This window comes from Oryza sativa, chromosome 6 (genome assembly GCF_034140825.1).
Source record: "Oryza sativa Japonica Group chromosome 6, ASM3414082v1".
NCBI lineage: Eukaryota > Viridiplantae > Streptophyta > Magnoliopsida > Poales > Poaceae > Oryza > Oryza sativa.
The window spans coordinates 6,315,183-6,453,491 of record NC_089040.1 but is presented as its reverse complement, the minus strand read 5'-3'; the positions used below and the strand labels follow the sequence as shown (position 1 = coordinate 6,453,491).

Sequence of the window (138,309 nt, the reverse complement as noted above, 5' to 3'; positions counted from 1 at the left end):
AAAACCTAAAATCCCTTATATTATAGGACAGAGGGAGTACATTGTTTTAGATAAGTTATATTCTATCTTAGATTGCCTTGTTTTGGGACGGAAGGGTATGAACTAATGCTTCATTAATTATGTCTTGTAGGACAAGGTGTCCTAGTGATTAATGAAGGCGTTGGATGCATGTGTATATCATAGTCCTACGAATTTAGATGTGTTTTCTATAGGATTAGGATTTTTAAGGATGCGGAAGTAGATCAATTCTTGTAGGGCACTATAATAATTAAACTGCTTCATGCATGCCTACATGCCTGCATGTTCATGCAAACCATATGGCCGGCCGATGCTAATTATGGGTGCAAATTATCAGCATTTCGTAATCGCGGTTTGCACGTAGATGATGGGAGCCATGAGGTAATTAATGCCTGCATATAGTAGTTTGCATATGACACGGCGCATATACTGCTTGCATGCTTTTCCTGATTCCTCCCTCTCACGGGGAGAAATGGAATATACTCCTACTCTTAAGCATATGTACTTCTTTTTTTGTTTGTAGTTCAGTCAAGACTGCTCGCTCCAGTAGACTGCTGTTGCTGCTGGTGGTAGTACAGCGTCAGTCAGAGATTCTTGTGTGCTTAAGACAAAATCTGCAGCACGAAATAAGGATACCAGTGGTTAGCACCAAATGGGAAATGTTCAGATGGGAGGGTGAATATTTTTTTAGAAAAAAAAACAAAGAGAGGGTGAATTAAATAACCTGGATAAGAGTTTCATTGCATTATGCTTCTAAATGACGGAAAAGTTCAGCTAAAGACCTGCAATTGATACACAACACAAAGATATTACACTTGGACTATATTTGAGAGAAATGGATCAAGAAGATTAATAAGAAGATATGTAAAACGAGATGAACCATTAGCGTATGATTTATTGAGCCTTAAATATTTTAAACTTGAAAATAAATTAATATGATTTTTTAAAACTAGTTTCCTATAAAAAAGTTTTTCCAAAGAAACATCATTTAGCAGTTCAGAATACGTGCGCATAGAAAATGAGTGATTTTCCCTCCTTGTAAACTTCAAACGAACTTTGCCTTAGGTTACTGTGATCGCGGCACTTTACTTTCTCATCTTCTACTCTCTGGTTTTTCGTGCGCACATTTTCTGAATTGCTAAACGGTGTATTATAAAAAAATACAATAAAGTTACTTTGAAAACTATATTAATATATTTTTTAAGTTGAGTTAATTGTACTTTGGGCTATGAATGGTAACCAAAGTTTCAGTTTGGTCAACGGGTGAAGTTATCTTTGACTTTGGACTAAAAGTTCCATATTAGACCATTCTTCTTCTCCATCTCTCATCTTCCCTCTTTTTCTTTGTTAAGCAGCTGTCGTGGAACTGATGAAGCAAAACACTGAGATCCCTTCTCTCTCTGCTATGTTCCCGAGCTGAACCAGCAAAATCAAGCCTCTTGGTAGCTGGCTGTTGTAGCTGTCGGTTGTCGCCTGCATGCTCATGAATCACAGTCGATCGAATTGTTCTAAGCTAACATGATTTTTAAAGGGAAAAAGTAGAAGTTACGCAGTTAAATCAAGGAGTAATAAAATCAGTCAGATGAAATATTGATTGGTGTATTGTGTTGCTGGTAAGCTGAAGCTCACTAATGAAATCAAAAAGTGGTAAACAACAACATTGAGTTAACACAGCCTTAACTTTGGTCGGTTTATATGCGCCCGAATTGTCGAACTTACTAGTTCGCTCCTTTATTGAATCTACTAATCAGTCAAACCTAGTTTCTTCTGAGAATTAATCCTGAGCCTGGTTTACAAATCCGTTGCATGTTTCGAAGCTGCCCCATGTTTTGGTCTAGATGATTGGGATTTTATATGCGATAGCTGCAGCTGGTAGCTAGCTAGCTAGCTAGACAACAGATCACCGAATGGCTAAAAGTAAGAGATTTACAGAACAGAGCACTGGATTCCTTAAGTGTGTGAGAGAGATGATCAGGTACTGAACTTGTTCATAATTTACAGTGGACATGCATGGATTATTGCGACCACTCTAGGCTACAAAAAATGACTACTTGACGTATACATAATGAGCAAATGGAACTACATAATTGTGTACCTTCTATTACGTACAGAACATAACATTGGTTTAACACCCAACATGATCAGTTTTATGCATGTACACCTGAACAGTAATAACATAGCTGCAATAATCTATGAACCCAACATTGTTTAGACGATGGAATAAACAAAGAACACAACATATATGACAAGGAGGCATATTGAAATATATATATGTCTACTACTACTTGACATAGATTAGATTAAGGGCAAAAACTATTTTGATGAAGAAATACAATATTCCCTTCTTCCTATAATATAAAATGCACACATATGTTAAGATTTTACTTTTAAAATATTTAACCAATAATTAGTATAATATAAATTAAATTTTATTTGCTGAAAATAATATCACTGGATTAACATTTGAATTTACTTTCATACGACTATAACATTGTTGGTACAAATTAACATTATAAGCCAGATATTAGTGTTGAAAATTGTGTTAAGTTTGATTTATCATACCTTATGTTATAAGATACATTATATTGTACAGATACACCAACAAATTAACTAAACAGAGACAATATAGTTGGCTGAATATATTGTTACTGAAAAGGATCCACACATTAATTCAGGCAACCATCCACACACTTATGCTGTGTCAAAACATGCCCTGCACATGCTCAACCCTCCCATATGCATGGAGAAACTCTGGATCCTTCCAGCACGCATGCGCGTAGTAATGGTTCAACATCACCACGCATGTGTATGGTGTATGATACTTCCTCCGTTTCACAATGTAAGTCATTCTAACATTACCCACATTTATATAGATGTTAATGAATCTAGTTACACATATATGTCTAGATTCATTAACATCAATATGAATGGAGGAAATGCTAGAATGACTTACATTGTGAAATGGAGGGAGTAAGAGTGATTTAAATTGTGGCTGCGTCCAAATTATACTCTTCAAAAAACAACTCTAACCATCTCTTCAAAAGACAACTCTAACTAGGGGCGGAGACAGGAGTAGAGCAGCTAGGTCTGCAGCCATACTCCTGATCCTAAATATGCATTGAAATTCTATTTTAAAACTTCAAAAACTAGAAGATAAAGATAAAATTATATAAATTCAAGTAATTGAGCCCTATGCTTAAAAAAATTCTGGCTGCACCACTCCCTCTAACCATCGTCATAACATAGAAAAATCCGGCTTGTATAGGACATTTACTAGCATGATAATTTAAAGCCATAAACAAATTTGTGCCCCGTGTTTTTCTCAGCCTAAACTTTCCAGGAATCAGACACGTTGGTCGGAGCACACAATCTAGAAAAGCACGTATCAGAACGGTCTTAATCTCACAGTCAGCAACTAGCTAGCCTCCAAATTAATGACGGCTGTCAGGGCAGGCAGATCCCAGCTTAATTTGCTCCAATAATGTCAAATTATTAATTGTACCAAGTGTAATTAACCAGTAGTTACCGAGTAACTACCAATCCCATTTTATATGCTTACAAGCAACTATAGACACGCCTAAATCAAAACGGTTGACGGACTTGACCATGATCTTGCCTCCTGCTGCTGAACCGACCGACCAGGCAAGAGGAGAAAATAATACTAGTAATAAAAACAAAAACAAATACAACCCCTGATGTAGACGTGAGAATTTCTTTGGGCCAGTCCAACGATTTAATTTGGTCTACCTACAACTAACCCCCTTTAAACATAACTAACCCCCTTTAAACATATTGCATTATATAGGTGTTTTACCCCCCCTCTATTTAATTTTCTTCCCTTAAAATGATATTACAGTACCATGGTTATATACGATGTGTCAAAAAATTATATATGACGACAACGTGCCAAACCTTTATACAACCAAATCAAATAATATCTTAGGTTTTACGAGATGTACTCGGAACATGGTTATACTATATCTACAAATCATAATATCATGGTATTAAAATAGTTTCCCATATAAGTACCTACGGATTATATAATATTTATATCCTAACAATCTACAAGTATGACCGAACTAGCATGAACGAATTAGTTCTAGGCCTCTATTCCCTTTATCCCATAAAAAGTAACCTAGAAAAGATGAAATGTTTTCAGATTTTTGTTTAGATTTTTAATTTTACTACGGAATATTCTATCTTATTTTAGATTAATTTTTTATGGTACAGACAAAGGACTCCTCTAGCTAGCTAGTATGACATGCATGATTGGTTGCCACTATCGATCGATCAGTCTCCGTTACAAATGGCAACAAACAACCGCCCGCGGGATACCGGTGGCATCGGTCACCTTCGCCTCCTATAAGTACCCACGCTTCGCCTCTCCACCTCGCCGCGCACCGAAACAAAACCGCCACGCCCACGCGCGCTCCGGCCACCACCACCGCTAGTGGCGCGCGCGGCTCGAGTGGTAGTAGCTAGCTTAGTCCAGCCAGGCGGCGGCGGCGGCGGCGCGGCGCGTGCCATGACGAACCAGGACGTGGTGATGCCGGACATCGCGGCGGCCGCGGCCATGCCGGGGTCATCCGGCCGCGCGCCGCTCTTCGCGTGCCGTGGCGCCGCGGCCGTGTCGGCGTCCTCCATGCTCGGCGGCGGCGGCGCGGCGTACCAGGCCGCGGTGGTGGCGCACGTGGCGCCGGTGCCAGCTATCAGGCCGTGCGCCAGCTGGGTCGTCGAGGCCATGCGCGCGTCGTCGCCGACACGGCCCGCCGCCGCCGCGGTCGACGCCGAGTACGACGCGTGGACGGTGAGTCGTCGCTCGCGCTCCTCTGGTTGTGTGTGCCTAGCTAGCGTTGTGATCGAGCTCGAGCCGCGTCGTCGTTTGTACGCAGCAGAGGAAGCACCCGTCGGCGCTGGGCAGCTTCGAGCAGGTGGCCGCGGCGGCGAGCGGGAAGCGCGTCGTCGTGTTCCTCGACTACGACGGCACCCTCTCCCCCATCGTCGCCGACCCCGACATGGCCTTCATGTCCGACGAGGTCAATACTAACAATCCACTGCACCACGATCACCAACCGATCGAACACCATGCGCGACGGACGCTGACATCTCCTTTCTCTTCAGATGAGGGCGGCCGTGCGCGACGTGGCGGAGCACTTCCCGGCGGCGATCGTGACCGGGCGCTGCGTCGACAAGGTGCAGAGCTTCGTCGGCCTCCCGGAGCTCTACTACGCCGGCAGCCATGGCATGGACATCAAGGGCCCCAGCTCCAACGTACGTCAGCAGCTGTCGCACTCTTATCGCTTCATCCACACAACAACTTACCCAAATCGCCATCACCACCACATTCGCAATCATTGCTTCTTCTGCTTGCTTCACACTCCATTGTTATTCTTGTACTTACTAGCTGCTACTCCTCCCATTCTCCAGGAGGAAGAAGACACCAAGATCCTCTTGCAGCCAGCTCGCGAGTTCCTCCCGGTGATCAACAAGGTGATTAACTAACTAATCAACTAATTAGACATGCTAATCAACTAACTAATCAACATGTCTTAGCTGTAATAATTCTTAGTTAGTTGAGCCATGAGGAACTTACCAGCTACGAATTTTTTTTCACTTATTTTTGTAACAAAAAAAAATGACAGGCTTACAAGGCTTTGATGGAGAAGACGAAGAGCACGCCTGGGGCCAGAGTGGAGAACAACAAGTTCTGCCTCTCCGTGCACTTCAGATGCGTCGATGAGAAGGTAATTAGTAATTGATTAATTAATCAATCCAGTTCTTGCATTACAATATAATTAATCGATCTTGGTTAGTTTCGAGATCAAACTATAATTAATCAGCCAGTGTTCTTGCAGAGATGGAATCCGTTGGCAGAGCAAGTGAAGGCCGTGCTCCGGGACTACCCCGAGCTCAAACTCACCCAAGGAAGAAAGGTGATTAATTGATGCATATCAACCAAATTAATCAACGGCGAGCTCGATACTCTGACGACGACGATGGCTAACGACGATGAACTTGATCACGCAGGTCCTGGAGATCCGGCCGTCGATCATGTGGGACAAGGGCAAGGCGGTGGAGTTCTTGCTGAAATCTCTCGGTAAGATCAATCAATTTCTTTCTCCGTCGTCTTCCTCCTCTCGCCGCCAGTGAAAAAACATCTTCTCCTTCTGATCGCTCACGGGTTGTCCGCTTGCTGTTCGTTCCATCTCTCGTAGGATTCGACGACGACCGCCGCGACGTCCTGCCGGTGTACATCGGAGACGACCGGACCGACGAAGATGCTTTCAAGGTGAAAAATATATACATGTTTAATTTCACGTACATGCAGCTGGTGATTTCGACTGTTTTTGTTCGTTTCAAAAGTATAAATTTGGGTTTTTTTTTGGGTTAATTAATTATTAGGTGTTGAGAAAGAGAGGTCAAGGGTTGGGAATTCTTGTCTCCAAGTGTGCCAAGGAGACTGACGCCTCGTACTCTCTCCAGGACCCAGCAGAGGTACACATGGTCTTTGATATATAACTATATGAGTTCTACTCCGGTGCTTTCTACTTATAGTAGAAAATAATCTGAACCACTAATCTCATTTGATCAAAGGGTTTAGATCAATTTCTACTACCACCTTATTTAATGGTAGTAGAATCGTGGATGGCTATTATTGTCCAAGAACAAATATTAGTGGAGGGGTATAATCATCATTTACAATCACTGGCCCTAGCCGTACTCAACTCAATCTTTCCTCACGTCGGCCAAAGAGAATCGCATAACTCCCCCAAATTGCATCCGGAGACGACGCCGAGTATCTCCTCCCTGCCGCCGCCTCCGCCACTCGATAGAAGTACACCAACGCCGGGGCGCACGTGTTCGTGACGATGCTCCTGACCGTGGTGTTCACGGCAGCTGTGGCGTTGGCTCTTGTCAACGCCGTCAACTCGCATGACTTCGCAGCACACCTCGCCGGCGTGGACTGCCGCATGGGGCTAGCTGGTCCAGTACGATGCCCAGCCTCGGGCTTCGTGGAGCTCCTCGTGCTGGCGCTACATGTGGTTAGATGCGTGCTCGCCATCTTAGATCGCCTGCATGCCTGCCTAATGTCGCCCTCGCTACAGCTTTCGATTGCATCTCCATGTACGTGCGCCGGTGGCAGCGCGGCGAAGTGACCAATGTACATGAAGTATACGTGCTAAGTAGGATCGAATTTGTTCCTTATATGGTGAACACTAACAGAAAACCTTTCTCCTTGTTCGTTCAGCAAAGTTGCAGATAAAAATGTCAAACAGAATTATTTTCTTATTGCTTCAAGTCACATTAAGGCTTGTTTTAGTTCCTAACTTTTTCTTCATACTTCCAACTTTTTCATCACATCAAAACTTTCCCCCACACACAAACTTCCAACTTTTCCGTCACATCGTTTCAATTTTAATCAAACTTCCAATTTTAGCGTGAACTAAACACACCCTAAGCATACTATTGCTACTGCTACTGCTACTGCTCAAGTTCAGACTTCAGACTTCAAAAAGGCCCCACCAATTCATGAGCTCATAGAGGCTCTGTTTAGTTCACACCAAAATTAGAAGTTTGGTTGAAATTGGAACTATGTGACGGAAAAGTTGAAAGTTTGTGTGTATAGAAAAGTTTTAATGTAATAGAAAAGTTGGAAGTTTCAAGTAAAAGTTAGGAACTAAACACGGCGAAAATCTGATTTGGACCAGCATGTTGATTTAACAACCAGAAAAAAAAATTGGACATGGGCACACCTGTTGCCTCGAACAATATTTTTGCAGCATTAGAACTAGTACATATAAGTTATTTTTGCAGCATTAGAACTAGTATATATAAGTTATACAGTCCAGGATGCACTTAATGAATACAGATAGAAAAGGATTACAGGCAAGACTCTGACTAGAAGCTGCAAAAACATCTAAACAGGCAAGCACCGGTGAACAAAGAAGTACTGGCGAGACGGCCGTCGGCGCCGCCGCCGCCGGAATGTATCGGATGGTGCCCTTGCACGCGGCAAAATGGGGAGACAAATGGAGAATGAGTGGGGAAAGAATGGCCGCCGGAGTAGACTGCCGGCGGCGCGAGGATTTGCCGAGCAGTGGAGATGGCTACCGTCAGGAGGAGATCGACGGTGGTGGGAGGATTTGCCGCAGCGAATGGAAGCGTCGTCCAGTCGCCGAGTGCCTAGCGAGATGAATAGATAAAATCCCAAATACCACCATTACCCCTAATCACTAAGTAGTAATGTACTAATATGCCCTTGTGAACCGACGATTCAGATCAATTCTACTTGTAGTATAATACTACAAGTAGAAAGCACCGGAGCGTCGCTCTAACTATATATATATGTAAACATCCAGCATGACATGTTCAAATTAGTTTTTTTTTACATTAGTTAAGTAAACAATAACATTCATGTTCAAATCAGTCATGGCGTCATTTTGGCGATGGCGATGTGCGCGAGAAAATGCTAACAAATTGAGCTGTAAATTTCTCTAAAATTTCCAGGTCATGGAGTTCCTTGTTCGATTGGTGCAGTGGAAGCTTCGGCGATCATCGTCAGCGATGCGCCCGAGGGTTTAATTAGTACACTGACGACGGATCATATATACTATATGACAGTCTTCCCTGCTAAGCTAGCTCTGACTTCTGAAGAAGTTTGAGCATGTTTAATGAGTCAATCAGTTAGTTAATTAGTAACTAATTAACTAATCAACTAGTCATTGTACCATCAATAACCCTCTATCATGTCGACCCCTAGGAATATGTACTATTTGTAATTAAGCTGTGCAAATTAAGCTGCAGCGTAACCACTCTTTAGTCCTTTACTCAAGAATGTGTATAAATCCCCTGTATGACTAGCAGGGCCTGTCACTCCTGTAAAATGTAAGATAATTAAGAATCTTAATATAGCTAGTGATCAATTCGTTAACTCAATATTAAATGGGTGCCAGTTTCTTCCTGTAACTTGTATGCATATATGTGTGCATTCTGTTTAGATATATTACATGCATATATGTAAGGTACGGATGCAAATCATCTATAATACTCTTAATGCAATAGCAGTGGTTGATATATGAGTCCGAACCTGCACTCGAGTATCTGCTACTAGACTAACAACATTAATAAGGTACACCTCCTAAACAGGAGGCACAATGTGGATGTACTTGCCACATTCTGCCCCAGCAAGATTCGTTGGTAGGTATACCTGATGAGACCATAGCAAAAGCTGGCGATTTCTTTGGATAACTCATGTGATCTTGGATTCCTGCGTCGAAGCCCTAATTTACTGGTAACTAGGAAGAAAGCCCGCGCGTGCGCAATTTATTTACTGTTTATAAAAAGAATACTAAAAGAAGCCCTATCTCACCATATTCATTATAAGACCAACTTTTGGGTTTGAATATGGACACCCATTTCTGGGTTTGAATATAGAAGAAGTGGGTTTGTTTTTGGGACAGATGGAGTAGACCATAGATGTTAACAGCCGACATACTAAATGATAGTCTTAAAATATGGATGTCATTTTAATAGATAGAATTATGTCATTAATAAAAAAAGTTCATCTCTACTTCATACCCATGTCTTACATGTATCCAAATCTATATATAAATATTTAAAAATACTGCTTCTACCAATTAATAAGAAAAAATCATATATGAATGCCCCTTCTAAAAGCTGGGTGAAGCCGATTGTAGCCGCTAAGGCTTTTTCCTTCGATGCCTTGACTCATGGTCCCGCATTGATTTAGTCGTGCTCCTCAAGAAAAGTGTGGAGTATAATTTCGTAAAGGATTGTATTCGTAAATAGGTCAGATGAGCTCTATTGTCAACAATAACCTTTTACTCGGACCACCTCAACTCAACAATGCGTACTCCTGCCATAGTTATTTCAACGTAGCCAGTTGAGATCCATGTTTGTTGCCCTTTTGGGTATGAGTGAAAGAAAATGGAGGTGATGAAAATAGTTTTTCTAATGTCTTGAGTCGATTTATTGTATAGAGTAGATATAATATAATTTGTTTATGGTGTTAATCGATAGTACAAATATAATTTTCTCTTTTAAAAGTTAGCAGAGTTGATAATTAGACTCTACTTAAAAAAAACTAATAGATTCTGTGGCGAGGACCACGTAAAAAATATTAACATAATTGTGATCCTTTGCTAACATACGAGTTAATATGGGTTTTGATTTTTTTTTTCTTGTTTATACATTTATTCACCTATGCTTTGTTCACGGTGATTAATATTCGATGGAATTTATCAAAACTATTTGTGCTAATTGTTAACATAATTTGGATGAGAACGACGTTCAGAAAGGGGATATAATGTAGTTAAGTGTATGTTTTTTTTTTGAATAGTAGTCTCTCGTAGAGATTTTGTTTTTTCTTTTTCTTTTAATGAATATTTGTCTATCATAGTGACAGGGTGTACGTATGTGTATTCATAGTATGTGTACTCATGCATTTATATGAGCTTATGAAATTGCCTTTTACATCGGTGAGCAACGGGTCGCGTGAGGCGGTGCCATGGCGTGGCTTCTTTTACTTCCTCGCTAGGAGTGGTTGCTATGCATATTGTCACGCCCCGAACTAGTCCCGAGCGGAACTAGCCCGTGACGCTTCAAATTAACCTGTTAATCGATACCAGTCCCAGGAAACAGTGCTAGTATCACAGGAAGACAGAATATCACAGCAACAGAGGTCTCTTTATTATAGAGTAGGAGTACAATCATGTTGGGCTGCGGACAGATCCCGAGCTCACAACTGCATTACAAAAGAGAAGCGGAAGCCAAGACTTGGACCAAACATCACAGGCGCGACTTGGGAACTAGGCCGAAACCCTAAAACTCATCGTAGCCGGCTTGCTCCTGGAAGAACTCCTCGTCAGCGGGATCCGCTTCATCTTCTTCAGCAACTAGGGGGGGATTATTTATATAGAGCAAGGGTGAGTACGGGAGTACTCAGCAAGCCATGGGAAATAAGTGTTTAATGCAGGCTTCAAAGAAAGGCTGTTGTTTTTGCAATTGATTTTAGTTGAACTCTTTTCTGAAACAACTAAGTGAGTGCTTCTCAAACGACATGGATGAGACAGTGCGTCTCGTCCGGTCGGAGTATGTGCAATGTATCAGTCTTTTGAATTGATCAAGATTGGCACCCGGCCAACAGCTTTCAAACGGCCACCCGGGCCTGGCTTATCCCATCAGCCGCAGATTTTCCAAACATCAAACCCATTCCACAACAGCAAATTTCACAAGGCAGTAGTCAAACAAAACTACGCTAGGAATCACCTCACATCCGCCCATGACCGTGGGCACGGCTGTTCGAACAATTTTAATAACCTCTGCAGAGGGGGTACACTTTACCCACACGACATTACTAACCCGGATCATCCAGCCCGTGCAGAACGGCCACGACTAGAGACCTTAAGGCTTTCATGACAAGGCATTTCGAAAGCCGACACAGGTTCACCATATGCCAACGAGAGGGGTCCCAGACCAACACCAGATTAGATCCCAGACCATACTGTGCCAGGAAGCCCAGGGGTCCTCCCCGACACCACCCAGGCGAATCCACATGTCTCTTAGCATCATGGCTCCCCCGATAAGCTAGTTACTCAGCCAGGGGTGTCCCATTCCACCCATGTGGTCGTACTTGTCATGTGTTCGGATGAAATTCCAAGGAAACGGTCCTTAAGTGCAAGAGCGGGAAACCGTACACCCGGTACGTTCCCCGGTCCGCGATTTTGGAAATTCATTTAGTTCGCAAGCACCGACCCAGGTGTCGGGTTTTCCAAGTCTTTTGTAAAACCCAAGTTTTACCCAAGATGTTTCTCAGATTTTAAGTTTGAAGGCGACCGTCGATACCCGTGCAGAGTGCACGATTACCGAGGCGCAACTAGGTGGGTACAAGGGAACATGGTATAACAATAACAATGGAAGGGTCAAATGCAACAAATTAGGTAGGTCCGCCAATCTGCCTTGCAGACGGGACAAACAGATTAAGTGCGATCCTATCAATGCATAATATTTTTCAAGCAACATAATTAAGTTCAAATATAGGCTCAAGATGTTCAAAGGTGGCTTGCCTCGCTCGAGATCTTGAGCTTGATCCTCGAAATCCTCGCACTGCGGGTCTTCGGGCTCCGAAACTACACGCGAAACGGGACAACTCAGCAAACGGCGAAAATAAAGCCCTATTATTGACCTCTAAGCATGCCATTAGATAGATCTCGAGATTTGAGGAATTTTGGAAGTTGAACGGAGTCAAACGGACTTACGGTTGGGAAGATATTGAATTTCTAAGATTATTGGATTTTTGTCTAAAGGAAAAGGATTTATTTAAATCCTTTTTGAAAAAGAAAAGAAAAGAAAAGAAGGAGGGAGGGAAATTAGACTTCCCTCGGGCGGCTAGGGCGCGGCCCGAGAGAAAGGGGCGGCTCGGCCGAGCTTAATGGGCCGGCCGGCCCAAGAAGGCGGCCCAAGGCGCGCGCGCGGGCGGGGAGGGGAGAGAGAGAGCCGGTGGGCCGGGTCCATCCCGCGTGGTCCCGGGTGGGACCCGCTTGTCGGCGACTCGGCTCACCGTGAGCGAGGTGCACGCGGGGCGTGCTAGGGTTTGGGGAGGGAGGCGCGGCGCATGCGCGCGGTTCGCGGAGGACGCGGTGCGGCGGGCCCACGCGCAGCCTCACGGCTCGCGGTGGACCGCGCGCGCGAGGGGGCGGAGGGAAGCGGCGGACCGGGGTCTGCTTGACCCGGTCGCGGCCGAGGTGGCGCCGACGTGGCGCCTACGTGGCTGCCACGCGGGCCGGCGGGAGGTAGACGACGACGCCGGCCGGAACGGACGACGGATGACGGCGGCGAGCGGCGGAGCGAACCATGGCGATACAGGCGAAGGCGAGCACACCGGGATGTTGCACAGGACAAGGGGAGACGAGCCAATGGCTCGGATTCGCCGGGGGATGCTCGACGGCGGCGGATTGCGGCGGCGGCAACCGGCGGCGGGAGAAGGGGGAAACGGCGATGAGGTCACGAGGGGCCGATTCCCGGCGGCGAAAGCATCTACGCGGCTACGGGAACCCACCCCTTGCGTCGGATTAGGAGGAATCGCATCGAGGGAGGCCGGCGACGAGAGGCGCTTCCGAGCTCGGGCGGCGACGACGGCGAGCACACGGCGAGCGACGGCAGCAGTCGGGGCGGCGCCGGCTAGCTACGGGGAGGCTACACATGCTACTACCGAAAACTAAGGGGAAGAGATGGATTGAGGAGGGAGAACGGGGAGATGCACTACCATGCGGACGGGACGCAGTGACGATGGGCCGACGGCACGGGAGCGATCTCTCCGGCCTCGGGCCGGGGAAGAGGAAGGAGAGGGTGCGTCCGGAGTCCCCTTCCGCGTCCTAACGCGCACCGACTCCTTCGGCACACGTGACGGCGACGGTCGGCGATCGGCGAGACAGAGGGGACGGCAATGGCGCGGGCGAAAAACGGGGAAGATTGGGAGGGGAAAAGGAAGGGAGGGCGCCTGGGTTTATAGGGCGGCGATGTCGGTTTGGAAACTGACCTTGGGCGGTCAAGGGAGGGAGCTTGCGCTCGGCGGTCGCGGCCAAAGCGGCGACAGGGGGGGAAGGATGACGCCGGCGGGAGGGAAAAGGGAAAAAGGGGGAGAGAAAGGGGGCTTGCCTCCTTGCCACTTTGGGGAAAAGGAGGAGGGAGAGGGGCGATGCGGCAGAGGGGGGGGCGGGGCTTAGCCTCCGTCCTTTGGAAGCCAGCGCGCGGCGGTGGCGGGGCCGGGTCGATGACGACGGCGATGACGGCGGACCGGTTTGGAGTGGAGCGGCGACACGGGCGGCAGACGCGGGGCAGGCGCGGCAGGCGCTGACGGCGGCGGCGACTGGCCGGTCGGCCACCACGGCGCGCGCGCGCGCGCGGGCGGCGCGGTGATTTGGGCGGCATCGGCGGGAATGGCAGCGAGAGCGGGAGGGAGGGCTCGGCGCGGCTCACGGCAGAGCGGAGAGAGAGAGAGAGAGAGAGAGAGAGAGCCGGGGAGGGAGGGGGAGATGGGCCGAGAGGGATTCGGCCCATCGAACCCGAGGGAGGCAAAATAGACTTTTGCGGAGGGATTTGATTTGGGAAGGATTTGGATTCGGGATTGAACTCGACGATAGATCGGGGATTTCAGATCTGAGATGGCACGGATACTAGACAACAAGCAAAGAAACAGATTTCGCAACTAGGGTTTTTAAGAGATAATTTTCCTGCTAGGCGCCACGACGGAACGGGTGCTACACATATGCTCAATTTGGGAAAAACCTTATAGCTAGAAAGAAAAAGAAAAGTACCAAATGGGACAAATCATATACACACTCTGTTTTTTTTCTTTTTATATACGCTGCATACGTATGTACATAGGAGTTGTGTACGTATGTATGGACGGATTAGACGGCCTTTAGGATAGAGGAACTACTGTCATGTATCTAATTTAATGGTTGAAAATAATGGATTGTCATGTATCTAATTTAATGGTTGAAAATAATGGATCGCCGATTTTGAGTGCAAATCGACTTATAGATGTTTTGCTTTTTTATATTTGTTTTTCTTAGATTCTCTCTAATTAGAGGGTCACGTGACATCTTATAAGCATTTATAGGAGTGTAGTGATATCTTATAAGTGTTTATAGGAGTGTAGGAATGCTATTACTCATAGCCGCAATCAACTTATTGTCAACTATTGTTTGCGGTGGATTGGTTACATACTCTACTTAACTATCATTTGTTGACTGTTATGCACTTAGTATTGCACTCTATCTTTGTGCTTGATGACACACGTGCTCATTAGACAGATTCCTCATAACTAATATGAAATATGACTTGGCAATTAGTGGATAGTGGTTTGTATATAAAACTTACAAACATGGGGATCAGGGAGGACATACAATTGATATTTTAGGCTATTATTGACCAAGTATATTGTAAACTACATAATATGTGTTTTATTACCTAAGTAATAAATTTAAGAGTGTGTTCTAAAGTGTTTATAGGATTATATACTCCCTAACTCGTATGAGCACATTTCTCAACGGCTAAATGGTGTATGTTATTCAAATACTTTATATATATAAGTTTTTTAAAAAAACAATTTCATTTTTTAATATTTAATACTCAATTAATCTTGTGGTAATAATCTATATCATCTCGTGTGCATGGATAAGCTCACTTAATGAGCTAGATCGAACGAAGCCTAAGTAGGACATTAAAAACGTGGACATGATATCAAAATAATATAGTTGACCTTTAATTTCTAATAATATATAAATAAATATAACTTATACTATATGAAATTACGTTCATGATAAATTTTGTAATATTATTTTGATGTAACAGTATTTTTTTTATAGTAGGGAGTGAGTAATTTTAGGAATTAATGTTACTCATAACTGGAGTTTTTTTTTTGAAAATACAAATCTAATTCAACAAAACATGTTATTAAGTGATATACTATTATATAATTATATAATGTATATTATTCATTTATTTAGATTATGGATATTTCGATGACATGAGTATAGTACAATACAACTGAAAAAAATTATATTTGTACAACTATGAGCTGGAACTATTAATTGGTTTTTATCTCATGCGAGTGAAAAAGGAAAAAAGAAAAAAGAGGATGGACGTGGGGCACTGTGTGAGAAGTACATACTCCTATGCACTCCTAAGAACTATATGGGCTGGAAATTATGAATTTTGTTTTTTATGTTAATTAGTGAGAAAGAAAAAAAAGAAAAGGAGGGGCATGGGGCCCACGTACAAAATATGTACGTACATGCACGTACGTGTATCGATGTACGGGAGCTGCTATGGCTTTTTGAAGATATATATATAGTTGGTTTTTTTAGCTACATTTCACGGTTAAAAATAATGGGTCCACCATATTAAATGAAAACCAACAGTTGGATATTTTGCTTTTTTTTCTTATAATTTCTCTAATTTATAAGAGCACCACATGACGGCGTATGAGCGTTTGTAGGGTGCCACATGGTGGTTTGGGAGCGTTTATAGGAAGTTTAATGGACTTTTAGTATATAATAGATAGATAATAGATGTCTCGATTGGACGTGTGATCTACCCATCATGATAATAATCCATTGTGCAACTAAGGAGTTTTAGATCAGGGTGTAAAGTTTTAACGGGTAACATCGGATATTATATAGGATCTCGTATGAGGTCTTCGGGTACTATTAAAAAAGTAATTATAGGATAAATTTATTAAGTCTAATTAACACACGCACACGCCACATGCATGGACATGCATGGTTGTTTTCTTTCAGACAGAGAAAAACACCTAATCTCTGCTTTGACCCGATTCTAGTCAATGTGTAGTGACACATCAGTCACATCACTGTACATGATACTTAAGCCTTGTTGAATTATATTAGTACTCAATTAGGGGTTTAGGTAGAAAGCATCTGGCTTGTTTTCAGCTACTGTTTGTACTCTGGGAAACAGTTCACTAAGATGACAAGATGTATCAACCGGATCTATCTGTAATCTGTGTGCACATATTTTCTAAGTTTCCAACCAGACCGCCTAATTGATTCCATTGGATGATATGCGTTATTGCAACTCACCTTGATCAAATTGATCACCTGTGCCTTTTCTTTTTATCTTTGCATGCTCCAAGTCATGTGTGTGCTCCTTTATCTGTTGTTGTGCATGACAATTAATGTAGTTAATTAGTTCTTAGTTTTGTAATCCGGCTTTTGGGTTAAAGTCCTGATTTGATTTAATGGATTTGCTAAGCAAAGCTGCAAAGAAAAAAAAAACTTGCATACATGCATGAACGCATATGTACGGTGATGGTGGGGTAGCTTGAAAAACATCACAGCAGTTGAGATTTATATTCTGCACTACGTATATACGTGCATGATAGCATTTTCTAGATACGTACCCATCAGTGAAATGGTAATCAAACCGGTGCACGCGATTATTACATCGTGTAAACAATGTTGTTGCCTTCGCATATGCTTTGCTTTTAAGTACATCCCAAACTTCTTTACTTAGGTTTAATCCCCATATGATGCTTCCTTGCATGCATGCGTTGGCCGATATGATATCATGATCATGATCATGAAACAGATGTATATAAAGAAAAGCTCAAATAATTAAGCATGTTGATAATTGAATACGGAGTCTTAGGGTTAAATTAAACCACCATCCCTTACACTGTTCTATCAAGTACATCTCTAAAACAGATATGTAGCACCAGTGTACTATGTGAGTAATTTTAGTTGTCCCTATATGATGAATGAGAACTAGTTAGCGGAGTTTTTCGATAACTTTGCATGGAAGCTTTTTTTTTTAAAGAACATATAAGATTGGATTTGATATACAACTCTTGTTTTGATTTTGTTTCTATAAATATAAATTTATCTTGTATATAATCTATATTGTTAAAATATGGACCCATCGTATTGGTCCTTATATCTTAACCTTTTTACACAAAAAGTGGTAATTTTTAGGCTTTGAGAGCGAACATTTTGTTCCTATTTAGCCCTCGGTTAATAATATGATAAACTAGAGTGGTTGGTCTATTAGCGAATTGAAACTCAATACGTGTAACATAAGACAAACTAGCCAATGGTAACAGCTATGCAGCTTTTCTACAAGAAAAGTCAAGGGCTCAAGGCCTTTCCATGATGGTGTATATATATATTGGAATAGTTTTTCTCCCTCCTATCAATCAGCTGGCTAGCAGAAAGTTTTGGCACAAGGGAACAGCTTAACAGTATATAACTATATTTGCCAACCTGATGAGACTAAGTTAATTAAGGTGTGCCTCCCCTGGGAAATGATTCTTCTACTCACTCAGTCATATATCCAAGTCACTCTCATGTGAGTGTGTCTGTCCATTCCTGGAACACTCCCCTATATTCATGTTTAGCACTGAGAGAAACAGCTTAAAATGTTAGTTTGATATTGTCTTTAATATAACAAATCATGTGCCAATAGTTTGATTCTTTGGGGACCATGTCTAGTAAAAGGAATCTCATCAGCTATATTAAAGGAATCATCATACAGTTTCATGCCCAAATAAAAAGATTCCTGCGTGGATGAAAGAGGTAGCTGATACTGTGAGAGGTATCAGTACCAATCAGACACAAAGATACAGCATCTGGTCCATTTCTATGCAGTTCATGATTGGAGGAGTAGTGCAACATTGTTCATGATTGGGGAGACAGAGCCATTGTTGCAGTTCCTACTTGCATTGATCCAATAATTCTAAATTGAATACAAATTAATTAAGCATACTTGCATCAACACACACAGTAGACTGGTTCTCTGCCAGTCTGCCTACCAACTGAAGAAAATTCAACGATGGATCCATCATCCCTGGTCTAAAACTTCATATATGGTTGAATATTAATTGCTTGTATTTATCTTTTGGCCTGAAACGTAGAAGGAACATTGCCAACAACCTCATTGGATTATAAAGTGACCGATCACTTGTTACCACTAGTGTAGAGATGAGCTAGCATGCATACTTATGAATCCTGTACAAGAAGAACAGGGGAAAGATGTTAGCTTTTGCTGTGATGCCAATTAATAAGCAGCTGTGATCTTTTGGTGTTGCATGCATGCATATGCCTGCCAATCCTTCTTGCAATTTGCATGCCTGATCTGCATTTCGATTGGAGCAAGAGAAAGACTCTAGCTGGTTCAGGTGATTCAGCTGCAAAAGACATGCATGTGCCAAAAGATTCAGTCCCCTTTGAACAGCTAGCCTGTTTCCTATTTACACACACAAGTGTCCAACTACCAAGAACCATACTAGCTATATATCATTGGCCCAAACTTGTTGATTGTCATGCATCAGATGATGTAGATGGAGAGTAGGCTCACACGCTGTCGAAATCACAGTGGTGGATGTGCATGTATTATAAGTGCATGCCCTGTGCCGTTGTGTCGTATACCACCTACAGTAATATCAGAAAACATATTACCGGATACAGGGTTCAGGTACAATAATATATGCCTTAGTTTAGAATCAAGTAGTCAAGACCTATCCTATGGTTAATTTGTTCCATGCATGCGCATGGCTGGGTGCAGGAATTATTGCCGGTTTATTTGCTACTGCTTCACTATATGAGACCCAATTATAGGATCCATTGCATAGTTGTGGCTAGAACTCATCATTCTGTTATCATCAGCATGTGTTGTGTGTCTGTGTGTGAGGGAGAGAGGGAATCTGATAGTTTTTTAAATTTTCTAAAAAAAAGGTATTTGGAATCAGTGAATTGAAATACTCCTACCTGTCTACAATGAGGACCTGGGTCAGGTCAAAGAATCAGAAATTCAGAATGCTTGCATGCATGATTGCACCAGGAAAAGGAGTTCATCAGGTTCAGGCATTTGCGTCGCTTCCCCTCGCATCTGATGCGCACTTGCCTCTCTGTCGTTCTACTTCTAATCCCTACACTATCAACGTTTAATTAGTTTGAATATAATGTATCCTATATATACAGAGACCGGTTGGAAGTGATTTTAGAGTGATTCTATATCTTGGTGTAATTGTCCAAAATGAATGAATAAAGCTTTATCTTTTTTTTCCTCATTTTGAAACAACTTAATTATCGGTGGTGGTATATATCTTGAGTCGAAACTGTAGAATTAAAAAATAGCTAGCGAGAATTTGGATAAGTTAGTGTTATCCAGCTTCTCTCTATTGCTCCCCCGTTTGAAAATAGGAAAAGTATAAGCATCTTGTTTTCCACAAAGTCAGCATTTAAAATGTTTAAGTAATAATTAAACTTAAAACATATATATGTGTTCAGTGCCATGTATGTACTATCACTACTTTCATATTTGAAAATATTTCATATGATGTCAGTTTTGTACTTGTTGATAATATATTAGGAAAGAAACTAATGTTCATACTTCATAGTATAGTGTTAGCTAGAGACCGTGTGTAGAAATCTAATATCTCTTATATTTCAAAAAGAGGGAGTGGTATATATTTTGGATTCCATAACTATATATTGGGTATTTGAATTTAGAAGAAAATTAATATGTCAAAGGAGTAGGAGATTTTTTTTACTGTAGCTAGCTACTAGCTATAGTACTCGGGTTGTGTTCCTTCGAAGGGTTAGGAATTTTTCCTCCCGACACGTAAAACGGAGCAGCAAATTAGCATATAATTAATTATATATTAGCTAAAAAATTTAAAAATTGATTATATGTTTTTTAAAGGAACTTTCTTATAGAAAAATATATTCGTAAGCGTGAAAAACGAGAGAGTGGAAGTTGAGAAGGAAAGAAAAAGACACACACCCAGTTAGATTAGATAAACCAATCGATATGGGTTGTGTGCATCATTTGCATGCATTCGTGTACATCCTCCTTTTCACCTGGTCATGCATCCATCAGAGCACGCAAAGGAGAGCGCTTCACTTTTGCATGTTCGCGCGTGCAAGGCCGATGCATAGGACCGGTGATGCATAGGCTTAGTTAGCTCGCAAGAGCTAGCCAAGAATCAGATACTCCCTCCGTTATTAAACATAAGTATTTATAGGTTATTTGATAAAAGATTGAGGTTTAATAATAAAGAAAAGCTATAGTGTACCTTATTCAAGGTGCTTATCTATTCAAGAATAAAATTGTGGGAAGAAATCTGAATAAGAGATGATTGATCCTGATCTGGCGAAAATCATGCTCCCTCCCTTGTTTTTGTTTGATGTAGGTTAGCTCAAAACATAGAAAACTCAAATCATATATCCCTTAAGGGGATATCTCCTCATTTTTACATGTCACTTAAAAAGTCATCAAAAAATTTAAAAAAATTTAGTAGGATAGATCAATATGTGATATGTCAGTTCACAAACATGCAAATTCAAATTCAACCTATATAAGTACAAACAAAAATAACAAATTTGACTATGAATAGAACATGTAATTCACGGTCAAATTTGTTATTTTTGTTTCGAAATGTATAAGTCGAATTTTAACTAGTATGTTTACGAAAAGATATATCATATATTGATCTATCTTGATATTTTTTTAAAATTTGTTTATAACTTTTTGAACGATATGCACAAAACGAGGGTTATGTCCCCTCGAGGAACAAAAATCCACTTCCAGGAGGAGGTAGCTATATAGTCCATCCGTCCCAAAACATAATACTACCTCTGTTTCAAATTATAAAACTTTCTAGCATTGCCCATATTCACATAGATGTTAATGAATCTTGATACATATATGTGAACGTTGGCAATGCTGGAAAGTCTTATAATATGAAACGGAGAAAGTAATTTTTTAATAGATGAGATACATCGTGTCCATATTTGTATCGCTAGGATGTGTCTATTTTGGGGGGATGTGGTATTGTGTACCGAATTTGAGTCATATAAATTCGATCTCGGATCCACGTAGCAATCAGCTAGCGGCTAGTACGTACTAGCTAGCTAGCTAGGTCCCAGCCGGTGAGCTGAAGCTACCGCTACGCAAATTCGACGTACTCCGTCCCATAAAAAACCAACTTAGTACTGGATGTGATACATCTAGTATTACGAATCTAAATATATGTCTATCCAGATTTATTGTATTAGAATATATTATATTTAATTTTAGATTTGTCTCTTTTGGCACGGATGGATGCGAGCGAGCTCGATCGTGGCCATGTATGTCTATGTCCTGCCCTCCATACGCCGGTGTGTCTACGTTCGTGCTCCATTAGCCGGCCGGCCTACATGTGGTGGCCAAGTTGCCAAGGAGGCATCGTATCGATCAAGCATGTGGCAGCCGCGCGATCGCGCGCTCGCGCCGCTCGAGGAGGGAGAGGACGGAGAATATCCCGGCTACTATATATACCTCTCGATCGCGCGCGCCCGCTGGAAAACGCTGGTTTCCGCCGCGGTTTGGCCACGCGACGCGCCGATCGATCGAGCAATACGCAACCGGCCACGGCCGCGGGGACGGGGGCGCGCGTCTCGTCTCGTGTTCGTGGTTTTCTCGCGTTTCTCCCGGCGACACACATGCGTGCGCGCGGGGGCGGGCGGGCGGCTTTCACGTGCATGCACGCCATAGTATTGTACTACTAGTATATGTGAAGAAGACTCTTCTTCTCGTGCACAGTCATTCAGTCAGGAGGAGACGACCGAACGACTGTATATACTCACTGATGATAATAATGTTGAAACTATATAATGTCGAAGTGACGGATTCAGAAAAAAAATAGCAGTGGGGTCTAAGCAAACTAGATAGAGTTAGGACCTGTTTGGCACAGCTCCAGCTCCAACTCCACCCCTCCTGGAGCTAGAGCTCAGCCAAACAGTTTTAGCTCCACCAAAACTGGGAGTGGAGTTGGATGGAGCTCTCTCATAAAATGTACTAGAGTTGTGGAGCTGGGTTTAGGCAGCTCCACAACTCCACTCCAGACTCAACTCCTGGAGTTATATTTAGGGGTTGGAGCTGTACCAAACAGGCCCTTACAGTCCCCCCTCCCATCTACATATAGTAAAAAATTTTAGTGGGGTCTTTGTGGGGCTCTCATAGTCTTCGCGTCAGTAGTGGGGGCTCGACACCCCGCCGCCCCCATGCTGGATCCGCCGTGTCGAGCTCCTGAACCAATTAGTTATCCTATATTGAGACACTCAGACACAGTACGAGAAATACACGTCACCACCGACGAACTGTGATAAAATCAACTTGAAAGACCACAAAGTAACATGTATAGAGTGGACGGTAGGATTTGGTTACAAAGCGCGGTTTTGTTCTGATCCGTCAACATGAACTATGAGATGATCATCTGAAAGACTGAGAAGACAAAAAAAAAATTGCAAGATCTTTGCTTAGCTAATCGTGCAAAACAGAATATGGACATTTGATAGACTAGCAACCCGTGGCTGGCTAAACAATACCTACTACTTGTTGTGCCCACATACTAGCTCCAGAAATGTCCTTTCATCTCCTAACAGAGTACAGATAAAAAAAAACATACTATCGAGATGAAGCTCGCTCGAGCATATCAAATTATCAATGTGAGCACAACTATGACAGTATATGAGTGGTGGACAACACTAGTCTCCAGTAAGGGCTATCGTAAAAAGATTCATTCCCCTCATACTACTAACGGCATGAAAAATTTAAAAAGAGAGAAATCAGAGTGTGTTCCAACACAAGGAACCTTCAGCAATAACCCTAGTAATGAAAATTAAGGACGATGCCAAAACCTGAGCCCTAGCAAAAGAAAACGACTCTTATAACTTATCTTTAGTTTTTTTTTCTTTGTACATTTATTCACACCTCCTTTTACTCATATTATAATTGGTGAAATTAGCACACTGTTAGAAAAAAAAAGAATGTTGAAACTATAAGTAAATAATTTTGCATTGGCAGCTATGGCTTGGGTGACGGGATGGAGACATGCATCATGGACGGGCACATGGCAGGTGAGTACTTTGCTCTATATAAATACCAGCTAGGGGTGGACAGAAAGCTCGTGGCTCGTTAGCTCGCTCGGCTCGTAACAGGCTCGGCTCGGCTCGGCTCGGCTCGTTTGAATTTTCTAACGAGCCGAGCTGGCATTTTAGCTCGTTAGAGATAACGAGCCAGCTCGAGCTGGCTCGCGAGCTGCTCGCGAGCCTTAACGAGCTAGACTCCATCACAGCCCAAAAGCCCAATACAACAAAAAAGCCCAAGCCCAAGACACTGCAAACCCTAGCTAGTCCTCACTCAATTCCCCACTCTCCCCCAGCCGCCGCCGCCGCTTCGCCTCTCCTCCAGCCCGTCGCCGCTCAGCCTCTCCCCAAGCCGCCGCCGTCGCTGCTCCGCCTCTCCCCCAGCCGCCGCCGCCGCCGGGAGATCGAGCACCCGTCGCCGCCAGTCTCCGCCTCTCCCCCACCAGCGCCCGCCGCCACCGGTCTCCTCCTCTCCCCCGCCAGCGCCCGCCGCCGACGGGAGATCGAGCGCCCGCCGCCGCTGGTCTCCGCCTATCCCCCACGCCAGCCGCCGCCGGGAGATCGAGCGCCAACGGCCCACCGCCGCCGATCTCCGCCTCTCCCCCAGCGATCCAGCGCCCGCTGCCGCCGGTGCCCGCCCTAGCGCCCGACGCTACCGGCGAGCTCGAGCTCATCTCCTCCAAGTGCCGGCAGAGCTGCATTGAGTTCATCCCCTCCACCGTCGATGCCGGCGAGCTCGAGCTCGTCTCCTTCAAGTGCCGGCAGAGCTGCATCGAGTTCATCCCCTCCACCGTCGAGCTCCTCCCTGTGTCTGTGGTCGCCGGCGAGCTCGAGCTCGTTTCGTCCGCCGTCAAGCTCCTCCCCTCCTCCCAGCGTCTCTTGCCCCTAGCTCGCGAGCTTAACGAGCTGGCTTGAGCTTGTTGACGAGCCGAGCCGAGCTAGGTTTCTAGCTCGTTAGGATAACGAGCCGAGCCGAGCTAGCTCGTTATCCTAGCGAGCCAGACCGAGCCGAGCCGAGCCACAGGGGCGGAGCTACAGTGATGCCTATGTATTCCCAGGAATACCCAACTTTTTTTATCAAAAAACAACTATACTTCAATATATACACATAACACATATACACATATTAGTTGTCCCCACTCCTCCAGAGTCCCTCGCTCGGCTCACGCCTCACCCTCACGCGCAAATGCGCTGCTCGCCCGCTCCCCAATTCCCCATTTGATTCCAAACCCTAGGTGGCGGCGTTCGGCGGCGGCGCGGCGGCGCGGCGACCGGCGGAAGCGGCAAGGCGTCCGGCGACCGGCGACGGGAGCAGGGAGCTAGACCAGCGGTGGCGCGGCGAGGCATTCGGCAGCGGCGCGACGCCGTGGCGAGGCATTCGGCGGCGGCGCGGCGAGGCCGCGAGACGGCAACCGACGGGCGACCGGTGACGGCGGGAGCGAGGCCATGAGGCCGAGGGGCAGGGGCGCGGCGGCGGCCGGCCAACAGCTGCAGCTCAGCGGGACAGCGCCCAGCGGCACTGCGGCAGGCGCAATTTCAGGTGACAAATCAAGAGTTCAAGATTCAATCAGTCCTAAATCCACTCACTATGTGTCCATGTCTGATGTTTTTTTACCTTAGTCTCTGAGTAGTTTCTTTTTCCTGTACTTTTGTAGTTCTGTAGATTGAAGAACTCTCAAAATGAAGAAGAAATCGATTGATTTGAAGACTTTGTGGGATAGACATTCAAAGTCTAGGAAGGTAGGGTTAGGTTCTGGTTCTGGATCAACAACACAGCCAGTTAGAATTGACAGTGAAGTTGTTGTTCCTTCTGTTCAGCCGATTACAGATGCAAATGAGAGTCCAGTTCAGATTCAGATTACTGCAGTTGAGGTTGTGCCTGAGGTAGCAGCCAGTGATGCAGCAAGAGATGTGACAGAACCTGAAACAGAGGTAGCTAGCAATGATCCAGACATAGCAACAGCAGTGACACAGCAGGAGCAACCTTCCACTTGGTCTCCTATCAGAGATTGGTCTCCCATCAGAGATGGTGATGATGAAGAGACAGAGTATGACTCAAGTGATGAAGCTATTTATGACATTGATTTACTTTGTCATGATCCTGGAAGGCGAATTGCAATCAAAAATTATGATGTCAATGAACGGAATTCTGTGATAAGGGGATATATTGCATTAGGGCCATGCCAACCACGCAGCCACAATTTTCCTATAAGGAAAATTGGAGGTAAGCCTCGGCGCTTCCTTCCTAGTTGGTATGACGAATTTAAATGGCTTGAATATAGTGTGGAACAAGATGCTGCATTCTGTTTTATTTGTTACTTATTCAAGCATAAAATTAATAATTCTGGTGGAGATGCATTTGTAAATAGGGGATTTAGGAATTGGCACATGAGAAAAAGGATTGCAAAACATGTTGGTGGTATGACTAGCTTTCACAATGTGGCACAAGATAAATACAATCACTTCCTTGCACCTAAAACAAATATTGTTGAGAGCTTTGCTGCCACCAATGAACAAGACAAGGCTAGATATATGGCTCGTTTAACCTATTCAATGAAGTGCTTGAAGTTTCTTTTAAGGCAAGGTTTGGCTGCCCGTGGACATTATGAAAGTGAAAAGTCACTTAATAAAGGAAATTTCCTTGAGATGTTGAGTATGCTAGCAGAAAACTTTGAAGAAGTTGGTAAGGTGGTTTTGAATAATGCTCCAAAGAATTGTAAGTTGACTGCTCCCGAAATACAAAAACAGATAGCTAATTGTTGTGCCAAAGAAACTACTAAGCTTATCATGGAAGACCTTGGTGATGAATATTTTGCAATACTTGCCGATGAATCTAGTGATGTGTACCAAAAAGAACAGTTGGCTCTTTGTTTGAGATATGTTGATAAAAAAGGAAGGGTAGTTGAGAGGTTCCTTGGTGTTGTTCATGTTGAAAATACTACTTCCTTGACACTTAAAGCTGCAATTGAATCATTGCTTATGGAGCATTCCTTGAGCTTGTCTAAGGTCCGTGGGCAAGGCTATGACGGTGCTAGTAACATGAAGGGTCATGCTAATGGACTAAAGAAATTGATTATGGATGAGTGCCCTTCTGCCTATTATGTCCATTGCTTTGCACATCAACTCCAATTAACACTTGTGGCTGTTGCTAAGGAAAACCCAGATTGTGTGTGGTTCTTTGAGCAACTTAGATTTTTGTTAAATCTTCTTGGGAATTCTTGTAAGAAGACAGAAATGCTTAGAGTTGCACAAGCTCAAAGAATTGTAGAAGAACTAGATTTGGGTGACATTGAAACTGGAAAGGGTTTGAATCAAGAAATGGGTTTGGGCAGGCCAGCAGATACTCGTTGGGGATCTCACTATAAAACTGTTATGCATGTCCTATCTTTGTATCCTTCAATTCAAAAAGTTCTTATAATGGTTGGCAAGGATCGCTCTTTTGGTGCAGAATGTGCAAATGCACAAACAGTGTTGACAATATTCCAATCATTTGAGTTTGTTTTTATGGCACACTTGATGCAAACAGTACTTGGGTTCACATCTGACTTGAATCATGCTTTGCAGAAGAGGGATCAAGACATTGTTAATGCAGTAGGACTGATTTTATTGACAAAGTTTCAATTGCAGCAATTACGCGAGGATCCTGGATGGGATGATTTTCTTCAAGAAGTGCAATCTTTTTGTGTGAAGCATAAGATCAAGATCCCTGATATGGACTCTTTCTATCGGCCGGTTGGAAGAGATAGGAGGTTCTTTATTAAAATCAAGAATATGCATCGCTTCCATGTTGACATGTTTCTAAGTGTCATTGATAGACAACTACAAGAGCTTAATGAACGGTTTGATGAGGTAAACACAGATTTGCTCCTTTGTATGGCTGCATTTAGTCCTATAGATAACTTTGCTAGTTGGGACAAAGATAAGTTGATTAAGCTTGCACGGTTTTATCCTAATGATTTCTCAAGCACAGAGATGAACCATCTTCCATCAGCATTGAAACTCTTCCTCACTGAGATGCGTATAGATGAAAGGTTTAGAAAAGTAAAAAATCTTGCTAATCTTTCCATTATGATTGTTGAAACAAAATTGCACAATAGACATGAGATTGTTTACAAGCTTCTCAAATTGGTTCTGGTACTTCCAGTAGCAACAGCTAGTGTTGAAAGAATATTTTCTGCCATGAATTATGTGAAGAATAAATTGAGAAACAGGATGGGGGATCAATACTTGAATGATTGCTTGGTCACATTTATTGAGCGTGAGATGTTTTTGAAAGTCAAGGAGTGTGATATTATAAACCGCTTTCAAGCCATGAAGGAACGCAGAATTAAAGCTACTCTTCCAAGCCACGAAGGAACCGAAATAGAAAATTAGAGGTACCATGTAATAATTTGTAATTTTATTTCTTAGATTATCGGTATTGACATACTGTGAACCATTGATTTTTTTTACTATGAATTTTTTTGTTAGACGGGAATACCCAACTTTCAAATCCTGGCTCCGCCACTGCCGAGCCAGCTCGACATCCACCCCTAATACCAGCCCGGCCGGCGTATGGTTTACTATGACCTAGTGGGGCACCGTGCACGAGCGGCGTAGGATCGGCTAGGTTACCTGCATGCAGGCATGCAGCAGCATGCATGTCTGTTTGATTAATGGTACAACCTACGGGAATATGAGATACTACCCTATATAAGTACCAACAGGATGCTAATAATTAATTAAGTAATTAACCATGCATTGAATATAGTCATGTACACTATACTGATCAGTAACTATATAAGTTCAAGCCAAGTGTTTGTTTGATTATTGAAAGGCTTCATGAAGGAATAGATTCGTTATCTCCATGTCAACAGAACAATCTCAGGAGAGGCCGGTAGTGTCCATATTACACCTTCATTATAGTATCACCACATGCTTACTGAGTTATATATTCACATTAGTGAAATGACATATATGTCCGATTAGCTAGGGAGACGTCGAATGGACAATAGTGGACGTCTTGACTTCGACCTCCTGGATCCAGAAGTCAGAGCAAAGAGGCGCTGAGACTGCCTCCTCCTCGGCCATCGTCTTGGATCTAGAAGTCGGAGGAGGAGTGGAGATATGGACAGCAGGTACTGGCAAGGGGTGGCGGGAGGCCATCTCGACAGAGGAGGTGGTGGCGGCTAAGGCTTCCGTGGGCGTCATAGCTCCATAGCCGGTGGGAAGCCCACGGCGGTGGCGGTGGCGGTGTTTCCCTCCCACTGTTGGGACTAGCATAGGTGGCATTGGTCTCGTGGGGTGGAGAGGCTGAGGAGCTCAGTGTATCTCCAGCGATGAGGCGGTAACAGAGCTTCGAGGGGATGGAAGCCTCCTGCTGGCGATGCTCTCATCGGTGGAGTCCAGGAAGCCGATGCATCAAGGGTCCATGACCGGTGTCATCCTTGATAGTGGCTGGACAAATGGTGATGCAACGCGGGCTCCTTTGCTCGTAAATAAAGAAAGAAAGGCGGCAGTAGTTGTCATGGAGTGGTCGATGTCCTGACTAGTGGCTGTCTGCCTTGGGCCACGCCATTGCTCTACCTAAAGGCCACCGTCGTCACTCCGCCTAGAGGCCACGCTACCGCCTCGCCGTCTTCCCCGCTTGAACTTAGAGGATAAAGATATGGGGGCGCTGACATGTTGGTCCCACATGACGACTCAGCTGGTTAAACCATGTCAATGAGCAAAGCCACTTTAATTTGAAACCGTCTAGGGAGTCATTTTGCATTGGCTTTAATAATTTAGGGTTTTGCGGTTGATGGATACGAATTATATTGGACTTATACTTGAGGGAGGCGAATTGTACTTTTTCAGTATCTAGCGCATGATCGAATTTGATTCGTTCAAGGGCACAATCAGATTGGCCCGAAGTCTGTTTAGCCCGGCCCAGATCAATTAAACGAGGAAAAAGTACACCGAAGGTCCCTCAACTTGTCATCGAGTTACAAAATCATCCTCCAACCACAAAACCAGATACAGGACATCCCTCAATTTGCAAAAACCATTCACTTTATGTACTTTGGTGGTTTTTACCCCTGTTTTGTCCTGCGTGACAGCTGAGTCAACATGGGACCCACGTGAGCCCCACATGTCAGCGTTGCCACGTCATCACCCTGTCTTCCCCCTCCTCTCTCTCTCTCACACTTCTCTCCTCTCTCCCCGCCGCGCCGCGCCGCGCCTCCCTCCCGGTGCTCGCGCTCCTCCTCCTCCTCCACTTCCGCATCCTCGCTGCCACCACGGGTCCCACTTCTCCCCCGGCGGTCTCCCACCTCACGGGCCGCCTCCGCCTCTCCCCGTCCATGGCCGCCGTCATGCTCCGCGCACTCGGCAACGGCGCGCCCGATGTCACGGGTGAACGACGCGGAAGGGACGGCGAACGGCGCGACGATGAGCGTGATGGCCCCGACGACGAACGCGGAGACTTTCTTTGTGGTAAGTGCGTCATGCCGAGGATGCCCTTGAGCTGCTGCTGCATGATCACGACCACCATGCCGCCCATGAACCCGGTGATCGCCGGCCGTGACATGAAATCCATCAGGATCCCCGGCCTTGCAGCAAACACAGATCGATATATATATCAGTAAGGAAATCTCAGGAACACACACAAAGATCGAAGAGATCCATCATATCGATCTCGCGTTACCTGAGGAATCCAAGAGTGGCCAGCAGGACACCGGTGAAGAAGGCCGACGTGAAGACGAGCTACGTGTACAGCCGTGGGTCGTCGGAAGCCCTCACCTTGCCGCCGATGATGGACGCCACCAGCAGCGACGACGTGGCCACCGGCCCCACCCCGAGGTTCCTCGAGCTCCCCATCACCGCGTACACCAACGGCAGCAGGAAGCACGAATCTGTGTACGTCGGCGAGGAGGTCATACCAGAAGCTCGCCGCGGAGTACCCCGCGTCCCAGTCCAGCGCCGGCACGAAGTAACTCGCCACCCGCCATGCGCGCTGCGCGTGCGGCATCCCGCCGAGCCCGCGGAACGGGTCGTCGGGAAAGAGTGTGTCCTTCAGCCCCGCCCGCATCGCCGCGCCGCCGCCGGCTGCAGGTTCAACCTAGCCCTGCAGTGGCGCCACGACGAACGCGGAGACGAACGGGTTGAGAGGAGTTCGGTGGAGCGACGAGAGAGAGGAGAAGGTCCGGCGGCTGGCTCGCGGCCGCTTGCTCGCCCGCCGCTCCACCGGCCGCGCGCTTGCTTGCCGTCGTCGGCGCTCCGCTCTGCCGGTCGCCCGCTCGATGCAGTGCTCCCCCGCTGCGCGTGCGCGCCCGCTGCTGCTTCGCTCCACTCCGTCGGCCGCCGCGCGCTCACCCACCTTCTCGGGCCATCCTACGCCCCGTCCCGGCGCAAGCGGAGGCGGCGCCGCTGCGGCCGGCCGAGGACGATGTCGACCTTGACATCCTCGTGCGAGAGCTCGCCCGCCGCTCCGCTCGGCCGGCTCCTCTCTCTGCCGCTCCGTCTTCCTGCTCCAGCCGCTCGCCATAGCCCACTGCCGCGCTCGCCCGCCGTTGCTCCCCTCTGCAACCGGCGACCCCCAGGCGCTCACCCGCCACATCCGCTCCGCCTGCCTGCTCCGCCGCGCTCCTCCCCTGCTAGCCGCCGGCCACGCTAGCCCTCCTCGCCGCGTTGAAGATGCTGCCGCCATCCACGCCCAGGGGAACATGAGAGAGAGGAAGGGAGAGGAGGGGAAAGAGAGAGAGAGAGAGTGGTGACATGGTCACCTGACATGTGGGGTCTATATGGATCCCACGCATCAGATCAAATCAGGGTCAAAACCACGGAAGGATCTAAATTAAATGGTTTTGTAAGTTGAGGGATATCATATATCTGGTTTTGGATTGAGGGACGATTTTGTAATTCGATGACAAGTTGAGGGACCTTCGGTGTACTTTTTCCATTAAACGACGGCCGGCGCGCTTCTGCCGTCCGGCACAGAGGCCTTTTTCCGTGGGACTCCGGCCCATCATGCAAAGTCTACGGGAGTACGGACACAAAACACCACCTCACTCACGCTGCCGGGATGGGCTGCCATTTGCGGATTTGCTCCATGAACGCGTGGAACGCACTCACCTTTGGCTCACCTCATACAGCCATGTACTGCCAGGGGAAGACTAGCAATCTCCACGGCACACTGCAAGCAGCAAGCGTGTCACTACGTTTACATGACATGCACCAACGGCACGTCATACTTTTGTCCATAGCACCGTTAACACAGCGCGATCACATCGCTATCCAACGCATACATATGCACATATGAAAGCCTCATCGATCGATCGCCAAGCTGATCAAACTCCTCCAGAGCTCTTGCCATGGCCCCCAAAATCCCCATCTTCTTCTTCCTCCTCGCCCTGGCTGCCGGCGTGCAGGGTGAGACCGGCGGTGTCGGCGGCGGCGGAGGCAACGTGGAGTACAACTGCGTGTACACCGTGTTCGTGAGGACGGGGTCCGCGTGGAAGGGCGGCACGGACTCGACGATCGGCGTGGAGTTCGCCGGCGCGGACGGGCGCGGCGTGCGGATCGCCGACCTGGAGCGGTGGGGCGGCCTGATGGGCGCCGGCCACGACTACTACGAGCGGGGCAACCTGGACGTGTTCAGCGGCCGCGGCCCGTGCCTCCCGGCGGCGCCGTGCTGGATGAACCTCACCTCCGACGGCGCCGGCGCCCACCACGGGTGGTACTGCAACTACGTCGAGGTGACGGCCACCGGCCCGCACCGCGGGTGCGCGCAGCGGCGGTTCGACGTCGAGCAGTGGCTCGCCACCGACGCCTCGCCGTACCGGCTCACCGCCGTGCGCGACCAGTGCCGGGGCCACGCCGCGGCGTGACGCCACCGCGGTGGCGCGAGCGCACCGCTCGCCGGCGGTGGCTTGGCAATAGTAATAACGTAAATAAAACGGAGAGCTGTTCACGTGTGTAGGCTTACGAATGGACGCGTGCTCACAGGCGTCGATCTGTTTGAGTTGGCTCTTGTCTCCGAACTCTGTTCTGCTTGCACTTCCTTTGCTTGGCCTGTGCCCACTGGATAACCAACAGCATGATCAGAAAAATTACGGCAATAAACACAAACAAGGATTGAAATAAGACCTGTCAAAAAGTTGCAAAATAAGTGAGGTCCCATGAGCCAACGCATTCCACTATGATTTATTTCATCGTCACTGTTATGCAAGCTGCAGCAAACAGTACCGTACACTGGAAAAACAACATCATAATCACCACGGCTGTGTCCCCTGCATAACAGGTTTATTCTCTGATATGACATGATCACATGAAGTGTGTGACTGGGCAAGATAGGCATGGCTCACTGCTCCTGACCCAGAAGAGCAAGAAGCATCCTCTCGTAGTCCCCGGAGGTGTCCCCTGCGACCGCACGCTCCAGCGGGACACTGTTCCTCTTCTGGTACGCCTCCGTGATCAGCTTCAGATCCACCTCGGCACGAGTGGTAATGATCCTAGTGAGGGAGTTCTCGTCTGTTCCCATGCCTGCGATGGCCAACCTGATGACTTTCTCGAAGTACCTGTCAGGGCAACAGAAGCAGCGGATGATTGCACGCAGCGTGGAAAGGAACTCGTCCTTGGGATCAGCCTTGAGATCCTGTAAATGGAGTAGAGCAGCATGTTAGAATGCAAGCCTTCGATGGACACAAAATCCGGGGGAAATAAAATGGTTACACTGCCTGTGATAAGAATAACCACCTCTGCAGAACTTGTAGAACATTAAGCTTTAAGAACAAAATGGAAGCAAATCGTATCACAGCAAGCACTTCTTCAAGTTGTTCAAATCATACCCATGGTATTAAAGAGTAAAAGGTTAGACCAGTAACATAGGTTTATGACGGGTCTAAACATTCCAACAATTGCGAAGAAAGTGCCAAAAATTAACACTGTTAAAAATAAACTTCAACTATATCGCTGGACTGACAAAGAGTGCCGGCCAACTTCGTTAAGAGATTTTAAAAACTTCATTTGAGTAATGAGTAATGCCTAATATTTGTACCAAAGGATATTAAAAAAAACAACTCAGGGTCAACAATCAGCACAGAAGTACAACATTACAGAAGGATTTAGTGGGCCTTAACAGAAAATGAAACAAAACGAGTGACAACAGGCTATAGGTTCATATTAACTGAATGGATACATTCATCCAATTGATGTATCAGGCCTTATGAATACATATGGATTTTTTCGCGAACGCACAAAAGGAAATACATATGGATTTAGAGGACAGATACTTGGAGGGCTGCTTAATCAGTTGATTCCCTTCAAATTTGAAGGTAAATAGGTAATGTTAACATCATGTGAACCGAGAAACAACATACTACAATGTATCTTATCAGACAATAGAAATTAACTCTATAGAACAATGCTATGCAGAACGCAAGTCAGCATGATAGATATAACAGAGCATAAGTAGGCTACTACTTAACATGCTTTGAAATACAAAAGAATAGCAGCACAGGTCATAAGATTAGTACGCACCTTGTTGATTGGGTGACCATATTCATCATTGTAACGATTGAATGTCGCAATCAACTGAGCCTTGCTCCTAGTAGTGAGAATTCTGATGATCTCATCATCACCATATGCCTTATGCTGGATCTTCTCATGCAGAATTTTGGCTTCTGAATGTGCCAACTTTGTGTTGACTTCCGGCCCCTCATAGCGGTAAGCACTTATAAGTGGCACCAAGAGCTGATATGAATAAATAATGTTAGATCGCAAAAAGAATCACCAATATTCTGCACTTCTACACTACCCTTCTCCAACACTCATTCAGAAAAATAATGGCGAAAACAACCATGACATTCATCTCTGAAGTAAAGCATATCTGAAGTTCATGCATACAAAGCTTGTTTTGAAGTACCACCTCCAAATTTAGAAATGTTCTGGGGGAAGAAACTATAACTGAAATCACATATTTTCGGGATACACAAAAGACATTGCATAAATCACATTTATATTTCATCTGAGTGTTCCATAGGGATACATGATTGCAACACTAGAGATCAATTTCATATGATTTAGGTAAAAAGGAATTTTGTATGTGCAATAGGATCCAACAACTTATAACTTTATCAATGTATATTCGAGAACGAACAACAACAACCTAGTCGGATTTTCTTTCTCTGTTTATAGGAGTAAAAAGGCATTGCACAAGATGAAGGCCAAATTCTCAGTTCAGTGTTTTATCACCAGTCGACAATACTATTCCAACGATGCACCAGTTTAGCAGATCATCAGACCGAGCGATGATCCGAGACAGATGGAAAACAAGTGGATGAACGGATCACCTTGCGGAAGTCACCAGTGGCGTGCGCCGCGACGTCCTCCTCGAGCGAGCGCTTGAAGCGCTCGTGGTAGGCCTGCCTGACCGCGAACAGCTGCGCGGGGCCGCGCGCGCACGCGATCTCGACCAGCACGCGGCTCCCGCTCCCTGGGTACCACTTCCTCGCGACCTCGTTGGCGAGCACCGCGTCGCGCTCCGCCGGGTCCAGCGTCCACAGGATCACGGCCCTCTGATCACATCACAAAAGCAGAGCAAGCGGCGCCCCCCGCGATCTCAGAGATCTGGGAACGAACGAACGGACGGATACGGACCCGAGAAGCTCAGGCGGGGGATTGATTACCTCGAAGTCGCCGGAGATCTCGTCGGTGATGCTGCGGAGGAGCTCCTCGCCGTAGGTGTCGGCGTAGGCGCGGCGGATGGCGCGCCGCTGCGCCGCGTCGCGGTGGGCCAGGATGGAGATGATGAGCGCCTCGTTCGTGCCCCACCCTTCACCGGGAGAACCCAACAACCAAACCAGATCACTCACACGATCGCGTCACACACGCACACAGGCAGCGCGGCGCGGAGAGAAATGCGGGGGCGGACGAGAGAGCGAGCGAGCGAAACGAACCTTGGAAGGCCTTGCGGAGCTGGTCGCAGTCGTCGGCGACGGGCGGGACGGCGGAGGGGACGGTGAGCGTCGCCATGCGGGGGATCTCGAGATGGGCGACGCGGAGGCGGAGGCGGAGGCGGAGGCGGGGGGGATCGAGTGCGCGTCGGCGGGGGAGGAGAGGAGACCCGGACGAACGGGGAGTGGGTGAGGAGGAGGAGGTAAGGCGATCGCCCGGGGGTTTATGGCAAGTGGTGTGGTGGGGTGCCACTGTCTGCAAATTGGGCAATATTTGATTGTTTTTGATAAATAAAAGGCTCAAATCAATGCAGATTTGAAAAAAGTTTTGGTTGTGTGATCTGGAAATGATGTCAAAGCTGGAAAGATGTAACTAGTGGAGTTATGAAATGTAATATGGGCTCCTTCTGAGATAGTTGAAATTGATGAATAATCCGAAGTTTGTCATAGTTATATGAAGGTATCCCGTCAGACAAAGTGTTACAAGAAAACTTTATATACTCCCTCCGTTTCACAATGTAAGTCATTCTAGCATTTCTCACATTCATATAGATGGTAATGAATCTAGACATATATATCTATCTTAATTCATTAACATCAATATGAATGTGAGAAATGCTAGAATGACTTACATTGTGAAACGGAGGAAATATAAAATATGTGGTGGCAGCTACAGGTTGGACATCCGATTTGGTGAAAATCGTAGGACGGTGTTGCACCATGTTATTGAGGAATGTTTCACATGTTCCACCCCTCGGTAAAAAATGTTTCAATGAAAATGTTCCAAACGTTTCACTACCAGAGAAAAATATTTCAACGCTTGAGCAAAATTGTTTCCAAATGTTCCAAATATTTATGACGAGAAATTGAGCAATATTTAGCGATATTGATTGCAACACCAAAAAATCAATTCATGCAACATCAAGGCGAAATGGAATGAAACAACTTAATACAATAAAGTGCAACAAAAATACCAATAAGCTGCAACATCACTAAAAATTCCCAACAAAAACCTATCTCTGTCTTATTCTATTCCGGTCCCCGGAAACAAGTGATCGACACGGGAGAGACAAATGAGGTGATGGCATTAGACGAGGATGAGGGCAAATATAACATTCAAACACATATATACCAATGGCAACACGAAGAATCAATACATGCAACATCGAATCAAAGTAGAATGAAACACTATGATACAATAAAGTACAACAGGAAAAACAATAGGGTGGAACATCGCTAAAAACTCCGACAAAACAAACCCACCTCCATCTTCTTCTTCTACTCTGGCCACCACAACCGCCAATGCGGCGGATGGAGGTGACAACGCCGCGAAGATGCAATGCGAGGTGGGCTGCCTCTGGCTAGTGCTAGGGCCATTCGCGTTAGTGCCCTGATCTTGCGTCGCTGTGCCTAGCAACCACCGTCGTCGGCTATATCCACGCTTCCATTCTATCCCACATCACCCTATGCCCCTGCCACGCTACCTCTATCACCTGCCACCGCCGTGTGCCCGCTAGCGATGTTTAGCGTCTCCTCTCTACCACATGCTGCCTTGCCCCGTTGCCGCCGTTTGGCGGCCGGCAAGGTCGAGCACCTCCTCCCTATCACATGTCGCCTTTCCCGGCCACTGATGCCTCCGTGTGGCCACGACAAGGATGCCTCGTCATCTTTCACGATTCACTTTGAGAAGAGAGAGCAAGAGAGGAGAAATTGTGGTGGAGGGAGGTGGCTGGGAGTTGTGGATAAGGAGGAGGCATCCGATATTTTGCGCTCGCCCGGACATCTCAAACAAAGCATTTTTGAAAATATTTGCAAAAAAAATACTATTTAGAAATTATGGAACATGTAGAAGAAAATTCAAAATTCTTAATCGGAACAGAAATTAGGGACAAAGTATGCTTCTCACGAAATTTTAATTTTACATCCTTTCCTAAATATTTCTCACTATTAACGGGCATTATTTTAAGCAAAGGAGAATTACCACTCACTCATTTCCCGATGGCTAGAAAACCTATAATTTTCATTATACACATGTACTCCCTCCGTCCCAAAATAACTCTTGATGGGTCACATCCCATCATAGGTTGAGTTATTTTGGAACGGATGGAATAACTATGTAAATTAATATTTATTATATGAATACATACACCATAGGAGACTCCCCTAAAGCACTTTAAAAGAATAACTAAAATATAAATATTTTTACGATAGAGTAATATTTAACCGTATGTTTGAGGGGAGAAAAATAGAAAAACACGTAAAACTGAGGTGGATCATTAGCTCATAATTATAAGGTATGAATTATTTTAAATTTTAAAAAATAAATTGATATAATTTTTTAAGTTATATATACCTTTAGAAACTTTTTGCATCGTTTAACCGTTATTAATCACATTTGATAAGCCAGCGAGTGGAGAACGATGGTCGTGCTCCATTGCGCTGCAGCTCTACCGTCACGTGGACTGCTGCGTGGCGAGTGGAGGCCGTCACCCAACAGACACGGGCGTTGTTTAAAAAAAAGGGAAAAAGGACTGACACGAAACAGACGGACACATGCACCTCACCCTCCGGCGAGGCGAGGCGAGACCAGTTTACGATTCTGACAGGCCCTTCCGTTTTGGGCACTCGCGGAATTCGGAATTTCGTAAAATTCGGTGGAAAACCGGTAAATTTCAAACAAATTTTATAAACCAAAATTTAAATACAAATTCCTGAATTTGCCGATAAGTTCTCGAAACCGGTCGGTTTTGACGAAATTTCAATCGAAATCATCGAAATTTCGATCAATATTTGGGCCTAATACATGCAATCCGGACCATATAAGTGTTTTCCTTTTTTAATTCTTTATTCTTTTCTTTCCTGATGTAAGTTTTAGTAAATACACACAATACATCATTTTTTCGAAAATTTATATCCTACTAGGTTGTATGAATATCATAGTATTTATAAGATTTTATTTGATTTTTATCAATTCAAATTTAAATTTTGATGAAACTCTTCGAAATCTCGAATGGTTTCTACTTTTAAAATCTCGAAATTTAAATTTAAATTTTTACTTTTGCATTGTCGAAACGTCAAAATTTCCCGAAATCCGATCCGATCGTGAACCCTCGCGAGACCGCTGCCGCAGGCCGCAGCCACGCCAAAAGGACCACGAAAACGTCTCGTCTCGTCCCTTCTGACCCTCCTGACCTCCCCGAGCCCCAACACGACGACACGGAGCACAAACCTCCCGCGCCTCACCACTTCCCCTCGCCTCCGCCGCCCCCACTTGGCCACATCTCCTCCGGTCTCGGTCCCCGCGGCGGCGGCGGCGGAGGAGCTCGCCCATGTTGTTCCGCGGACTTCTCGCTTGGGCTGTCGGGTAGGGAACCCTGAGAAAACGCATACCGGCGGTCGCGGAGAGCAGAGCAAAGGCGGGGGATGGGGTACCTGCCGTCGCTGGGCGGGAAGGCGGCGCACCTGGTGTCCGACCTCGCCACCGTCATCCTCAACCCCGTCTCCGAGCGGGAGAGCCAGCGCCACCCCTCCCACCTCCCCGTGAGCGCCTAACCCTCCCCCCTCCCTCCCTTCCTTCTCGGTAGATTTGCTCGTCCCCAAATTCTAGCTCAGTTTCTGCGGGTCTGCCCTTGCTGCTCTTAGTCCGTGCGATAGGCCGATTGGCGAGCAGAGCTGGGTACTCCGGTTAGAGATGAGATCATGGTGCAGAGGGGCCTGCATCTTGGTGGAATTGCTGTTTGTCGTCCATGGGTTCTACTAGGGTTTGAGGGGCTTGCAGTCTCCTATTTGTCGTGAACTGTGATGCTAACAAGTAGCCGAGACATTGGGTATGATACGGGGTTCTATTGTTGATCTAGTTCGTCAAGGGTAATAAAGTAGTGGATGTTAATTTAAAGTAGAGCAATGGTATGCGCCGTGTTGCACCTGAGTGGAATTAGACCAAGATGGCACTATAGCAGTGTGCCTTTAGACAACACAGTCATGGATTATCGCTAGTTAATAGCTATGTGCCTATGTTCGATCGGGTGCTTGAAAATGGAGGGCACTGACCCTGAGAACAGAAATTGTTTCACCTTAATGTCTTTTTTTCAGTTTTATGTGATGTTTTGGTTTGTGAGTTGTTTGTTTCACACGAGTTGCCCTTCTGAGACGAGCTGCATTGTCATAAGTTTAAAGTGGCAGTCTATTCAAAAGAAAAGAAACTGAAGCTACAAACTGTGATGAATTGGTTTGTTTGTGAGCAATTGACAACTAGAATGCCAGTTTCATTTCGTTGGCCATAGCATGGTTAGAAAGCTTAAAATTGTCTTTATCTCTTGTAGGAGGCCACTGAAGTGCAAGAAAATATCTATGAGGATGACGATGATGATAATTCAGTCAAGAATTCTGAGATTCCTAATGGCCCTGACACATCTTCCTTCAGAGCATTCCTGATGTCATTTATGTCGTCATCAAACTCCAGCAGTGATTCTATAGAAATCATACCTGAGCACAATATGAATATGGAATATCCAACTTTAACACCTGTTGGGAAGGGAAGCAATGGAAGGAAGGGCCTGTTTAGCAGAGGGAAGCATTCCATTGGAAAAATCATTAACAAAGCAGGCAGAATTGGTGGTTTCAGACAAAAACCCAGCTACAGCATTGATGGTGAAACTGTTCAAACAGAATATGATGCACCTGGGTTGGAACTTAAGGGATCAAAGGAATCTGCTTCACATGATAAGTTACCAGCCATGTCTGAACCATCAATGCTTTTGTCTGAAACAATGCGAACTGTTCTTTATACATCTCTTCCTGTACTTGTCCAAGGAAGGAACTGGATGTTGGTATACAGGTTAGAACTTCTGCAACCAAATATGTCCAGATCATTATCATATTGGCTATATACATGATTGTCTACTATCTATTTTGACAATTGTGCAGTACCTGGAGACATGGAATATCTTTATCTACTCTGTATAGAAGGAGCATGCTTTGTGCAGGCTACTCACTTTTGGTGTGTCCATACTTTCTTTTTATATAGTTTTTACTATTTATCCTTGCATGAAGCCCAGTCGCTCTGCTTTTGCTTATTTCGTTGTATTCTGTAAATGATGCATAAGCTTAGAGTCTTTGACAAATATTTCTGCTATATCATGTTATTGTGGCATTCTCAAATAAATAAAACTGCCACCTTGCTGGTGGTCAGAACCTTGCGATCTAATTTTGAATAACCAGATGGCGGATGTCTAGGTGTTTTCCATATTTTATTGTGTTGTATACAGTGGACATCAGTAAGCCTAAATGCTGTTGTCACAATTTTCTTAGCCTGATAACTCATCTACTAACAGATAGTTGAAAATTTTCTGATGTTGGTAGTGGTTCATGCGATTAGCAAGCATTGCTCTATCCAAAGATTTGATTGTATACAACACTTTCTAGCATGTTCAATTCAAAGAATGATCATGCGTTTATGATTGCCTTTTAGTAGTAAAATATAGATGACTCTGTTATACTGTTATTTATTGCTACCATTGAAATGCTATTTTCTATGTATAATCCTATCGAAAGTAGTATTATTATATTGTAAGTCAAGAGCATGGTAATTATGCCTGATGGATGAATTATTAAAAGGAGATGGCAACCTTATGAATTCATGAATACTCTGTGTACCGCTCATGGATTAAAACAAATTATTTTTTATTTGACTGTACATAGAGTTCTTAGTGCTTGTGAGCAACATTTAGGATCTGCTATTGATATTGCTCTGCCTAGATAATCTGGCTTCCACAGTTCCACTGAAGCATCCCATTTATTTACATAGAAAGAAAAATGAGTTGTCAACATCTTTTATTTTCTGAGCAAACATTTTCACTCCAGGGCCTGAATTTGTAGGTACTGCAAATCTGGACCTTTTTTATGTAGAAATTATTGTCTGGAACATATGGTCCTTGTTGAAATTTTGTGGAAAACCTCATATCCACTCAAATAGATGATTTTTTCCTTCCCCAACAAATTCCTATATAATCCCTACCTTCTTTTTTGGGGCTAAGCACTCTTATTATTTCACCTAGGCATAGTGCTCCTCTAGGCTCTATATTTCTGCAGATTTGGTTGCTGATATCCACACTGCTTATGTGATGTGGCAGATAGTTGGGGATCGAAAAGGAGCGGTTTTCGGTGGGTTGGTTGAGGCCCCATTGCAACCATTAATAAAAAAGAAGTATCAGGTTTGCAGCACATAGGCCGGTAACTTTTTTTTCTTCTGATGTCTTATTCAATCTTTGCACTGATTGTAGTCTATATTTAATCTTTCAGGGGACCAACAACTGCTTTGTGTTCACCAATATAGCTGGCCGTCCTGTTATATATCGTCCAACAGGTACTTTATACCTATTTCTTCCACAGGATTTGCATCGATGGAACATCATGTGCTCCTAAATTTGCTTCCTTGGGATTATTCTGAATTTTGAACTGCAGGTGCTAATAACTATTTCACATTTTGCTCCACCGATTATTTGGCAATGGGAGGTGGTGGTCACTTTGCACTTTATCTTGATGGAGACCTGTAATGTCTATCCTTCCCTGCCACCTTTTCACACAAAACTTCCAGTTTTAGCATATATCTTTCATTCCATGTTTGCATGCAGTGCTAACTGCCACCTAAGCCTGTGTGTAACCACACACATTTACCTTTGCAGTCTGAATGGTTCAAGTTCCACTTCAGAGACATTTAACAACCCGTGCTTATCACGTTCCCGGGAGTTTGAAGTCAAAGATGTCGAGGTACGCTATCTACCGCCATGCCATACCCTTCAATTTTCATCATATCTCTTGATGAGATCTGATAGTGATAACTTTTACCAAATTCAGCTATGGGGCTTCGTCAATGCTTCCAAGTATGATGAGATGCTCACTATCTGCCGTACTGAGAAGCAAGGGATCTGGAATCTGTGACTGTCTGTTTACAATTGATCTGAGCTGTTTAGTGCTTGTACCTGATGCCAACCCATCCTGGTGGTTTGTACAGTTTTGTAGTTCTGTCTGTTAAGTATAGTATATATAGGCCTTGTTGGAGTTCTGTCTGTATGTATAGTAAAATGCCCCTTGTAAAACAAGTTCATCAACGGAGTTATGGAGCTTAAAATGAGTAACTCTGAAACATGAATCGAGCAACTGCCAAAGCTGATCCTTGTAAATATTGTACCGTACCATAGCTTCCTGAAGAAAATGCAGTGGAATTCAGGCAGTGGTTTTGTCATGTTTGTTGGAGTAATAACAAGTGAAAAAATTCAATTCTCCAATAAAAATAAAAGGAGAACAGTTTTATAGTGATAGAAAAATACTCCTAAATGGCGTCAATGTCAAGATGTGCTTCATGATTTTGCGATGTTTGGGGTGCTTAAAATTGCTATACCAAAGGGCTCCAAGTTTTTAATGTTTGTGCAAGTGCAAGTGGTGCCCCTTCTCTTCTTCTAGTCGAACTACTGGCCATAATTGGGCTACCTTAGCTCGAATGGAATTTTCGGTCCGTTTCGTTAGTTCATTCTATTGGGCCAACAAGAGCTCGAATGGACCGGCCTCAAATTGGACTAAAATCCCAGCCCACATAAAAATGGGCCTTGTATTGCGGGCCTCCCAACCGAAGGCGCCGCCCTCTCCTCCCCCTCTCTCCCCGCACGGCCACCGGCGGCGGCCGGACGCATTTCGGCGGCGTGGTTTCCGGCGTGGACGTCTGGGAGGAGCGGAGGGAGAAGGAGATGGAACGGACAAGGCGGACGGGGGAGATCAGGCGGAGGAAGCTGTGGTGGACCCGAAATCCCGAATGCCGAGAGCCCCCTCGAGCGCTTCGCCGGCGAGGTGGTCGAGCACCGGTGAGTTGCCGGTAGGTATAACGCCGTCCTCAAGTTTCAATGTGATCCATCCCGAAACTAGGGCAATGTTGCTATTATTTACCGAGGCTAGTTAAATCTTCTTCACCTTCTTCGTTGTTAAGTTCAGAGGAGTGCAATGTAATCCTGAATCCGTGATGCGCTGATTGCAGTAGTGACTATACTTACAAATTGCCATGATTCCACCTGGTGATGATCAGTTGGGCGGCGCGGAAGTCTCAGGTGATGGAATTTGTGATTTTGGTTTTCCTTCTAGCATAGATGAAAAATGCCATGCTGTAGTGGGGGTGTGATGTCTAAATATTTCAGTTGTTGGTGTACTGCTAGCATCTAACTTTTGGAGGCTAATTCCTGCTTCCGTTGCATGTCAAGGAGATGTATGTGGCATTTTTCCTTGCCTGCCATTTGCTATTCAGACAGGTCCTCTACTACCTTAGAATAGTTTGTGCTTCAGGCAAAGTGAATATTAGCAATATCATTGGAATTTATAAAGCATTGAATCAAAAGGAATATGTAAACTCTTTTTTCTGCTTGACAGTTGAAGGTGACATTGTAAACAGAACTTTTAAACAAGATAGAGTTACTCCAAATAATAAATGTAGTAAATAAATGTAGTAAAAAAGTGTTGCAGCTGCCATTTGCCAGAGGCCATAGCCGCAAGAGAAAATGTTTTATGTACTCCAATATAATAGCTGTAGTTTCTAACCATCTTATGTTTTGGCCAATATATAGAAATTGATGGAGGTTGAGTGCATCACTTGCTTCTGCCAATCAACATTGCAGAGAATGCCTTCACGGGTTCACCTCGTAGTTCACGGAAAATCCTCATATTTTAAATCATTATTCTAAGAATAAGTTCGATAGAGATGGATGTCTCTTATCAAGTATTAAGGCTATTGGGTGACTTCAGTCAGCAGCAAAGTTACACTATCTAGGTATCATATGGACTAACTAGTGACCTGCAGTATTTTTTTTTTGTCAGACATCACATTATAATTCTTTGTCCAACATATAGTGATGCCAATTCTCTGGTTCTTCTTTATAAAGATTTTCTGCTATTTGTCATCCTAGTGCTGCTAAATTTTGAAGTTCAGTATTTTAACTATTAGGCCTGTTTTTTGTAGTCAGTTTCGTGCAAGAGATGAATTCTTACCTGCCCATAAGAAAGTGTGGCATTTGAAATAAAATAATCTGTAAATATTTCTATGCTACAGCATGTTTGCTCTAAGACAAAGACATGATGACACTGGCTGAAGAAAAACCTCTAGTAATGCTTGAGAAGTTGGTGACTGATGTATGATGGTTACAATATAATATCATTAGTGACAACACTATGAGTTTTTGGCACTTGAGTCATTCCTATAATTCCTACCTGTTGGTTGACATGACATATTTAGTAAACGTTCGAACTGCTTAATACAACAAACTTCTTCACAGTAACAGCTGATAGCTGTGGTTGTACTTTTATTCTCACATTGCTGGTAACAGCATATATAAGTGTTTTTTCTTATTCTTTATTAGCTTGCATAAATCGAGATCTGTTCTTGTGTTAATTCTGGCGAACAATGCGGTTAGACTGTATGTTTGCAATGATGGGTTCGCTTCACATATGTTGTTTTGCAAGCTATATCACCACAACATTGTATGGAAAAATACTTTTGAGCAATTAAAACAACAAAGAACTCCAGTAACACGGGAGGCATATGTATAAGTAGAAGTAACATCAAATCTATCTTATATTACAAGTATATGTGTGTGCAGGCACCTGCATTGGATTCTACACAAGCCCCAAAAATTGGTGCATGCGAGAAAAAAAAGAAAGCAAACAGAGGATAGTAAATAATTCAAGCAAATTCACCCATGAGTTCTTCATCAAGTAGGATTTCAGACCAACTGGGCAGTGGAATACTATTGCCGCCGTCACAGTTTGGTGTGCTGATAGTATTACAAAAGTTTTGCACTGGCATGTCAATGAGTGGTGGAATGGAGTTTTCAGGGACCAACAAGCTTTTCTGGCTGCTGTTATCTGCCTCCATGCTGCACCACTCATTGCCATTGACAATGTTATTTGAGAACAGGTTGGTTTTGCCAATTTCCTGATCAAATGAAGTGCTAGGCATTTGGCTGTGAGGCACCTGTACAGCTAATTCAGGGACACTTGAAGAAGGCACCTGTGGAGGGCATAGGTGGTTGGTCTGCTCCAGTTCGGTGGTGAAGGTGTTTAAGCTGCTGGTGGTGGTGGTGGTGGTGGGGCTGGTCACAATGGACACTGCAGAATGTAGCAGTGATTGCATGTATTCGAGCTTGGCAGCCTGAACTGCCACAGTCTGCAGGCCCTCAATGTGGCCATCCCACGGTTGTCGCTCGATAATCTGGCGGAGGTTGGCAAGTGCAATGAGCTGCGGGAGGGACTGAAAGAAGTCTGTTCTTGGGCAGTGGGTCATTGGATCAATGCCCATCTTGATCAGTTTCTTCCTGAGGTGGGTGTTCCAGAAGTTCTTGATCTCGTTATCTGTCCGTCCAGGGAGATGCTTTGCAATAGCTGACCACCTGGTTTGCTCACAGATTAGCCAAAACACTTGCTTTGGGGATTATGAAATGTCAGCTAGGTTCAGGTATTACTTGTTGCCAAGGATGGAATGCAGCTGGAGGATAGTTTGCTCTTCCTCACGCGAGAAGTTCCCTCTCTTGATGTCTGGTTTCAGATAGTTGGTCCATCTTAGCCTGCAGCTCTTACCACATCTGTTCAAGCCTGCAAAAACAATATACGGAAGTAAGACTTCTATACAAGAAACTGAATACATGTTCTGTGGAAGACATGCATGAGAGAGGTGTAAGCACCAGCAAGTTCAGGTAAGACTCTCCAGCTTGCATGGCCATGTTTCTGAATGTAGCTCATGAGCTTCTCATCTTCTTCAGGAGTCCAGGGGCCCTTCTTGAGGCCATTCTCATCACAACAAGGAGGCCTCCCCATTGATGGATAAGAAGTAGGACGACAATCCTAGTAGGAGAGGGCAGATGAGTTGCCTCTACTTGGTCCCTGAGCTTTTTCTCAGGTCACTGGTCACCAGAACATGGGTTATATATAGTGGTGTTTTGAACCATATTAAGGAACAGAACCACGATACATTTTTTTTGGATGAGAAAAGACTAATCTGCCCTCGTTTCTGGTGCATGCAATTGCATGTCCTTGGTCCTGGGTAAGGATTCTTGTTGGCTGTGTCCATACTTAAATGTATATGAGCCTTTGATTATGCTGACTTAGGAATGCTGTCTATTGGGGCAAACAGTATGACTATCATGTGATGTGACAGAAACTTCACCTAATCCTTTTTCCCTACCTTTGTCTTGTGCTCGTAGTTGTTTTATATGTGTAATGTTGTGCTTGGTTCTGCCAGATATAGTTTTTTAAGAAGGGTGCTTTGGGTGATAAGAGGGCTATCATAACACTTGTGTCTTCGTATTGATTCCTGGTTAGACACTTTTAACTTAGGCAGAAAGATGGTATGGAAGGTAACCACATGATTGAGCTGTAATTTTGTATTATTTGGCTTGAAAACTTATTTGCTTGGACTAATGTGTTTATTCTGTGTTCCCACACTGAAATCAGGTATGAAATGACAAAGCAGAGGTTAGAAGGAAATGTGAAGTATCCATGATCAAGGCAAGAACTTCAACAAGTAGACGAGTAGTAACCAAGAAACTTATTATATACTACTAGCTAATATAATAACCTGGCATATATGTTGCATACTTGCATGCAGGTTGTTCTGTGGAACTACATCTGCCCTGCTTACTACCAGCCGCCATTTGCAGGACATCCAATTGAACAACAGCGCTGAAGTAGGGAATATTGGATGCTCAACCACACCAAGTTTTGAACCTATGATGTGGACCCGATCACCTTCATCGACCCGATCACCTTCATCAGATATTTCCCACGTGCTAAACCAAGTGTGGGTTCCTTGTTCTTACCTCTGAAAGACATCCATGCACGCAACATGAGAAGAAAACAGCCATCTCATCACCTTGTCTGCCTTCCTCCTACCATTTTCTCGAGGATCATAAACAAATGGAGAAGACACAATTAGAGATATATCCTTGAATCCATATTATTTTTCTTTGACCATGGCTCCACCATATAGGGGCAGTTTGAAAAGGTAGATATTTAATAGCAAATTTTTCTTGAGCTCTGAACAGATCCATGATTGTCTTACTAGATCATTTTTATCAGCCTAGAATAATCTAGGTCTTTCTGGAATTAATTTCTGCAGCTGCTGAAATCAATACAAAGCTTAAGAAGACAGTCATTCCTGCCTGGTGATTGTTCTCTTGATTAGGGTGGGTCTGGCTCTGGTGAGATCCTATGGTTCAGATTCGAAACGAAATTGGATTATTATCTTAATTGAGCTGCATGATTGAATCTTATTATGTTTCCTGCCTTTCCAACTTTAGGAAATTCCATTGTCGCAGATCAACTATGGTGCCCTTGAATATCACATTTCATCTGAGAATCCAATTACTGCCTTCTTTGATTAAGACAACCTGGGAAGATCTTCATATATTGATTTTAAATCATGATGTTACAAAAATAGTATCGCATATCAAATATTTCTTTTTATGTTGTGCTTTTGTTTTTGAAGTTAGGTGTGAACATGATACACAAGTTCATATTTTTATGAATTTTACAAACATCCTTTTCATAGTGCACTCTGGAAGAGCATGAAAAAGCACCATAATGTTTTGGGTGTGGGGGAGGGTGCAAAATTTTCATGCTGTATCATCATTGTCCCACTTTTTTGTTGGGGGCAAACTACATAATCACACTATATTTTTCCAATACTGCTGTCTAAAACAAATTTGTATGCTAATATACATGCAAAGGCAGTAGCATATACCACCTGATTCTTATATTAATTTTCTTGTCTTTCATGGGTTATGGGCTCCCAACGGCTTGAAAGCTCAAGCTCTCAACAACTATTTTTCCTGTAGGTTCCATTTCCAATCCAAATCGCCCAAGATCTTTGCTGATGTCTGCAACCGGACGAATGCAAATCATGTGACGGTTCAAGGTAATATAAAACTGTAAAAAAGAGGGTAAGGGACCAAATTTTGTTTGGACATAGTTTTGCTGTACCCCTATTGAAAACAAAATACGTCGCCTTACCATCTAATGTGTTTCGTCGGATCTCACGGACAAGCCTAGTCCAGGTATGTAGGAACTTGCCCCAAGTAAGAACAGGTGACTCTGACTTCTGAGTGTTGCTCCATACTAAAATGCTAACCTTATGCATCGACAGATCTGCCATGGCTGCATAGGCTGGTGCTGGTACAGAATACCAATGATTGGGATTACACACATTCAATGAGATAGTGTCGGAAAATTGTTAGATCATGGATGCATGGGTATTATTCAGACAATCAAACATCCATAACCTGAAATATTCCACTGTTTGTGTTACATGGCAGATGCATTCATGGCTAGGAACGCACGTGTTCTGTGACCGGAGTCCGGAGAAGATCAGGTGAACCACTTTTTCTTCAAACTTTTTCTTCGAACTTTCAACTTTTCAATCACATCAAAACTTTCCTACACACACAAACTTCCAATTTTTTCATCACATCGTTCCAATTTTAATTAAACTTCCAATTTTGGCGTGAACTAAACACATCCTTAAAAATCGAGACATGATGATGGCACCAATGACAGCAGCATTGACATGTGTGGGCACTTGAGGAGGAGTTGGTGTGCAGCAAGTAGGCAACACTACCTGGAGCTTCAAGTTAGTTTATCTGCTTCCAATAAAGACAGGTCCTCTTCATCGGTGACGAACTTTGCCGCTCTCGACACTCTTTCAAGCAGCTGCCATTGTTTGAAACGACCCAGATGCCTCCGGCCAGCCTGCAGGGCTGCCAGGCGCTCTCTTGGACGCCAAATCCTGGTGAGCCATACACTGAAACGCGTCAAATCCTTGGTTAAGACGCCTCCATCTAGCAATCTCTTCTATGATAAAGCTTTGATTTTTGGAGCGTTTTGTCTACTATCCTCACCTTGTGTCCAAGTGATCCTTGGTCAAATCCTTGTTTAGCTTATTGCAGACATCCAGGGCAGCAGAGGGTGCTTTGGCAACCAACAGGAACCCCAAAGAGCAGAGAGGGCTTGGGGCTCATGGGCTTCCATCTAGAGTATGTAGGGCTCATTCAAAACACAGGAATTAAAAATCGTAGGGATAGAAGAAAATGCAGAAATAAGATAGGAATGCAATTATGCAAATGTAAAATAGCATATTGGAAAAATATAGGAATTTTATGTGCATAGTTTGGACGAAATGAAAAATACAGGAATTTTATATGGATGGAGTAAAGGAAAAACATAGAAATCTTTAGGAGAAAAATGGCTGTGTTACATAATAGTGAAGTAAACAACATTAGTGAACTCAACACTGTGATTTGTGCTTTGATTAGTTGCTTGATAACCTGATGCCTCGTTCCCACGCGAAGGGAGAGAAAAAACAGGTCATCGTGGATAGATTTTTCCTATTGGTCTTCCCCTTGTTTTGGTAGCGTAGAAACTTTTTTTCTGTGACCCGATTCCTATGATCCGTACGTATGAAGCTACTATGACTCAATCCATAGGAACTAGAATCCTTCATTTTCCCATGTTCTTCCTCCATTCCGAATGAGACCGTATTGTTTCTGGCAACCAAAACCATTTTACTTGTTTTTTCCTCATTAATTCCTTCCGTAGTTTTAATCTTACACAATTCTGATGAGGTTTTCTTAGTAAATCTATTGACTATAGTTAAATTTATCATTAATCTGTTCATATATTTGCAAGAAATTGCGACACTTATGTTAGTTTATTTTTTCAAGTGATACAAGTAGTTCTCTCTGTTTAAATGCTGTGGTGGGTAGAATTTAGTCTGTTTAGACCTGTTTGAATGCATATATATACAGGCTCTGAAAAGCAGAACCAACAGCCTGCAAGATTGCCTATATATACTTTTGTCCTTTTTTAATTAAATAATATAAATTTACTTTATTATTCTTAAATTAAAAATATAAATATCAAATTTTAATTTATTTTTAGGTTTTATTGGGCTTCCGGTCGAGCTTTCAAGATGGAAGTTGAGGCCCAAGCCTAGGCCGACTTGACCGGGTTGAGCTGTCGAACGTGTGCTGCTGGGCAAATTAATACTCACTCCGGCCCATAATATAAGGGATTTTGAGTTTTTTTGCTTGCAACGTTTGACCACTCGTCTTATTCAAATTTTTTTTAAATTATTATTTATTTTATTTGTGACTTACTTTATTATCTATAGTAGTTTAAGCACAACTTTTCGTTTTTTATATTTGGGAAAAAAATTGAATAAGACGAATGGTCAAACGTTGCAAGTAAAAACTCAAAATCCCTTGTATCGTGGGACGGAGGGAGTAGATCGATATGACCAGTGATCCACTGGCTTCCGACTCTCTCTCTCTCTCTCTTCCTGTATAGTTGGATCATTTCTGTTTTTATTTTATCGATAGCAATTCATAATGCGATGTGCCAATTAGTCAAAGTTTATTCGATTGATTTATATGTTTATATACTAAACTGCAGCCACATCATCACAAGTTTGTGTACCAGCAATGCAATTTGCTCTTCATGAAACTAAAAACAATTGGTTTTGGGAGTTTGGTTAGATTGTGATTACTCTTAGCATATTTGAATAGCTGCAGATCAAGTTTGAATTTGTAGGCAACACATCTTTGCTTTCACCCTATTTACGAATTTAGCATAAATGTCCGACATGCATATACATTTTTGATTATGCAACAGGATGGAGATTTAGGCCCTGTTTAGATGGGACTAAAACTTTTAAGCCCCTATCACATCGGATGTTTGAACAGTAATTATAAATATTAAACATAGACTATTAATAAAACCCATCCATAATCTTGGACTAATTCGCGAGACGAATCTATTGAGCCTAATTAATTCATGATTAGCCTATGTGATGCTACAGTAAACATTCTCTAATTATGGATTAATTAGGCTTAAAAAATTTGTCTCGCGAATTAGCTTTCATTTGTATAATTAGTTTTTGTAAGTAGTCTATATTTAATACTCTAAATTAGTGTCTAAATATAGGGACTAAAGTTAAGTCCCTAGATCCAAACACCACCTTAGCAATATGATTTCCTTTTGACTATGTTATCTCTCGATCCTTATGTAAGTTGAAGCTTATGGTTATTTTTGTCTTTTTAGTGATCTATTATCAATAGCTTTATGAGATGTGACCTATGTAATAGTTGATGTAGTTTATATTAAAGCAAATGATCCTCCCCCCCTTCTTGATAGTTCACATACCAGTGCCCCTAAATTTCCATCCTGGATTTGCCCTAAGTCAACATTATCAACCTTGTTACTTCACCGGTCACCACCGTCGTAATTCACCTATCTAAAAAGTACACCCTCTGTATATATTAAAAGAAAAAGAGTAAATTTCACAAAACTACATGTTTTATGGTTTAAGTTGGAGAAAACCACACATATTTTGACACTTGACACTTAAGTACATATATTTTGGTAGTTTAGTTTCACAAAACCACACTATCGATAAATGGATTCACCCGTGAGATGACGTGGTTGCTCCATATAGGATGATGACGTGGTATATCCTATTAATTTCGTGAGATGGCTGGTAATAGGATATCATGTCCTCGTCCTATGTGAAAGAGCCACATCATCTCGTGGGTGAATCCATTCATTGATAGTGTGGTTTTGTAAAACTACACTACCAAAATATATGTACTTAAGTACCAAGTGTTAAAGTGTGTGTGGTTTTCTGCAACTTGGACCATAAAACGTGTAGTTTTGTGAAATTTACTCAAAGAAAAAAGACCTTCTGGCTTCGTAAAAGCCTAAAGTTTTTTTTAACGGAGGAGAGTATATTTTTTGTTGATGAACCCATAACCGTAATCGCATAAGTACAAATTTAACTGCAAACTTAATGGTGTATAAGCAGAGAACCAATATAACATGACAAGAATTATATAGTACTATACCAGTTCATCTGATAGTATCAAAGCTGTCAAAGCAAGCTTAATTGCATGCACATAATTAAGCAAAAGCCCAAACAAAGATGATGTGCCATCATTGATGAGGCAAGATCAGGGGCAAGGTTACCAGTGAAGCTATAGAAGGTGGGAGCAACTATCTAATAATCCCACTAGCTTAGTAGCTTAGCTGAAGAAATCTGACAAGAAAGGATCTCATAATCCCAAATCTGTCAAAAGCAAGCTTAATTACATGCAATAGTTTAGCACATAAGCAAGCGAAACAAAAGATGATGTGCGCGCCTGCCATCATTGGGTTGCAACAACAGCCAATAGACAAGGTTACCATCCATCCATCGAACTTGAAGGAGAAGCTTATCTATCTACAGTAGCTCAATTGCTACGAGACCCAGCTCATCACCAAGATAGGCAATAAAATTACCCACACTATATATATATACACATCACTATGCTAATTAAATACTTAATTAACTATCTCATCGCATGGAAGGAGACGGCGGCGGCGTGGTCGACGGCGACGAGCCGGCGCCGCCGTTGGCCGCCATGGCCATGGACGCCACGGCCTTGGCCCACGCCACCAGCTCCCTCTTCATCCGCCGCTCGTCGCCCCAGATCATCGGGTCCACCGGCCGCCGCCGCCCCTCCTCCGTCGCAGTCGCAGCAGCAAGAAACACCGTCGTCGCCGCCTCCCCGTCGCCGCCGGCCGCCGGAAAAGGCCGCTGCAGGACCGTCTCCTCCAACGCCATATCTCAGCTCGATCAGTGTAGTACTGTGCTGCGCCTGCGCGCCTCGTTGAGCGGAGAGCGAGGCGACGGGTGGCGTTATATGTAGAGGTATAGTATAATTGGCGCACGAGGAACTCGCCGAGCTTGGCCGCTAGCGAGGGGTATAGTGGCAGATTAAGTAGCAAGGGTTCCACGGATTTTATACGCGGCGTAGCTGCGAGCGAGCGGGAGGAGTGGTAGATCGAGAGAATATCTGTGGTCGCGGGAGCTGTGTGACGGCGAGCGCGCCGCGTACGTGGTGGGGGGGTTGGTTAGCTGGGGCGTCGCTGTTGCGCGCGCGGGATGCATGTGGATGTGGGGGTGGGGGAGAGGGAGGGAGGGGAGAACGGGGCGTTTATTTCCGCATGTGTGTACACGTCTACACGGCTGCATGCGTGTGATGCGTGCGCGCGCGCGCCTGCCTGCGTGCGGCGTGCGTATGTGCAGATCAGGGATGACAGTTTCGGATCTGGATTTCTGATATTGCCGGAATTTTCTGCTTACAGCAGGTGGTTTTTTTTTTGGGGGGGGGGATATTTCATTTGTTTTAATTTATCAAAACAAATTCAAATTTAGTGAAATTTCTTCTATTTTTTTAGACTACTCTATTTTGAATATCCGAAATCTTATAAGAGTTTCGGTTCCCTGGAGAGAATCACTAGCTAAGGATCCCTATAAGGTGAAGCTAGTTGTGATGATCTTTATGATGGAGGCCTAAAAACCTCTGTTGCGGCTAGATCCACCATCATGGCAACGAGATGCCCCTCGCATTACACCAGTGACCTCCTCTCTTTATCCCCCTCCTCCAACCCTACCACCTGGCGTCAACGGCTTGCCCTATGGGAGCTGTTGAGATCTTGACCTCAAGAGGAATACGGGATAGCTCGTCATTGCCATACCCCGCTCACTCTGTATCGAGCTTCGTCTTGCAAAGATCTGCCTCTACTGTCGCAACTCCTGTGCAACAACCACCTCCTAGATGAGCTCGCGCCACAAGCACTTCCCTGACCTCATTAGCTCCGCATGCTCGTACAGATAAGGTGGTAGTAGAGGTAGATCTCGGCGGAGTGCGGGACCTCTCAACAACGGGGATTCAAAGCTTGACGCGGCACCGCTCCGGTTCGGCCGGCAACAAATGGGTGACGAATGCTCCACTAGGGACTAGCTTTAGGGAGATCTCACCATCTGCCCATCACCTTCAATAGCACCGCCCGAAGCCTCCACTACCGTCCCAATGAGAGCTCAAGATCTGCCTCTGCTACCATCTTAGAGTGGGCTCGATCTTGGCCACCTGCCACTTCCTCTGCCAACCTCCATGACCATGAGGGGAGCTCAAGGTCTACCTCCACCGGCCACCCCGAGCAAGCTCAACCATCACCTTTGTTGACCTCCCCAACCGAGCTTGAGCTCCGGTGGGCGGGATCAACGAGCCACCACTCCGAGTTCCCTCCTCTCCCCTGTCCCCGAGCAGAGAAAGGGAGTAGTGAGAGATATGGCATGTGGCCCTATGATCTTTTTTTCTGATTGGGTTGTCACGTTGGCATCATGTGTGCCAGTCGGTCTGAGACTACCTAAAAAAATGTTGGGAGTTTATTCGTTTTGTTTAAGTTAGGGATATCAAATGTCTGATTTTGTAATTCGCGGGGGGAGAGATTCGGGCGACATTCAAACTTCTTCCTAAATTTAATTACATGAAAACTCTACGAGATAATATGGGATCGATAGAGATAGCAAGACAAGTACACTCTTATATATACATCCTTTTTTTTTAACATTATAAGATATTTATACCTCTTTGATACGTAGCAAGAATCAAGAAAAAAAACCCATATCTTTAGGATTTGAAAAAACATTTTCATGATATTGTCGGATTATCATATATTTGAACTAAGACCTTAGCATGTTAATCATTACAGAATAGCAGTTTGTTAATGATTATGAAAGGTACGTGAAGTATAGTACTGTATATCATATCCTCGCAGCCGCTGACGTTGACGCCTTGTGCCTAGCAAGACATGGACCTCAACGTTGACACCTCGTGCCTAGTGAGAGAGAGAGAGAGAGAGAGAGAGACCAGAGAGAGAGAGAGAGAGAGACCACATGAAGGAGTTGGTAACTCTGTAGCTGATACTGCTCGATGGAGGACCTCCACGAGGTGCAGAGAATGTGGGCTCGGCCAACGCATGAAGATGAGATGAGAGGAGAGAAATAATAACAAAAATGTTTAGTGGTAGTGTGCTAGATTAAAGCGGTATATATCAATGAAAATTTTGGAGATAGCAAATATCCATTTTTAGAGAAGTATTTTACACCATGTGGCATATGTTTCAAAATGATACTCCTCCATTTTTAAATAAATGATGTTGACTTTCAGATATGACGTTTAGCAATTCATTTTATTAAAAAAAACTATGTATCATCATTTATTTTATGATGACTTGGGTTCTGTTTGACACAACTCCACATCGTAGATCCACTCTGGATTTGAAGTTTGTATATTGAATCATAGTATTTAAAAATTTTATATTTTATTTAAAATAGAGACAAAATGATTCATATAATATTGGTAATCACATATTCAAATCTATAGTTTGTGAAGCTAGAAATATCCAACTCCAAGAAATTGTGTATCAAAGATGGGAGTTGTGTCAAATATGACCTTATTTTATTTTTTTCGAATAAGAGGGAAGAATGACAATCTCTTTTCATTAATAAAGAAGAGGAGTGAGTTGCCTTGTTTTAATACTAAAAGTACTTTAAACATTAGTTATAGTTTTGCACATTTGTTCTAAAATTTTAAATAACTAGAAAAAAGGCCAGTGCGTTGCAACGGGTGAAGGATATTTTAATCGTATTATTATTAGATTCTATTGTCTAAAAAGTATATGATATTTTTATTTGATAGTATTAATATCTAATTTGGAACCTTTATTGGGATGATGGTCATATCATGTACATCACTTTCTTATGGTCTGACAAGAACTCTGAAGCAATTAGGAGTACAACTCTCCTCCCAAGTTAGCATGCGAGTTTTTAAAGGGATTTCTTGTACGACTCCTTGTGTGTTTCCAAAAATGAAGGACCTTAAAAACCGACTTAAATACAGACGACGTACCAAAGTATCACGGAAACATTTTAATTTTTGTAATAGTATAGGGAAGAGATATGAATCTTTAAATACCATGTCACGTTATATATCTTAAAGAGAACTTTTACGATGTTTGCATTCAAAAAAGGTATAGACCCAACGCCCCTCAATCACAGGTATTATGTAAAAGGTATTTAAGTATTGGTATAGTTACTTAAGTATTAAGGGTAAAAATATAATTTTACTAGTAGAGTAAAAGGGGTAGAATTGTCTCCCAAATTAGAATCGGTACCGCATAGGTACTACTGTACGAGTTAACATTTCCCCGATACCAGCTTTATTACAGGTTCTTCTTTGCGTATATCCTCTTTTGCGTGCTTTCCTCTAGATTTACGTTGTGTTTGAGTTAAATCATTTAGCTGGCACCAGCGTTACAGGTTCTTAAGTTGCATCATTTTATTTAGAGTTGCTCTGTTCTTTGATATTCTCTTTTACGTGGTTTTCTCTAGATTTACATTGTGTTCTTGTAACCCATGCATGTCAATCAGATCTTGCCTCTTGTTCCAACGCTCAACCATGCCAGATCTTCTTCCTCGACTGTGTCTCCTCGTGGGTGCACCCGTTCAAACACTAGAAGAACACCATAGGACGAGATCTCTATTTACTATCCCACAAAAATTCTAGTCCCTTATATAAGGAATTTATGAACTACATGAATAACTAATCAACTGTGTAAATAAACATAGGATAACTTACAGATGCGCTAGCTTGCGCCTAGTCGTCGACCGGGTGATCTCATCTCCTCTTCAACCCTCAACCATGCAGACACTTTTTTCCTCCGTCTCCATCCAGTGAACCGTTCAAACCCTAGAACAAGAACGAAGCGAAAGGAGAGAAGAATTAAAGAGATGTGATCTTTCTGTTTATTTTGGTACATATCGAATTGATCGCTTTTAAATCAACGGCGTGTTTTTTTCCTCACGGCATACCGATCTACACAACGATATATTGATAGATGGATGTAGGAATTCAATTCACGTATAATGCCCATGTTACAATAATTTTGTTCCATACATTGTCCCTCTCTTGATCAACGGTACACGTTGTTTCACTTCCAGGTACCTCTAAGTACCTCGCAACCACCGCAAAAGGTCTCTATTTCAAAACGTAGGAACTACATATCGAATTTCTCCATTGGTAGTAGTAAAGGTTCGGCCAGATTTTCTTTGGGGAAAACAATGGACAATGTTGGAGCTAGCCATAAAGATGAGTTTGGTGGTGCTAATGGTATTGCTTAGTTGCAGATATCATCAGCCTTTGTTTGTCATGGATCGATCAACCGATCAAAATCATCCCATGTGGGGCGTAATAATGATCCAGTCTCTCACGTAAGCTCATGACCTCTCATCATGTTTTGCAGCATCAAAAATTTTAGCCACAGATTGATCGATCGCCTAAATTTAGCATCTTTTTTATACTGTAGACGATGCTAGTTAAGTATCGTACTCTGTACTGATGCGACACCTGAAAATTAATTTACGACGCGATCACTGCAGAAAATACGAACGGAATATCTACGTAGCGCTCGACCAGATACTCGCCTCCGATTATCAAACCGGAACGAGAGGACCAGCGGGTGGTACGGCGCAAAATCACAACGACGTTAATGAACTAGAATCGCTGCGGCGTCTTGCAACTTGCGGCATGACAGCCATGGCTGACATTGGGATGGGGAAGAAAATTTGGTAGGACTGAGGTCTTACGCTTATGGGAAAGACTTTGTTTAAAAACGTGACACGTGTTACGTACTAATCTCAAAGCAGTCTATCAGTTCTCTTCCTTCCCGTTCGGCACGGCTGCTAGTTCGCATGCGGGACAGGCGGACAGCACAAATCACTAGATCAGTGATTTCTTCGTTCAGTTCGGTCCAGCAGTAGCGGCAAAGGCGATTCCTAACTTCCATTCGGCGTCTCGAGGAGCTTACACATATGGAGAGCGGCGTTGCATCGATTCAACTGTCCTGTTCAGCGCAGAGAAAAGCTCAGGCGCAGGTGGGGGGTAAAGAAGTTGTGAGAGGTCAACAAGATCTGGAATGAGATCACCTAGCGCTCAGACTCGAGCTTGCGCATCACTTGTGCTCGATAGCCTCGGCGAGTCGACGCTTGTCCAACGGATAGGCTGTACCGACGGAGTTCGCCGCCACTCACCCAATGGTCCGATATGAGCTCGGCTGGCAGTCAGGCTCGAGTTCCCTGCAGAAGCTTCTCCCACCTTCCCGCTGTCCTCCATGTCGCCGGGAGCATGGGTTGATGGGGGCAGCGGTGAACAGATGGGCAGACCAAGAAAAGAAGGGAGAAACGCTCGTGAGGTTGAAGAGGAGGATAGGATTGCTTTAAGATTGGTGTCTTCCACGTGTCGCTTTTTAAACAAAGTCTTTTCCATAAGCGTAAGACCTCAGTCCTACCAAATTTTCTTCGTTGGGATGGGATGATGTGAGGTTGATGGTGTTCATGGTGGTCAGAAATTCAGAGAAGAATTGATTAAGGTAACAACTAACAGGTGCTCGTGCTGCGACGCTGATCACTCGATCGATCAACTTGGCCTGTCAATTGTGGTTTAATTAAAGGCAGAGGTATATCGATCGGCGCCGTTCAGAGAGGAGATTGCGACAAGGAGATTCGCGTTTAATATCGAGAGGTTTCTTTCTCTCCTTTTCTCTTTTCTCGGGGAGGAATATGGAAGTAGTCGCGTTGAAGTAGAAGTAAATTGTCCTTGTCCCTTCAATTTTTTTTAGAAAAAAAAAACTAACTAGTGCACACAAATCGATTTTGTATGTAGCTAGAGATCATGAGCTCGATTCTTAATCGACGCAATTAAAACATACGTATTTATATACAATAACCTTAATCGAGGACCTGATTTTAAACATGAAAATAGTGTTATATCTATATGAAAGGTAGAAAATTAGAACCATCATCGTATCGAGCTCTATCTCGCTGAGATTTGCCTCCACTCCAAACTTCACTCCAGTTGTTGGAGGCCAACCAAATAAACCTTAGGTATAAGTAAATCGCTCATTCTCTAAAGTGATCGTAGCTCAACTAGTTAGATAACTTGTAATTTAACATGTCCATCCAAGTTTAAGTTCTAAACTTGACACATGTGCTCGTATTTACAGTTTACATTTATAACTAATTATTCTTCATCGGTAAACAACATACCTGTCAATAGCGAGACAACCATAGCTGACTTTATCAATCTCAAAATATGTCAACTGAGTTTTTCGAAGGTATTCATGTGTGTAGAATGGTGTGCGTGTGTATGTCAACTGAGGCAACCAGGTAGAAACATAGGACCATCGAGACACTCGTGGGTGACTTCGCCAATCTCGAGATATATTGGCTCAGTTTCTCAGAGGTGCTCATAGAACCATGTGTGACTTTATCAATCTCAAGATATATCAGCTCAGTTTTTTAGAGGTGCTTATAGAGGTAGAATGAGTATGCTTGCGTATGTGGTCGATGTCAACTGAGACAACCAGGCAACAACATATTTTACAACTAATTTATTCTCCAATTTTATTTTCTGCTTTGGTTTGACATTAGTTAATGACAGTGTTGTGTGTGTGATTCGATAGACACAATAATCAAGTGCTAGTTTGGAAGATTTTATTTTCGGCTTGACAAAGAGGACTATATACAACATAAATGAATAAACAATAGTTATGCATATTCACCATAAATGTTATTAAGAAAGAAATTTGTGATAGAGAGGACAAGCCTATGTAGTATGATTGATGCAATATCTCTTATTACACTCGTTCCAAAATATAATGATTTTTAGCAAACACTTTATCTCTTATTATAAGCCTATGTATGCATGTTCAATGGAAAGTCAGGTTCTTGGATCTTCAAATATATTGTTACTCTCATCTTTCTTTATCGATATACAATTATTCAAAATTAAAGTTTTATATAAATATATCGGTGTTACATGGAGAGAGGCGACACTGTGTCGCATGAAAGCCGTTCGATGCTGTCATTGCCTCAGCATGATATCATGCTGACGTCATGCTACATGCATGTGTGGCCATAGTGCAGTGTTACATGATGGCCCTGCGACACCGGTATATGTTTATAAAAAGTGTGAAAAATAATATATGAGGTTGGTTCTCTATAAGTATTAGTCAGTAGTACCTCTGGAAGTATTTAGTTAGTTTTAAGAGCAGCACCGTACCAGCAAGAAGAAGAATACAGTTGAGACGAATCAAGCCTTGTTCGGTCTTTTGTTTATTATTGATGAAAACAATTATAGAATTGTTTATTCATTATTATTCGGAGTACGTGTTGTTGTGGAAGGAGTGTGTACGATGTCTAAGCCGTTTGTTTTACTTTACAAAAATAAATATATACGAAGAAAGTACTTACACGGATGACGCCACTCTGTTTTATATTATAAATCATTTTGATTTTTTTCCTAGCTAAACTTTAGTAAGTTTGACCCAAGTTTATAGAAAAAGTTAGTAACATCTAAACACCAAATTAGTTTCATTAAATTTAAATTAAATATATTTTAATAATATGTTTTTTTTTGTTGAAAATGCATATATGTGTTTCTATAAATTTGACTGAACTTAAAGAAATTTAACTAGAAAAAGTCAAAATGACTTGTAAAAAGTCAAAATACATTATTGCCTTGCCTTACACACTTTTCCTCAATTTTGATGAGGCTGTAAAATGACCTGTTTTAGGTATGATGTTACCTCTTCTGATGCAATCATTAAATACGGGGTCTATTGAAATTTACTAATATTATTTTACTCATTTTGATTACTGAGCTCTTTTTTATTCATTTTGGAGAACGAAATTCTTGTAACTATCTGCATTGCAGTCGAGAATATAGACATATGGTTAAGTCGGCTATAGCTTTGCAGTTGATAATTGGTTGATTCAAACAGATGGGACAACTACTAGAAATGAACTCAAATGTGGAACATGTATATTTTCTCAAAATTCAACCAAGTTATGGGGATGGCTTAGTATGCACAATTAACATTCTGCTTCAACAGGAAAGGGGGAAGGTACGTAATTGCCGATTCCATTGTCCACAAATTTGTCCTCAAGCTATGAAGAGAGAGCACTCGTGTTGGTCCTAACAGGAAAATATAGGTTGCATAAACCGAATTTACTTCGCTTTTATAAAATTCCTTTGATATACATGTACAGAACCCTAACATTCAGAACATCTAGGGAGAAAAATAACGTTATATATTCGCTTTAGAGAAATTTTACAGTTCTTAAGAGGTATCAAATCTTTAGCGCAAATTTTCGTACCTCCTAGCACCGAAGGTATGGAGAGGTACCAAATTTTTACACTAGAGAATATATCTCCTGATACCTTATCAAGTAATGTAAAATCACTTTTCATTTTATGATCATTTTGCAGTGTCAAAGTACACTTGTCTGAAACATACTTTATTACCTCCAAGAAAACGAAATGGACGGTAACTATTATAAGAGTAGCTATGAGAAGATGTAAGGAAAGGGGAAAAAAGGTGTGCTTCATAACGAAGCAGTTACAGTAATTTGCGCAGCCGACCACAGCAAATGGTCTGTTCAGTTACTGATTACTCCAATCTACTACATGTCCCAGTTGACAAATCGTGTTCTTCATGTATTGTTGTTCAATCAACTGGTGCTTGGCTCTCCGATTGAAACAGATGCTAACGATTTGGAAGCCCAAGCAGTAGCATGCCTTGCTCCATCATGCAAATTCCCTTGCTTAGACGGGTATACCCTGTTAAATTTATGTTTTCCTTGCTCAAGGCAGGTGAAGAGAGTACGCCTACTCCATGTCCGCTTCACAAAGGCAGTGATCTTCGGATAAAAAAGATAGAGCAGTCGAAGGATCACAAAAGAAGCTGCTAATGTTAAATAAGTATCTGGTTGAAGTATATTCTCTGGTGTTCGCGCCGACCAGAATAGGCACTTTTCCTGCTCACAATCCCTTTTAGGTTCAATGTTATCATCTCCAACGGCTGGATCCATTGATGGATTAATACCTTCATCACATGAAAGATAACTTGACCATCAGCTTTAGAGTCAGGAAAAGAGTATCCAAGACATTCTAACTTTCTTAGTCATAAACACACTAGCAGAGATGCTACAAAATAAATTATTTCGCAGAGCGAAATGAAGCATGGCATGAACATTTTCTATTGCAGTTGACGGCTAATGACAAACTTACACACCTGAAACATCATTATAGAAGGCAGCTAAGGATTTGACAGTTCGAGGCCCATGATACCGCACTCGCACTGTTGAGTTTATGAGAAACAGCGTTGGGTATCCATGAATCCCATACCGATATCTTGTCCTGCAGTTTCCAACCCTGAGTTAATACTTCGTACAAAGAATCTGTGGCATCACTGTTTTAGTTCATTTGACATAGGACACACCTTAACCTGACCGTAGATTCTTCAATTGCAAGATGACGAATAGTTGGAAATATGCAAGCCAACTTCTCAAAGCGTAGTCTGCATTCTTGTGAAAATGGGCACCAGGAAGCATAGAAGAGCACAGCAGCGAAATCCTCCTTGTTTGCATGAAGTAGATTAACGGCCCTCGCTAAGATAGCATCATCTCCCTAGAAATGAGTAGATGCAGCTTCATATAATTGACAAGTGAAACGGATAGGATAAAAACATATCTGAAGCGCTCGGCTGCAACAAGAAAATGGGATGAAAACTAACAACACAAGGTAGTTTGTAATTTGTGGTCCTATTGTATAAAAAGTGCGAAGTAATGTAAACACATGAGCGAAAATTCAGATGATGGATATGTGTCGAGCACTAAAATGATGAAAAAAAAAAGGGAATTATCCGGCTTGACAGGTTGATCTCGTATTTACTGCGTAACAACAAGGTCAGTAAAAGTGTTGTACTGAATCAGACCTCTGACTCTTACCTAACAGTACAAAGAAGAGATGGCATCACGGTGTAAACTAGTTCGTTCAACTGCTAAATCATGCGCTGTAATAGAATAAGAAGGGATTGGCACTTTGGCAGGTTGGTTGGAGACCAATCCACGACCATGAAAATTTCAAACATCATCAGTAAGCAGATTGTACATGTTTGAGACGTATTCCTACCCCCGAACAGAACCTCGATTCTAACATACCCGATACCAACTGAATTTCACAGCACCAAACTCACTAGTAGTCCTACGGCTCACCTCGGTGACGCCGAGCGGGCGGCGCAGCGGCGAGCGGCACGCCTCGGGGGATCCCACGATCGCCTCAGCCGCGGACGGCCGCGTGCACACGGGAGCCGCGTCGCCGGCACCGGCGACGGCGACGGCGAGGAGGAGCAGCGGCAGCGCCGGCCACCACCGCATCGCGTGGGAGGCGGGAGAGTGGAGTGCTCGACCCTAGATCTGATCGCGCGATCCTACGTGGCGGCGCATGGGAGGAGGAGGCGGGGCGGCGGCGGCGGCGGGATGCGAGGACTTTTGTTTGGTCGCCCTGTCGCCGTCGGCGGCCGGGGCCCATGGCTGGAGGAGAGGGGAGCTGGAAAAGTCGTGGTTTGGTTGGTTACTCGCTGCGAAGACGAAGCGAAAATAATAATAAAAAAAGAAATGTTTTTTTTTCTGGTCCTGTACTTCATGGGCCCAATTAAATTGGCCCATACAAGGAACAGTGGCCCAAGGAATAAGTCCATTTTACTTCCCTCATCTCTTGCCTTTTGTCGAATAACATCCCTCAATCACAAAACCGGGTATAACGACTCCCTCATTTTCGAAAACCAGTGCAAATCAACTCCCAAGGCAGTATTGAGTCCAGTTTTAGCTTACGTGGCATCTAGGTGGCATTCAAAGTAAAAAATTAGGTGGTACCCACGTGGGGCCCACCTATCACCCTTCCCCTCAATCTTTCATCTCCTCCTCTCTCACAATCTCATGCCTTCCATCGGCTCGAGTAGCGGCGGCGGGTGTGGGGGAGGAGCTCGCCGGGAGGCCGCGGCCGGCCGGGGAGGAGGTCGCCGAGAGGTCGTAGCCGGGCGGACGCGGGGGAGGAGGTCGTCGGGAGGTCACAGCGGGGCGGACGCGGGGGAGGAGGTCGCCGGGAGGCCACGGCCGGCGGAGCGCGGGGGAGGAGCTCGCCGGGAGGCCACGGCCGGCCGGAGGCGGGAGAGGAGGTCGCCGAGTGGCCGCGGCCAGCCGGAAGCAGGGGAGGAGCTCGGCGAGTGGCCGCGGCTGGTCGGGAGTGGGGGAGGAGGTTGCCGAGTGGCTGCGGCCAACCGGGAGCGGGGGAGGAGGTCGCCGGGTGGTCGCAGCCGGTCGGACGCGGGGGAGAAGCTCGCCGGGTGGCCGCGGCTGGTCGGGAGTGGGGGAGGAGCTCGCCGGGAGGCCATGGCCGGCCGAGCGCCGGAGAGGAGCTCGCCGGGTGGTCGCGCCCGGGCGGGCGCGGGTGAGGAGCTCGCCGGGAGGTCGCGGCTGGCCGGGAGTGGGGGAGGAGCTCGCCGGGTGGTCGCGGCCGGCCGGGCGTGACGGGAGGACCTCGACGGGTGGTCGCGGCCGGTTGGGAGCGAGGGAGGACCTCGTCGGGAGTAAGGGTAGATGAGTCGTGTCTTCAAGCCTTCCGAGGCCGCCCCCGACCGACGTTCGCCGCCACCGGCCGGCCGAATCAGCCTCTTGCACGTGCGGCGGTGAGAAAGAGATTGAAGGGAGGAAGAAGATAAGAAAAGGGGCTGACAAGTGGGCCCACCAAATTTTTTATTTTAGCATTTGTCCTTCCATGTGGGACCCACTTCTATTTTGGTGATATGGCTGCCACATCAGCACATTTGGACCAAGTCAACTTGCCACATCAGCATAAACCGCTTACAAAACCACCCGAGGAGTCGATTTGCACAGGTTTTCGGAGATGAGGGAATCGTTATACCTGGTTTTGTGGTCGAGGATGTTATTTGACGAAGGGCAAGAGATGAGGGAGGTAAAATGGACTTATTCCCCCAATAAAATATGGAGGCCCAAATGCCTGGCCTGGCCTGTCTAGTACTTTTCTAAGTGGACCAGATGGATAAACTGATAAAGCCATAGCCCATAGGGTGCATCACCAATGCTTTTCTTTATTTGCCCCTTAGAGTTGCTTGTTTTTGTTTTTTTTTAGGAGTTTTGCTTGGTTTAGTTATTTGCCAATGGGAAGTCTTCTCTTATTTGTCATTAGATGATGGTTTAGAAAATTTTCATTAATTGTAGGTAACGGAAGAACCAATTCTCAGTGGCAAATATATAATGAGCAGGTATTCCTGAATAGTTTTTTGAATGGGAAATAAAGGAATTTAATTTCACCTTTTCAAATCTCAAAAGGTATATTTACTGCCACTTAGATTAACAGAAAGAAACTAGTCAAATACCCCCAAATTAAAGCTCAAAAAAAGCAACCTCACTGTACGTACTATTTGCCATAATCTAACTCAACAATAAACGAATCCAAAGTCAATGTATTAATGTCCACGTACGTACTCATGCTCCAAGAGTACACAAGCATGCGGATTTGGGACTCCTACAGAACAAATAAGAAGTGGAGGAATTTTGGACGATTAAAATCTAGGGTTTGTTGGAACCATGCCACCCTATATTTGTAAAATTTGATATATGTCATCCGTATCTCAAGATATATATGTTGGTCTAGTCTTTTAGAAATGTTTATAGAGATAAGGTTTGTATTCATAGGGTAAGTGTGCACGCGTTATAAGCGTTTGTACTGTATTTCTCAAAAAAGAAACTATTGGAATATATTTCCTAGCTACTGTTGCACCGGGGACTTAGTTTTACTAGCTAGGTTCTTTCTTTAAGCTTTTCACTTTTCTTTGTAAAACTCCCCATGACCACCACGGCAAGTCGTATATCAATATTTTTCTAGTATATTGACGTGCAAAACTTTTGTACATTCGTAAAAAGAAATATTGAAATATATTCCTACATGTTCCTTTGGAAATTGGAACGAAGGATCCTACAAAACCCTTTTAAAATTAGATGACACCATGTGTATTATTGCGAGGTACTCCCTCCGTCCAAAATATAGCAATTTTTTAGTTAGATGGGATATACTCTAGTACTATGAATGTGGACAGGTCTCCTGTCCAGATTCGTAGTACTAGAATATATCTCACATCCAAACTTTTATTGCTATATTTTAGGACGGAGGGAGTAACAGTTATGATGAAATATTTTTTAAACAAATCAAAAGGAATAATTAGTAGTAATAACTATATTTTGTGGATATTAAATAAGCTATATTAGATATTTATGGCAATTAAGAAGGAGCAATATTTGCACACAATATATTGACATTTGATTTAAGCATGCGAGAGATCCAACAGCTCTCATTGTGACATCACGTATGTTAAGCTATGGAATTGCTAATTTTACACAGGGATTTTAGAGAAATATTAACATAAGGCAAAACTCATATTTTAATGTGGCATGAATATTATATTCATGTGTTTTTTTATTGTGGAAGCTAATGACCAATGATCATACTCCACAGATCGAGGCACCTCTCATGATTCATATGTTGTGCTTTGCACATACTATTTGCTATCCCAAACAAAATGTATAGTACTTTTTTCGCGGGGAAACAAAATGCATACTCACTCTATTTTCAAATATAAACATTTATAAAATTCAAATATTATACACAATACAAGCATTAGAATTAGGATTTTCTTGCATTAGAATTGGTGTCCTATAAATATTTATATTAGATATAAACTTTAAAAACTAGAAATACTTATATGTAAAAAAACGGAGGGGTAGTCGTACTATGCCGTGGAACTGCAATAATAAAAGAGAGCACGTACATGAAGTAGTATCAAAATCGTCTTTCTATGGTACGTGATCTAGGAGATGCAAAAGGGTGTGCACAGTAGTATCCTGCTGCATATATATGGTCTGGTCACTTCAGCAATTGACGACTTTGCTCCATAGTCCTATCGCTGTTGTCTGTACCTAGTTGACAAAAACTGCACCCGTAAAAGAAGGCAAGGCACGACAAATCGAATCATCCCAGAATGATTTCGGTCGGAGCAATGACAAGCTATATCTGTACGGGGTACATAACTTACATCGACATCTTGTACGGGGAAAAATGTGTTACTTCAGTATATATATACAGTTAGTGAGTTAGAAATTACTATGAAATTACATCGATGTGTCACTGACGTGTAAGGTGACAGAGATATGTTAAATTTGAATGAATTCATTGGAAACTCACAGGAAGGAGAGTTGCATGTAGTTTGTCCAAAAACACAAACAACGGACAACCATGAGTGAGTTGTATATAGCTAAGTTAATCACAGGAAAGAAGCAATGGCAATATAATGTAGTATCATGTAATCCTTGCATGAGTTGACAAAAGGTTGCTTCTGAAAAGAGGGTGGCCGTTACACAAATTCCAAATCATTCCAACCATCCTACAGACCTAGATAGATGAATTATATTGCTGCTGCTTGATGGTGTATATTCTCGCCAGCTAAGGATTCACCAATGATAACTTTGGTTGGAAGCACGCGTTGGATTGTGATCTCTAACTAATCAAGCACCCAGAAAATTCGAAATTGTATATAAGGCTATGTTTAGATCACACCCTAAAATTTTACACACTTTCACATCGAATGTTTAAATATTTGTATGAAGTATTAAATATAAACTAAAAAAATAACTAATTGCACAGATTGCGACTAATTTGCGAGACAAATCTTTTAAGCCTAATTGCTCCATAATTTAACAATATGGTGCTACGGTAAACATTTGCTAATGACAGATTAATTATGCTTAATAAATTCGTCTCGCTGTTTACCAACGGATTCTGTAATTATTTTTTTATTAGTACCTGAACACCCCATACGACACTCTATAAAATATTCGATATAATACGCTAAAATTTTACAACCCTAGGTCTAAACACACCCTAATTAAGTTCGTTGCGTTGCGTTTTGGCGTCTCTAGGCTAGCCTCCAATGCTCCATGCCTCTGCCTCTCCTCCGGTATCTTCCATGCAATTTTCACCGCATTGTTGTGTAGTATGAATGCCTTAATGCTGAAGGAAAAATTAATTAGTGATTAACTTCCAGGGAATCAGTTTGAAGCGAGGCTAATTAGCATTGGCTGAATACTTGAATGTATGCATGTGCAGTAAATTAATATTGCTGGTTGTGTGGACGACACGGCAATTGGCGACAACGCGTGTGTGTGCTTTGTTGCTTGTAGACTAGCAACAACGGACTTTCAACATTACATCCAGATGACATTATTGCATATTCTAGCTCTCCAGATCAGGAAAAAAACTGTAGTACAAACTTTATAATTATATATAAACCTGAAAACTGATATTAAAATGATTAAACTATGAATATAAAAATTTACTCACTGGTGACGTGGAAAAATTCGCACACATCTTATATATACTACGCTAGTTTCCGCTTTTGAACCATAAAAGTTTGCACTACATATTTTTTTTCCGACAAAAGTGCAAAGCAGCTTAATTTCATTGGCTAGGTAGCTAATTTGAATCTTAGCCTCTTAGGTCAACCATATATCCAAAAATGAAATAATTTTAGGCTGTGTTTAGATCCAGGGATAAAAAGTTTTGGCGTGTCACATCGTATATACGGACACACATTTGAAGTATTAAATGTAGACTAATAACAAAACAAATTACAGATTCTGCTTGTAAACTACGAGACGGATTTATTGAGACTAATTAATCTATCAGTAGCAAATGTTTACTGTAGCACCACATTGTCAAATTATGGAGCAATTAGACTTAAAAGATTCACCTTGCAATTTACACGCAATATGTGTAATTAGTTTTTTTTTATATTTAATACTCCATGCATATGTCCAAACATTCGATGTGACAGTGTGAAAATTTTGTCAGGGAATCTAAACAGGCCCTTAGACGCTATAGGTCGGTCCTTATATTTCCTTGTCTTGTATTGATACATTTTGAAGCAACGTTTTCCTCATATTTACTTGAGAGTATCATGCAAGTTCTTTAATTATGAGAGTAAGGCATATAATTTAATAATGTCGTATAAATTTCAATGTCAATTACTCTAGAGTAATATGTGATTATTTATGACTGCACAACATATATAACTTTTTATAAATATGTGATGCTAACTTGAAGCATATAATTATTTTGATATTAAAAAAAACGAGATCAAACTATCATCGGTCCTGATGACGTGCCATCTCCTAAATCTTCTTGTTTTGAAAATACTATAGAGTAAGTAGGAGCAAGTAAGCTAGACATATATAGTAGAGATCCCATATCAAGCATGTACCATCAAATTCATAGAGCACGGTTTCTACCATCATTCGCTAGTCGATGAGATCTATTTTATATTTACCATCTTAAACACACACACACACACAAACACCAAAATGTGTCCCTCCCACAAATTGTTTTGTTACAATAATACATTTTGATATCTACTCTCTTGTGGTATAGGCATATCCTCTAGGTAACAAACACTAGTCCAGCAGTAACAGTAAACCATACATGTCAAGGCGTATATTTCGCACATGCTACCAAAACATACATGGCATACTTCCCATTATTTTTCTTTATGAGTGCAACCTCCGGTTTGTGTTCACATGCTCTGCCACACAATAAGAATGTGTTCCCCACACTTCTTCTCACGAGTTTTGTCACAAGGATGCATTTTCACAATCAATGTGTCTCTGTACTCAATCAGCGTCGTCACATTCATATATTTTACAGTAATAGACGATAAAATTGGTGTGGTAATCAATGATCAATATACCTTGCGACACACGAGTACAACAAGTTATATATATGGACTACGGCGTGTGCCACCAAAATAGGCATTGCTTAGCCACGCAATAAAAAAGTGCATGCCTCGCACATTCCTTCCCTGTGCGTTGTCACATGAACCAGGTGCAGTAATCAACAGTAAATGCACATCACGACACAGGAGTACAACTAGTTACAAAGATGGACCATGGTGTGTGCCGCCAAAACAGGCGTTGCTCGGCAGCACAATGAAAAACCGTGTGCTTCACATGCGCCTTCCCCCATGCGTCGTCACATGGTCAGTGTACCTCTCAATGTGTGCGTGTCTCGTAAGATTGCTCTATTGTCTGTCCATTTTGATAACGGAAGAACATGAAGGTCATCCATAAAAACCGTGTGCCTCACACGCGTCCTCCCTCATGCACCGTCACATGGTCGGTGTACCTACATGTGCATGTCCCTAAGACTGCTCTACTGTCCGTCCAGTTTAATAACCGAAGAACATGAAAGCCATCCATAAAAACCATGTGCCTTACACACGCCACCCCACCGTCCGTCGTCACATGGTCGGTTTGCCTCTCGACGTGTGCGTGTCCCGTAAGATTGCTCTACCGTCCGTCCAGTTTGATAACCAAAGAACATGAAGACCATCCATAAAAACCGTGTGCCTCACACGAGCCCTCCCCCCATGCGTCGTCACATGGTCGGTTTGCCTCTCGATGTGTGTGTGTTCCGTACAATTGTTGTACCGACCATCCAATTTGATAACCGAAGAACATGAAGGCCATCTATAAAAAACGTGTGCCTAACACGTGCCCTCTTTCGTGCATCATGACATGGTCGATGCATCTCTTGATGTGTACATGTTCCATAAAGTTACTCTACCGTCCGTCCAATTCGATAACCGAATAACATGAAATCCATCCATAAAAACCATGTGCCTCACACCCGCCCTTCCCGGTGCGTAGTCACATGGTTAGTGTACCTCTCGGGTGTCCCGTAAAATTGCTCTACTATCCGTCTAGTTTGATAACCAAAGAACATGGAGGCCAACCATAAAAAATGTGTGCCTCACACACGCCCTCCCCCATGTGTCATCACATGGTCAACGCATCTCTTGACGTTTACGTGTTCTGTAAGGTTGCTCTATCGTCCGTCCAATTTGATAACCGAAGAACATGAAGGCCATCCATAAAAACCGTGTGTTTCACACGCGCCCTTCATCGTCACATAGTTAGTATACCTCTCGACGTGTGTGTGTCCCGTAAGATTGCTCTACCGTCTGTCTAGTTTGATAACCGAAGAATATGAAGGCCAACCATAATAAAACGTGTGCCTCACACGCGCCCTATCTCCCGTGCGTTGTCACATGGTCGATCCATCTCCTGACATGTACTTGTTCCGTAAGGTTGCTCTACTGTCCGTCCAATTTGATAACCGAAGAACATGGTTTCATCCATAAAAACCGTGTGCCTCACACGCTCCCTTCCCCGTGCGTCGTCACATGGTTAGTGTACCTCTCGACGTGTGCGCGTCCCGTAAGATTGCTCTGTCGTCCGTCTAGTTTGATAACCGAAGAACATAAAGGCTAGCCATTAAAAAACACGTGCCTCGCACGCGCCCTCTCTCTCTCGCGCGTCGGTGCCTCACACGCGCCCTCTCACTCCCGTGCGGTCGTCACGCGGTTGATCCATCCCTTGTCGTGTACGTATTCCGTAAGCTTCCTCTGCCGTCCGTCCGTCCAATTCGATAACCGAAGGAGGGGAGGCCAGCCACAGGAAAAGGAAAAAGGGAGGAAAAACAAGCAGTATAAAAGGCGGCCACCATAGCTGTCAGCCCATCTAAACCGCCTTCTTCCAGCGCACAACCCCTTCTCGCCTGTCTGTCTTCCTCCGCCCCTCTCTCCCCTCTCCCATGGCGCATCAAGATCATTAACCCACCAAACCAAGGTTTATATATGGTTGCGTGCGTCGTCTCCACTGCAGCAGCCAGCGCAGCTCGGCGAGATCGATCGCGCGGCGGCGGGGCGCCGCGTGCACGCCGGAATTGAAGCCGAGCGCGCGCGCGCTAGAGCTAGCTAGACACACAGATAGGCGGATCGATCGCCTTGTAGCCCTTGGTAAGCTTGGAGGATCGGCAAGGAGGCCGGGAGGTAGCTAGCTAGCTAGCCTCTAGGCGAGATGGCGGCGGCTGCGGCGGCGCCGTCGTCGTCGACGTCGGGGTCGCCCGGCGCGGCGGCGGCGGCGGCTCGGCCGACGATGCCGTACCGGTCGCGGTTCGGCGACACGACGCTGACGAAGGTGTTCGTCGGCGGGCTGGCGTGGGAGACGCCGTCGGAGGGACTCCGGCGGCACTTCGAGCAGTACGGCGAGATCCTGGAGGCCGTCGTCATCGCCGACCGCCTCACCGGCCGCTCCAAGGGCTACGGATTCGTAAGCCCCCACCCCCTCCTCCTCCTCCACCTCCACCACCACCACCACCACCACGCGCTCGAACTAATCTTCTTCCTCGTCGCGCAGGTGACGTTCCGGGAGGCGGAGGCGGCGCGGCGCGCGGTGCAGGACCCGAACCCGATGATCGCCGGCCGCCGCGCCAACTGCAACATTGCCTCGTTGGGCCCGCCCCGCCCCGCCCAGCCGCCTCGAGGTTAGTGACGACGATACAAAAAACCAAAACCAAAAACCAAAACCAATCTAGAATCCGACATTGTCCTCTTCTCCCTCCCTTTGCATCTCTCGTCCACGCAGCAATTTTCCTGCGCGAGATCGAAGAACAGGGCAGCAACGGATGCGATGCGACGCGACGCGACGGATTGGATTGAATTGTAATTGATCGATCGTGTCACTGGGCTCGCACGGATTAGCTAGCTAAGCTAGCACGGGCGCGGTGAGGCTGACGGGTGGGGCCCCGCTCGGGGGAGAGAGAGAGAGAGAGCCATATGGCCTGCGTGCCCAGGCTGGCCTGTCAGTTCCAGTTTCCGCTGCCTCGCTGCGTGCGCCCACCCCGCGTTGGCTACTGCTGCCTCTCGAGCCATAGCCAGTTACAGTAAAAAACATATTAAAAACTGCATAGTTTATCCGTTCTTTATTTGTTCTTCTACCCTGTTGGAAGTTGGAACCAACTGATAATCCTGTCTCAGCATCTGCCAATTTTAACTTTTACAGACCTTGCAACCGTTTTTTACTCAATAGGTTGTTCGAATTTTTTTCTAAAATGGTTGGTTGGGTTGAGAAATATGTTTTTCATGATGGACTGTTTTCAATGAAAGGAAAGAGATTTATACGTGGAGACGGAGGACGACTCTCTTAAGTAGTAGGGAAATCTTAATTTTGTAACTAATGTATGGGTTTTTCATCAATTTTTATACTCGGTTTTAAACTATACTATTGATTATTTTTTATTGCATTTGTTACAAACACATAATCTCTTTGCTCATTTAATAAAATCCTTCTAACAGCGGGTGCCTCCCCTGCCGTGTTCACGTAAAAACAAAGCTTGTAACAAAATGTCGATGACTTAATTAAGAGCCTTGCTAATAATATATTACACTCTTTTTTTATCACTTCCGTTCTGTTTTTATTTTATTTAGTATGAGGGGAAGGGTGGTTTGACTGAATGTGTTGTGGTCAGTTAAACGGTGGCATCAGCGGTTGACAGCAAGAATGAGATGTAAAGGACAGGATAAGGGCATCCACAATAGTTATCTATAGGCTTTCTATAAGAGATCCATGTCAGTATATTTTTCTACTTGGAAAAGATTAAATGAAGAGAGAGAGCAAAGCTATCTACTAACCTGGAGATAGTCTATAGAGAAAAACAAGGCAATGTATTAGAGAGCGGTGGATACCCATATAGACATACTATTGAGATGGTTTACTATTAATTTAGTCTATTGCTAAGATGTACATGTTTTATAGATAACACCTTATTTTATTATTGCGGGTGCTCTAACCGTCCACCAGTGGAGAATCCATCGGGAATCCGCTTTTTCTGCAATGGAAAATTCAGAGCCTTAGGAGATGTTCGTTGGATCTTACGTACTTTTTGACCGGTTTGGTGATCGATAATCCTAGCCGACCTTTTATAATTTGGGTATAATGGAAAGACTAGCATGGATGTTCATATACTTGCACTATACACCTATCTCTCGTTCCTCATATGGCCATTAGTTATTCATCAGTTTAGCCACTTGACACTGTCTCATTCGTAGAACTGACAGCAGTAATAGTGCTACCGAAGCAATGGTTTAATTGACAGACTTGCATAGTTTACATATGGCAACTTGAGTAGTGATCTGATACTGTCACAATGTAAGGATCTTACACACTTGGTTACTACTACTACTACTACTACTACTACTTGGCTTGTGAAAGAGTACAAGAGCACAAACAGTATCTATCGATGCATCTGCGAAAAATCCAGTCAAAGTTGCAAACGCAGGGCGCACATGGAGGATCGATGCCTTTTCTCAGGTCTCGGCAGGGAGGGAGAGAGAAGGAAATAGGAATAGGAAGAGCAGTTTAGTTTTGTAGGCTGTGCTGCTGTTGCTTCCTGTAGCTTTGGCGCGGTGGCAGTAGTGGATGCAGTAGCAGTACAGTTTCATTTATTTGTTTGGTGTTGTTGCTTTCTCCGTCCCTGCAAAGCTTCTGTAACCAATAACATGGCAGGTAGTAGAGGTAGTATGTGTATACTCACATTTCCTCTCTCCATTGTTGCGATTGCAGGCAGGGCCTCCCCTGGGGCCCAGTTCCAGGCCCCACCGCCAGCGTTCCAGGGCCCACCTTACATCGCCAGGGGGACGCCACCACCGCCGGCCCAGATGATGCCCCAGCCCCAGCATCATGGTCCACCTGCGACCATCTACCACCCTTCCCAGTCTTGGTCAGTGCTTTACTCTCATCTTTCCTCCCAATTTGCATTTGTCTAGCTCATTTGCATTGCACATTTGCCACTACCACTTCAGCAATTCAGTTAGCTTGTGAATTCTCAAACGCGGGAATTCTTTTCGATTTCTGCTGCAATAGCTTGTGAAATTGTGGAAATGGGGGTAAGGGTAGGGGACGAGAGGGATGGATCATGGATGGACAGCATATCGGCATTCAACGCCGGGGTCGGGTCCCCCTCCGGTCTCTTTCGCCATGCGATGTGTTGCCTCCACTGCCAACATTTTCTGCGCTCGTTGGTTTGCGGCAGCAGCGAGGGGGAGGCCAGGGGGGTTAATGCATGGCCGTCCCCCTCCTGCAGCATCCAGCCTAGCTCGACCGGCTCTTCTCCTGTCAAGTGTGGTGTTCACTGTTCAGTTCTTCATGAATTTGTTTTTCAATTTGGAGTTCTTTTTTTCTTGGAAAGAAGAAGATAGATGTACAGTACTATGGTTGTTTGTAGGAAGTTCTTTTCAATTGGTCCCCTTGGGTGTGTTCTTTGTTAACGGTAAAGGAGAGTCGTTGATTGATCTGGCTGGTCCAGCATCCTACAGCAAAGTTGAGTAGTAGTAGTAGTAGCAGGAGCTGTGATAGGTGTGTGTGTGTGCATAGGTCAATGATCTAGATTCTGGGCTTTACAGCCTTGGTAGTGGATAATGAGAAAAGCTCAACACTTTTTTCTGTGCAAACCGCTCACTGAAGGTGCTATGCTATCCTTTTGCAGGTACTGGTACCCACCTGACTATCAATACCAACAGGTAAGCATGCCTCCCTGTGCTGTGCCACCCCCCTCCTCAATGCCCTTCTCTTTGTTTCACCTTTTCATCACATGCTTGCAAGTGCAACATATAGGCAAATGGCCAGTGGACCGCCCAGTGTGGTCAGTGGTACATGCAGGGTGAGAGTAACCACCACAGTTTGCATTGTAAAATTGCAGTGTTTCCACTGGAGCTCGGTCATACAGATAGTGTTCTTTTTTAACCAAGATATAAATTTTACCTCGGTTTTCGTTAGCATGTTTTTTAAATTGCTAAACGGTGTGTTTCATTTAAAAACTTTTTTTTATATAAAAGTTGCTTTAAAATATGAAACAGATTCATTTTTCAAGTCTATCATAATTAAAACTCAATTAATCATGTGCTTTTTTTTTCTTACATATCCTAACCTCATCTTTTATCTTCATTAATTATTAGAGATGAACACCACCTAGTGGCCAGAATAATCAGTTTTTATTCCCATGTAGTAAATTTTGTGTGCATTAGGATCAACGTTCTCGCATACTAATGGTAGTATATATATATCGCAGCTACACTGTTTCGAGTGCATGACAATAAGTAATTAACAAACTCGCGTGTGATCTGCAGGGCCTGATGAATTCTCAAGTGTTGCAGAGCTACTATGCTGCCGCCCTGCAGGCTCAGGCTCAGGCTCAGGCTCAGCTGTATGGCATGGCGGCATCGCCAACGGCACCATCGCCCTACCAGTACTTGGGCTACATGCCGGCTCCGGCGCCGGCGGTGACTCCAACTGCAGTGCTCCCACCTGCACAGCAGCAGATCACAGGGCCGCCGCCGCCGTTCGTCCAGCAGCCGGCACAGCATGTCACAGCGCCGCCGCCGTTCGTCCATCATCCAACGGCTGCTGCGCAGATCCAAGGCTCTTTTGTACCCCTGCCTTCGCTTCCTCACAACTTCAGGCTTCAGCTCCCCCCTAATGCAATGTCAATACTGCCTCCCACCCCAACCGGTATGTGATCTGGCTTAATTCTTTTCAAATTATTTACCGGATTGTTCAAACGAATTATTTACTCCATGCTTAGAAATATACATTTTCTCGAAAAAAATTATTTTACTACGTTGCTTTTTAAGTTACTTAAGTTATTTTATGTTTACTACTTCCTCCGTTTCTCAATGTAAGTCATTCTAGCATTTCCCACATTCATATTGATGTTAATGAATTTATATAGATATATATGTCTAGATTCATTGGCATCAACATGAATATGAGAAATGCGAGAATGACTTACATTGTGAAACGGAGGGAGTACGTTGCTTTTAAAAAAATTTATAGATAAACTTAAAAATTTAGTTTACGTTATTTCATATATGGATATATCATTTTTTTTAATCCATATGTGAAGTAGATAATCTGTAGGAACAATCCGTTCAATAATATGTTTCAAACTAATCTTTGGTCTGATCGTTGTGGGACACCACAATTAGGCCCCGTTTAGTTCGCGAAATGAAAATTTTTGGGTGTCACATCGGATGTTTGACTGGATGTCGGAAGGGTTTTTCGGATACGAATGAAAAAACTAATTTCATAACTCGCTTGGAAACCGCGAGACGAATCTTTTGAGCCTAATTAATCCGTCATTAGCACATGCGGGTTACTGTAGCACTTATGGCTAATCATGGACAAATTAGACTCAAAAGATTCGTCTCGCAATTTCCCTTTAACTGTGCAATTAGTTTTTGTTTTTATCTATATTTAATGCTTCATACATGTGGCCAAAGATTTGATGTGATATTTTTGGGAAAAAATTTTTGGAAACTTAACTTCGGAAGAGATTGATGTCTGGTGTCTGATGGTTCTGTACTGAAATGTTTATTGCAGCTTTGCAACCAGCTGATCTGCAGGCTGCCCCTGCAGCAACTGGAGCAACAAACCCAAACAATACTCCGACAGGTGCCTGAAAGCCATCTGAAGATAAAAAAGATTTATTCAGGTTCAAAAGAATCAAAACAACAACACCCTTCAAGCTGACTGCTATCTGGGGCAGAGAAAGTCAGAAAGAAATGCGCGCGAAAAAGCGATCCCAGTTTTCCATCTCGATCGATCTGGTGCGGACAAAGTTATTGGCCGTCTGTAACAGTCTCTCTGGATGATGTTGACCAACATACTCAAAAATAACTTTAAACCCATTTTCATTCTTTCATTTTTTTTTTGTTCTTCTTTTACCGTTTCAATAGCTTTTTTTTTTTTTGCGACGTGGCTGTCCAATGTACAGGCCATTCTGGATTCTGGATTTCATACCAGCAGCTCAGAGATGTTAGTCTCAGATGGTGTGTGTGCTCCCTCCTAGTTTGGCCACGGGCCATAGCCCACAAGCAGCACAATAGTTCGGCCCATTCATCAGGTTTGGGCCCACGGGCTGTCGCTCTGCATGGCGTGGGCCGCGTGGGCTGGAAGGGGGAGCGCACGAGCGCCGCCACGCGAGTCGCGCGTTGCGTCGGCGGCGGTGAGGAGAGAGGGCCGCCGACGTGTTTCCCGGTCAGAAATTCGTTTCGGTTAAAGAAGCATCGGATGATTAAACAAAACCATCGATGGTTGAGTGTGCTTGTTGCTCTCTGACCGGCCAAAATTATCATTCGTCACGAGACGTTGCGACTTGCTGGACCGACCTTTCGGTAGGCCTGCCACGGAAAGGGGAAAAAAAAGTTGCTACGGTGGTACAGTATTTATATATCGGAGCTGATAATTGATTGACCGTGGACCGATTCACCGAATTTGTTCTTGTTTACTGTCGCATTTTTCTCAACTACTGCTAGTATCTTTGTGCTGTAGTGCGGAGTAGTTTAGTGAAATGATTGTCTCACGTTTCAGTTTGTCGCTCGTTTAAGTACGAAATCTCGGTTTCGACAGTCGATCGAACGCTATCCAAGTAAGGCTTTTTTCTACTCTGCAATCTTCATACAGTAATGTTAAGTCTTTCTCCGACGTCACGGTGAATCCAATTAAAATTTTTTTGTTGACGTACAAAGCGACAAAATAAATACAGTAATCGACACGCTAATTACTAGTAATACTACTCTCTCTTCAATCAGCATACAGTTTTAACTAAACAAACCACTGCATTAAGAAAACGTTGTACCGCTATCACTCCTGTCGCTAAAAATCATATCCAAGAACCAGATAAGAACTGAACAACTGCGACTCTGCAACTGCAAGAAATGAAAAGAAGAAGAAAAAAAAAAGAAAAGGAGAAACATCCAAAGTGCATTTTGCACATGCGTCCGATGAGTGAGCCAGCCAGCCGAACTGCCGAACTTGTCACGACGATGACGTGTACGCGTGTGTGCCATGTCGTCACTGACCCAGCCGCAGCTGCTCGACCAGCTTGTCGAGGCCGCCGTACGACGAGCCGCCCTTCGCCGTCGCCGCCTCCGCCGCCGCCTTCCACCTGGCGGCGTTGCGCCTCATTTCCTTGCCCCTGTCGCCGCCGCCGCCGCCGCCTCCCATGAGCTTCTCGACGTGGGCGGCGACCTGCTCGCGGCGGAGCTCCTCGTCGAGGCGGAGCCCGATGCCCCACTCGTCGCGCACGTACCGCGAGTTGATGTACTGGTCGGCGAACCCCGGCCAGCAGATCATCGGCACGCCGGCGCAGATGCTCTCCGTCGTCGAGTTCCACCCGCTGTGCGTGAGGAACCCGCCGACGGCGCGGTGCCGGAGCACCTCCTCCTGCGCGCACCACTCGGCGATGAAGCACCGGCCCTTCGTCTCCGCGACGAACCCATCTGGCAACGCGTTGGTCACGACGTCGTGGTCGCCGGCGCCGGCGCCGGCGATGAGGCCTGGGCGGATGACCCAGAGGAAGGTGCGGCGGGTGTCGGCGAGGCCCCACGCGAGCTCGGCGAGCTCCTCCGGCGACATCACGGTCAGGCTCCCGAAGCTGACGTACAGCACCGACCCGGCCGGCTGCGCATCGAGCCACGCCATGCACGCCGCGTCCTCCTCCCACAGGCTCAGTCCGCCGTTCGCGCGGTCGGCGGCGAGGGGCCCGACGGTGTACACGCGCGGGAACTCGTCCCTGAGCGCGTCGAGCACGTCGGACTCGAGGTCGTCGAACGTGTTGAGGATGAGGCCCTGCGCCCTGGCACAGCTGTTCGCCTCGTCCTCCTCCACGCGCAGCGCGAAGCTGGTCGGGTCGAGCGTGCGGACGAAGCTGGAGACGTCGCCGAGACGCACCGTCGGCACGCCGGCGATCCAGTCGATCGGCGTGTCCAGGTAACCGTTCGTCAGGTAGCTCTCGTCTGCCATGGCAGGGAAGCAAAAGCAAAGGAGTTTGTTAGTTAGTCGATCACGCGCCAAGTGTGCAAGCATGCGTGACAACAAACACATCCATGGCGATCGATCGATCATGCACGTGCGACGGAGTGATCGCTCGGACCTTTGAGCGGCGTGTACCCTCTCTGCCGGAGCTGGCGAAGCCGGAGCGTGCACGCGAAGCCGCAGGCGCTGGTGCCCCAGAGCACGAACGCCGGCACGCCGAGCTCCTCCGCGACGTCGAGCGCGAAGCTGACGAGGCCACTGAGCACGACGCAGGTCACGGGCGGCACGCCGCCGCCGCTCGCCACCCTCCTCGCGACCTCCACCAGCGGCGCGCCGCAGCTCCTCCGCAGCGACAGGTACAGCCTCACCGTGCTGTCCGGCGCGGCGCGCTCGTCGTCGCGCAGCCCGTCGGGCACCGCCTCGAACCGGAACCCCTCCCGCCCGCGCAGCGCCCCGCCGCCGCCGCGCCGCCGCAGCAGGCGCTCGTGGTTGTGCTCCGTGTTGACGAACGTGACGTGCACCCCGCGCGAGTGCAGCAGCTCGGCCAGCTTCAGCGTCGGGTTGATGTGCCCCGAGCACGGGAACGGGAACAGCATCGCGTGCGCCGCCCTCCTCATCCTCTCTCCCATGGCCAACGCCAACGACAACGACGAACACGACGAGGACGAGGGGGAGTCGCACATGGGAACAGGAGTACGCGGATGCTGCGAGCGAGGCAGCTAAATACTGGAGCAGTAGTAGTAGGGGTCGGGGTCGTCGCGCGCGCGCGTGCTTCGAAGCGGATATATGTGTGACGAGACCTAGATTTGGTCGCGGGACGATATATTCACGGTCTACTAGACAAGATCTCGTCGTCGCAGAATCATATCTCTTCGGCCGATTTTGGTTGGGAAAATCTCCTCCTCACTCTCGCTCGCGCAACCTCTCTCTGGTACACGTGACCGGCAAAAGTTGGTCGGCCCGAGCCACTCCCCGGCACATAGCCGCACGCCGGCGACGACGGCCAAAAACTACCATAAAACTAGCCGACGTTGTAGCGTTCCACACGCGACCGTCTGGCTCGCTACTGCACTGCAGCGAATGCTGACGGCGGCGGCGACGACGACGATTGTGTTGCCATCTCATGGAATTTTTCGGTTTTTTTTCTGTATATTATTGATTGATAAAGGAGGCACGTACGCCGCGAGGCCGTCGCGATTCGGCGTACTTTTTTTGTGTGTGTGTAGACAAGGGATGGCGATCACGGCAAGCGACCGTGTCGCGCGCGCAGCAGCCAGCGTCACCCGGCGACCGGAGAGAGGCGCGGCTTATCCCGATCAAATCTTGGGCGGATCGACTGTGTTGTTCGCTTCTGGAGGGAGCAGTGCCTTGGGTCTTGTTCGCATGCTAGCCGGCTACGATGTATACGTGCAACTATTTTTTTTTCTGGGTAATCTTTTTTCCCTGGTTTTACAGAGCGGTCTGCGCTATCTATTGGCTACCTACTGTATTTCCATGGAAATAATCAATGGTGAGCAGTAAATAGTCGTACTAGTAGTACAGTAGCATGTGTACATTGTGTTCTTTTGGTCTGAATGGCTAAATAACGAGGTGATTAGGAATAATTGTTTAATGAATTAATTAACTATTACTCCATCTGTACTCGTAAAGAAAGTCGTTTAGGACAATGTTTAAGTCAAACCTTGGGAATATAAATCATGAAAAATTCTCAAGTTGTTGAATTTGAAAATGTAAAAATTAGTATATGAATAGGTTTGTCTTGAAAAATACTTTCATAAAAATATACATATATCACTTTTCAATAAATATAAAGTCAAAATTGTGTTTTGGAGACCGTTTCGCTATCCAAAACGACTTCTTTTACGAGTACGGAGGCAGTATAAAGCTAGAAAATAAGATTGTGTTCGACAGCCATATTTCCGAACTCATCTTTCATCGTTTTCTGAACGCGTCGCATTTGGAAAGCTTTTCTATAGGAAAGTTATTTTAGAAAAATCATACTCCCTCCATCTACTTTTGATAGTCATATTTCATCTTGGCACACAGACTAAGGATAAGTAATTCTATTTATCATCCATTTAAACATGCTACTAGTCATTCCTCGTAAACAAGTAATTCATTAAAATTCATTAATATATACATATGTATGTATATATATACATACACACACACAGATATATACATATATATATACATATATATACATATAGATACATATATATACATATAGATATATATATATACATATATATATATATATGTATGTATATATATATATTCATTAACATATTTATGAATGTGGGCAATGATAGAAAGTCTTATAATATGAAACGGAGGAAGTAATATACTTAATTAATCACTAATGAGTTGCTTCATTTTACGTGTGCAGGATGAGTTCCCGACTTTAGGTGCCAAACTCACCCTAAATTTTAAACATTACTTCATAACAAATTCACATACGTTAAGAATATTGTTTATCACTAAAAGAAACGGTGCTAGATATAGTTACCGAATGCTTAGGAATCCAGAACCTCTGATTTCTTCTTCGATTATTTTCATCCAATTTGAATGGGCCCTTGGCTAATCAGCCATTCATCCATCCGTACAAAAGAAAGAACATGGTTAGGCAGGTTAAGTGAGAAGGATAGCGAGGGTGTGAGTTAAGATGGGGAAAGAAAGCGTGTGCGCGAGAAAGAAACAGAGGGCGCATCAACGGGCGCAAAAAGTCACCGTCGCGGGCAGCGGGAAAACAAACAATATCCTCCAGGCCTAACCACTGACTGACCCCAACTTGTTTGCCTCGAACAAACAACCGGGTCGCATCGCACCATTCCTTGATGCCGTCATGTCGTTGCCGCCACAAATATTGTACAAAGCGTAATACTAAAAGCGACACCACCGGCCCCCATCGAGTCGACTCAAACGTGTTCATCTCGCCAACAAATACTCCCCCCATTCGGTATTTAATCAAACATTTTAAAATTTAATCAAATTTATAGAAAAATATACTAATATTTACAAAACAAACATATTACTAAAATATATTTAAATTTACTGAAGCTAATTTAATATTGTAGATGTTGTTAATTTTTTTTTATAAATTTGAATAAATCTAAATAACTTTAAATAAAAAAGTCAAATAATTTATAATATAAAACGCTGTACTGCTAGCTGCTGCTGTCTATTTGCATATTGGCACGAACTCGATCCGGCGAATATCGCGGCATCGTGACACTCCGTGATTCCAAAGCGCAAGCACCACTTTGCAGATGCGATGCTATAGCTAGCTCGCCGCAAGTGATATTCTCTCGCTTTATGTGAGCTTCTTTTTTCTGTATGTGTTTTGACTACTGCTTAAAGTCGCAGAGATGGTACAACTTACAAAGTGAACATAGTTTAATTGTTCTTGTGATGAAATTAGCTTAGTTCACTTGGAATCAAGTCAAGACTGGATATAAATATATATAAATATGTGGTGTATAAATATTTATATTTACGGCTAATTATTATTTAAGTGGTAGATAACGTATCCATCACTATATAGTGAGATGTTTGTGATGATTTCGTCAGTCTCAAATATATCAGCCTATTTTTCAGAGGTGTTCATAAGGTGCGAGTGGGTTGTGAGCACCTGCGTTTACTTGTGTTTCTAGAAAGAAAAAAAAAGTAAAGATCGTGCAAGTTGAGACGTGTATGTGTAGTTACTTGTTACCTTTGAGTGGTACGTAGCCTCTGCGCCTGAGCTCGCGCACGGCGAGGCCGCACGCGCTGGTGCCCCACAGCATGTAGGCGGCGACGCCCAGCTCGGCGGCCACGTCGAGCGCGAAGCTCATCAGCTCGGACGCCACCACGCACGTGACGGGCGGCGGCGGCGAGTCACCGGCGCCGCCGCCGCGGCCGGTGTTGAGGCGCGCGATGAGCTCCCTGAGGTGCCCCGGGCCGTTGGCGCGCACGGCGTGCAGGAGGCCGAAGCCGTAGTCGTCCTGCGCGCCGCGCTCCGGCGGCGAGAGGCCGTCCGGGATCGCCTCGTACCGGATGCCGTCGCCGTCGCGCTTGCGCCCCCGCGACAGCATGAGCGCGTGGTTGCGCTCGGTGTTCACGAAGGTGACCACGAAGCCGGCCGAGCGCAGCAGCCGCGCGAAGTGGAACATGGGGTTTATGAAGCCGGAGGACGGGAACGGGACGAGCAGCGCGTGAGGCCGCCTCGCCGCCGCGTTGGGCAACGTCGCCGGCGCTGGCGCCATTGACGCCCTACGTCTCAGCTAGATCTGATAACGCGGCAAATGTTAGTTCGTCGCTACTACTCGCTAGTGCAGCTATGCACAATGCATTACTGCGTTGATCTTAATATAGCAAAGTCCCAGATTATAATTTCTACGTGTATATTATTTTATTTTTACTGTTTTTGCTTGCTCGAACCTGAACAGATCATCATATTTTTTTGGTCTGGAAACAATAGCCATTTTTTTCTGTTCTATTTCGGATCCCGATATAGTATAATGAAGTATGCAACTATGAAACATTCAAGGGAAAATTTGAACCATGCCACATAAATTTTACAAAATTTGTGAAATGCTACATTTGATGTATTTGCTAATTTTGTCTTCAATGATGTGTTGAGGACATAGCTAAAAACAAGACCGAGCTTTGATTCCGAAAATCAAAGCATTCCATCTGTGTACGTGTTCAGTCCGACTTCGGTAGGTCAGTGTTCTCAAAAACATTAGTTTTTTAACTACCTTAACGAAGACCCGGGGTGCAACAGGACATATTGCATCAAGTTGAATAAAAACGAGGTGAAATTGCAGATCAACAGTTGGAGACTAGCTAGCTATGAGTCATAAACAATTAAGTTCTTTTTACAATGTAGTTACGCACACTGACACTGTTCAATGGTTCAATGGTTCGAAGCTAGGCGACTTGCAGTCCTCTAACCTCTTATCACATAAGCCTAAAGATCATAGTACAAAGGCGGATGATCATGCTTCGATAGCAAGAAAGACGTCGCTGGGAGAGAGGACGATTGAAGCCTGAACCTCCTTGTTTCGTCACGCTAGTGAAGAATAGACCCTCGCCCTAACCCATCTCAGCTCAAGATTAAAGAAGATGTACAGGTCGTTCAATTACAATCCAATGGTTTGAAGCTAGGTAACTTAGAAAAAGCATTCCTTTAGTACAGGAACCTAAAGAATACTTGTTTTCTTTAAAAATATGGTATAAATATAGACGCTCATCCCTTTAAACGAACACATACACCCCTACCATTATAAGCACATCTAAAAGCACACCCTTACCTTTATATGCACTTTTAAAGATTGAGCCGACATATCTTAATCGATATTCGTTGAAAAATAATTAGTCATAAAAGCGAGCACCTATGTTAAGTTTAAGACCCGAAAATCCGGTTCCACCACAAGAAACCTCACCAGTTGAACTACACTCACTTCACAAGTAATACTTGTTGACGTTACACATGAATTTGAAAGGGGCATTTGCAAATTTGCCACCGGTTTTTTAAATATTGTAAGGATGTCCGGTTTTTTAAATATTACAAGGATGTCACTCGAATGACAGTTCTAATTTTCTAGTAGCAATTTTATAAGAACAATTTAAAATAATGGTAAATTTGTAATTGCCCTAAATTTGAAAACACAAACAGGTTATATCTTCCCAAAAGTACATTTGGACATGCGCACTCATCAAATGCATACCTACTCACACAGGTGAGTTCTCTCCACATGCTTAAAAACTCGGTGTACACCAGAACCAAATCAAGTGGATTTTACAACCACACCGCATAAACCATGTGCCCACAAACCAGCCAGCTAGTGTGAAAGAAACAACGTTGTTACTGTAACTTTCATGGTTATTTACACCTTAATTTGAAGCGCACACACACTTCCTCGACGTGCGCTCTACACCAACGTGGTGCAACGGGATGTCGCCGGATCGTACACGGCGGGGAGAAGGTACTTCCGGCCATGGGCGCCGACGGCGTTGTAGCTGCCACCGGTCGTCTCGTCGACGAGCACCTTCCCGGCGTACCCGGGGTACGAGTCGCTCCCGTACGCGCCGGCGCACGCCGAGCACGCCTCGAGCGCCGCGTCCTTGTCGCCGAGGTAGTAGCCGTCGCCGAACGGGTTGGTCACGGCGCCGGCCAGCACGCCGGCGAGCGTCGCCACCACGCCGTCCGCCCCGACGTCGCCGTTGGGCGGGACGAGCGCCGCCTCGCCCTTGGGCCCGTACGGCGGCTTCGCGAACGGCCACGCGCACTGCCCGGGGCACTGGCGCTCGGCGTCGCCCGCCCACGCGTACGCGTACCCGGCGCCGGCGTCGGAGCCGTGGACGCCGCAGCGCGCGCTGCAGAAGCCCTCGACGGCGACGTCCCGGTCGGTGAGCACCACCACGAGGTCGCCCCTGTCGGGGACAACCCCGGCGGCGAGCTGGAACACCTCGACCAGCGTCAGCGACTTCCCCAGGGAGTACTCCTCGTCGGAGGTCTGGTTCGCGAGAACCACCCGCGCCGCCGTCGTCACGTTCGTCGCGTTGGACGACAGGTAGCCGGCGGCGATGGCGCCCCACCACTGCGCGGCCGAGGGCGTCGTCGCGTTCGGTGGCGTGGCCGTGAGGGAGAGGAGGAAGTCGACGACGATGGCCTTCTGCGCCGGCTTGAACTTCCCGTACCACACGAGGGTGACGGGAATGTCGCCGCCGAGCACGGCGCCGCCGTGGTAGGAGATCCCGTCGCCGACGTGGCTCTTCAGCAGCGCGGGCACCCTCCGTGCCGCCATGGACACCCCTGCCAAGCTCATGACGACTAGCGCCGCCACCATTGCCACCACCTTCATATCAAGCAAGTTACCCATTTGATGCAGCAACCACAGCGCGCGCGTGTGCAACGAAGCACAATACAAACAAGAGAGACGAATTGCTGTGACACGCTTGGTGACACTGACACCGAATTTATAGGCGACGATCACATGCAACGGTGGTTCTCACATTGCGATCGAGAAATGTGACGCTTCCGGCGCGGTGCAGCAAAGTCTCGATCCAACCTGGGCGTTCGACGCGAGCGCTAGCTGCACGATATTCGAGGTCAATGGTGCGTGTAGTGTATGGGGGTACAGCGAAACGTGGCTGGCCGGCCGCGAAGATTTCGCGACGACGACAATGCAAGCTAGCTAGCGAGGAAAGAAAGCTCTCGTGATCGTGTCGTAAGAACGACACTTCCACAGTCAAATTAGCGTGGCGAACGAACGACCTGCACACTTGCACGTAGCTTCGAGAACCGGAAATTTACCCGACATGCATGCCAGCTTTCATGCGTAACATTCTGCATGGAGGACAAGTGCACAACTTGTGTAAGAGCATCCGGAGCGTGAGATTTTAAGCTGTCACAAGCTAGAAGAGGAGAGGAGAGGAGAGGAGAGGGGGGAAACTGTTTTAACAGCTTAGGTGGACATCTATCTATTTATCGTATGTTATTTTAATGATTATGAAAAAAATAAAAAATATATGAATAAGATAGATCAATATGTAATATATCAATCCACAAACATGCAAGTTAAAATTCAACTTCCACAAGTTGTAACAAAAATAACAAATTTAACATACTTGTAGAAGTTGAATTTTAACTTACACATTTGTGAAGTAATATATTACATATTTATCTATCTTGTCAATTATTTTGAAAAATTTTCGTAACCATCTAGTTGACATCCAATAAACGGGTGGACGTCCACTCAAACTATTAGAATCCATCTCCAAAAAGAGAGAAGACGATGAAGTTGGCCAGCCTATACATTGTAGGATTTTTGTAGCCGATCTTATGAGTAGTGGATCTTTGTCCCTCGAGAGGACATCCCCTCCTTTTGTGCATGTCATTTAAAAAATTACTCCCTCTATTCCATAATATAATGAACAACTATTTTTTTTGATGTTCCATAATATAAGGCATGCATGCATACATACAATTAATTAGTACCTCTTTTTATTAAATTATTATTTTTTTAAATCCTCCACCCTCAAGATCTCTAATTCTATTGGATACATGCATTATATTTATTAGGGTGATCCAAACTAGGAGATAATAATAATTGTTTCTTGGTCTTTGGGTTAAGAGTGGTTGTGCCTTATATTTTGGAACGGAGGGAGTATTAAAAAAATTGTTAAGATAGATCAATATATACTATATCTTTTCGCAAATATACGAGTTAAAATTAGACTTATATAATTCGAAACAAAAATAACAAATTTGACCGTGAATTACACGTTCTATTCATAGTCAAATTTGTTATTTTCGTTTTCTACTTGTATATGTTGACTTTGAATTTTCATATTTGTGAAGTGAAATATCACATATTGATTCATCCTACTAATTTTTTTAAATTTTTTTGATGACTTTCTAAGTAACATGCAAAAATAAGGGGATATCCCCTTAAGGGATGATTTGCGTTTTTCTGATTTTATGGTAGAAACCGGTGTCAGGTATACCGACAGGTTATAAAGGAGAGAGAACTAGAGATACTAGGACAAACTCTTGTCCAATCTCATTATACTAGAATATGTCACATCTAGTTATAGGTTTGTTTCTTGTGGGATGGAGGGAGTAAGTGAGTCCCACCTTTACATCATTTCAAACATTATACATGTGGTCCTGCTCTAAGGCATATGGATTGAAGCATGTACCGGCTCGCACGTACGTCCCGTAACTGAAACTCATGAATTCGCTGCGATAATGTGACATCATCGAGATGTAGATCTTCCAACGTAACTGTCATGGTTATGGATAAGGCATACCTCATATCCTACGACTTATGAAATATACGGATATGGTATACCTCCATATACACGAGTTGTTCCTGTATACGTTGTAGGAATTTGTTACAAATTATGGAAAATATCTCTACGAGTCAAGCGATTTCCAAAGTCCTACTTGGAGGGGATAGAGTTGCCATTATATTGTACGAGGTCCGATGTCTCTAAGTCTTACATGAAGATCAAGATGATCCACGGTATAAAAGGGACCCTCAGGGAAGAGTGCAAGGCATCGAATCTCATCGCCAATATACCCACTGTAGTTTACGAATCCGGAGTACGTGGAGCCAAGTCGCCGGGAGATCTCGTCGAATACATCGATTACGATATCGTCGGTATCATCGATTCTGTCTACTTCCATTGTATTTTGTGGTTTTCTATCATCAATCCCATATAAACTAGAGTAGGGCTATTACCTGATAAAGGGCCTAAACCAGTATAATCCTTATCTTATGTTTGCTTGATGTCGTATTACGTAGATCCTCGTTCCAACGTACCCCAATACCCTACTCATCCGGTCTACGAGTATCACTCGTCGAGAGCCGTATCAATGGGTAAATTCATCACAATGTTATCCAGCTCAGAGGTGCCAAAAGGCTTATCCAGACAGCTCAAAAAATCTTGAGAGTGAAAAAGCTGATGCAATTGAAAAGGCATGGATTCAAAATAAGTGCAACCCATCCTTGCAAAGAAAGCAATCCAAACAATTGAGACTTTTTCATCATGACAAGTACAAATTTCACCAGATAAGTCCACTAGGGAGGGGATGGAATTTCTTCTAAAGGATTCAGTTGCCATAGCATGGAAAAACTTAGTATTTTCTCCTCCAAATTTAGCCCACCGAATGGTGCATCTCTTTTGCCAATAAATTTGTTTGTACTTCAAGTACATCAGCAACTTATTTCTGATAAGAACTTTGAAATTCCATTCGAGTAGAGTGAGATCTCTCAGGTTTTCAATTGAATCCAAAAAGGATATAACAGCATTACAATTTTGTATAAGCAACTAAAGCTTAGATAAAGATTTACTCCATCTTTTCAAACCCTTCCTTAAGGCCTTCACCTTAACTGAGATGTTTTTTTGGCAGAATTACTATCATGACCATGATTTTGCCAGATGGACTGAACAAGCTCAAAAAAACCCTCATGCTTAATACAAAAATTCTCAAATCTAAAAATGTTAGCCTTTGGGATATCAGTCCCTATCTGTACTACACAAGGGGTGTGGTCCGAGGTGGAGCGAGCAAGAGGTTTTACCAGAGTATTAGGAAACTTGAGAGTCCAAGCAGTGGAAGAAAAAAAACCAGTCTAACTGCTCTAACAAAGGGCTTCGCTGCATATTACTCCATGTGAAAGCCCTACCTTTAAGAGGTAACTCAACCAAGCTCAGGTCACTTATCATAGCATTAAAAAGGAAGATATCATTCATGTATGCTCCTGGTCTATTTCTATTTAAGACAGATCTATAAAAATTAAAGTCACCCAGAATCAGCCAAGCTAAGAAGTTATCCCTTCCTACACGATTAAATGTTACTCCCTCTATCCCATAATATAATTATGCGCTGTCAAAGTTGGCACGGTCTCCAAAACTAATCTTTAGCTTATAATTTCTCATCTACCGTAAGGTTTGTAGCAACATAAATTTAAATCTCAATCTAATGATATAATTTTTAATAAATAAAATTAATTTCATATTATACTAAATGCTGGTCAAATGTTTTAAAAGTTGAATCTTGAAATGCGTGTGCGCCTTATATTATGGGATGGAGTATAATAAGTACCATGAGCATGTACAATGCAGCCAGTAGTCTCAGGGCCTCATCGTTTGGCACATTCATATGCTTATCAGCCAAAATTTGAATTTTCAACGTTAAATTTGGAGCTGATTTTGGGGTTTTTTCATCGAAGTTTATTTTTCAGCCTTTGCTTTTAGATCGCTAAGAACACATATATAAAAGTTTTATTCACAAATTGATTTTCATTTGCAAATATGCCATTTGGCATATTCAGAAAATATGCCAAACGATGAGGTTGTCAATAAAAAAAAAGCAGAATCCATGTTTATGTGGGAGAAAAATCTTTCAATTACTCGAATGGGCGACTACTCATTTATTGCATGTTAACTAAACTATTATAATTTTTTTTAAAAAAAGAACAAAATAGTTTAGTCTGTAATATATAGCTCTATAAGCAAGCTGTCATGGTTATGGATGCCATATATCTAATAGTAGTTAACTAAGCTCAGCAGGGCCCACCATGTACCAAGTCTTATACGGAATCATACCTCTTATATAGAAGGAGTTCCGGATAAGAAAGGACAAATAGAGTTCTATATGGAAACGATAAGAATTACCGAAATTGTATCCATATTGGTCTCCCTAGTTCTACTTGGACAAAGGAAAATCTATGGGTATAAAATACAAAACCCCCTAATGGGAGAGGGAACAACAGATCAATGTAGATCAATACAAGCCAACACACGCCAAGATAAGCCGCCGAATATCGACATGGTATTCCCGTCTAACAAAAAAAGTTTATAGTAAAAAAAATCAATGGTTCACAGAATGTCAATATTGATAATCGAAAAATAAAAATACAATTTCGGTTTATGGATGGCTTGGAAGAGTAGATTTAGGTGCAGTAATATGTGTACATGCGTATATACTATAAGTATATTTGTTTTTTGATAAAAAAAGTTGGGTATTCCCGAGAATACCCAGGAATCAATGTAGCCCCGCCCCTGTTCTGATGCGCGCTTCTAAGCTTAAAACCAAGGTCATAATGATGTATATTTTCCTACGTCTCCACAAGAAACACTATCTTTCCATTCCACCCATCAACTCAACGTTTATGAGTTAAAATCCATCCATCAACTCAACGTCTCTGAGTTAAAATCTCAATCTATCTTTCGCAAGAACATGAGGGAAAAAATCCCCCAATCTGACTATTTTCTGCCTATTTTTTCCCCCAAACTGTCCATTTTATGCCTATTTTTCCCCCCACGTTTCCACAATCCACATAACATATGCCATCTCCACTAAAATAACAAATTGCAAATATACCACTACTTTCACCCCTAACTCGAAATAGACATTAAAATAACACGAACTGCAGGTTTCCGTTGCTTCGTTTTGCCACTGCTGTTTGATTTAGTGCAATTAAGCAGACAAAACAATTCATAAAAAGGGAAAAAACTATGATACACTAAACAAACCCAATACAGTGTATGTGAAGGCCAACAAGAGGGATCTAGCGCTATCTCTGATGTCGCCGAGTGCGGATTCAAGGAACGTGATGGTATTTCAGGCCGCCAAGTCGATAATGATTAGATAGGTTATTCCAAATATTGTACTGATGTGATTGTGATGAATAAGAGCAACACCAGCTTCGGCCAACAGGAGTAGGGATATTACCTATTACCTATAAGATAAGGGCTCCGAACCTGTATAAAAAGTCTTTCCTCCATGTATTTTACCTCAATCTCGCATATACCCATCCCCATACTATGCAAAATACCGTAGTCGTGATCTCAAACGTCGATACAAGCAAATTTAAATTTGATTTTTATAAATTATAAGGTGAGAGTAAATTTAACTGGAGATGAGTATATTTATATATAGCACGGAGATGAGTATTGCATGGGACTTATTGACACTTTCATGCCTTGTTTTATGGGATGTAATTTTAGTTCAAGCCGGCCAGTGTATATGTACTAGTTTTATTACTCACCCTTATGAACCTGAACTACTCACATGTATGAAACTGAACGAAAGATGCATGATGCAGCATTAACCTGAATGAAAGATGCATGATGCACATCGGTTACAAATTTGTTAAATCTTTCCTCTTATTTTTAGAAATTTGTTTTAATCTTTCCTCTTATTTCTAGTATGTTATTCATAAAGTTCCAAAACTCAATTTCCCCTTTTTAGCTTCTGATTTATCGTCCTAAATTTCTGATAAGTATTTCGTTCAAGTTTCTTATTATATTAATGAGGTATTACACAACCTGTTGAACTCATCTAAGTTCTGATTGATTTTAGAGAACAATTATATTATATGAGTAGTAAGTACAAAAATACAGAATACTACAATCAGCCTTTAAAATTCTTACATACTTGCATATTATTATACATACCTTGTTAGCATCTGGGTAAATATCCTAGGACATTCAATTACTGAACTAAAATTTGGAACTTGTATGTCATATTAAGCAAAAGTATAAAATTTAATGTGTAATTTTGTACATAAATTTTGATGTAATCCAAACAAGTAAAAATAAATTTTGAGATTCATCAAAATTAATTGGTTCAAATATATTTGTTAGTGGATTTGAAATTTTAAAAGATTAATTATTTAGTATATTCGTAGGTTTTTTAAACATATCATGTGCAACTAAAAACACAATCATTTTTTAGCTTTTTTTGGCTGATAAGGTATTAATGATTCTATTATGTGATATAAGAAAACAAGGTTGTCTTCTTTCTTTGTTTGTTTTAAATTTTTTATAATAATTTTGGGTTTACTATATACTCTAGAGCTATAGTAGTAGTACCGAAGTAGGCATAGGATATTTAAAGAAGGAAAATGAATGCAAGTTCGTTGTTTTAAATTTGTTTTTTGTTTAATAATTATGGGTTTACTATATATATTTTAGAGTAGGCGTGGTATATTTATAGAAGACAAAGCAGAAATTCGTGTGGTTGGAAAGGGAATAAAGTTATGGAAGCCTCTAGAATTAATATGTGATATTTTTCTCTAGATTTGTCCTCACATATTATTGTTAGGTGCTTTTTCTCTAATATAAATTTATTTTTTTCTTCAAAGTAAGAGGCGCCAAGTAGACCAATCAAATGCTAGCGAAGAGGCAGCTTTAGATATTAGATGTGGAAAGGTTTGAGGCCTAGCAAAGGGGTCCTCAATTTTTCATGGTGTTCGTTCAAAAAAAAATCTTCATGGGAATTGTTTTTCGTGAGGCCTGATATGGATGGGCCAAACTTCTGGGCCATCCACGTAGATAGGCCGGAATTGACCAATTGAGGCCCATATAATGAGAGGCTGAATGTGCGTTCTACACCGTCGTAGAGCAACAACCAGTGGTCGCCGGGTTGTAAATGGCGGGGAGAAGAAACCTCTTGCCGCCGCCGCCGATGGCGTTGTAGCTGCCGCCGTTCGCCTCGTCGACGAGCACCTTCCCGGCGTAGCCGGGATACGAGCCGCTCCCGTACACGCCGGCGCACGCCGTGCACGCCTCGAGCGCCGCGTCCTTGTCGCCCTGGTAGTAGGCGTCGCCGAACGGGTTGGTCACCGCGCCGGCCAGCGTGCTGGCGAGCGTCACCACCATGCCGTCCGTTCCCACGTCGCCGTTCGGCGCGCCCAGCGGCGAGCCCTGCGGCCCGTACGGCGGCGCCGCGAACGGCCACGCGCACTGTCCGGGGCACTGGCGCTCGGCGTTCCCCACCCACGCGTAGGCGTACCCGGCGCCGGCGTCGGAGCCGTGGACGCCGCAGCGCACGCTGCAGAAGCCCTCGACGACGACGTCCGGGTCGGTGAGGACCAGCACGACGGCGCCTCTCTTCGGTGCCGCGCCGGCGGCGAGCTGGAAGACCTGGACCAGCGTCAGCGTCTTGCCGAGGGAGTACTCCTCGTCGGACACCTGACCGGACAGGACGACGCGCGTCGCCGCCGCCGGCTTCCCGCCGCCGCCTGTGGTCGCGTTCGACAGGTAAACCGTCGCGAGGGTGCTCCACCACTGCGCGGCCGACGGCGTCGCGGCCCGCTGCGACGACGACGACGTGGACGTCAGCGATTGCACGAAGTCGACGACGATGTCCTTCTGCGACGGCGCGAACTTACCGTACCAGACGATCGACACCGGGATGTCGCCGCTGAGCACCGCGCCGCCGTGGTACGAGAGCACGTCGCCGGCGGCCGGATCCTGCATCAGCTGGAGTTGCCGCCGATCATCAGCCAGAGCGTTCGCTGCCATGCTTACTAGGATCAACACTATAATCGGTATCATCATACACGAAGCCATCTTGCTGCTCGAAACCCTGCAGTGACTTGATCAATTGTGACAATCGAATTAAGCCGCGATTCTATACCACCATATTTATAGGCCTCTGCAACGCAATTAGGATCGGTTTGGACCTACACATGAGTGATTTCTTCTTCCTCACTTGATCTGATCGATCTCAAGGATGCTCAAGAATTTTTCTGTGAAGCCATTAGCACGTATTATTGTAGTAGTATGACGTTAATGACGCTTACAGTAAAGTGTGTAGAGTTTAGAATAGTTTCCCGTCATCTGCGATGGTTTTCCGATGCACGGAACGCAGCTGCACGCGTTTCTCTCAGACATGGGAGATTGTGAAATGAACCGGATGCTTCAAGAAGAGTGTTCTTCTTTCTGATGCTTTAGATGATGGAAAAGTAGCATAAGTGCATTACAATAGGACTAGTATATAAATTCTGCTCCCCGACAGACTTCGTATTTGTGGTAGCCGTAGATTGACTTTGAACTTTGAAAGTATGATCGCGTCGCGTGGATACGTACGTAATCCTCAATCAACTGTTTGGTTAGATATCAGATTATTGGGATTTGGGGCTGGGCTTGGTTGGGCTGGTTTGGCCTGGCCTTGGTCAAGGAATCAGTGCAAAAGGGCTGCATTCTCGAAGCCTTTCAAGGATTACAAACGATATGGATGAACACGGACAGTGGACGACTTTAGGTCGGGTTGAGTCGTTGAGATAAGAGCAGGGTTTACATTAGCGGTTGATCACTAAATATTAAGTCCCATCAGTATCACGGTTTTCAATAAATTTTGACCAGTTTCCGATAGATTTCGATTGAATTTCAACCGAATTTACTATTTAACCTTTAAAATTTCAATCGAAAACTAATTTCGAGCTGTGTCGAAACGTCGAAAAACCGCGAAAACCGACCGGCTTTCATCGGCTTTGTGAAGCCTAGATAAGAGTCCAAGACGGAATGACGGATGAGTAGCTAGTACTGTGTCTCGGTCGGATAGTGGATGCAGCTGGATGGGCAGGACAGCATGGCCCATCCGACCATAGGCAGATCGGCGGAGAGCGACACTGACTAGGAGTGAAGCGCACCGAGCCGTGTGCAGCTTCCAAGGATTACTGTTCCATTGTATTCTTCTATTTTGGTATGAACGTTGTCAATCCTTTTGAGAATTTTTAATAACTATCTAGATGTTTGTTTGAATAAACGAGGGGACATTCAAAGTATAGAACACTTTCCTAATTTTTCTTTCGCTGGGTGCTATAATTTATGGGGCTGTTAAACTACAAAACCCCGTATGAACATGATGATACATACTAAGTATCAAGTTCTGTACCGGTTAATATCAGATAATATCTAGAAGGTATCATGTGATACTTTCAATATATCAGGTTGATACCCATCGGTAGACATGTCTGATACGTACCAGCGACGAGGTGTACAGCAATATGGAAATCCTTGTTTTTGCCAATGAGGAGGAAAAAAACCAACTTGGTGCATCCTATCGCCGGTGGTAAGGATGAAGAGAGAGAAGGGGAGGGCAAAATTTGTACCTCCGACTAAGAGGAAGTAAGACCACAAGGTCTCGCCCATCGTTTAAAAGTAATGCTGAAATCCGGATGGTCACTGCCATCATGAGCGCCCCAAAGCCCATCGGCCTCCGGGCAACGCAAAGTGAGGCCAACAGTGGTGCGTGCTGCACAAAACGGACCAACCTCACAAGGTCCGGCTCCACAATTGTCGCCGCTGCCACCGCCGCGAAAGCTACACGAGGTCAGCTTCGCTGTTATTGCCAATGCACCGTCTCGTTTCTTCCACACATTGAGATCTGAAGAAGGTAGAAGGAAGTAGTTCCATGTAGAAGGTAGGAGGAAATAATTGCTTGATCGAGAAGACGGGGGGAAGAAGTTGCAGATGAGAGCGAATGGATAGAAACATACGTGTGTGTGGAGGGGGTCCTGTTCAATTTTGAAATAGCAGGGGCAGGCTCCGGCAAGTAGCATTCCCTATAATTATCCCGACAAGGGAACCGGCCCCGCCACGTTTTGCCGTTAAAAGACGTTTTGGATTTTAAATAGATTTATACATAAATTCATGTATATTCATATGTGTCAAAATTTATTATTTGTTGGAGGCATGTCACGAGTGCCTTCGCCCGGGTCTGCCTAAACCACAAGAACCATGAGGTGTTGGCTAAGTCCAAGAGGCGAAGCCACGCGGCGAAGCAGTTGGGCGATGCTAGATGATGAAGACCGAAGGGTTCGCCAGTTCGCCACCAAGTCCACTATCCATGACGAGCCATCACTACGGGCGAAGGCCGTAAAGCGAAACAAGAGGGTTTCGCCCAAGTTAGAAGTGGCTTCGGTAGAGGGCTTGGGAGACACCGTGGCCCCTGGAGGCCTTTTACCATTAATGGGCCGGCCCAAGGAGTTCACTTAAGAGCCCATAAGCACAAATGATACTGTGCCCTCACTAAAGTCCCTATCATAAGGGTATCCATGTAAATTCCCATGTACAAACTAAACCCTAGACGGTATGAGTCTGTACTAAGACTATAAATAACCCCCTAGAGTTATGTAATAGGGGATCCCAAAAATTTTTACCAATTAATACATTACTTTTATTTTCCTAACAACCCATTGAGTAAACCACGTCTTTTAACGTGACGCGCGGTTATCTTTTCGACAACAATGTTAGTGAATCTAAATAAGGATGGATATAACAAAACGTAAAATAATATGGAATGGAGGGAATATTTAGCAGTGTAGTTAAGCTATACAAACATCAGGCTGGCCTACGACTCATTGAAGTTCTGCTGACACCAATGCTGTAGCAGCACCCAGCGACATGTTCTGCCAATGTTTGCAACCGAACTGTGTGACACGGGTTCGATCAGGTATACTAGTACTCCCTCCGTTTCGAAATGTTTGACGCCGTGGACTTTTTATCACATGTTTGACTATTCGCCTTATTCAAAAAATTTAAGTAATTATTAATTCTTTTCCTATCATTTGATTCGTTGTTAAATATATTTTTATGTAGGCATATAATTTTACATATCTCACAAAATTTTTTGAATAAGACGAATGGTCAAACATGTGCTAAAAAGTCAACGGTGTCAAACATTTCGAAATGGAGGGAGTACGTACGGATCTCGATTAGGACCAAACAGGAACAGTACTGGCTTACTGCACAGCTTAGCACAGTCCTAAATACAGACCATACTGTAAACCATATCAGTAGATTAATTATACCATGTCAATGCCACGGCACATGATCCAAAGCCCGTCCACTGCGCTATCTTCCTGTGACCAGTTTATGTCGGGCTAAGCTAAGCATGGCCATCCATCCATAAGGCATCCCTCGGAACCAGACGTGTTCGTGAAGCCGGACAGCAAATGCTTCTGTTTAAAACAACCAACCAACCGTGTTCATGTCAACTGATCACACGACAGCACGTGATTTTGGATGGATACAGCAGGCAGTGCAACTACGCGTATTAATAATTTAGGACTATGCGGATTGGAGCAAATATAATAGTGGGCTATAAGAAGGCTGAATGCTGAGGTGGATGGGAGAAAAGAGGAGAGAGATGAGAAGCGGGCTGTAAGTTTACAGCCGGCTTAGACACAGGAACCTAGAAAATCTGTGAGACAGACATGTGGATCATATATTTATAGTGAAGAGTTAACCACTATATGAGTGAGCAGATAGATAGACTGTAAGTAAGCAGCTGGCTGTATTATTATCCTTGCTCTTAGTACTCTACTAGCCTGTGGCTGATTAATCATCGGGTTACAGGGCCCTGAAAGTAATTGGTGTGTCCTGACTCCTGAGCTGGGAGATGACAACGAGATACATAGTATTCCCGTACGTCCAGCCTCAGACAGAGCTCAGCGCGATGGCCATGCACATTCCCGTTGGATGTAGAGTACAGGGTGTTGTGAATACCAAGGGAGGTTAATTAATCGTCTAGCCGACAAATGGGCCAAAAGATGTGAGAGTTCAACAACTAAGCAATCCCGTTCATGTTTATCATAAGAAGCTGTTACGCTAGGGCAGGATCCAAAAGACCATTTAGTTCAGTAAATTGTAATACGTTCAATCATGTCATATGTTCTTGAAATTAATGGAGTACATTTTAGTATGAGTAATAAGGGTACTTTAAGCAAAGCTTTAACTCCAGCTCCATTTCTTCTACGGCTATAACCCAACAAAACAATTCTAACTTCACCCGAAATGAGAATTGAGTGGGCTAGATTGCTATCGTAAAATAAACTAGAGAGCTGAAGTTGGGTTTAGCATGTTTCATAAGTTCACTTCAGAACCAAGAGCCCAACTACGGTGCTCTCTAGTGGTGGTAGAAAGTAATCTGAACCGTTGATCTCATTTAATTGAAGGGTTTAGATTTATATACACTACTACCCTAGTTAGTGGTAGTATAAACGTGAAGGGACATTATCGTTCGGAAAATAGGTGCAGAGGGTATAATCATTATTTAGTAGTGTCCAAACATTTTTTCTTCTTCTTTTTTTTCTTTTTCGATAGAATATGAGGGATGCCAGCACAATGGATGACCACATCGATTTAGCCGGGGAAAAATATAAATGACAAGGTTACCCCTAATAAATATATTAGTAAATTATTGTACCCTTAATAACGAACGGTCTAGATCATTTCTACTGGTAGTATGATACTACTGATAGAGAGCACATCGCTCACGTTATATTTTTCAACCCTAGTTGCCACATCCATCTTCGGATCTTCCTAGATCTTTGGTTAGGCGGAAAAAAATCACCATCACTGCCCACTCTCGAGATTTAATTCGATCCGGTTTGGAAGTACCTGAATCAGCTAACAGCTAAACTTAGCTACCATATGCACCCGGCCATGCAGTCAAACAAAACAAGCATAGCCCTTTCGCATCACGGGCGAGAGCGAGCGCGCCCACATCTCCTCTCTCATCTCATCCTGCCCCGGCCGCGACCGACGAGACGACCCCGATTTACGAGTCCCGCGCTGCGACATGATTACTTTGATTCGGTGGTCCTCTCCTCGCGATCGCTCCGCTAGCCCGCGGCGCCTGGCCCGGTTGCAACCGTGAAGTACGCACATCGATCATTTGCAGACAAAATTCCGCGGCATGCAACACGCTCGGCCGCCCGGGGGCGGGGGCCAGCTAGCGCCAGGATCTGATCGTGTCGGCGCCGGCGCGTACGTGCATGCACCGTGCGTAGCCGCACCCGCGCCCCACACCCACACACGTGACCCACGCTGATGCCGCGCTTGCGCGCCGCTCGTCGACGCACCGTACGACGCCTCGGCCGGCATACGCACGTCGGCGTGCATGAACGCGCCCGGGCGCCGTCGCTCTCCGCTCCTGGTCCTGGATGGTGTAGGCTACTCCTAGTGTGGTACTCCCTCCGTCCAAAAAAAGACAAACCCTGGTTTCTGTGTCCAACATTTGACCGTCCATCTTATTTAAAAAAATTATGAAAAAAATTAAAAAGACAAATCACACATAAAATATTAATCATGCTTTATCATCTAACATCAATGAAAATACAAATTATAAAAAATTTTCATATAAAACAGACAGTTAAAATTGGACACGGAAACCTAGAGTTTATTTTATGGGACGAATGGAGTACTGTATTGGCAGCTATGCACAGGGCGGGCGGCAGCCGGCAGCTGCCGCTCGCTCGCAATGACCGCTCAACCTCTCTATTCACTGTGTCCTTTGTTCTGAATGACTGTAGGTGTCCTGCAGGATGCTGCATCAGGACTTGGACCTGGCCCGTGTGTTCGATTTAGCTCGATCCATCTCGTCGAGCATGTTGTCGGGCACGTCGCATGCATGCCTGAATCGATCGATTGAGGGCATTTTTAGTTTGCAAAAAAATTTACCCTGTCACATATTTAATAACAAAATAAATTATAGATTCCGCCAGAAAACTACGAGACGAATTTATTAAGCCTAATTAATCTATCATTAGTAAATATTAACTGTAGCATCACATTGTCAAATCATGGCGCAATTTTCCATAATCCGTCTCGCAATTTACACGTAAATTATGTAATTGATTTTTTTTTATATTTAATACTCAATGCATGTGTCCAAACATTAGATATGACAACGTGAAAAAATTTGTTTGGGACTAAACAAGCCCTAAGTTATTATCTCCTTTTGTTTCTGCTTGGTGGAGTATATAGTAGCTTGAAATTTCGGAAGGGAACGGAATGGAAATACGGAGTACGTACTACTACTCCCAAGTGCTTTATAAAAAAGTAAATTTATTATGGAACTATAATACTTACTAATACTATGAATCTAAACAAACTCATATCTCATACTAGGTTTATTTTTTTCATGAAACAGACGTAGTAACTAATTAATAACCCTACCGCTTATATGCAACTATGCATGATGCATTACAATGCAGCAGCCTTATTCACATTTTTCTTTCCGAACTCTCCTGTTAGTACTTGTGAGTAGTAAGGACATATACAACCAAAGCCACACATATAGTCTCCTCACTAACTGAGGACACTCTTAGAGGTACTCATCTTCTAATGGAGGCCACACCTAGATGGCCCAACAAGTGTCCCAACCCAAAAAAAACATTGTAGGTGTTTTCTATACTGTCCCTCTCTTCTTCCTCTCTTTTCTCTTTGTCATTGGGGTGGAATAGGCATTTTTTTTCGCTGGGCAATGGTGCCCACGGGAAACACATCCGCCCAACACGCTCCTCCACACCGTGCTCCTGCCAAAAGCAAATTAGGGACGCGTCCCTCGGCCAGGGGTCGCGCGCCATCGCAAGGAAACGACATGGAACGAAAAGGAGATGACGATTGACGGACGGCGCTAGGGGTACATTGTGACGGCACCCTTTGTTGATGCCCTAACAATGCTTCTATATATGGCATTTGGTCACAAGATGGAGATTCTTCTCTACATTCGTAGCAAAGGACTCTCATGACTCCCATGTCCTCTCGTGTCTCTACGAGGACACACTTGCCCTACTAACACCAAAGACTAGCACACAACTCTATTTTTCTCACATCATGGAGGTCGCATCCTCGGCTTTGCATGGCCTCGCTCTCCTTCGTCCCTTCGTCTCTAAATCGCCTTGCACTGCTTTTGTTAGGCCTTAGATTTCCTAAACCCATTTAAAGACACTTTATATTGTGGTTGTGATATCCTGCTCTTGGATTGGGCTGAGATTGCACGTAAGGCCGAACACGAGTGACTTGCACTACTATTGCCCTAAGGGCATGTATAACGCTCCATGGTGGCGCATGGCCTCACCAATCCACGTCGATGCCAAGCTGCTGTGGAGAAGAGAGGAAAAAAGGCAAGTGGTTTACAGCATGTCAACGTACCCTACAGAGGAGACATGTGGCTTCAATAATAATAAAAAAAACATTGGCTTGAATAAAAAGTAGAAGCAATAATCTAAGGAGGAAAGCCACATGGTCTGGAGTTTATCTCAAATATTCTCGTAACTGAGTAGATCGACAGCCTCGAAACCCTTCGTTGATGGAGTCAAGCTATATTGAGGTCATGGAATTTAGCCACAGGTCGCCACGAAGGTTATCTGATCTAGCCACGAGGCTGCTATCGAGGTCTCTGGATCCAATCGCAATGCTGCCACCACTCCTCAGCCCGCTTCGCCTCGTCACCGTAGTGCAGACTTAGGCTTTCTCGTGGCTGCGCCGTTGTTTATTTGTCTGGGTTACACCGCTATTACTCCATCCCAGGACACATCATGTGTGAGTGAGAAGAGAAAGGGGAAAGAGGGAAAGAGCATAGAAAGAGGAAAGTGTTGGTGAGATGAACATGGTTCATATGGAGTTACTTTTCACCTCCTATAGTTTATAGTGCATAATTTTGGATGTGATATAGATTAAAATGAAACAAGGGATGATATAAGAAAAGAAGAGACTAAAATGCAAATTATTTGTCGGTCCGGAAAAATTAGTTACCCTCGCTGTGAAGAGAGTGGATTCAAAGTGACATTTTCCTACATGACACTCGACATTCAAAAGTGACTTGCATTGTCTGTTCCCGAACGAGAGGAATAAGGTCTGGTTTAGTTCTAAAAATATCATATTAAATCTTTGGACACACAAGAAGAAAAACTAATTGCATAGTTAGGGTGAAATCGCGAGATGAATCTTTTGAGCCTAATTAATCCATAATTAGCTATAAGTGTTACATTAACCTACATATGCTAATTACAGATTAATTAGGCTTAAAATATTTGTCTCTTGGTTTTCAATCGAGTTATAAAATTAGTTTTTCATTCATATCTGAAACTCCTTATAATAGATCAAATATCCGATATGACGTCTTAATTTTTTTTTCCGCCAATTAAACTGGCCCTAAATTAACCGAGCTTCAGTAAACCAACAAATTTGAACAAATTATCCGTGCGCAATTCTGACGGCAGCTCTTGGCCCGATGACTGACGATTCTCTGAACGCTGCAGACTGCAGCGCGCGATTTTAATGGTGGTAGCAGGTTCTGCAACCCTGCGCCCCTGCAACTGCAGATGCATCATTTTTGTTGTCAACTGCAGCTGCCGGGGGAGGCAGGAGGCTGCTGCTTCTGCTGCCGCCGATGCCTCGCATCGACACGTCCTCCGATCCTTCCCTTCTACTACTACTACAATACTCCTCCACACTCGATTGCATGCGCGCCAGCTGGGGCGTCGAAATGTCCAATATAATGTTCCGTTTGGTTGAGTGCTTGCTTTGTCGATAATTTTTGTCCATGCCACTGGGTTTAGCTTAGCTAGGTTGGTCAATAGCATGATGCGAAGTTGCTAATACTTGTAGGCAATCGGCCTATCAATCAGTATACAAGTATTATTAGTACTATTCTACAGCAGCAGCGGCGGCAGCATGCAGACTTTGAGCCACCAAGTAGTTTAGAGGCCACAAAAGCTAAAGAACCTGAAGATTATGTTCCTTCACTAAAGAGCGCTTCAGATTATCTAAACCATACCAATTCTTAAAAGAAAAGGCATCTCTCCAACAAAAACAAGTATTGAAAACAGAGGGCCAAACATATCTGCTTATTTGGACTGATGCTGAATTGCCGAAGCAGCTAGCTGAACAATATGGCCCATGTATCTCCTCCATGCGAGCATACAATGAACCATGCATCCAGCTGGAGTCATGATTGCCGTGGATGCAAATGCACGGAGGAGTATGATCGATCGACATTCGACATAACCGTCAAAATTCCGGCACCAACCTCCCTCCATCCGATCGAAAGTTCCGAGTGACCTCTGGAAAGCCAGTTTCTACGCTGCAAAACTGTTTTTTTTTAAAAAAAAATGAAAAATCTGTCATGATGTTCTGATGAGGTCCCTCCAATTATTCGTGGTCCGATCCATGTTGCATTGTTTTGACCTCGCCGCTCCACGTACTAGTACTAACACCTGGGTTGTGATTATTTGGATCCTAATCCATTCAATCATGTCACCTTTTCTAATTCAAAGTACTGCTACCCCGTCCCAAAATAAGTACAGTCGTAGATATCCGTGTCCAATGTTTGACCGTCCATCTTATTTGAAAAATTTATGAAAAATTTAAAAATATTTAGTCGCACATAAAGTACTATTCATATTTTATCATCTAATAGTAATAAAAATAGTAATCATAAAAAGTTTTCAAATAAGACGAACGGTCAAACGTTAAACATGAATAGTGCAAAACAACACTTATTTTAGGATGGAGGTATACTATCTTTCTCCTACTATACGTTTGTTTTTGTGTAGGGGAGTACTGTTTTTTTTTTTTTTTTGAGGGTAGGGGAGTACTGTTCAGTGATGAATGCCACGGAAAGAGACCAGTGGTTGTTGTTTATCTGCACTTCACGCCTTTGGAGTTTGGAGCTTTTAGCTGCACCTTCTCCAAGGAGAGAGAAAGAAGAGAGAAATTAAAATTACTTTTGTTTTACACATGCATATCCAGATGCTTCACATTCTTGACACAGCTCAACTCGTCTATATAAGCAGCTCACAGCTTTAGCTTTGCTTCTCACATTATCACTCAGACACTCACACATACACAGTCTTCTCCTAGATTAATCTGAGCTCTTCTTGCCGGGATGGCGAAGAAGCAGAGCTTGTTGCTTGCAATGATGCTCGTCGTCGCAGGATTGGCTGTGTCGGCGATGGCGGATAGGAAGCTGATGTCTTTGGTCAAGCCCCAGCCGAACCAGCTCACGTACCACAATGGCGCCGTGCTGAGCGGCGACATCCCCGTGTCGATCCTCTGGTACGGCCGGTTCACGCCGGCGCAGAAGGCCGTCGTCACCGACTTCGTCCTCTCGCTCGCCGCGCCGCTGCAGGCGGCGCCGGCGCCGTCGGTGTCGCAGTGGTGGGGTAGTATTCACCGGCTGTACCTCTCCAAGGCGGTGGCCGTCGGCAAGAACGGGGGCGCGCACGGCGGCGGCGGCGGCGGCCGGGCCAAGAACGCGCGCGTGGTGCTGTCCGGGCAGGTCTCCGACGAAGGGTGCTCGCTGGGGAAGAGCCTGAAGCTGTCCCAGCTGCCCACGCTGGCGGCGAGGGCGAGGCCGGGGAAGGGCGGCGTCGCGCTGGTGCTGACGGCGCAGGACGTGGCGGTGGAGGGGTTCTGCATGAGCCGGTGCGGCACGCACGGGCCGGTGTCGCGCGCCGGCGCGGCGTACGCGTGGGTGGGCAACTCGGCGACGCAGTGCCCGGGGCAGTGCGCGTGGCCGTTCCACCAGCCGGTGTACGGTCCCCAGGCGGCGCCGCTGGTGCCACCCAGCGGCGACGTGGGCATGGACGGGATGGTGATCAACGTGGCCAGCATGGTGGCCGGCGCGGTGACCAACCCGTTCGGCGACGGGTTCTACCAGGGGGAGCGCGGCGCGGCGCTGGAGGCCGCGACGGCGTGCACGGGCGTGTACGGCAAGGGCGCGTACCCGGGCTACGCCGGCGCGCTGCTGGTGGACAAGGCCACCGGCGCCAGCTACAACGCGCACGGCGCGCACGGCCGGAAATACCTCCTCCCGGCGCTCTTCGACCCCGACACGTCCGCCTGCTCCACGCTCGTGTAACCTGTCCACCACGCGTCGGGTTGTGTATTGTGTACATGCTGATAGTAGTATGTCTGTATGTATGTATGTGATGTGAGTACGTGACCATGTTGTGTACATAAGTTCGTGTCAAACTCGATCGGCTATGTTTGGCTCTTCCTGCTGCCTGCCTGCCTGCTTGCTGGGTAGCAACAACTATAGCAAAGTTAGCGACGCTTTATAAATAAAAAGAACTTTTGAATTTGTAAGTGGAAGCGCACATGCTGCACCGTATAATTATGCAAAGGATTTTGTTTGGGAAGCTTTTGTCGCCAGGAGGAGCGGTGTGCCGCCGTGCGGGCCGGCGCGGTGCACGCGTGCGCTCGCTGTGTCGCGACACGTTGACGTGAGACGCGATCCGGTGCTCCCATGGTGGCGCAGCGCCACGCTTGTGGGTTGTATAGTTGTGGACTTGTGGGGGCCTTGCCACGAGCCCACGAGAGGTTTGGTTGATGGGCCGGAAACTGTAAGCTCAGACGAATAGGGAAGCCCCACGTGTGTTAATTGTCATCGATTTCCCGATTCTTTTGTCAAATTTAAAATCAAAATATAATCGCCGGTTTTATTGTCACCCATTCCCCGATTCTTTTGTCAAATTTACAATAAACATATACTGCATGTTCTGTTGTCCATTTCCGGATTCTTTTGTCAAATTTAAAATCAAAATATTGTCGCTTGTTTTCCTAATCAAAATCTTTTGGGCCAGGAAAATTTCCTGGTCCAAGGCAGACTTCCTCCCGATCATTTCTTTTCTGACAGATATGCAGGGAAAATAATACCAAATATTAAAACTACAAAACTTATTATGCCGGCAGCAAAACTAGCAGCTTCTCTACTGGCTCCAAAACCACGTCGGTGCCGAGCGAGCATAGCATCAGTCAATCTTCAAACGCTGACAGAATAAGCCCAAAAATAATACTCTCCCCAGCCGAAACAACGCACCAAGATCTCCCGTCCTTCAATGGCCATGAAGAATGTTCGTTGCTGCCACGTTCTGGCCGCCGGACCAAGTGCCAGCAGCGACATTCTCTCCGACGAAATACGGCTTCCGCCCAATCCAAAACCCGCGGTTTTTCGTAGCGGAATCCAGCCGGTGCACCGTGCACGCGCGGGCCATGGGCGTCGTAACTCCCCCTCGACGCGCCACCCAAATCCACACGGTCGCGCGCGCGCCCCACCTCCTCCCTCACGTCGTCGCCATTACGCCTGACACGCTCCACGCGGACCGCTATTTAAGCCCGAGGACTCCAAAACCCACAAGCTAAGCAAGCTACTTCTCTCACATACTACAAAGTTACAAAGTCGCAACACCTCGTTGATCTTGTTTTTGTTAGCGATGGCGGAGCGCGTCACGAAGGCGTTGATGCGGCCATTGTTGTGTTACATTATCGTCGTCGCCGTGGCGCCGGCCGGGTGCGCGGCGTTCAACCCGCGGATGCTGTTCCTGGTGAAGCCCGATCCGATCGTGCTCAAGGATCACCATGGGGTGGTGCTCAGCGGGAACGTCACGGTCAATGTGCTCTACTATGGTCGGTTCACGCCGGCGCAGCGCGCCGTCGTGGCCGGCTTCGTGCGGTCGGCCTCGGCGGCGCAGCACCCGCGTGTGCCATCCGTGGCGGCGTGGTGGAGCACCACGTCGCTGTACCGCGGCGGCGGCGCGCGGCTGCGGCTCGGGATGCAGGTCATGGACGAGCGGATGTCGCTCGGCCGGTCGCTCTCGCTGGACAACGTCACGGCGCTGACGAGGGCGGCGGGGCACCACCGCGGCGCCGTCACGGCGGTGCTCACGGCGCCCGACGTCCTCGTGGCGCCCTTCTGCATGTCGCGGTGCGGCGTCCACGGCCACGGCGGCGGCGTCGGCGCGCACGGCAGGGCGCGGTACGCCTACCTGTGGGCGGGCAACCCGGCGCAGCAGTGCCCCGGCCAGTGCGCGTGGCCGTTCCACCAGCCGGTGTACGGGCCCCAGGCGCCGCCGCTCGTGCCGCCCAACGGCGACGTCGGCGTGGACGGCATGGTCATCAGCCTCGCCGCGCTCCTCGCCGGCACGGTGACGAACCCCTTCGGCGACGGGTACTACCAGGGCGACGCCGGCGCCGGGATGGAGGCCGCCACGGCGTGCGCCGGCGTCTTCGGCAGCGGCGCCTTCCCCGGCTACCCCGGCAAGCTGCTCAAGGACCCGGTCACCGGCGCCAGCTACAACGCCGTCGGGCTCGCCGGCCGGAAGTACCTGCTGCCGGCGTTGTGGGACCCCACGACGTCGCAGTGCAAGACACTTGTCTAGACATGGCGGGAGCGGCGCTCGCGGGAAGAAGAAGGCGAAGTCAATTGAATGGTCTAGCTCACTAGCTAGCTGCATGAGATCGAGGAGAACAAAAAAATGGAAAATAAATGGCTCATTTATTTTCATTCATCGTGTTCACTTGTTGCATATATATTCTTGCGTGTGCATCCTGTAATTTGCTCCCTGATCATGAGAAGGAGAGCTTGTATTGAGTTATGAACTTATGATCGATGCATTGTAGGATTGTAGCATGTGTGATGTGTTAATGAGTTATTCATGTGTTCTAATTTCTAATGCTCTGTGCGTACGAAAATATTATTTGATAGTTTGGTTTGTCACTCGTGATTAATTGGATGGTTTGAACAAATTCCAAGAAAGAGCAAGCTGTGATTGTTGTATGCTACCGCAAAATGTAATCATAGCCGATGTAAATTATTCGAGGATGAACTTAAATTCACGTTTAAGCACAGAAATGTCCACCGTAGCTTGACGTAGCCACGAGAAAGACGAAGCTGGATAATGTCAATGTGTGTTTCCAAAATATGGTTCAAAAGAACGGCCAGCAACATGGTTTACTTTGTTGAGTTGTTGTACAAATACCTTTAAACCACACCAAACGTGTGGACAAATGCAAATCTCGATGGCATCCAACTGATTTCATGGAGATGGAATGCAGCTTTTGAAGCGATTTCTGCGGTTCTGATATTTGAGCGACATTTTTCCGGGGAGTAGCTATATTTATGATACCATATTTTTCACCAAAAAATAGCTAGCATGTATTTACATTGTAAATCCCTAAATTACATATGTAAATTTAGTGTATTTATAATGTAAGTTTCAAAATTACATATGTAAGTCCCAAAATTACACAATAATTACATGTGTAAGTGATGTGTAAGTGGGATGTAAATTTGTATAAAGTATAGTATGCATGCTTGTAAAACCTTGAACAAATGAAGATGTTAAGCTTTAATTAATCATGTTGACAGCCGCAACGCTAGCTTGCCATAGCAATATGCACGGCACGGGACAAAGGAAATCAGACGCTTCAAAACGCCGACTGTGATGGAGGAGAAAATGTGTCAACACAATTCTAGCGATTCCATTTTCCGAACCGCGCATCAGGTTCACGAATAAACTACAAAACTGTTCTATAAAAAATCGGAAATCTTCATCTGTTATTACTATGCTAAAAACTTTGTAGTAATTGACTGTAACTTCTTTTAAAGTAAATACCGAATTATCCATTATTAAAAAACTGTTTTGCTGTATACTTATCGATAAAATTTCTCATAAAAAAGTTCAAATGTAAATATAGTATAATTGTAGTGTAAAATTAAATCGTAACCGATATACAATTACAATATAACTTCTAAGCAACTTTTATACAATTTTAAACCATTAGACTTTCTTTACGATTCATGCAAACGAGGTTGGAAAAAAAATCATAATAGGCATGTTGTTAAGGGGGATTCGCCGATTCGGTCTCGCAATCACCGCTTCACGGAAATAGCATGCAACTGTGGGATTTTTATGTTATAGTTACATGCGAGTTACAATATAATTATACTTCGACTATATTATATTTATATTTTTCAATTTTTTTGAGAGAAACAATTATCGATAATAAATATATCCTATTAGTACTTAGTAGTCTCTTTATAAAAAATAATAATTTTGGAAGCTTCTCCTGACGAAAGAAGGCTGGGCTATCCAGTTTCAACCCAAATACTGGCCCATGGAGCCCATCAGCCCAAACCATTTTGGCGAGCCGCAGCTTCCTCTTCTCTAGCGACCAGCCGCCGTAGTGCCTTCCAGTAGCAGCCCTCGTCGACCCACTCCCGTCTCCGATCCGCCGCCGCCGCCGACGACGACGACACCGGCAGCCATGTCCAACCCCGAATCGAACCCACCACCACCATCCGCCACATCCTGCCCGCCTCCCGGCTCCGCCGCGCACGCGGGCCACGCCCCGCTCTGCCGCTCCTGCGGCGCGCCCACGACGACGCCCGTGCCTCCCCCCTGGTCGGCGTCCTCCGACTCCCCGCCGCCTGCGTACCGCCCCATCCGCATGCCGGCCATCAACGCGCCCACCAACACCGCCGCCATCGTCCTCTCCCCGGTGCCCCAGCCGCTCCCCGTGCCGCCCGCCTCCCCGCCGTTCGCCTTCCAGGTCCCCGCCAAGCGCATCACCTCCCCCGACGACATCGCCCGCTTCCACGCCTCCGTCCACGGCCGCCACTTCCTCGGCTTCGTCGCCGCGCTCTCCGCCTCCGTCCACGGCCGCAAGCTCTCCGACCCGCTCCCGTCCCCGCCATCCCCGGTCGTTTCCGCGCTCCTCGAGCTCATCTCCGCGCTCTCCGCCTTCGTCGCGTCCACCCCACCGCTCCCACACAACTCCCGCTACGGCAACCCCGCCTTCCGCCTGTGGCACGAGAAGCTCTCCGACTCGGCCAACCAGCTGATCGCTCCGATCATGGCCACCGCCGGGTCGCCCGACCTCGCCGGCGCCGAGGCCGAGCTTGCGCCGTACCTTCTCGACTCCTTCGGCAACGCCACCCGCATCGACTACGGCACGGGGCATGAGACCAACTTCGCGGCGTTCCTCTACTGCCTAGCACGGCTTGGGCTCATCACCGAGGCTGATTACCCCGCGGTTGTGCTACGGGTCTTCGCTGCATACCTGGACCTAATGCGCACGCTTCAGGACACCTACTTGCTGGAGCCCGCTGGCTCGCATGGCGTGTGGGGGCTCGACGATTACCACTTCCTCCCATTCATATTTGGCGCGGCGCAGTTGATTGATCACAAGTACATGAAGCCCAAGTCGATCCACAACCCGGATATCCTGGATAACTTCTCAAAGGAGTATATGTACCTCGCATGCGTTGCCTATGTGAAGAAGGTGAAGAAGGGGCCGTTCGCAGAGCACTCGCCAATGTTGGATGATATCAGTGGCGTACCACATTGGAAGAAGGTGAACAGCGGGCTGCTCAAGATGTACAAGGCTGAGGTGCTTGAGAAAGTGCCGATTATGCAGCATTTCCTCTTTGGTTCACTCATCAAATGGTATGGATCATGAACATTCTTTAATTTACCTTGCGATGTATTTGGTGGCAGTTGTTGATACTTGTTTATCACACAAAGCTATGCAAAGATAGGAAAGAACTACTAAGAAATACAGTAAACAGTGAATTGCACACGGAGTGATTCAGTTCTGCATCCTTATATAGGCTTTAGTTACCATGATGGTTTTGAAGGTGGAGAACTGATGCTAGTACAAAATGATGTGAACACTACACACTAGATTCAAGATGTTTCATGGCCAATATGTGACTATGACTGTATGCACCACCATCCTACACGATATTCAGCACATCAATGACTTCAGAAAGTTGGGACCCTTAGCTAGAGTATGGATATTTTGACTCAAATGATAAAACTAGAAGTTTTTACAATTGAAAAAAACTGAGGAAAAATAAAATACAATTGAGCCAATGGTTTCAATATCTGTTAATTTGGAGTTTTGACATAAATCTTTCTGTAGAAGTGCTCTAACGTGGAATTTTTATATTAGATAAGAAAACAGATTATGGGGTTTTTTTATCAATCATTCAATTGAGTATAGTCTTCAGTGATAATATGAAATAATTTTGAATTATCAAATGCTGTTTTGATGGATATTACGCTTTATGTGACAAAATATACACCGCAATGTATGTGGTGTTTGAATCTCCTGAAGATGAAGATTAAGATAAAGATTAAGTGTTTCACGCAAAATGATGTGGTAATAACGTGTGATTAATTGAGTTTTAATTATTACAAACTTGAAAAATGGATTAATCTAACATTTTAGAGCAACTTTCATATAGAAAGTTTTCTCATGAAACACACCGTTTAGCAGTTTGAAAAGCGTGCGACGAGTATCCAAAATTTCATCCCCCTCTTGTTGGAGAAACGAACAAGACATAGAGCTGGATTTATTTTACAACTTATAAGTTAAGGTCCACAAAACCAAATAGCATGATGTACTTGTTTCTTGTGTGAATTCCAGGATGTTTATCTTTTTTACTTTTCCTTAAAAACCAAAAAACACATGTCTTTTTTATGATAGTACAAGGAACTATGCTTACCTATATCTACACTCCATTTTTAGTAGGAAAATGAATGCCAGATTCATGCTTTTATCAATTCAGAACATGCAACAGTTCTTTTAAATTTTTGTTAGCCCTGATTTCTTGATAATTTGCATGAATCTAGCAGTGTACGGTTGGAAGTAGGCCCTGCTGAAATTTATTTAAGCTAAACCTGCAAATTAGTTTATTTTAGCATCTTTGAAATTTTCTAATCTGTGGTGACAGAGCCACGGTCAAATAGCTTGGTTTTTAAGATTGTATGCATGAATCTCTTACTACGTTGTGCAAAAGTGATGATCAAAACATTGTTAAACTGTTTCACATCAGTTTTCTGAACCCTTTTCTCTTTTTCATCAATGAGTTTTACTGTCTATCGCTGTTGATTACCTTTGCTATTAATGGTAGTCTCAAATTAAGAATAAGGTGCCTGGTCACCAACCTGCTAGCTGTAAGGGTCAACCATTCCCAGTATGAAAACAGAATGGACATAGTTAAGATTGTGTGAATGGACTTGGAATGGCACTTCTTTGTTCGCATGCAGCACACAGGAAACTAAAATGACTGGGCTTATGAAACAATTGGAACAACGAATTAAGTAGTTATGTCATTTGATTTTATGTTCACATTCCATAATGAGTAGCTGAGTTTCTCCTCGTGCTGATTGAGATTAACCTGGCCTTCTTATGTTTAGGTTTTTGCGATTCTTTTATATGCCTCCATCATTCAGAATGCTGTAGTTTGTTCCTTTTGCTCAAATGGCCATATTTTCTGTAGACGCTTACTGCAAAAAATTCTTGCATTTTGTGTGCTGGTTGATCTATTTCAGTAAATGTGTATCCATTGATTTTTTTTTATTCTTCAATATGAATTCAATATAGTTTTCTATGTTCACTTTACAAAAACTAGAATTGTGAAATCAGTGTGGTACTATCTTATGGAAGCTGTTCTTTGTAATGGTTTCCTTTTGAATTATTCTTGGTGCCTCTGACTTTCTGGAGTACTACACCAAGCATAATCTTCTGTGATGTGGGTGTGACATAGTTTATGTCGGCACTATTTAAGGATGCAAGTGAGCAGCCTGCTGGCCTGCATAAGAGCCCACATGTTAGTTTATTTTCTGTACATTATATAAAAGTAGATTCATAAATATAATTAGTATTACGATTAAGCGGTCTTTAAAGCCTGCTAACTCGCCCCTCTTGCATACTAGGTAAAGCAACATTGAAAATAAATTGCTGGGTCTTGCAACATGCTGTAGCAATTAGAAACTTAACTTTTGTGTATTATGCCATTACAAAGATAAGAGTCAACGACACTAGAATTGGTTAAGAAAATTATCATTTGAATATTTTCTGTGCCAATTAAGGGCCATTTTTCTGTTGCTATACCTTTCTGTGGTGCACTTTAAAATTTGCTGTAGAAATGCAGTTGCAAAGTAGTAGTAGTATTCGGATTATGAGATAAAAGTTAGATAAATTTTGTTATCCAGCTACAGTTCCCTCGCACTAGTTCTGTTTTTCGAAAAACAACAATATCTTACTTTTGCAACATAAATTTACGAAAGTTAGCTATCCAAACTGCTGCAACCAAGTTTACCACAATCCATCTCAGGCTGGAGTCTGAACTGAACTGAATTGAAATGTTTATCCTAAATGTGCAATAAGATCCTCCATTTGAGATTGACCCCTTGTTGCTTGGGTTATACTTGTAGACAACACGTGTTATTCTTACAGTCAGTAGATGCCAGTCTTAAGTTTAAGAGCACAAAAATATTGTTGGAACAACCTGGTAAGCCGTCTAAGTGAACAGTAAGTTTGTTGCTTGTACTTATAGTGGAGCTGTACCCTCCTTGCTGCCTCATAAATTAATGTGTCGTCAACATTTTTGGGTCATGAGATGTGACGTGACATTTGATATCTCTGTTCCATTTTTTTTTCAGGGAGGACTGAAGCAATATCCAAAACCCCTCTGCTTCGAGGCAAATGTCCAGAACACACACACACACCATCATGTTCTGCAAGTACTCCGCCTGGATGCAAAAGACTGATGTACAGCGATGCTGCTCAATGTCTGTACCTATAGAAGCTCACTTTCCTTCTAGCGTTATGGGCTCCGGCTTAGGGGATGTGCTCGGTTTCTGCATGATGGATAGCATAGCGTTTCATCATTCGTTGTGCTGTAGCGTAGTAGTTCCTCATCACACCCGCTGTGGAGCTTAAATTCTGGACCTTGTCTGTTCCTGTTCAGCTCACATTGCTTTGGGGATTCCCCTCTGGACAGGCTGGTAGTGGTAATATTAATAACTCCATGTACTCAGGCTTTTTGATGTGGATGACTGGGAAGTGAAACAGTTTCTGTTGTTGGTGAAGGTACACTGTTTGGTGCTATTTCATGAATAAACATCCTCCTGCCATGGTAACCAAGCTGTGTAACCGTGTTTTGCAAAAGCTATCTGTCTAATGTTTGTAGCGTGAATTTGCAGAGGTGAAGATGTCCTAGCTACCAACCACCCGTTTCTCATTTGGAAGCATGGTGGCAGCTCAGCGAGCGAAGGCGATGATTTTGATTCCTTTTGCATGTGATGAGCCTGCAAGCAGCATTGAGTAGCTTACTGGAGTAGATAATTGCATGGGCCCAAAACGTTTTCTATTTCTCTGCCGAAGCAAGCACCCAAACCTCGCTTTGTTGGCTGTCAGCTCAGTGAACATTTATGTTCATTAACCTTGCAGTATGATATCTCTCTTCCTCTCCCTTTCGATATAAGGCCTGGTTTATGCTGTGTTTGTGTTTAGTTACTTTCAAACTTTTAAAAATTCCGTCACATCAAATGTTTGAACACATGCATGGAGCATTAAATATAGATAAAAAAACCAATTGCACAGTTTGCATGTAAATTGCGAGACGAATCTTTTGAGCCTAATTACGTTATGATTTGACAATATGGTGCTACAGTAAACATTTGCTAATGACGGATTAATTAGGCTTAATAAATTCGTCTCCCAGTTTACAGGTGGAATCTGTAATTTGTTTTGTTATTAGTATACATTTAATACTTCAAATGTGTGTCCGTATACTTAAAAAAAATTTGGACAGGGAACTAAACACGGCCTTAGTTACCAAATTTTTTTTCTCAAAAAGATCACATCGAATCTTTAGACATATGCATATAGCATTAAATATAGATAAAAACAAAAACTAATTACACAGTTTGTATGGAAATCGCGGGACGAATTTTTTTAGCCTAATTAGTCCATGATTAGCCATAAAGTGCTACAGTAATTCACATATGCTAATGACAACTTAATTAGGCTCAAAAGATTCGTCTCGCGGTTTCTAGGCGAGTTATGAAATTAGTTTTTCGTGTCCGAAAACCCCTTCCGACATCCAGTCAAACATCCGATGTGACATCTAAAAATTTTCTTTTCGCGAAGTAAAACGTGCGAGGCTGTGAGCTTGTGAACCTCATTTTTTCGCATATGCTTATGCTTATTAGCCAAAATTTAAATATTCAACGTCCGATTACCTTGGTTACTGCAGCATGTCCTCTGGTATGCTCTTTTCAATTTTACTTCTGAATTACTTTCATACCTCCTTTGGAGTACGTGAATTTTACAAGAATCCGCAAGTGGTATAGAGTTTGGGAAATCTTTCAATCCTTCAAAATTGACTATACAAATCAAAACTTCTATTATGAAGCGGCAAAGTAGTACTAAGTACTAACGTGTTAACTCGAAATGAAGCAGATTGGACAGGCAAACCAACGGAGGTGTAGGACTGTAAGCGACTGATTGAGTGCAAGCGATTGCTCAATCAGTGTTGTTTCAGACTTGAGAAAGGGGGTCCCAACTGTTTAGTTCACGAAAAAGAAATTTTTAGATGTAACATCGGATGTTTGACTGGATGTCGGAATGGGTTTTCGGACACGAATGAAAAAACTAATTTCATAACTCGCCTGGAAACCGCGAGACGAATCTTTTGAGCCTAATTAATCCATCATTAGTACATGTGGGTTACTGTAGCACTTATGACTAATCATGGACTAATTAGGCTCAAAAGATTCGTCTCGTGATTTCTCCCCTAACTGTAATTAGGCTCAAAAGATTCGTCTCGTGATTTCTCCCCTAACTGTGCAATTAGCTTTTAAATTTATTTATATTTAATACTCCATGTAAGTATCCAAAGAATTGATTTGATATTTTTGGGAAAAAGTTTTTGGGAAGGAGTACTGACTTTTTTTTTTTAAGAAAAACTGACTGGATAAGTAGTACTAGGCAGTAGGCACATGCATGGTAGTAATATCTACTGGTTTTCAAAAGACTGGTGCTATGTGCACAACACTTTCTTCCTTTCACAAATGAGTTCCAGTGGCATTCTGGCACTCCCTGATCCCTATGAGCAAGTTTGTCAAATGAAAGCGAATGGCTTAATTTGTTGACCTAGCAACTTGAGGTTTGTTCAACAGCATGCTAGGATATCGAGGCTTTAGGATGTCAAACTACAAGCCTTTCATACGAATGCCACTTTTACCGCTGATTTTCAAAGCAAGTTAACTGCTCTTCGTTAATACTCAGCGCTCCTTTGGAACACATAAACTTTATGAGCTTTTCACTGTAATTAGTTCGTTTTCTCCAAAATTCTGTAAAATCCATTCGTTCCGTTGGTCCTTTGAAACACAGGATTCAAAGAGAGGAAAAAACACGGGAATAAAATGTCATGCTTTCTTGAACCCTACAGGAGACGAATACACAGGAATTTACAACAAATGTTGTTTGGCAACAATGAAGGAAAAATCATAGGAGTTCAAGACACAAGAAAGAGAGATTAGTTTTCCTCCAAAATTCCTATGAAATGGACCATTCCATAGGAATTCTAAAGAATTTTAAGGAGGCCATTTTTTTTCCAAAGGATTCAATAGAATTATTTTCCATAGGATTTCAATCCTCTATATTTCCTTCTTTTTTTTTAACAGGAGCCTTTAATTTTTGAAAGGTGGTTAAAACTAATTTGGTCGGGAAGGATCCCTGCCTTTATGTTTCTTCACAAGGTAGCATTCTCTCCGGTCCGGGCACCTGGACCCGTCAGTTGGCAGCATGGCATTCGTTCGGACAAAAGCTGCAGTTTCGCATGTGTTGGGGCCTTGGGGGCGACGGATGATGGGGCACGGAGTGCTAGCAAAGTATCAAGTATGCAGCTAATCAACAAAAGATAGCCGCCTTTAATCCCTTGAGAAAATGCCCTCTCATTTGTTCAAATAATATTCAATAAATAGTTATAACAAAGTCCTTAAAGTTTTGATAACATACATATATTCTCTATAAAGTCTTAGTCTAAAATCAGCTCACATATCGAGAAACGAAAGAAAAAACAAATCCAATTTATAAATACTGTGTACTACTTATAAGTGAATGTCTTCTTTTTTTTAAAAAAAAAAATGTGTAAACGAGTTTGAACTTGATATATCTTTTTAAATAATAGAAATGTATTATATCTTTGGTCTTTATCATAAGACACACAACCAATTAGTTTTTATTGAAATAAATAAAAAGAGTGATGGGACAAATCCTCTGCTACCCTTAAAAATAAAAAACAATTGGCATGCTAAAAGGATCATAAAAATTCTAATAATTAAGCCGATATATGTTATCCATCCATAATATAATAAAATATCCTTAACAACTGATTCTAAGAGTATAGCACCACTGCTCATGATATTATACTTCTTATGTGATAACTTTATATATTAATATTGGAGCTAACTGGAACACATGAAAATAATCTATATAGGGTTAGATAAATTTTAAAATTTATAAATATTTTATCATTTCGACAACACCAAATTGACAAACAAAATACACTAGCCCCAAATAAAAATTATTTTTTCATAGATCTAGGCACTCCCTAAGACAATTGCCAAAAATATTATTGGCGCTTTCAGGAGAGGGATATTAAAAGAAAAGAATATACATTGCCAAGCAAAACGAGCAATATGACAAAAAAACAGGTGTTGAATTGTCTCTTGCATGTTGTAAAAACAACATTGTTTGTTAGGATTATTTTTCTATGAAGAAATCACGTAAAAACTTTTATTTTAAGCGAAACCTTTATATCCTATAATTTCTGTTACGAATCCTGACATTAGAGTTCATTACTATCGTGTATATAGAAAAATATAAAAATTCTGACTTATACGTTGTCTGTATTTAAATATACTTTACATTATCAGTTTTCTTAAAGAATTTCTCACAAACAAATACACTAACTTTAAGAGAAAAATATATAGAGGGATACGTCCTCGAGGGATTAAAATCCATTGTGGATAGGTAGGTCGAGAGGAGCCCATCCCATCACGCATTCGGTATCGGCATCTATTGATTCAATCGATCGAGCGAGTGGCCCTAGTCATCCCAAGCTTCGCACGCGCAAACAACCCCTCTCCTCATGGCGGCCGGTCGGTCGACGCGAAAAGGAGAGGAGGAGGAGGAGGAGAGGAGAGACGTCGCCGTCGATGGATGCTTCTCCGGAATCTGCACTGTTTTTGCTTGGAAGCTACTAGCTAGCACAGTGCTTGTTTCCGTGGAGAGGACAATGATTAGCGGCATGCACGCAGCTAGCCTTAACGATTGAAATGTGCAACCGGCATGTGTGAAATTGGGTAATGTGTATCTGTGGATATTTTGTGGAATTGTGGTTGTGGTTATGCATAGTTCCTGTCTGTGGTATTTGAGACTTTTGGAGGATCTAAAAGTGTTTTTGGACATTTCTTACACGTATATAATTAATTTCTAAAATGAATGGATATGCACACAAAATACCTCATCTTTCTTATCTAAAAATATAATGGTAATAAATATTGATCTTGAGTCGAGTATAATTACCTTTAAGTATAAGCAATGCTGATCGAGGAAGGCAAACAGATTGGTGTCGTGGACTTTTGAAGCCACTATATTTAGTATTTCAAACTAAAATTGTTATAGTAAACCTCAGAATGCAATACAATGAGAAAGAGTTGTATCTAGAACGACTACTAATGTAAAAAAAAAAGACCAATCTAAATGGACTTCTTTTATATAAAGAGACAACTATACTATGTTGCCATGAATCTTGTTGGCATCAAGAAAAGAACTCTCGCCTACAACCTCTCCAGTGGAATTCTTGTTGCCATCGTCAACCATAGACGTCATATTCGCTGTTCTCTTTAGCATGCATCTATTCATCCATATTGTTGGCCTCATCTGTAGTGTTGAGCTACGGCTACCGCTGATAAGCTACAGAAAAATGAATATATGAATTATAGTAGTTAAAGTCAAGGCTAGAAAATAGACTATGATGACAAACTCATAAATCAACACTAAAATTAACATTCAAAATTAAATTTTAGATACAACCAATAAGTCAATAGGCAAACGATGAGAGTCAGTAGGTTCTCAATGAAAAAGAGAAGTATATTGAGACACGTTGAAAGTTAATAATACAGAGGACGACGCTAATAACTAGCTTTGATTTTTTTTTCATTCTGCAACAACCTCTATGTTTGGTATGGCATTGAGGAAGTTACCAGTTTAGAGAGATAATTTGTGTCGAGAAAGATATTGATGTGGTACAAGCTCTTTTTTTTTTGGAAATACTATCAGGCCTTGCCTAGTAGTGTGTTTTTTTATAACTAAAGATAACAAACAACTTTAAATATATATATATATATATACACACACACATAAAAGATAAAAAAACAAAAGCACTACAACAGTTGTACAGATGTACAAGCATGTTTTTTTTTTGCCAAGAGTACTCTAAGACTGTGTTCAACAACAAGAGAAAGAGATAAAAACCGTTACATTTTACACGTATATGTTTACCGAATGGCTAAATGATGTGGTTTTGAAAAAAAATATATAGCAAAGTTGTTTTTAAAATTATATTAGTCCATTCTTCAAGCATGTGATTATGACTCATCTTGTTTTGTATATCTTCTCTAACACACTCCTCTCAAACATCGCATAAATAGAATAGAAGGGGTGGGGATAGAGAAGAGCTGAGCTGTAGAAGAAGAACATGATCCAAGGTAATTCATTTTGCAAAGATAATTAGCAAAAAGCAAAAATATTAATTAACATGGACCTACTATTAGTCTGAGGCTCTGAGCCACAACATCAGCAACATGCATTTACTCTTATCTCTAGTACGATTAGTTTTATATGTTCCATTAGCAAGTTTTTTAAGTCTGGAAAGTTTTAATTTTGTTTATTCACTGTGAAGTCTATTGGTTATTTGTTTATATTACTTACTCCATATCATCTGTTTGAAGTTTTCAACAGAAATTCTAATTCCATTCATTACAGATTATCCCAATATCCTAAGCGGCACATTTTTTCTCTAAAAAGGAAAAATCCTACGCAATAAAGCTATCAACTTTCTTAACATTAATCCTTCTATTTCTAACTCAGTCTTATCCATCACTCATGATTCATACTCCATTCGTTTAAAATATAACCTATAGATGGCCAAAGGGCCCGCCCGGCACGGCCCGGCCCAGGCACGGCTGGGCACGGCCCAGTAGCCATCGGGCCGGCACGGCCCGATAGGCACTTCGTGCCGGGCCGTGCCGGCCCATGGGCTGCACCTCCCGCCCAGGCACGGCCCACCCGCTGTCGGGCCGTGCCGTGCCGGCCCAAAGTCATGGGTTGCCCCATCGAGCCTTTTTTAAAATAAGTCTATGGGCCTGTTCACTTTGATGCCATTTTCAACCTTACCAAATTTTGGTAAAGTTATCAAAAAAAAGTGGCTATATTTAGTTTGCTGCCAAATTTTGTTAACTATATAAGAAATCCTGCCAAAATTTTGGCAAATGCCAAAATTTGGTAAGGTTTTTTTTTTCATCAAAGTGAACAGGCCCTATTTCTCTTCCCTCCTCTTTGGGCAATTTCATATGTAAGCTAAAATAAGTCTATTTTCCGTCCCTCCTCTTTGGGCTGACATATGTATAGCTAAATAAGTCTATTTTCCATCCCTCCTCTTTGGTTGACATATGTATACATAAAAAAGTCTATTTTAGATCCTTATTCTTTCATCCATGGCATATAATATGTCTATTTTTACTCCCATATTTTTTTTGTGTATCGAGCCTAGCTGCCGGCCCAACGTGCCGGTGGAGGGGCCCAGGCACGGCCCAGTGGTCGGGCCGTGCCGTGCTTGAGCCGGGCCAAAATACCGTGCCATGGGCCGGGCCGTCGGGCCTTGGGCCTTTTGGCCATCTATAATATAACCACCTTTATCCTTTAAATTTTATCGCAAAATATAACATCTCTATCTATATTCTTTTTTCAACCAATCACAATCTGCACCATTCAAATTCCTTACCTAACTACTCTTCTCAACCAATCAAAATATTCCCCTCTTTTTAACCAATCAAAACCTTACTCATTTAATTTTTGTCAACTTTTGTACTTCCTCCGTCTCAAAATATAAGGAGTTTTGGCTGGATGGAATATATTCTAGTACTACGTACGACTCTGTCAGGCTGCTTGTTCAAATTCGTAGTATTAGCATATATCCCATCGCACTAAATTTTTTATATTTTAGGACGGAGAGAGTATCCAATTTTAAAACCCCTTAGGGCATGTACGAAGTTAAAATCAGGTGCGAGCACTATACACCTAGAGACTATAGAGACTATATGGTCTCAATCATTAAGGTACCAAAATCTTTTTTTTCCCTCTTATTTCCTTTCTTTCAACCCCATGCAATAAAATATTTTCTAATAAATACTAAGAGTATACTCTAATATCATGTGTAACCTTCCTTGCTTTTTTTTCCTATGTCACTAATGCCTTGTTTAGTTCCCAAAAACGTCACATCGAATCTTTGACACATGCATGGAGCATTAAATATAGATAAAATAAAAAAACTAATTATACAGTTTGCATGAAAATCGCGAGACGAATATTTTGAGCCTAATTAATCCATGATTAACCATAAGCGCTACATTAATCTACACGTGCTAATGACGGATTAATTAGGCTTAATAAATTTCTCTCGCGGTTTTCAGGCGAGTTATGAAATTAGTTTTTTTCATTCGTGTCCAAAAACCCCTTCCGACATTCGGTCAAACACCCGATGTGATACCCAAAAATTTTATTTTCGCAAACTATACAGAGAGCTTAGTAATAAGAGCCTACATGCTCTTATATTTTATTATTTTGTGGTAGATAATAATTTATTATTGAGACCTTAACCCAGGTTTTGACTTTTGAGGATTCTTGCCCTTTTAATTTTGAATGAAAAAAGACCGACAAAAAATGACGAATTACCGAGATGCCCTTGCCTCCCCTTCCCCTCCATCCTTTTTTTCCTCTCTTCTCCCCGCATCCTCTGCGTCTCTCCCTCCTCCCTCTGCAGCGCCGAGCCGGAGGAATCCTGACCGGAGGTCGGCCTCGCCCTCCCCTCCTCGCGCGCGCGCCGCCGCCGCCGGGAAGGCCGGCTGGCGAGGTGCGGTGACCGCCCCCTCCTCCTCCTCTCCTTCCCAACCCCGCCCTCTCGTGTCCATCTTTTTTTTTGCGCCATTTTATGTGAGCCACCCGGTCTTGAGGATTAAGCTGGATTGGTTTCTTCCCCTCGAACTGACCCATCATCCAGTTTGTTGTGGATTTCTTTGATGCGTTGTGTAGTACTCGTAGTCGTAGCAGCCTGTGTTCCTCGAGAAATTGGGGGTTCAACTGAACCTCGTGTCCGCAGGAAGGGGATGGGATTTTTTTTTTAATTTGCTGTTAGTTTTTTTGGATTCTTAGTATTTGCCTCTTTATTGTGGGATTTTTTTTCTCTGCCATTTTCTTCCTATGAATTGCGTATAGCATGTGTTTCATCCAATAAAGTTATTAAGAAAACTATAATTTTTAGCACTGTGTTCACCGACACAAGGAGGGGAAGAAATCGAGGCCGTTTAATTATAAAATCCTTAGTAAATCACTTAAATTTTGTGAATTTTAAGGTTAATCTTGCTAGAAAATTACTTAATCTTTGTTCTTGGCACAGGTAGTCGAAAAATATCGCCTCTGAAGGTCAGCACTGAGGCATGGGGGAGTGCAGTGAGCACAGGTGTTGGGACGAGCTACTACCGGACGCACTGGGCCTCATCTTTCGCAAACTCTCACTCAAGGATGTGCTCACCGTGGTGCCGCGGGTTTGCAAATCCTGGGGGCGGGTGGTTGCAGGGCCTTACTGCTGGCAGGAGATCGACATCCAGGAGTGGAGCCAGCAGCAGAGCAAGCCGGACCAGCTCAAGCGCATGGTTCGCATGCTCGTCGCCCGAAGCGGCGGCTCGTTCCACCGCATTAGCGTGTCCGGCCTGCCTGGCGATCCATTGTTCACCTTCATTGGGGACCAGTAAGTAGAGTTAATCAAAATCATTTTATCATGTGTGGTCCTTTCCTTCATTGCAGAGGTTAGATCGCTTGAATGGAAACGGTACGATACCTTATAACCAGACGGTTGCACATGAATTTGCTAGAGAATTAGACAGTTAATTTACATCTCATCATTGCATAATGCGCTGGGCCGTTTGCTCAAGAGATGGCCTACATTGCCATGGGATGCATTGATAGGTAATATATGATTTGTGAAGCTGCATGATATGAACTGGATCACGGGGATACAGTATCCTCTATCCTCTTTGAATTGACAAGGGGCAGCGTGTGTTCTGGATCATCTTGATTAGGTAGACATATGCTAAGGTGTTTCCTTTTATTTATTTATCTTCACACATTAAACTTCAATCAATATGTGCTAGATTTGGCCGTGTCCAAACAACTATGCCCCATGTATGTTTTGGGGATTAATGCTGTCAAATTCTGCCCATCCAAATCACATCAGTACAAACAGAAAAGACTTCAGTTTATTAAGGTCTATCAGTTGCCAAAATAGTACTAGTGATCCTTGCCTTTTAAATTGTCTGTAGATTGATTATGATGTATGCTGAAAGCAGCAATACAGTATCCTGTACATTCCCCCACCACGTCGTGTGTACCATTAACTGATTTAGTACATATTCTCAATTGGAATATTTTTACTGCACAAGACATATCCATTTTGGCATATCCGGTGAGCCTTCCATCTATAAACCTGAAATAACGGGGGTATGCAGTACATAATTCTTGTGATTTATTAGTGATCCTACTTCATTATGTTTTGTTTGATAGTACTTATTTGCTTTTGCAAGTGCACGGTCACTTAAAACCATGGAGCTTCCAAGGAGTGATATCAGCGACTCCTTAGTGGAAAATGTTGCGCCAAGATTGTCCAACGTTACATTCTTGGACATAAGCAGCTGTACTAAGATCGGTGCTCGTGCTCTAGAAGCATTCGGCAAGCATTGTAAATCCCTGATCGGACTTCGGCGAGTCATGCACCCTACAGATGTTGTCGGTAGGGCCAGTCAACATGATGAGGCTCGTGCTATTGCTTGCAATATGCCAAAGCTCCGTCATCTTGAGATAGGGTACATGCTCATTGCAACGAAGGCTGTTGTTGAGATTGCCTCTCAGTGTCATGATCTCAAATTCTTAGATCTGCGTGGCTGCTGGAATGTTGACGATAAACTATTGCAAGAGAGCTATCCTGGGCTGAAAGTCGTTGGCCCCTATGTGGACGACTGCTATGAGAACAGCTTCTGGGAGGAGTGTTCCGATGACTCGGATGATTCCATCTATTGGGAGCTCATGGATGATGATTATTATGCGGCGGGGAGCGATGACGAGGGCATATGGGACGATGGTCAAGGTCTTGAGGGCTTAGAAGTAAGGTTTTATGGTGGTGGATTTAGTGAAAGCCATGCTGGTTTTGATTGGCCGCCATCTCCATGAAAGCTGCATCAAGATCTTCAGAAAAGTGCCTGTGTATTCCTGCTGCTTCCTCTTATGTGCTTCAAGTTTTAAACATCAGCTTCCTTAGTACTAGTATGTGCTTGTATTTGTGTCATCCCCTAGCTTGCAGATATTTGAAGCCAACTATCTGGTAGTATAAAATGTTTGGTGTTTATACATAAAAAATAGCAACATGGTCTGGTAGTACTGAAACAATGTTGCTACAAATTTGTTTCAGTACTAGTAATTTATTTCAGAGGTTTTCCATGCGCCTGTAATCCTGTACTAGTTCTCTTTTATACTGCGGTTCTATGACTTCTACTACTACTATCTCCCTTTCTATTGGACAAGATGTGGCCTGGTATGCCAGGGACTACAGTATTGAAGGTGTAGTACTGCATGTCATAGCAATTCCAAGAAGTAACAGTGAGATGCCCACCCTGCATTTAGACCAGACAATGGTGGCCACTGGTGCCAGATCCTAGATTTTGTCCTAAAATCTTGTGATGAAGCAGTGTTTTTTTCTTTTGTCAGATGGATTGGAATCAGTTACATGGCGTGTCAGTTGTCTCTTGCAAGGCAAGCTACACCTGACATTTGCCATGCATCACTGCTTCCACGGCGTTCTCTTTCTGACTCTGCAACTTTGGCAATGCACGCACCACTGCTGGGCATTCCAATGGGAGCAGCTATCGATATGTACGTTTGGTGTTTTATCAGGTCTGGTCTGAATAGTGAATGCCCAATGGACAATCCCACATTATTCTGTGGCTTTTCCTTTGTTTGAGGTGGGATCCTGTGCTAATAATGAATTTTAAATCGTTGGATTAAGATGATATCTTTGGCAGTTGATGGAACTTTACAAATACTTTTGTGCTCACAGCATTGCTTCTTTCCCAATCTCTTCCATCCCCTTATAACTGTAACAGTGTGAGCAGCAAATGCTTTCAGAAATACAGGGACTTTGGTAAAAACAAGCTTCGACTATGAAAGAGGTGAAAGTTTTGTGAAATCTTCTACTGTAATTACTTGGGGTGTGTGACAATTTGAGATACAAACTACTACTATCCAAACGTTAATGATAAACAACCGTATGCGGGTATGCTCGTGATCTCCCTACCACTACATCGTAAAATAAGTTTATTTTTCATTCGTCCTACACGTACTAATAAAAAAAATCATTTTTCATTCATCCCACGATTAAAATACGATGCATCTCAAGATAGTGAGAGAAAAGCAGACAAACTAATCCTGCTACTGGCAACGGCAATTGAAGCAATAAGCTATAATTGAATTGAAAAGATGGAAACCAAAAATGCAGCCAAAACCCAAAATAGTGCGCACTTCCACATAAACGAAGTTAATAGTACATAATGCTGCTGCCTGAATTTGCACATATCTTTAAACAACAAAAAACACCCTGTGAAGAAAGTGATCGAACTTTATAGTTGCTAACTATGAAGTATCGAAATACAGCAACAACGACGGATTCTTTGGGCTATTGGACTAATGTCATGTGCTGAAGACTCCACGAAGACAGCTTCAAAAGTATGGCCTGCGTGGACGGCGGAATCTGGGGTATCTGCAACGCAAAGAGAGCAAACTGGGCATAAGATTCTATCTCAGAGAGAACAAAGACAGCGAGGTTGCTAGTATTTGCTAAGCAAGAAAGTGCAAACTCTCACTCACCCATAACCATAGGGATTGTAAAATGGTGCTCCATATGGCCTCATATAAGGATGACCACCGAATCCTCTGCCTCCGCGGGGCTGCTTCATCCCAGGGACGTTAGTCCTCTTTGGCGCCACCTAATTTGAGTATATCAAAGTGGATGGACTGTCAGTATGCCAAATAGGTGGCTGTAAACAAGGGAGCAAATTTTGGATTGACTAAAATGAATTCACATCTCACCTTGATTTGGCGACCATGCAGTTCTGATTCGTTCAACTTAACAGCTTCCTGAACAGCTTCTACTTCAAGGAATTCAACATAAGCGAAACCTTTTGGTTGCCCAAACTTGTCTGTCAGGATTGTCACCCTGTTGACCGTTCCACAGGAATTAAAATGCTGCTGGACTTCCTCTGGGGTGCATGCATAGTCAACCTGCAGTGATCATAGCAGCAGGAAAAAAAATTGAGGGCACATATATTGCTAAGTAATAAGCATAAGAAAGATCAACATGCAAAACCAAACATTAAGAGATAAGAGTACCAGTTCAGATTTTGTATCAAGAAAATTGTGGAGTAGATAGACGCGTGCAATACAAATCGTAGTATAGACATATAAATAAAACTGTGCACAAATTGGCATATCATAATGCATGCCACTTAAATCTTTGTGCACAATTTTCACCCTCTGTGCAATCATTACTCTATGCCAAGACCTCAGTGAGACATCATTTGTTGAAGGATTTACGGACTGATGGAAAGATATTACACTGACATATTAAACCAAAGAAACTGAACAAGAGAAAGATAACAAACAAAACTGATTGAATGGTAAAATATTAAGCCACAAATTATAGAATAAAAGAGGAATTCCAACAGAATAAACATCATAATATACATAATATTCTTTCAATACAGATTTAAGAGTCAACAGCAAAGATGTGAAGATGCACTTACAGTCACAATACCTATGCACCCTGCCAGTGATTCTCAAGTGCCATAACTTTGGGGGGTGGCATCCTATCACTTTTTTTCTCTTTTTTTTTCTTTTCTCTTTTTTTTTCTTTTTCCTTTTTAAATTTTTTTTTTCAAAATCTTTCCTTTTTTTCTTTTTCTTTTTCTTTTCTTTTGAGGATATTTTTCTTCCCCCACTAAGCTAACACTATAACTTGTCCTGAGATTCAACCAGGCGCCAAAATTTTGATTTCAAAGACTTGATGACAGCAGACTACCCTGCGAGCATTGCCATCGCTCAATCAATGCACCAGAAAATTAAAAAGATAAATAAAGATAGAAGAAAAGTTTTTTTTTTGGAAAATACTATTAACTGAAAACAAAGGCATTCCTTAGTTGTTATATATAAATAGGGTTGTTAATGATGTGTGTTTAAAGCAATGGAACAGCTCAACAAACTAAACGAGCAAGAGGTATATATATGTACTGAATATAAGAAAAAAAAATAAGATAGGATATTCTGTGAAAGCTTTAAAGATCACAAATGCACTTTAATGACTTCTCGAGCTATCGGATAACGACAACTTTATCTCTAGTTTGAAAAGCAATCATTATGCAAAATATAAATCTTAATAATAAACCTAGGTACTTAAACTACAGATAACAGATCAATCAGATAGATTTAGATAGTAAATAAAGGATATGAAAATCTTACGTTTCCAACATATACCGACCGAGCGTCCATTTCCTCTTTTGATTCAGATGAGGACGCATTAGGATCCAGACCTACAGAAGTAGAATGATCAGATATGTGATAGAACATGCAAGAAAATCTTGTGGCAATCATAAATTTCAAGTTACCATATTTAAAGATATTTTCCCAAACACAGCAATGAAAACTTAAAACATTATTTTATCGTAAGTTCTGTTACACACAATCACTCAGTGTTCTAAAAAGCGGTATGCAGTGCGGTGCGGTCACCCCACCTTGTAGAGCTTATGCAGAAAGCGGCCTTGTAAGCAGGCATGTAGAGAGTACTGAAACCATCTTTATACACCAATAAAGGAACCCGATATTCACCAATTTATCAACTACCCTATCTTTATTTATGGACAATCAATCCATCTTTATTTACCGAACAACTATGCCTGGGACTTTGTTGGTCAACATGGATAGGCCTTGTACATGGTAAGCAGGTCGCTTATCCAAATAAGCAGCTCGGTTAGCTTGTAAACATTGTAGATTAACCGCTCAGCATTACTCAGGAAGGTCCTGGTCTACATATTAGCCTGCTTGCAAAGCCCGAGCAGCCACTTTGAGAAAATTAATGAGGAACTCGAGTTTATACTCTGGTTCCTAGGTTGGGAAGTCCCCATCCAAATAATATAATAATATGCCAAACATAAGAAAACTACCTCAACCTATTAAATTAATAGAACAACTGCGAATCATGAAGCAAAATTACATTCCAAATCAATGTTTTAAAAGGCGAACAATCAGACCTTGTAGGTACCCGCCTATATTATACTAGGTCCATTGGCCTTGCCAAATATAACTGAAGTTTGGTCTACGGGGTTTACAAGGCTAAGTGGGCCGCATATCCGGATAAGCTGCCTGCTTACCTCGTACAAGGCCGCTTAAAAGGCCCAAGTATGACATATTAATATATTATGCTAGCTAACTCTTGTATATAATCCCGCCACCGCACATAGCCCTAGCCCAACCATGCATCTCCGTCTATACCTTAGCATGCTGCGTTGTACTGGTGTTTAAGAATATGAAGCATGTTCAACATATGTGCTTATTACAATATATACAACCATACTTCATATGTCAAATAAGAAAACCTTAAAACCGCCTACAAGCCCACTTTCCGCATAAGCTCTACAAGTTGGACTGATAGCTCCTCTCCGCTTATCACTCTTCAAACCATTTGTTCCATATATGTATTTCGCGGAACAGAAAACACAAGTCATACTTCTGCAGCACATCTACACAATCAGCTAGATTCAAGCCGCTGATGAGCACAAGCAAGTTACATCCTACACGAAAGGTCAAAACAGGTAAACCATAGCATCATCACAGATCTCGAATTTCCCCGAACCGCCGTAGTACTGTTCACAAGATTAAACCATCTACACGAAACGGTAGCTCTACACACGGGGTACGGCAGCACTGACCTTGCATCTCCTTGGCGACCTTGGTCTGCATCTCGCGGAGCGCGTTGGCCTCCTCCTCCATCTCCTTGAGCCTCCGCTTCATCTCGTCGAGCTCCTGCATCTGCGCAGCCAGGGGGGAGGTGGTGGTGGTCAGAAGCCATCGACGAAGCTAGGGTTTGTGGGGGTCCGGGAGGTCGGGGGGAGAGAGAGAGGGGAAGGGGGCGTGGAGCGTCCACGATACCTTGGCGGCCTCGTCGCCGGGGGCGCCCATGTCGACGTCCTCCCCGTCGAGGGGGATCTCCTGTCCGTACACCTCGTGCTCCTCGTCCGCCATGGCCGCCTCGTTGCTAGGGTAGGGTAGGGTGAGGGGTGTAGAGTCGAGTCGCTTCGGGCAAAAAGCCTAGTGTTGCGAAGTGAGAAACGGGACCAGCCTTTGTTGCGGCACCGGCCTCGCGGCTGTGTTAAATAGGCAACAGCGTTGGATGGTGGATGCTTTCTTGGGCTTGGTCATCGCCACGATTGTGGGTTTGTGGTCCGTGGGCTGTGGGCCGTTGAGTAGGCCTTGCATGCTATTAGAGTAGGCCGTTCACTTCAGGTCCTTTAAATTGTCACCGAGTCCGAAATTTGTCCCTGGACCGTAAAATCGGATACAACACATCCCCAACTTAGAAAAACCGTGCAAACAAAGTCCCTCGGTGATATTATGTCCGGTTTTGCCTGACGTGGCTTCTTTGACTGTCTTCTTCCCACGTGGCATTTATGTGGCAATTTGATCCAAAAAATATAAAAACTGTGAGGCTCACATAAAAGTTGCACACGCGAAATAATAAAAAATGGTGGGGCCTATGTGACCCCACCTGTCATCGTCACTCATCCCTCTTCTCTCTCTTCTTCCTCATCCTCACACCTCCCTTCTTCCAACATCGACCATGACAATGGCATGATCCATCTCCTCGCTGTCGCTACCCTTCTCCCGCCACCAACAAGCCCTCCCTCGTCGCGTACAAGAAGGTATCGCTCTCCCGCCCTTGCGTGGGATCAGCAGTTCCCTCAACCTTGAGCTCATGATGGCGAGGCGGCACCGTCGATCCGACGACGGCGTGGCGGCGGTAGTAGCAGGGGCTAATGACCTTAGTTTGCTGCTCCTCTAATCCCCGCGCACCGCAATCGAGCTCCTCGCTCAAGGAAGACAGCGGAGAGTGGGGCGGCCTGGATCTGCACTAACGGAAAGGGTGGGTGGGCGGAGAGGAGAACGGAGAATGAGACAAGGCAATGGACATTAGGCTATTATGAAGTTAGATTTGCTTAATAGATTTTTTGTTTTATGTAATGGAAAAACTAGAAGTTGTCTTGAAGATGCTCAAAGCCCTCATAGAAATTACTCTACCTCTGTAAGTAAGAATATTTGCGACATCTTTTAGTGCAATATTGTGATTGCAAGGACAGAAATATGCATTGTTCCTCGCAAAAAAAAAGAAGAAATATATATTTTTATACCTCTACCCCTCCACCCCCCACCGTGTGTCCCCAGTCACCCTAAAAACTTACATACGAAATGTAAAAGTTCTTTTAGGTTCATGTAAAAATGTTGGATACACAATGTGAACTATATTAGGTTCATCTAAAAATGTTGAACACAAAATTTGAAGTACCTCTTTGATACACAATGTAAGATAAACAAACATGTTTTTATATATTTGTAATCCCTCACATAAACACCCCGACCCCATCCCCATTCCCCGTCATGTGCCCCCACCCCACGTGTGTCCCCTCTTATAAGAAAAATGTTAGATATATAATGTGAAGTTTATTCTAAGTTTATCTAAAAATGTTAGATATTTCCTTTTATGCCCATATAAAAACGATGAGTACACAATCTGGATTTTCATCTAAAACGATGAATACACAACCTAAGAAAATGAATTAATATGAATTTTTAAAATAAATTTTCTATATTTTTTATAAAAACAAACCATTTACGAGCTTGGGAAACATGCACGTAGAAAAAGAGTAAATAGTTGTTGAGAAAGAGTAGATTCCAACTCACCCTTCATTTACTCCCAACAATGCATTTATCTATACTTTTATAAACTTCAATGATTGCTTAAAGATAAATTTATTTTGAGAAAAATATAAAGGGTTAAAATAATTATATTATACTCCCTCCATCTACTTTTGATAGTCATATTTCATATTGACACACAGACCAAAGATAAGTAATTCTACCTATCATCCATTTAAACATGCTACTAGCCATTCCTCGTAAACAAGCGATTCATTAATATTTACATTTCTTGATGCCCATGCAACCAATCTTGTGTGGAGAATAGAGAGTCATGCATTAAATCCGAGAAAGTCATTAAGATGATAGGTTGTTGGATTGAAATATGCCTATCAAAAATAGATTTTTCAGATTTGGAAATATAACTATCAAAAATAGATGGAGGGAGTACGATGGAGGGTAATAATAATGGGCCTAAATCCTTAAGGGCAGTCCCAACCCATAGTGTCCATAAGTAGTGTCTATGGTGCCATGTCAATAAGACATCACAATAGAAACTACACTCTATAGCCCATGGTTTTTTAAAGTGGGCCATTAATAAATACATCATCTCTCTCATCTATTACGAAGACATTATTCTCTCACAATGCAAAACTTGATAGTATCTAGTGCATAGGTTCTCGTGTTGAAGCTGTGTCTTGCATAAGACCCAGTTTATTCATCTATTCACTCTCTCTCTTAATTAATATAATGTCACATAAGCTAAAATTCCTACATAGTAATGTAGTTAATGCCATAGACACCATCCTAGGTAGAGGGTTGGGACTGTCCTTACTGTGTCAGATCAGAGATGCATCCAAAAGTCCATCCTGATCGTACACGAATGGCACGAATCATAAAGCACGAGACCTCTCCCCAAAACCCGCAGTCACTCACGGGCTTCTCCGCCACTCCGGAACCTTCTCCATCCCCTCCTCCAAGAAAGCCGCGGCTTACAAAAGGCTGCACACCCTGACACCTCCACTCCTCCATTCCCCCCACCGCTTCAGCTTCCACCGCAAGAATCACAGAGCGCTCGAGACAAGGGAGAGGAGAGAGAGAGAGAGAGAGAGAGAGAGAGAGAGAGAGAGAGAGAGAGAGAGAGAGAGTCATCCATGGCTTCCACCGTCGCCCTCAAGGGCCGCCCGCTCGCCACCCTCCTCAGGCAGCTCCTCGCCGCCGACGCGCCGCCCGCCGCCACCGGGAGGCCCGTCGCCGCCGCTCCCGCCGCCTCCGGGAAGCCCGTGACCGCCCCCGCCGCCGCGACCGCCACCAACGCCGCCTCCCGCCGCCTGTACAACACCGAGGGCGCGCCGCTCCGCCGCTACGACGTCGTCGACGAGTCCGGCACCGACAGCGGCGACGAGTACGACGCCACCGACGACGGCCGCCGCCTCACCGTCCCCTTCTTCTTCTCCGCCTCCGGTAAAGGATTCCTTCCTCGCCTTCGTCCTCCCGCGCCTCGCGTGTTCTGTGTTTTCTCTTCTCTTCCCGTGTTTGTTTGAGGCTGTGAAGTGAACCGGGGTACTGATCATGTTTTTGTCCGTTCTCCCTCGTCGCAGACGTGCTCGACCCGTTCGGCGCGCCGACGAGCCTGGGACGACTGCTGGCCCTGATGGAGGACGCGGCGGTGGCGACGGCGGCGGCGCCGGGGACCAACGGCCTCGCAACCGCGGCTGCACGGCGCGGCGGGTGGTGGGTGGCGAAGGAGGACGACGACGCGGTGCACCTCAAGGTCTCGATGCCCGGGCTGGGGAAGGAGCACGTGAAGGTGTGGGCGGAGCAGAACAGCCTGGTGATCAAGGGCGAGGGGGAGAAGGACCCGGAGGACGACGCCGACGCCGCGCCGCCGCGCTACACCCGCCGCATCGAGCTCCCCGCCGACGCGTTCAAAATGGACAAGATCAAGGCGGAGATGAAGAACGGCGTGCTCAGGGTGGCCGTGCCCAAGCTCAAGGAGGAGGAGCGCAAGGACGTCTTCCAGGTCAATGTCGAGTAGGAGGTCCGACCAAGTAAGCTCTAGTGCTAATGGAGAGCGAGGCTATCTAGAGTAGGAGTAAGTTTGAGACTAGATCGAGAGCGAGGCTATCTAGAGTAGGAATAAGTTTGAGACTAGATCGAGAGGCCTTTTTGTGATGGTGTCCGCTACTCGTGTTCTGATCCCTGCTTGCGTTTTGTTCATCCTGTGGGGGTTTCTGATGTTTTGTTCATCTGTGGAGTTTCTGATGGTGGTGAAAACAGTAACAACAGTGCAAATCTTTGCTGATGATGGTAAAAAAAAAGTACTAGTGCTCCGAGTTACTGAGCTATTATATCGCATTATCTGCTTGTGCTCTGATGATTGTTCATGACACTTGTCTAGTATTGCGCATTTATCTTGTGTTCTTGATTCTTGCAAGAACAACAGTATTCTGCATTTATCTCGTATGTTTTTTACTCTTGCAACAACAACACTGTCTCGTTTCTACTGCGTGATTGGGCATAGTGATGAGTCTGATCTACTTTTTTATCGATTGTAAACAACTAAAAAAGTATTGCTGAATGCTGAGCAATCGCATAATCAATTGTGCAAGAACTATTGTCTGTTTCTGCTGCGTTATTGGGGCACAATGACGAACAGAGAAATTTTCGAGTCTTGGCAAGAGCAATACCGTCTTGTTTCTGCTGCGTGATTGGGCACAATGATGAATGTGATCAACTATCTCATCACCTTGCTGTGCTCTGATGATTGTTCATGAAATCCCCAATTGTGCATCTATCATGTTTGATTCTTCTTTTTTTGTTATTGTGAACTTTGTTTGATTCTTGCAAGAACTATACTATCTTGTTTCTGCTGCGTGATGATTGGGGCACAAATGCACAAATTGTAAACAGATAGTAGTGTCTATATGGTTGGCAACGATGAACTGCCGTCAGGTTTGGTTCGTCACAAGGGAACTGCTGCGGTGTTCTAGCGTCAACCATGATTGCAATGTACTCCTACGTCGCAGTTCGTGAAATGTACCGTGCCTGTGAGGCTGTGACTTCGCGAGACACAGGTAAAACTTTTTTTTTGAGGGACACAGGTAAAACTTGATCACCAGAAGTATGCGAACCAGGCTGGAAAATGAGCTGCAAATGAGAGTCATAGGCACATTGTTGACAAGCAACAAGTTGCCATTCTATCAATTTTATGTTAGCAGAATGCTGCCAGATTTACAGTACTAATGTCCCCTGTTATGTATGTTAGCACCATGCTTCCAGATTTACAGCAAGTTAACAAGTATTAATATCCCCTGTTAGGCTGTTACTATAATGCTTCCAGGTTGGCAGCAAGTTTACAAGTTCCAATATCCCCTGTTACTATGTTAGCACAGTGCTTCCAGATTTGCAGCAAGTTCAACAAGTGAAACATGAGTTATAGATTGATGCCAAGAAACGACTGGAGAAACTACACTCGTAGTGTGTTTCAGTTATTTCTCTTCTTTAGCACCGTCGACTTACAAGTGGTGCTTAATTGCGAAGTTAAAGCTGTAACTAATGTGAGGTCCTGTACAGATGTGCCTACATAGAGGGCTCTATACAGCTATGCCCAGTCCTTCAACCTCCACCTGCTCTGAACAATGTCATGCGGCTTCGATAATTGGCAACTGTCACTTGCGGTAGAGAGTTGGGCTGGCAAATTGGCAATGCACCAACGAATAGTTGGGGCGTGATGTCATCTAAGCAAAAACTGAACGGTGATGCTGTGGAGATCTTCAGTATAGCATCTTCCTCTGTGTTTGTGGGTTGGTTTATGTACTTGGTAGTGGTGATTAGTGACGTTAAGGATGATCGGCTCCCTGACTAGATGCTGACCACAGAAGCATCGCTGGCTGGGGACTCCGGTTGACACAGGCAGTCAGGAAGAGGGTTCTCATAAAATGCCTCTTCTGACCGAAACCTATCGTTGCCTTTTGTTCCTGATACAGGACCTTTCCTTTTCCTCGGAGATCCTTGTCTAAAGAACAAGTAAAGAGCGATGAGAAAAAGAAAAACAGATGGGAACTTTAGTATTCTATTTCTCATGTTTTATCGTTTGATACCTTTTCCGATGGATATCTATTATCCTTCGTGATAGTCTCTCCCCTTCGTTCAGTAATCCACCATCAACTTTATCAAACAAGCGAACTAATGCTTTCCTTAATTGAAGAAAGAATATAATGAGACGCAGAAGCAAAGAATTTGGCAATTCTATAATGCTGAGAGTACTTGTTTCATGATTTTTCACCTGTCAGGAATGATGGTCTTCCTGTGGCCAAGAAAACGACGATGACCCCCGACAGCCCGTGCCATGTTCCCCGAATATGATGGAATAAAGACATCACTCTCCACTGAAACAATGTAGTCTAAAGCTGCCATTTGAGAAGCATATTGCCTGAATGGTCGTAGTTCTTCAGCTGAGGCAAGCTTCTCCTGCAGATGGAGAAGTAACATAAGTCAACTAATGAAAGTAGTGTAGCAAGAGTTAGATTAACAGAATTGACACTGCCCATACCTTGTTCATCATAATTGGAAAGCGTGATAGCAAATCAACCACATGAGATTCACCGCCATATATTTCCCCTGCCGCTATGTAAACCGGAGTGCTCGATGGATATCCAAGAGCAGAAAGAAACATACCAACCTCCTTTGGTGTCAAGGGACAATAACCATGGGATCTTTGATCCAATGGATCAATATCTTTTACCTTCCAGTAGCTTGTGTTTTCTCTGTAGGAATACGAGAAAAATCAATCACACAGCTAATGTTATTTAGCTGCTAGTAACAAGGTATGATCATGCAATAAGCAATAAACAAATTTGAAGGCATTACCTGATCATTGCAAGTTCCTCTGATTCGGTCTGTGACAGACCATGTGTGCACCCACTAAAAGCAAGCATATCCTTCTCATAACGTAAATGCAAAGCAATGTATGGTCCAAACGATCTCATCCTCTCCACCAACAGCTGCAGAATCAGTTAACACATCTGTTGGAACTAGTCTTACATTTGTTATGGAATCATCATGGCAAACACAGTAGTAAAAGATATACATTGCCTAAAGCTTCGATTGGAGGAGCAAATCTCAGTGCCTGGAAAAAGGCTCGGCAGCGAAGCTTCTGAATATCAGGAGGAAGGTAGTTGTTTGCAAGGCGAGAATCAGATTTAGCAGCACGAATAACCTATACAAATCTTTCATCAGGATAACAGCTCAAAATTATTGCATCTAGAATCTACTGCTTTCAAATTATTAGGAGGCAAATGAAATATAGCAATTGAATGAATACAAACCTGCCGGTGCTCCCACAGAGGATAAATCTCATCATGGTAATAATCTATTCCAGACCAGCTCTTGAAGTACCTAACAAACTTTGGAGCTTTCACCAAATCCTTTGGTAATTTTTTCTCAACTTTCACATCATTTGCCAAAGAATGAATAAAATATTCCTCATCAAATACATCTGAGAAGTTGCTGATGTTGAAAAGTGGCTGTGTTATTTCAGATCGGTCAGAGGGAAGGTGAAAGCCAAAAACTACACTCCACTTACCTTTTGTCATGCCAAAATGATTTCTTATCAAGCTCTGGAATTATGAGAGTAGCTTTGAGCATACGTGCAACTGCTACCATATCGCTGATCTGCCATAAGAATAGAATTAGTGAGTGAAAGAAAAAGTCATGGGGGATTTTGCATCTAACTGAATATGCACATGGTTCACTGATGATTGATTTTAGAGCAGGAGTTGTATGTAGTAAGTTTAACACAAATCGTCCGTCTCAAACAATGGACATTTAAGTCACATAACACTCTAGATATTATATTCCTAAGAAAAGGAAAAATCCCTCAACTGGTAGAAGGTGCTTTTACGGTCACCTAAACAAAAACAGAAATTCCTGTTAACTAACTGAAGTATTTGAACTCAACAAAACTTTCAGGCATTAATATCAGCTATCTCAGTCTTGCATACCCAAATAGAATTTAGCTATTCTTGGTCTCATAACAAAACAAGAACATTTTAGCATGCCATAAATGAAACAAATTTTAAGTGATGGCACAAACATGGTAATAACACATACCAATAATTGACATTGATCACGAGAAATAGCTACAGTGACACCTATGAAACACTAGGGCAAGAAATTTTGAATAGTACTGAGACAACACCCACCCACCAACCATATTCAGGATTATATCCTGAATACAATTCAGGTATGCACTCTATGTTACCGATTACTGAATTAAGCAATAACCATTTGCACAATATTAGTTTCATAATCAACATTTCCATATTAT

The 138,309-nt window shown here is 43.9% G+C and overlaps 21 protein-coding genes and 2 long non-coding RNA genes across 32 annotated transcripts in view; 13 read left to right on the top strand and 10 right to left on the bottom strand.

Moving 5' to 3' along the window:
- The first annotated feature begins 4,389 nt into the window (after window positions 1–4,389).
- Window positions 4,390–9,059, top strand: LOC4340524 (probable trehalose-phosphate phosphatase 8). Of its 5 annotated transcripts, none has more exons than NM_001421452.1 (10): window positions 4,390–4,825; window positions 4,911–5,054; window positions 5,140–5,289; window positions 5,446–5,508; window positions 5,661–5,762; window positions 5,874–5,951; window positions 6,046–6,115; window positions 6,234–6,307; window positions 6,421–6,513; window positions 6,613–7,246. In NM_001421452.1, the coding sequence occupies exons 1-10, from the start codon at window positions 4,544–4,546 to the stop codon at window positions 6,883–6,885; spliced, it is 1,329 nt and encodes a 442-aa protein (NP_001408381.1). In that variant the 5' UTR covers window positions 4,390–4,543; the 3' UTR covers window positions 6,886–7,246. The 5 variants fall into 5 exon arrangements, with proteins under 5 accessions (NP_001408381.1, NP_001408380.1, XP_025881800.1 ...); NM_001421451.1 differs by lacking the exon at window positions 6,613–7,246 and adding an exon at window positions 8,527–8,957 and having other exon boundaries at window positions 4,392–4,825; XM_026026015.2 differs by lacking the exon at window positions 6,613–7,246 and adding an exon at window positions 8,527–9,059 and having other exon boundaries at window positions 4,417–4,825; window positions 4,914–5,054.
- Window positions 9,060–25,889: 16,830 nt separating this feature from the next.
- LOC107281160 (uncharacterized) lies at window positions 25,890–27,842 on the top strand. The gene has a single exon (XM_015785641.3). The coding sequence runs from the start codon at window positions 25,890–25,892 to the stop codon at window positions 27,840–27,842; it is 1,953 nt and encodes a 650-aa protein (XP_015641127.2).
- A 1,483-nt stretch (window positions 27,843–29,325) lies between these two features.
- On the bottom strand, window positions 29,326–30,660 carry LOC107281246 (uncharacterized). The gene is made up of 2 exons (XM_026026402.2): window positions 30,136–30,660; window positions 29,326–30,040 (listed from the first exon to the last, which is right to left on the bottom strand). The coding sequence occupies exons 1-2, from the start codon at window positions 30,517–30,519 to the stop codon at window positions 29,522–29,524; spliced, it is 903 nt and encodes a 300-aa protein (XP_025882187.1). The 5' UTR covers window positions 30,520–30,660; the 3' UTR covers window positions 29,326–29,521.
- A 1,107-nt stretch (window positions 30,661–31,767) lies between these two features.
- Window positions 31,768–32,491, top strand: LOC4340523 (PLAT domain-containing protein 3). Its single transcript, XM_015788766.3, has one exon. The coding sequence runs from the start codon at window positions 31,802–31,804 to the stop codon at window positions 32,315–32,317; it is 516 nt and encodes a 171-aa protein (XP_015644252.1). The 5' UTR covers window positions 31,768–31,801; the 3' UTR covers window positions 32,318–32,491.
- A 118-nt stretch (window positions 32,492–32,609) lies between these two features.
- Window positions 32,610–35,626, bottom strand: LOC4340522 (annexin Gh1). Its single transcript, XM_015788765.3, has 5 exons — window positions 35,387–35,626; window positions 35,117–35,262; window positions 34,781–35,005; window positions 33,969–34,181; window positions 32,610–33,084 (listed from the first exon to the last, which is right to left on the bottom strand). Exons 1-5 carry the CDS (start codon window positions 35,460–35,462, stop codon window positions 32,791–32,793), a joined length of 954 nt encoding a protein of 317 aa, XP_015644251.1. The 5' UTR covers window positions 35,463–35,626; the 3' UTR covers window positions 32,610–32,790.
- Window positions 35,627–38,554: 2,928 nt separating this feature from the next.
- LOC4340521 (uncharacterized) lies at window positions 38,555–42,614 on the top strand. The gene is made up of 8 exons (XM_015788845.3): window positions 38,555–38,923; window positions 39,706–40,220; window positions 40,310–40,382; window positions 41,515–41,595; window positions 41,684–41,747; window positions 41,846–41,933; window positions 42,067–42,151; window positions 42,239–42,614. The coding sequence occupies exons 1-8, from the start codon at window positions 38,807–38,809 to the stop codon at window positions 42,320–42,322; spliced, it is 1,107 nt and encodes a 368-aa protein (XP_015644331.1). The 5' UTR covers window positions 38,555–38,806; the 3' UTR covers window positions 42,323–42,614.
- Window positions 42,615–43,008: 394 nt separating this feature from the next.
- On the top strand, window positions 43,009–46,922 carry LOC107281462 (uncharacterized). 2 transcript variants are annotated; one of them, XR_010742012.1, is made up of 6 exons: window positions 43,009–43,239; window positions 43,410–43,479; window positions 45,019–46,110; window positions 46,177–46,457; window positions 46,656–46,770; window positions 46,868–46,922. It is a non-coding gene; the product is annotated as an uncharacterized lncRNA (long non-coding RNA). The 2 variants fall into 2 exon arrangements; XR_010742011.1 differs by having other exon boundaries at window positions 43,009–43,250.
- On the bottom strand, window positions 44,940–46,231 carry LOC4340520 (transcription factor MYB93). The gene is made up of 3 exons (XM_015788846.3): window positions 46,099–46,231; window positions 45,880–46,009; window positions 44,940–45,807 (listed from the first exon to the last, which is right to left on the bottom strand). The coding sequence occupies exons 1-3, from the start codon at window positions 46,229–46,231 to the stop codon at window positions 45,102–45,104; spliced, it is 969 nt and encodes a 322-aa protein (XP_015644332.1). The 3' UTR covers window positions 44,940–45,101.
- A 58-nt stretch (window positions 46,923–46,980) lies between the features above and the next one.
- LOC107281460 (uncharacterized) lies at window positions 46,981–50,819 on the top strand. Of its 3 annotated transcripts, XR_003242972.2 has the most exons (6): window positions 46,982–47,417; window positions 47,532–47,613; window positions 47,713–48,468; window positions 48,558–48,782; window positions 48,971–49,199; window positions 50,348–50,819. It is a non-coding gene; the product is annotated as an uncharacterized lncRNA (long non-coding RNA). The 3 variants fall into 3 exon arrangements; XR_003242970.2 differs by having other exon boundaries at window positions 47,001–47,417; window positions 47,713–48,782; XR_010742010.1 differs by lacking the exon at window positions 48,971–49,199 and having other exon boundaries at window positions 46,981–47,417; window positions 47,713–48,782.
- A 10,760-nt stretch (window positions 50,820–61,579) lies between these two features.
- LOC4340518 (5'-adenylylsulfate reductase-like 2) lies at window positions 61,580–63,718 on the bottom strand. Its single transcript, NM_001421450.1, has 4 exons — window positions 63,405–63,718; window positions 62,630–62,817; window positions 62,423–62,547; window positions 61,580–62,233 (listed from the first exon to the last, which is right to left on the bottom strand). The coding sequence occupies exons 1-4, from the start codon at window positions 63,564–63,566 to the stop codon at window positions 61,860–61,862; spliced, it is 849 nt and encodes a 282-aa protein (NP_001408379.1). The 5' UTR covers window positions 63,567–63,718; the 3' UTR covers window positions 61,580–61,859.
- Window positions 63,719–64,127: 409 nt separating this feature from the next.
- LOC136356905 (uncharacterized) lies at window positions 64,128–64,718 on the top strand. The gene has a single exon (XM_066311453.1). It carries the CDS (start codon window positions 64,128–64,130, stop codon window positions 64,716–64,718), a length of 591 nt encoding a protein of 196 aa, XP_066167550.1.
- Window positions 64,719–71,835: 7,117 nt separating this feature from the next.
- LOC4340517 (probable RNA-binding protein ARP1) lies at window positions 71,836–77,979 on the top strand. Its single transcript, XM_015788490.3, has 6 exons — window positions 71,836–72,428; window positions 72,516–72,642; window positions 74,721–74,877; window positions 75,643–75,676; window positions 76,283–76,664; window positions 77,535–77,979. The coding sequence occupies exons 1-6, from the start codon at window positions 72,177–72,179 to the stop codon at window positions 77,612–77,614; spliced, it is 1,032 nt and encodes a 343-aa protein (XP_015643976.1). The 5' UTR covers window positions 71,836–72,176; the 3' UTR covers window positions 77,615–77,979.
- A 638-nt stretch (window positions 77,980–78,617) lies between these two features.
- On the bottom strand, window positions 78,618–80,737 carry LOC4340516 ((R)-mandelonitrile beta-glucosyltransferase). The gene is made up of 2 exons (XM_015788488.3): window positions 80,089–80,737; window positions 78,618–79,951 (listed from the first exon to the last, which is right to left on the bottom strand). Exons 1-2 carry the CDS (start codon window positions 80,651–80,653, stop codon window positions 79,008–79,010), a joined length of 1,509 nt encoding a protein of 502 aa, XP_015643974.1. The 5' UTR covers window positions 80,654–80,737; the 3' UTR covers window positions 78,618–79,007.
- A 2,934-nt stretch (window positions 80,738–83,671) lies between these two features.
- Window positions 83,672–84,214, bottom strand: LOC107281245 (linamarin synthase 2). The gene has a single exon (XM_015786760.1). The coding sequence runs from the start codon at window positions 84,212–84,214 to the stop codon at window positions 83,672–83,674; it is 543 nt and encodes a 180-aa protein (XP_015642246.1).
- A 1,460-nt stretch (window positions 84,215–85,674) lies between these two features.
- Window positions 85,675–86,908, bottom strand: LOC4340515 (protein PHOSPHATE-INDUCED 1). Its single transcript, XM_015786606.3, has one exon. The coding sequence runs from the start codon at window positions 86,834–86,836 to the stop codon at window positions 85,886–85,888; it is 951 nt and encodes a 316-aa protein (XP_015642092.1). The 5' UTR covers window positions 86,837–86,908; the 3' UTR covers window positions 85,675–85,885.
- A 6,775-nt stretch (window positions 86,909–93,683) lies between these two features.
- On the bottom strand, window positions 93,684–94,867 carry LOC107275661 (protein EXORDIUM). The gene has a single exon (XM_015786759.3). It carries the CDS (start codon window positions 94,821–94,823, stop codon window positions 93,858–93,860), a length of 966 nt encoding a protein of 321 aa, XP_015642245.2. The 5' UTR covers window positions 94,824–94,867; the 3' UTR covers window positions 93,684–93,857.
- A 9,999-nt stretch (window positions 94,868–104,866) lies between these two features.
- LOC4340513 (protein PHOSPHATE-INDUCED 1 homolog) lies at window positions 104,867–106,136 on the top strand. The gene has a single exon (XM_015788537.3). The coding sequence runs from the start codon at window positions 104,935–104,937 to the stop codon at window positions 105,907–105,909; it is 975 nt and encodes a 324-aa protein (XP_015644023.1). The 5' UTR covers window positions 104,867–104,934; the 3' UTR covers window positions 105,910–106,136.
- A 1,054-nt stretch (window positions 106,137–107,190) lies between these two features.
- Window positions 107,191–108,461, top strand: LOC4340512 (protein EXORDIUM-like 2). The gene has a single exon (XM_015788536.3). It carries the CDS (start codon window positions 107,264–107,266, stop codon window positions 108,206–108,208), a length of 945 nt encoding a protein of 314 aa, XP_015644022.1. The 5' UTR covers window positions 107,191–107,263; the 3' UTR covers window positions 108,209–108,461.
- Window positions 108,462–110,024: 1,563 nt separating this feature from the next.
- Window positions 110,025–114,763, top strand: LOC4340511 (uncharacterized). Of its 2 annotated transcripts, none has more exons than XM_015788534.3 (2): window positions 110,025–111,277; window positions 114,284–114,763. In XM_015788534.3, the coding sequence occupies exons 1-2, from the start codon at window positions 110,097–110,099 to the stop codon at window positions 114,291–114,293; spliced, it is 1,191 nt and encodes a 396-aa protein (XP_015644020.1). In that variant the 5' UTR covers window positions 110,025–110,096; the 3' UTR covers window positions 114,294–114,763. The 2 variants fall into 2 exon arrangements, with proteins under 2 accessions (XP_015644020.1, XP_066167472.1); XM_066311375.1 differs by lacking the exon at window positions 114,284–114,763 and having other exon boundaries at window positions 110,025–110,137; window positions 110,178–111,305.
- Window positions 114,764–122,713: 7,950 nt separating this feature from the next.
- LOC4340510 (F-box protein FBW2) lies at window positions 122,714–125,519 on the top strand. Its single transcript, XM_015785597.2, has 3 exons — window positions 122,714–122,826; window positions 123,370–123,720; window positions 124,553–125,519. The coding sequence occupies exons 2-3, from the start codon at window positions 123,410–123,412 to the stop codon at window positions 125,193–125,195; spliced, it is 954 nt and encodes a 317-aa protein (XP_015641083.1). The 5' UTR covers window positions 122,714–122,826; window positions 123,370–123,409; the 3' UTR covers window positions 125,196–125,519.
- A 992-nt stretch (window positions 125,520–126,511) lies between these two features.
- Window positions 126,512–130,414, bottom strand: LOC4340509 (polyadenylate-binding protein 2). Its single transcript, XM_015785417.3, has 6 exons — window positions 130,218–130,414; window positions 129,998–130,097; window positions 128,532–128,602; window positions 127,107–127,298; window positions 126,885–127,003; window positions 126,512–126,777 (listed from the first exon to the last, which is right to left on the bottom strand). Exons 1-6 carry the CDS (start codon window positions 130,308–130,310, stop codon window positions 126,738–126,740), a joined length of 615 nt encoding a protein of 204 aa, XP_015640903.1. The 5' UTR covers window positions 130,311–130,414; the 3' UTR covers window positions 126,512–126,737.
- A 2,501-nt stretch (window positions 130,415–132,915) lies between these two features.
- LOC4340508 (26.2 kDa heat shock protein, mitochondrial) lies at window positions 132,916–134,336 on the top strand. Its single transcript, NM_001421446.1, has 2 exons — window positions 132,916–133,442; window positions 133,580–134,336. The coding sequence occupies exons 1-2, from the start codon at window positions 133,133–133,135 to the stop codon at window positions 134,014–134,016; spliced, it is 747 nt and encodes a 248-aa protein (NP_001408375.1). The 5' UTR covers window positions 132,916–133,132; the 3' UTR covers window positions 134,017–134,336.
- Window positions 134,337–135,394: 1,058 nt separating this feature from the next.
- The window catches only part of LOC4340507 (O-fucosyltransferase 7), a 4,427-nt gene continuing 1,512 nt past the window's right edge, over window positions 135,395–138,309 (bottom strand). For both annotated transcript variants that reach the window (XM_015785800.3, XM_015785799.3), the window contains exons 5-12: window positions 137,566–137,654; window positions 137,309–137,489; window positions 137,071–137,199; window positions 136,851–136,984; window positions 136,534–136,747; window positions 136,267–136,451; window positions 136,082–136,177; window positions 135,395–135,996 (exon numbers count right to left, since the gene is read on the bottom strand). In XM_015785800.3, coding sequence (XP_015641286.1) covers window positions 135,843–135,996; window positions 136,082–136,177; window positions 136,267–136,451; window positions 136,534–136,747; window positions 136,851–136,984; window positions 137,071–137,199; window positions 137,309–137,489; window positions 137,566–137,654 — 1,182 coding nt within the window. In that variant the 3' untranslated portion in view covers window positions 135,395–135,842. The remainder of the gene's footprint in view (window positions 135,997–136,081; window positions 136,178–136,266; window positions 136,452–136,533; window positions 136,748–136,850; window positions 136,985–137,070; window positions 137,200–137,308; window positions 137,490–137,565; window positions 137,655–138,309) is intronic.

Bases quoted from the DNA above. Each gene is read 5' to 3' on its own strand.
- LOC4340512 (XM_015788536.3), top strand. From the start codon at position 107,264: ATGGCGGAGCGCGTCACGAAGGCGTTGATGCGGCCATTGTTGTGTTAC.
- LOC4340516 (XM_015788488.3), bottom strand. From the start codon at position 80,653: ATGTGCGACTCCCCCTCGTCCTCGTCGTGTTCGTCGTTGTCGTTGGCG. The intron at 79,952-80,088 runs GTCCGAGCGATC...CTGCCATGGCAG, and splicing joins AGGGTACACGCCGCTCAAAG to ACGAGAGCTACCTGACGAAC.
- LOC107281246 (XM_026026402.2), bottom strand. From the start codon at position 30,519: ATGCGGGCGGGGCTGAAGGACACACTCTTTCCCGACGACCCGTTCCGC. The intron at 30,041-30,135 runs GTAACGCGAGAT...GTTTGCTGCAAG, and splicing joins GCCACTCTTGGATTCCTCAG to GCCGGGGATCCTGATGGATT.
- LOC4340523 (XM_015788766.3), top strand. From the start codon at position 31,802: ATGGCCCCCAAAATCCCCATCTTCTTCTTCCTCCTCGCCCTGGCTGCC.
- LOC107275661 (XM_015786759.3), bottom strand. From the start codon at position 94,823: ATGGCTTCGTGTATGATGATACCGATTATAGTGTTGATCCTAGTAAGC.
- LOC4340517 (XM_015788490.3), top strand. From the start codon at position 72,177: ATGGCGGCGGCTGCGGCGGCGCCGTCGTCGTCGACGTCGGGGTCGCCC. The intron at 74,878-75,642 runs GTCAGTGCTTTA...ATCCTTTTGCAG, and splicing joins TACCACCCTTCCCAGTCTTG to GTACTGGTACCCACCTGACT. The intron at 75,677-76,282 runs GTAAGCATGCCT...TGTGATCTGCAG, and splicing joins CTGACTATCAATACCAACAG to GGCCTGATGAATTCTCAAGT.
- LOC4340513 (XM_015788537.3), top strand. From the start codon at position 104,935: ATGGCGAAGAAGCAGAGCTTGTTGCTTGCAATGATGCTCGTCGTCGCA.
- LOC4340520 (XM_015788846.3), bottom strand. From the start codon at position 46,231: ATGGGGAGGCCTCCTTGTTGTGATGAGAATGGCCTCAAGAAGGGCCCC. The intron at 46,010-46,098 runs GTGCTTACACCT...TTGTTTTTGCAG, and splicing joins AGTCTTACCTGAACTTGCTG to GCTTGAACAGATGTGGTAAG. The intron at 45,808-45,879 runs GTAATACCTGAA...TGAGCAAACCAG, and splicing joins CATTCCATCCTTGGCAACAA to GTGGTCAGCTATTGCAAAGC.
- LOC4340522 (XM_015788765.3), bottom strand. From the start codon at position 35,462: ATGGCGACGCTCACCGTCCCCTCCGCCGTCCCGCCCGTCGCCGACGAC. The intron at 35,006-35,116 runs GTAATCAATCCC...TGATGTGATCAG, and splicing joins AGATCTCCGGCGACTTCGAG to AGGGCCGTGATCCTGTGGAC. The intron at 33,085-33,968 runs GTGCGTACTAAT...CTCCATTTACAG, and splicing joins ATGGTCACCCAATCAACAAG to GATCTCAAGGCTGATCCCAA.
- LOC4340508 (NM_001421446.1), top strand. From the start codon at position 133,133: ATGGCTTCCACCGTCGCCCTCAAGGGCCGCCCGCTCGCCACCCTCCTC. The intron at 133,443-133,579 runs GTAAAGGATTCC...CCCTCGTCGCAG, and splicing joins CTTCTTCTTCTCCGCCTCCG to ACGTGCTCGACCCGTTCGGC.
- LOC107281160 (XM_015785641.3), top strand. From the start codon at position 25,890: ATGACTAGCTTTCACAATGTGGCACAAGATAAATACAATCACTTCCTT.
- LOC107281245 (XM_015786760.1), bottom strand. From the start codon at position 84,214: ATGGCGCCAGCGCCGGCGACGTTGCCCAACGCGGCGGCGAGGCGGCCT.
- LOC4340524 (NM_001421452.1), top strand. From the start codon at position 4,544: ATGACGAACCAGGACGTGGTGATGCCGGACATCGCGGCGGCCGCGGCC. The intron at 5,509-5,660 runs GTGATTAACTAA...AAAAAATGACAG, and splicing joins TCCTCCCGGTGATCAACAAG to GCTTACAAGGCTTTGATGGA. The intron at 6,514-6,612 runs GTACACATGGTC...ATTTGATCAAAG, and splicing joins CTCTCCAGGACCCAGCAGAG to GGTTTAGATCAATTTCTACT.
- LOC4340509 (XM_015785417.3), bottom strand. From the start codon at position 130,310: ATGGCGGACGAGGAGCACGAGGTGTACGGACAGGAGATCCCCCTCGAC. The intron at 128,603-129,997 runs GTCAGTGCTGCC...CTACTTCTGTAG, and splicing joins GGTCGCCAAGGAGATGCAAG to GTCTGGATCCTAATGCGTCC. The intron at 126,778-126,884 runs GTGAGTGAGAGT...TTTGCGTTGCAG, and splicing joins TACAATCCCTATGGTTATGG to ATACCCCAGATTCCGCCGTC.
- LOC4340510 (XM_015785597.2), top strand. From the start codon at position 123,410: ATGGGGGAGTGCAGTGAGCACAGGTGTTGGGACGAGCTACTACCGGAC. The intron at 123,721-124,552 runs GTAAGTAGAGTT...TGCTTTTGCAAG, and splicing joins TTCACCTTCATTGGGGACCA to TGCACGGTCACTTAAAACCA.
- LOC4340521 (XM_015788845.3), top strand. From the start codon at position 38,807: ATGGGGTACCTGCCGTCGCTGGGCGGGAAGGCGGCGCACCTGGTGTCC. The intron at 40,383-41,514 runs GTGTGTCCATAC...GTGATGTGGCAG, and splicing joins GTGCAGGCTACTCACTTTTG to ATAGTTGGGGATCGAAAAGG. The intron at 41,748-41,845 runs GTACTTTATACC...TTTGAACTGCAG, and splicing joins TGTTATATATCGTCCAACAG to GTGCTAATAACTATTTCACA.
- LOC4340518 (NM_001421450.1), bottom strand. From the start codon at position 63,566: ATGCGGTGGTGGCCGGCGCTGCCGCTGCTCCTCCTCGCCGTCGCCGTC. The intron at 62,548-62,629 runs GTGTGTCCTATG...TGGAAACTGCAG, and splicing joins GAATCTACGGTCAGGTTAAG to GACAAGATATCGGTATGGGA. The intron at 62,234-62,422 runs GTGTGTAAGTTT...CATGTGATGAAG, and splicing joins CTTCTATAATGATGTTTCAG to GTATTAATCCATCAATGGAT.
- LOC136356905 (XM_066311453.1), top strand. From the start codon at position 64,128: ATGCCTTCCATCGGCTCGAGTAGCGGCGGCGGGTGTGGGGGAGGAGCT.
- LOC4340515 (XM_015786606.3), bottom strand. From the start codon at position 86,836: ATGGGTAACTTGCTTGATATGAAGGTGGTGGCAATGGTGGCGGCGCTA.
- LOC4340511 (XM_015788534.3), top strand. From the start codon at position 110,097: ATGTCCAACCCCGAATCGAACCCACCACCACCATCCGCCACATCCTGC.